A 144,179-nucleotide genomic window follows, 5' to 3' on the forward strand; every position below is an offset into this window, starting at 1 on the left:
TGTCTGATCTCGTCCGTCAACCTGTCCATCACCATTGCAAACAGGAAAGGGCTCAGAGTCGATCCTTGGTGCAATCCTACCTCTACCTTAAACCGGTCTGTCATTCCTACCGCACACCTCACCGCTGTCACACTGTCCTCATACATATCCTGCACCACGCTCACATACTTCTCTACCACTCCTGACTTCCTCATACAATACCACAACTCCTCTCTTGGCACCCTGTCAAAAGCTTTCTCTAAATCCACAAACACACAATGCAACTCCTTCTGGCCTTCCCTGCACTTCTCCATCAACACTCTCAAAGCAAACATCGCATCTGTCATGCTCTTTCCTGGCATAAAACCATATTGCTGCTCACAAATCATCACCTCTCCTCTCAACCTAGCTTCCACTACTCTTTCCCATAACTTCATGGTGTGGCTCAACAACTTTATACCTCTGTAATTACCACAGCTCTGCACATCACCCTTATTCTTAAAAATCGGTACCAGTCATAGACTCCTCTGGAGAAGGACTGGAACCTCCCATGCTCGGGGCTTGTAACTTGAGTCTGAAGGATTAACTTGCATCCGGGGCTAAAATTACTTCTAGAAGGGCTAGAGACACGATCTCGGGATCCATAAAGGGGTTTTTGAGGACGGCGAGTTCAACAGTGTCATTTTTAACACCACCTGAGGTCATCTTCAAGGTCAAAAGGTCATATTTCAAGGTCAAATTACTAAATTTTGGTATTTTTTGCCCGTTTTTTGTGTCTAACTCAAATGGTGAGAGATGGCTGATTGTAATAAGTTGCAAGTGTGTAGAGCTGTCAAACTTTGATATTTATTGTCATATATCGTATTACATTAACATATGCATGTCACAACACTATGCCTATTACAACTATGTCTATGTCTATCACAAGTTGGAGAGCTTTTCTTGCCTCCTGAGGCATCCCAAAGCTTTTTCTTTGTCACTTACATTGAGGACATGAGCTTTCAATAGAATGTTAGCTGAAGTAGTACATGCAGCATTACTACTAGCGAAAGGTGCATCTGCAGAGGATAACAGCTCAGCAAAATGAAATCAGCAATGCATTTTAGTCTTGTCATACAAATTATAGGCATTATGTACAAAAACGACGGTTGACATAGTCGGCACACTCAATCCACCTCGATTCAAATTATCTAGAAACTCAGATGACACCTAGTTACCATCTTCATCATTAATGATCTCCTCCATACTAATGCTCTCTCCATATTTATGAACAAGGTGTCCGGCCAAATAAACTACTTTATGTTTCAGGGCATCGTCAGACCCCAAGAGATCCTGAGTGTCTTGAGGAGTAATCTCGTCAATGAGTTCACTTCGCTCATCTGCATTTATGGAAGTTGTACAGTTCTTGTCGCAATCAATCACACGAGAACTAGATTCGGGCATAATGTCATGCTTAATGAGTGTTTGCAAATTTACAATTTTAGCTGCAGCCATAATGTCAACGACGTCAATGTAGAAGTTTCCACCGCTTCTTTTCCTGGCTTGGCCGAAAAACTTTTCCAAGGCTTCATCTGCAAATATTGCAGGAAGAACGTAGTCAAAGTCTGTCTGCCAGAAGCAATTTGGCAGCATCCACATTATTATGTGTGGACACAGTGAAGGCTTCAGCAGTTTGTTGAGTTTGCTTCAGCTTACGACCACCACCTCCTTGCCATGCGCAGGTAGATATAATTTGGCAGGCCTGCTCCAGCCTAGTGAAACTTCTACAGTCTGCTGTCCAAGGCTGTATGGATTCGTCACGCAGATGGATAGCTGAGAAATGGTCTTTCACGTTCATCATCTTGAACCACTCACTCATTATCTGGGTGAGGATGATTGTGCCTTCGCTGATGCCCAGTGAATCCTTGAAGGTCTTTAAAGCAGCGACAGTCTTGTCATTGAACACTTGGCATACCAATGGTACGCTCTGGCATTGAAGGGGCTTGGGGAAAACAGTGGTGTGCGTTAGCTTGGTTAAGCGAATAGGAGTAGCCCGGTCGATCTCATAAACCTTCTGAATATCACTCCAGTAAGCTTTGTACTCATTACCATCTACGACAAATGAAAGTGTCTTGCCATCAACAGTAATCCAGTTGTTGCGAACATTTTTGAAGATGTGCACGTAGTCGTATACTAAGAACGTAGATTGCTCTTGAATTGACAGCACTTGGCAACTTCCTGGTCCTCCAAGTTTTGAATAAACACTGCGGTTGGTATTGCAATTGTCACATATCAAAGAAATCACAGTACTGCCAGCACCAACTACAGCTGATGCAGCTTCGATAAGGAGTTCCTTCAGCTGATCGGCAGTTAGTTTTTTGCAGGGCAAAATGCGTAGAATATAGCGTGGACCACCGAAATGGCAGGCAACTTCAACAACCATAGCATGTGAAGCAAGCATTTCGTGTTCACCACCCGCTGTTGCATTTTGAGCATATCCTACAACATGCCCTCCAGAAAAATTGCAATGTCTCGACCATCTTTACCTCGTCAAACATTAAATTGACCAAACGCTGCTGTGGTTTAAGCTGGTCGAACAAGGTTTTGAGGTTGGAGTCTTGCTGACTACTAGCAAGCATCTGTTTTACCTTTTTGTTGATGGTAGAATGATTAAGCCGGATGGACGAATCATTTTGTATGCACCGGGTGATATGTTGTGAAGCTGCATTGCGAAAATCATAGTATCAGTATCAAATCGGCGACAATCAAGAGATTTTAACATAAGATGCAGCTGCGACAGAAGGAAGGTGAAATGAGGAGGCTCGTGTGCCTCAGTCATCCAACAGGGCTGGCTTATTACAAGCTGAAGAATTCCCTTGCTTGTACATTAATAGATGTTTACCTGGTCAGTTATGGATCTAATCTGGGACCATTTTGAGAGCAGGCTGTTCTTCTGCAAAGGAAAAAGTCGTTTGGGCACCTCAATGCCATCTTTCTCAACTCTATTCAAGAATAGAAATCCAAAAGGTGAGTGAACTTGTTGGAAATGAAAGAACTGCTTGACAGTTTGTCCAGTAGCATCAGTTCTTGATAGGTAAAGGTTTTCCTGGTCTTTTATGACGTTAAAGCCAGGAAAATAGGATCTGATTTTAGCAGAGAAGTGGTCGGAATCTTGGATATTGTCTGCAGCCTCATCAGCTGCCTGCATCTTCTTCGCTCTTGATTCTGACGTAGAAGATGATGTTGGGCGTGGGGCTGAGGTCACCTGCTTCAAAGCTGATTTCACTACTCTAGGAAATATTGATGGGGGTTCTTTGGGTCATTTGCCACCCCTAACTGACACCCAATCACAATTGAAATGTGTCTCACAAATATATTGTTGTGGTTGACGAAATTCACAAACCACCATTCAGGTCCCTTAGGTGAGATATCTCTGTAAGTATATGTGTAGTTAGGCCCAAACCCGTTGTCTAGAGGGAATAAATGTCATTTATGCGGGCTGCGACTCTTCAGGATAGCCGTTTTTCTTTTACTATCTTTATTTTGGACCAACCGCCATAATTACCACCACCAACCACGTCTCAACAGCCATCACACAACAACCACCAACCACAACGCCGCTTCACAACAACAACCACCAACCACAACGCCGCTTCACAACAACAACCAACCACAACGCCGCTTCACAACAACAACCACCAACCACAACGCCGCTTCACAACAACAACCACCAACCACAACGCCGCTTCACCACAACTGCCACGACCTTTACTGTCACAACTCACCACCATCTCATCCACACCATCTCGCGCCACTCGTGGGCGCCGATGCTGGACTCGTGCGGGGCGCGCACCGAGCAGCGTGTTCAAAAACATCACGGACTTTCCGCAGAAAACGGATCAAAAACGACTCACGCCCACTTTTGTTCCGTCCAATCGGTGAGCGAGGGGCGATTTGGTCCCGCCTCCAGGGCGTTGGAGGGCGGTCGCTATATGCATATTCATGGATCAAAAAGCATTCACGCCCACTTTTCCTCGGGCCAATGGGGAGCCAGCAAGAGAGGTGAAGGGTCGGAGGCAGAGGGTCAAGGGTGAAAGAGCGAAGCCACGGGGCTTATAAAAACGGCTGCGTTCGTCAGTCAAGTTGAGTTCAGTTGGAAGTTGAGTTGAGTGTGCGGAGTTCAAGAGAGTCGTCGGTGGAGCTGGAAAGAAGTGGTACTAGTCAGAGTGAAGAGGACGGAGCTGTGGAGAGGTGACGGCGGCGAAGCCGGACGAGGGGGTGCTCGCGTCGGTGCCGGGAGCGGCACAGGGAGAGGCCAGCAACGCGACCAAGGTGGAGGAGGAGACGCTCGCCGCGGGACCCGAGACAGGGTGATATCCTCCTTCCCCCGAGCATCAGCAACCCCCTCCTGTTCCCCCCGCGCTGACATAGTGCGACAAAGGGGGCCCCCTTCCCACCCCCTACCAGACACTGTCCGCGAGGCCCGCGGAGTTGAGGGGCCACCGCCGCTCTGCGTCTCATCATCAGACGGGTAGGCCCGACCCGGTCTCGGCCCCAGGCCCGCCTCATCCTGGAGGGTGGTTCTCTTTTCTTTTGCTTTGGGAATATGTGTTGTCGGCACCGTCTGTGAAGTAAAATTGTATAAGTGTTGCCGTGTGCCCGGTAGTCGGATAGATCTGCATTGTTGCATTTGCTTTTTGTGTAATATTGCATTGTCTTCTTCTTTTACATGTGCTTTTGGTGGAATTGTATATGTGTGCTTTCCGTTCATCGCGAAATAAATGTGCTTCATGTTGAACTGTTTTCCCGCTTCGCTTCGTCTTTTCTTTCATTGAATCTCCATCTTGCTTCACGTAAAGGGTTGGTCGTGGGCTAAAACGCCCGATAATTAATCGAACCGTCGAGGCCGACGAATAACACCACTCGGTTATCCCGATAGTACGGAACGGGTCGCTTAAAGTGGCCCGTGTCCGAGGTCGACCTGCGGCGAGGTGCGATCGCCCGGTCTACCCTCCGTGTGGGTACTTAGGTAGGTCGAATTTGGCGAGCAACTCTATCCCACGCGGGGGCCGATTGGCACGATCGTGGTGAGACCGAAAGGTCCACCTGTGACTGGTTCCCGGCGTTAGTCCGAGAGGGTCACGACTGGATTGTCCGTCCGGTGGGCGTCTCACAATGAAATGTGTCTCACAAATTTATATCTCCTTTAAGCACCTCAAGCTTTCTTTCTCATTTGGCACTGCCAATATCCATCTCTCCCTCTCCTCAGGATCTTTTGGGAAGGATATGACCTTTACATAAGGCGTCCCATCATAGTTTCCTCGACAACCAAAGCAGCTGCAACGACGTGGCATATTGTCACCAAAGCAGGAAACAACACAAAGATCCTGTGAGATCACCAGATGAACAGTTTCTGAAAGAGAAACAAACAAAACATACATTATAGTTAACGATGATAGAAATTAGCAAGTTGGTGCAGTAGGTGCACAATGTCATGTTTTGTCATAGACTTTACAAAAGTTCTCCTCTCTGAGTTACACAAAACGGGCAAAAAATACCAAAATTCAGTAATTTGACCTTGAAATATGACCTTTTGACCTTGAAGATGACCTCAGGTGGTGTTGAAAATGACACTATTGAACTCGCCGTCCTCAAAAACTCCTATATGGATCCCGAGATCGTGAACTTAGCCCTTCTAGAAGTCATTTTAGCCCCGGACTCAAGGTAATCCTTCAGACTCAAGTTACAAACCCCGAGATCGTGATGTTCCAGTCCTTCTCTTTTGGAGTCTATGGTGCAGTACACTTTATCTCCACTCCTCAGGCATCCTCTCACTTTCCAAGATTTTATGAAACAATCTGGTTAAAAACTCCACTGCCATCTCTCCTAAACATTTCCATGCCTCCACTGGTACATCATCTGGGCCAACTGCCTTTCCACTCTTCACCCTCTTCATAGCAGTCCTCACTTCATCCTCACTAATCCACCACACTTCCTGATTCACTGTATATATGTATATATATATATATATATATATATATATATATATATATATATATATATATATATATATATATATATATATATATATATATATATATATATATATATATATCTCTCTCTCTCAGCTCCTCAAAGTACTCCATCCACCTTCTCAACACACTCTCCTCGCTTGTCAGCTCATTTCCATTTGTGTCCTTTATCACCCTGGCCTGCAGCACATCCTTCCCAGCTCGGTCCCTCTGTCTGGCCAATCGGTACACATCCTTTTCCCCTTCCTTTGTATCCAACTTCTCATACAGCTCACCATATGCCTTTTCCTGAGCCTTCGCCACCTCTCTCTTCGCCTTGCGCCGCCACTCCTTGTACTTCTGTCCACTTTCTTCATCTCTCTGGCTATCCCAATTCTTTTTCGCCAACCCCTTCTTCCTTATACTTTCCTGTACTTCCTCGTTCCACCACCAAGTCTCCTTATCTTCCTTCCTCTGTCCAGATTTCACACCAAGTACCTTCTTCGCTATCTCCCTCACCACTTCTGCAGTAGTTGCCCAATCGTCCCACACCTCTTTACCACCATCCAACACCTGTCTCACCTCCTCCCTGAATTTCACGCAACAGTCTTCCTCCTTCAGCTTCCACCATCTGGACCTTGGTTCAGGCCTCACTCTCTTCCTCAACCACACCTCGAAAATCATCCAACAAACCACCATCTGATGCTGTCCAGCTCCACTCTCCCCTGCCACCTTGCAGTCTCTAATCTCTTTCAGGTTGCATCTCTTGCTTAAGACTTAGTCCACCTTTGTGCACTTTTCTCCACTCTTGTACGTCACCCTGTGTTCCTCCTTCTTCTTGAAATACGTATTTACCACCGCCATTTCCATTCTTTTTGCAAAATCTACCACCATCTGCCCGTCCACATTCCTCTCGTTGACACCGTACCTACCCATCACCTCCTCATCCTCTTTATTCCCTTCCCCAACATTCCCATTGAAATCTGCTCCAATCACCACTCTTTCTTCCTTGGATACACTCTCCACCACTTCATCTAACTCACTCCAGAAATCTTCTTTATATTCCATCTCACACCCAATATGTGGTGCATATGCACTGATGACATTCATCATCACCCCTTCAATTTCAAACTTCACAATCATCACTCGGTCAGACACTCTCCTCACCTCCAATACCCTCTTGACATAATCTTCCTTCAGGATTACCCCGACACCATTTCTCCTCCCATCCACACCATGGTAGAACAGTTTGAAACAATCTCCAATGCTCCTAGCCTTACTCCCCATCCACTTGGTCTCTTGTACACACAGTGTGTCCACCTTTCTTCTCTCCATCATATCAGCCAACTCTCGCCCTTTGCCAGTCATAGTCCCAACATTCAAAGTTCCAACTCTCACCTCCACACTTCTACCCTTCCTCCTCTCCCACTGCCTCTGGACACGCCTTCCCCATCTCCTTCTCCTCCTTCGCCCAGGAGTAACACAATTTCCACCGGTACCCTGCTGACCAACAGTGCCGGTGGCGGTAACCCGGGCCTCGACCGATCTGGTTTGGAAATCCGTTTTATGATCCGCATCATGATTTGGCGCAGGTTTTACGCCGAATGCCCTTCCTGATGCAACCCTCCCCATTTATCCAGGCTTGGGACCGGCAATGAGAGTGCACTAACTTGTGCAACCACAGTGGCTGGGTTTCGTGCAATACTCATCTAAAAGGAGAAAATAAATTTTCTTTGCCAATTCCTTTAAATTTCAGAATTTTGCATTTATTCATATTACGCAAAATAAAAGTGGGGAGCTGATTCTCGTGCAATACTCATCTCTATTCGTCACAAATATGCTTCGCGGTTACGAAAGGGGTTGATGATTTTCTGGGTGATTTCTGGCAGATGGACAATAGCCCAATTTTGGTTTGGGTGTTAATGAATGAGTTTTGTGTATAATACGGAAACGACTATTCCTTGTTTTGGACGAATGTCCTTTTCCGAGAAATTGGAGTTTATTGTGTTAACTTGGCTGTGAGAAGGAGTTGATGACTTTGATGGGGATCTCTGATGGAAGGACGAGTCAGAAAGTTAAATGAGGTGTTGTTAATACTGTTGCGGTTCTCGGAACCACATCCCTTCAAAGCAATAGCAACCATCATACAGTGGTCCCTTGACAGTTATCCATTAATATACGTTTAGATAGTCCCTTCCCTTTTGTCTCGCGGGACAACGGGACGTGCGTTGCAGGGATTTCATAGCTCGGTCTGTTTACACTAACTTAATTTCTACTCTTCTTTTCTGCTTATTCCCGAGGTAAATCCGAATTTGGGTCCTCGCGTAAGCCAACACGTTCAGCACGTGCCGCGGCCGGGTGAGGGGAATAGAAATCCGCAACAACACCACACGAGCGTCGACAGCGCAGCTGCGAGAAAATAGTGATACCCTCAAACGAACTTCTGCCGCAAACCCGAGATGATCGTCTCGAGCTTCCAATGATCTGGGATGAGATTGCTGGTTGCATTGAAAAGGCATATGAACGAATATCTCTTAAAGAGGCTGCACGGATGTTGTTTTTCACTACACAGAAGCAAATGACCCAATATTGGCGAAAGCATGGCTGGCAGCTTTAGTGCCAGTAACTATATTGTCAGAGGTCGATAATGTAAAAACAACCACTACGCCATGTTGTACGGAACACAAGTGTGCAAGCCACTAGCGCCTCGTTCTTTTCAACCCATTTCTGGATTTAGTTATATTGGCATTCTATTTTCCCTCCATACCTCCATCTAATTATTATATCCGATTGTTCCCCTCAATTCCTGACACAAATCAGGGTTGACCCACGTTCTGGCCACGTGCTTGATGGCAGATGCGCGCACTGTGCAGAACGTGCTCGAAGGCAGACCCATGCACCACTCGCGACACTTTATTATCGTACAGAGCACTGCATGAATGGCACACATCTTACCGTCTGTGCATGGGTCTGCCATAACACCTTACCGTCGATCCTCGCTGGCGACCGCGGGTGTTTCCCGCGACCGCTTCTCACCTCTCAGGCTGGCGAAGCCGTGATCAGACAGGGACGTGCTGTACAGCTCGGGCTGCGTGTCACATGAAGGAGCAGGCACATTGATCAGCGCCAATCGAGGGTCGCTGGGGCATGGCACGGAGTTCTTTGCAAGGCAATTTATGCCTCGGTGCTCGGAGCGAGAATTCCGCAGCTTGGAACCATCTGGCCGGAAGTGAAGTGGAGCCGCTTCCGGTCATGGCGGCCGGCCCGTGTGCTGGCCAGGGACCAACCAGAGCGCCCGATTCGGGTGACGACTCATCGCTTCGGGTCATCGCCCCCATCCCACACCACTGGATCTATAAAAGGACGGGTCGCGGGGCGGTGGAAGAGTTCTTGTCGTCGTTCCTGCTCGTTGTTCCTGGTGTATCGTTCCTGCTCATCATTCCTGGTGTTTCGTTCCAGAGACGTCATCATTCCTGCTCATTGTTCCTGGATCGTTTGAGTGTCGTTCCTGCCCATCGTCCTTTCTTCATTCCTGTCGGCTCGTTCTGCCCAGCTTGGGATCGATAACGCCACTTCCTTCACCCGTCCTTCTGTCGTCACCTGCAACTCCACCTCCACTTCTCCGCCCACACGTTGCTGACTCCACCCATCCACCTGGTCCCATCTACCACTCCGCCCACTCGCTCTCGACTCCGCCTTCTCCACCCAAGTTCCTTCCTTCACGCCCGACGGTCGCGTCATCCTATGGACCGATGCGAGCTGCACGAAGTACCACGAAGCAAGAAACGATGCACCAGCTGTCAGGGGGGTATCGCCCAGCGGAGCATCCCCCCAAAACGTATTGGTGGCGCGATCGGACAATCGTGCAATGTATTCAGAGACCGTTAGCCTCATCTCCTCACCTTTTTCTTTTCATCAACTCCTCTTCATCGGGGTGTGTGTGTGTGTGTGTGTGTGTGTGTGTGTGTGTGTGTGTGTGTGTGTGTGTGTGTGTGTGTGTGTGTGTGTGTGTGTGTGTGTGTGTGTGTGTGTGTGTGTGTGTGTGTGTGCACGCGTGCGCGTGCGTCCTGGCGCATCCTGGCGCCTGTCCTCGTAAGTTAAGATTGCAGAAGATTATTATTTTGGGTTAAGTCTGCTCTGTGTCTGTGTTTTGTAAGTTGCTTGTACATTGTCGCACCTCACGCTTCTTTCTTTCCCTGCATTACACACACCAATAAAACTATTCACTGTACTACATAACTTTCCTCGCCTGCTTGTATACAAGTTATTATTAGAAATGTTCCCAGCTTGTTTTTGTCTTTTCTTTCATTGATCCAGCATTGTCCAAATCCTAGCTTTGCTGGGAATTTATTCCCAACGATCCGTTCCTTTTAGCCGGTACATCCTTGGCAGTGTCGCTCGGCTGCATCCGATCCGGTTCGGACAAGGCGTACCGAGGGCGTTAATTAAATCACGTGATAAATTAGGGAACCCGGTTAACCCATTGATGGGAGGACCCTAGGTCATGCGGTTGAGTTATTGGCGTTCACGGTCAGTTAGCAACCTGCCGTATCACGGAATTATCCGTATGTGACGGCCTACAATTCCGGGGAGTCTGGTGGGAGCCGAGATAGCTTCTCCTCCCCCCCCCCCCCAGTGGTTCTCTCACCCGACCCCCAGCCCGCAACAATACGTTACGATATGTAGAATACGGCAATTGCTGGTTTGAGACTAATGTCCTTTTGCATGAAATTGGAGTTTTGTTGGAGGAAGGGAGAGGAGCAGCCACGCACTTTTATTTTGCGTAATATGAATGAATGCAAAATTCTGAAATTTAAAGGAATTGGCAAAGAAAATTTCTTTTCTCCTTTTAAGTGCATTTAAAAAAAAAAAAGTGTGTAGCCAAAAAACTTCTTTTTTCGTTTACTTGTTTTCTATGTAGTTTTTTTTTTTTTAAGTCTTGAATATTCTGAATGAAATGTTTTGTTTTTGTATCTGCAAAGTATATCTAAATAGAATATTTGATTTCTCAACAAAGTTTTCAGTTTCATCAAAATCAATATTTTATTGCAATTCAATTGATGTAATTCGGCATTTTAGATAATCTTTCTATTTCCACCAAGGACTTTTGATTGCAAGTATTGCCCAATGTAAACTTCGCACAATCCAACTCTTCCAAACAGTCCATCCAGCGATCTGACTCGACATAAAGCTACATTTATGTAATTAAGCAATTTACGCAATCTTTCCATTTTGACGTAAAGCCACATCAGCCTGTCCTGGTGCAAACAACTTTGAGCCCAAGTTGATGACTGTGCGGTCCACAGTTGAGCCTTGCATTGTGTGCACTGTCGATGACCAGCAGAGAATCGGAAGCATGCACCTTTCGGCAGTACCAAAGGAATATTTTGCAGGAAATTGCGACGCCATTGGTTTAATTTGATGGATGCCAATATCACCAAAGTCAATCATCACCACTGCGATGTCTTCGGCATATATCTGTGCTCATCGGAAGTGTGGCCAAATGATTTCCGTGATTTGACCCATTGCTCCATTCACTTCTCTGCTTGCCACGTCATGCAGCATCGCCTTCGTACCCTTAAACAAAGTAAGCTCTTTGGGCAATCCACCAGTCTTATTCACGTAGGAAGGATCAACTTTTGCAATTCTGCATTTCCAAATTGCGTGTCAAGTCGACATTCTTGTCCTGCGCACGAATGGTAGTCATGATGACATTCTGGTTTGCATAGTAATTCAGCACCGCTTTGTTGTGACAGTCCACATGCAGAATTGTCAGATAAATTCGCAACACTTTTTCCTTGCTGAATTCACCTGTATCATTGCCATTCAGCTTCCTAAATAGAAGGTCCAAATGCTCCCATGTGATCGTTCCGACTCAGATCATTCAATCGATCGATGAATGTCGTTTCGCCTTGTTGTCTCATGTTTTGTGTAAGCTCGCAAAATGAGAATACTCGCCATAAATGTGTTCGGAGTTGCATTCACTCAGGTTGCTGAAATACGACGCTTCCTCTCACTGGTGGCAGTTGCATCAAGTCACCGAACAGCAGAACATTCAATCCGCCGAAAAGTTCCTCGACATCCTTCAACTGCTTAAGACGCTGATCAATCATGCAGAGCATCTTGTTGGGAACCATTGATATCTCATCGACAATCAGGAACTCGACATCCTTCCAATGCATTCACATGTGTCTCAAGTAGTCGCCAGTCAGCATCGGCATGCTCAGAATTTTGCCATCCTTCTGAGCAGACAGCTTCAAAATGGAGTGAAGTGGAGAGCCATTGACCAGTCGAGCAGCGACACTCATCAATGTGCAAACTTTCAAAGTTGTATTGTCTCTGCCATAACAGCGCTGGATTTGTTCCTGAAGCAGCATGAGGGTGAATGACTTTCCAGTTCCGGCACCTCCAGTGATGAAAAAATTGACTCGATTCTCTGATCCATTCGTTTGGCATTCATTGCTTTGCGTGATTTAATTGAAGAGATCATGCTGCCCAACATTCTTGGCTACGTCGTCCATTACAGTTTCTTTCAGTTGGTTATCATCGGGGTTGGCTTCCAGTGGTTCGTAATTTTCAAGCTCAACGAAAGTGTGTGCCTGCTCGAAAGCAACTTGAAGCTGTTGATCGCATGTTCCGTATCCGTGTTTCTCCATTAAGTTTGACATCTGCTTAATGGTCTCTTCTTTTGCCAGAAAAGCACCTTTTACCGTGTCAAATCCATCCAGCAGCTTGTGTTCAGACTGGAACGGGCAGTATTGTGCAAGCAAACTATAATAATAGTTCTCAGGATCAACGGTCACTTTGAAGTACGGCACTCTAACAGCAGCTCGAACATTTCTGATTTTCATCTTGCTGTTGTCCTGGAGAATTAGCAAGCGAGATGTGGTGGGAGCCGGCAGCTGCTGGTAAGCATCTTCATCGCCATTGTCATCAACAACTTGATCTTTCTTCTTCTTATAGTGTGGCTGGAAAAACATTGCAAAGTCCATAAGGCACATGTCATCAAAGTTGTAGTCAGGATGCTCAAGTGGTCGCTTCTGATAACGTTCGATGATATTTGAGCAAAAGCCGGCAGCAACATCGTCATTTCCAAAGTTGATGACTTGGTGGTGCTGCTTCAGCTTTCTGGTGTTCAGGAAAATGCATTGACGGGAACTTTCACGTTGCTTGAGATAATACAATTGGAACACGCACTCACAAGCGAGACTTGGTGTTCGTTGAGGATCTTCATGCAAACCTTAAACAGTTTGAGAGGTGTCCCCATCTTCCTGTCGAATCTTAACGGCTTCCGACAATCCCTTGTTAAAGCCGGTTGGCTCACATTTGGAAACATATTTGGCAATGTACAAGGCAATCGTTTCATTGGATCCGCATCGCTGGATATCCATATTTCCTTGCCAAAGCTTCAGAAGGCTGGGATTGTAGTTGTTGATGAATCTCTCATTGTTCTTGCGTTTCAAAATGCAGATTCGACCTCCATTTGCTACAAGCTGATCAGATGTGTGCGAGATTTTTGTTTTCTCACATACTTGTCAAGGGAAATTGAAGGGGCAGTATGAAGAAGCGTTCTTGTTGCATGTTTGTGTATGTCGGTGAATCTGTAGCTTTTCTACAAGTGCTTTCAGTTCAGGATCTTCTGGCATTTCACACATAACCTTGTCAATTCACTCAATTCCTTCTTCGGTGTTTAAATCTGGAGTATTTTCAACCCAAATGACTTTGTGAAGATGGGGAGAACCCCGATCTTGGAATTAGATATACCACCAGTAATCCATGATACAACCACCCAGCAATTCATGGTTGGCTTTCATGTCCGTCATCAATGCATCTCGAATCGAACCATGAAATGTTGGCTGACAACTGTTGGATACTTCTCGATCAAGATTTGCGTCTCATAGACTGTCAAGCTTGCTGGATCTCTTTCAACATCGCCATCAGCAGTAAAGCTTTTCGCACGTCAAGCCAATTGAGATCATTGCAGCTAAATGTGATGAAGAAGTGAGGAGGGCCTAAGTATCGGATTTGTGCAATCAATTCATTTCGTGCCGTTCTCCAGTAAGCCGATGATCCACAAAGCTTTTTCACATACAAATGAACATCATCAACTTTACTGTTGTGATGCTGAATATTGGGGCCGCACAAGGAAATGTTTGACTTGCTGAGATTATACTCGTGCATTGAAAGGGCGTAGAAGAGGTCATCGTTACACTGGAATCTCAAGTCGTCGCCCAGAATTCTGGTTTGAAAGTAGTCCAAAGGTGTGATCCAAACAGGCCTCCCCTCTTGAAAGCCGTTGATGCCTTAAGGGAAGAGGTAGAACCATTCAAATTCTTCAGCCTTTGATTCATGTGCAACATTTATGATGTTGTCTGTTTTGCGTTGAATGGTATTCAAGTTGCGTTCATTATCCAGAACATAGTCCAATATGGCTTCTTCTTGTGACTGAGTGCATTCAATTGGGAGCATCACAGACGTTCTGACTGGTATGAAGGCAAATCCCGTTCGTTGCAAAGGTTCTGCCTGATGCTGACTTGGTGCTGTGCGATGGTGATTCTGGCTACACTCCACAATGTCATTCTTAGAAATTATGTCATTTGATAATGCATGCTCAACCATTCACAGCTGGCGCACCCGAATCGCCACGGGAGTGGGAAGCAGCAAAGGAGAACTTTTCCTCAAAGTTCATAACTGCATCGTATTTGCCAAAAGTGATCAAGATGCCATAGGAATGATGTTCGAAAAGCTGCTGCAAACCTTGCATTGAAGTCTTTGCAAATTCTGCTCCATTGTATGATTGCTGGGAAGTCTTCATAATTCATCGAGAACGAATGGTTGAAGGCGATGAAATCGTTCTTGAAGACATTGAAATTTATAATGTTCAGGAAGCCATCAGGCGAAAGCTCAACTCCAGCAACATCAGACAACACTCGAATGGTCTCGTACAGGCTGTCACCCTCGATTAGCCACTCGTTGCAAATGTTTGCAGTCCAGCGAGATGGTGAAGTTATGTGAGCTCGCACAATTGCCGATAGCGCCATTGCACAACCCTGCACACCTGCGTGCTGCGGGTTAAAAACCATGTCACTAGGTTGCTTCCAGGATGCAGGAATCAACTGGGAAACGTTGAGCAAAGAGAATTGCCTGCCCTTTGAATCCGAATTGTCTGAAGATACCCCTGAACTCGACAATTTTCACGAATGGTGTGATTCTGGAAAATGATCGTTGCTCAACTTGTGAAATCACTGCAATTTCCTGAAGAATATCCCCTGGATCGAGATTATTCCAGTAGGCAATGGCTGGCGATTCATCCTTTTTTCCACTCATATGAGTTTTGCAGCGGTTACAAACCAGAAGAGATGGTTTTTCAGTGAGTTCTGAAGACAGGAACTCGTGAATTTGCTGAGACATCAGGCAAAATGTGTGGAGTTGACTCAGATAGAAGTGCTTGCGGCAGATTTCACAGCATTTGTCAGCAAATTTGTTGATTGCAGGCTGGAACTGATCAAATATCTGCATGTTTGACAAGTCCTCGCTGGCGAGCAATTGCAAGATGTTCTTCATGGGATTGAGGAAACTCGTTGGCAGCGAGATTTGATTGCAGAGTTCGCTAGTATGCCAATCGAGCTTCATTCTGTTCTTTGCTTTCCACCAAATGATTTAACAATTGTCTTTCTCTTTGTGCTGTTAATAGGGACTGGCATTGCCCCTCTGTCTCAATGGAATGATACAATTCTTGACGTTCATATGTTGTGCTTTAAGCGAGATTTCCATTGCTCGTCAGTTTCTTTTGAACGATTTGTTGATTTACGCAGATTTTCTGCTTCCAACCGAGATTCCCGTTGCTTGTCATTGCTTCTCAAGTTTTGACTCGTGCTTAGATGAAGTCTCCTTTCTCTTGCGACTTGTAGTATTCGCGTTGCTTTGCTAGTCGCCTCTGGCACTGAGAAGCAACCTCAATCTTACCCATTCCATAAGGAAAGTGATCAGGGTTGGGGTCAATTATGTAATTAATCACGTAATTGATAATTAATTACAATTACGGGTGTAATTGTAATTGAAAGCTGGTAATTATGCGTGTAATTGTAATTGAAGTAATAAATCAATTACATTTCAATTACGTTTCAATTACACAGTGTTTTCAATTTCAATTTCAAATTTGGCTACAGACTAAGATCACTGACAGACTGAGGGATGTCCAGGATATCTGTCTGACAGTGGACATCTGGTCCAGCCGTGACATGAGGAGTTACCTGGGTGTAACAGGGCACTTTGTAGAGAACTTCTCTCTTCAGTGTCATATTGGCCTGTCAGTGCTTCAAGGGTTCCCACACCGGGGAACACATCAGCACAACAGTTCAACAGATCATCACCAGCTTTGACTTGGACAACAAGGTATTTGATTTATTTATTTTATTTTATTTCCCTTTAATTTTTCAGCATTATACAATGTAAATGTAAAAAGTAGTTATAATACCACTGTAATTTTATTATAGCAGTAATTTTTATCATTGTATCTACTAGTGTAAATTTACTCGTGTAAATTTTATTTATTGTATTTGTTTAGGTCAGCGTCATTGTCACCGACAATGCTGCCAACATGCTGAGGGCATTCGTCACACTGCCAGGAATTGAGGGGGATAATCTCAGCGATAGTGATGAGGAGGACTGTGAGGATGGCACTCAACAACCAGCAGACACCACTGCTGTGCTGGAGTTCCTTCCAGATCACATACCTGCTTCGCTCACACACTTCAGCTGGTAGTGAAGGATGGACTGAAACACACTGGAGGGATGACGACAATCATCAACAAGGCCTCCAAGCTCATCACCCATGTCAGGCACTCGACCTTGGGAACTGAAGTGTTTGAGGGTGACCTGAAGCTGCAGCAGCAGAATGACACCAGATGGAGCAGCGTCAACAGGATGTTAAAGTCTGTTCTTCGCGCTGACCCCGTCAAGATGGAGAAACTGAAGTTTCCAGGTAAGCTCACCAAGAGTGAGCTTAGGATCATCAGCGAGATCACAGAAGCTCTCACCCCTTTCCTGGACGCCACAGACCAGTGCCAGGGACAGAACACAGTAACAGCCAGTCTCGTTCTGCCCTGTGTTCGTGGTCTCCGAGCAGAACTCGCAGACCTCTCTGGGACCTACAAGTCCTAGTTTGTATTTACACTTGCAGCCTCCATCGACACCCGTTTGGGACCTTACGAGCTGCAGGAGTCCTTCCAGCTGGCAGCTGCTCTGGATCCTCGTTGGAAGCTTGGGTGGTGTTCTCCCGAGGATGTTCAGAATATCACAAACCTTCTGCAGGACAAGGTGTCCTCACAGCTTCCTTCACCTACCAGTGAGCCAGCCTCCCCACCCAGGAAGAAGTCTAAACTGTTCAGGTTTATGGCTTCATCCACACCTGCTGTCACCCCCTACAAGCTACTCAAGTAGCCAAGTACTTGGCTGATCCTGCAGCAGCAGAAGACTCCGACCCACTCACCTACTGGAAGCAGAATCAGACCTCATTTCCCCAGCTGGCCATGTTAGCCCACCGCTTTCTGGCCATACCAGCTTCTTCTGCTCCTGTGGAGCGACTTTTCCATTGCGGGAAAAGTCTTCAGGCCAGTCAGATGTCTCCTCTCCGATGCCAGGTTTGAGGAACTAATGTTCCTTCGGTGCAATGCACCCTTCGACAGCTAGATATACATCGATTTCACTCAGTCATATTAAGCCATGTGATATGAATTTATTGTAGATTTTGTAAATATATGTAGATAAAGTTTTATATATAAATGTCTGTGATCATGTAAATAAAGTTCCATATTCAAATTTCTTGTTTTTTTTTTGTTTTGTGGGAGGAAATAAATGTGTGCTAATTGCAATGGTAATTGACAATTGATAATTGTAATTGAAATGTAATTGAAATTTTTTGCGAGCATAATTATATTTGAAAATTTATAATTGTAATTGAAAAATTTGTACTGGGGCGTAATTGTAATTGAAAATTTATAATTGTAATGTAATTGAAAAAATTGTACTGGGGCGTAATTGTAATTTAATTGTAATTGAAAAATTTCAAAAGTTTTGTAATTGTAATTGATACCTCGTAATTGAGGATGCAATTGTAATTGAAAATTGTAATTCACCCCAACCCTGAACATGATCATTTACCACTAATAATGAAAATCGTATGATTTATTACTGACTAGCAGCAACCTCTAACCTTCCCAACTACGAAACAAGGAATGTCTGTCCCCGGCTTTTCCAAGGCCACATCAAAATTGCTGGCCGTTCCAACACCACATCACAATCCCCGCTGCAACATATGTTTTGCCTCAAATATTCATCGCAGAGTCCATAATCCCAGCTAAATGACCTGCAACACCATAGGAATAATTCTGTAACACTTTAAAGGCATTACATATCATTAGGACAGGCCTACGGAATAGCAGCTATTGTCAGCATGCAATAGTGGACCATCGTGTCAGAGGACATAAGGTCGATTAAAACGGCCGTTGCAACAGCACAGTGTTTCCAAGTTTTTGCCACAAAAATCGCCCAATTTTTGTTACTGCCTAAGTATTGCAGAGTTTATCCCATAGACCATTGGTGAACCGGTAACGTAACAGCTACCTCACGATATTGATCTGTCACATGCCTTACAAACCTAACACTGATTCTCTGCCTGTGGCTTACGTGCTTTTCTTTTCAAGTTCCCCTTTTCCCAGCATGCAGTAATAATTCAAAACAGGTCTCTTGACTCTTACTTAAACCACGTAAGATATCCTGACTTGATCTATGGCAACCATGGAGGAGGTTTTAAACCTATTCAAAATATCCCAATTGCCATCAACTCCCAGGTCAGACGAAGGCGGGACTGGGATTGATGCATGGAAGATCCGTCAAATTTTGATCGATGAAAATGTATCAGAAAAGAGGAACCGTGGGCCAAATTTCAGCTCTCGAGGACGTTTGGAACCTAGAAAACGAACAGCTCAAATATGTGAAACGGGACAAACTAACAAAGTTCAGATGAAGTTAAATACAAGTGTGTAATTAAAAGAACAACCGGTTGTGGTCTTGTTTTTGTACAGCCAGTTCTCTCAAACAAGCCTGTGGCACGGAAACAGCCGATTGATCTCCCAGGAATAATCCAGATCCCCCACATCCATGATGCTGTACCCCTGCCTTCACAAAGTCAAGGCCAAGAGAGAAAGACCCGGTCCATGAGGATCAATTAGCACTGATCATGACCATGCAGCCCTGACGAATCTGGGCAGCAGGGAAGAATGTTGAGGATTTGTTCGACTGGCGTTGGTGGTTACAACCAACGCGAAGAGGTGTCCTGGGAGTTTCCGTATTGTCCTAAAAACGCTTTTTAGGCAAATAAGACTTTTTGCATGAATAAAGTTCCCAGTGTAAAGTGTATTGGCTTGCTTAGTGCAAGCTAAAACACATGCTGTTTGAAAAGGTGTTTCTGCATTGGAATCGTGCTTTGGAACAAAATGTGTTCAGAACAAGCTTTTGTGTTTAAAATGCTTGTATTTGCTCAACATTCCTCTTTTTATTCTATTTTTTTTTCCTCTCTGCAACATTAAAGTTCATGGAGGAGTAAGCCAATTGGGGGTATAATCAGCAGGGCAACTAACTCTTTGACACAATATGTTCCCATTGTATACTCCCTTTTTGGCTGCTGGTTGTATGGTTAAGGCCCAGCCACACCTTGACGTTTTTTGAAAAATTTGTCTAAAACGCTGGCACACGTCGAATAAGTTATGGTTAACTTTTGGAAACATTGAGAGCATGCTGAAAAACACTGCCATACGTCGTAGTACGCTGGTTTTCATCGTTGTACTTTGCGGTTGTCCTCAAATTTTAGCATGCTTGAAATTTTACGACTTATGCCAGCGTATGATTCACAAGTTCCGCTACGCTGGGCATAAGTTGTCGGCACATTATGCGATCGTTGACACACGTTACTTGTAAGTTACTCATAAGTCGAAACACGTCGAGGTAATGTTTAGCGTACCCGAAACTTATTTCTAACCTACGAGTAACGTGTTGTCGGAACGTTATGCGATCGTTGACACACGTCCACACACGTTACTTGTAAGTTACTCGTACATCAAAACACGTCAAGGTAATGGTTAGCGTCAGTGTTCCAGACTCCCTGTTTTTTTTTTTTTGTTTTTTTTCTTCGGTATGACGGTGATGTTGACACTTCGATTTCTAGTGCGGTTATGATTTAAATCGTTGACCGGCAGCCTATTAATTATATTATATTATAACCGCACTAGAAATCGAAGTGTCAACATCACCGTCATACAGAAGAAAAAAAAAACCAAGGAGTCTGGAACACTGACGCTAACCCAACCATTACCTCAACGTGTTTCGACTGATTAGTAACTTACAAGTAACTTTTGTCAACGTGTGCCAACGATCGCATATCGTGCGCACAACTTATTCCCATCGCATGCGGAACGTGTGAGGCATACGGCAAGTACGTCATAAAAATTCTAACACGTTTAAAATTTCAAGGCATACTCCACTTACTACGACGTATGATAGCGTACTTTAGCGTTCTATTCACGCATACCAAACTTACCCATACTGTATTCGAAGTGCGCCAGCGTTTTGGACGCATTTTTCAGAGGTCGGCATACGCTGGCAAGATCGCCAAAGTGTGACTGCGATGTTGACACTTCCATTTCTCCGGCGGTTATGATTTGAATCATTGTGCGGCAGCCTTTTAATAGGCTACGCCACGTGATCGTCGTCGATACGTGCAGCGCGCTATGCATAAGTTAGACTATGTTGGGCATAGGTTGTGAACACCGACAACAGGCTAAGCATTCGTTGGTATAAGTTATCTATAATACAACTAAACGATCTGTGTCAGTTACTAATATGTTATGCATATGACCAACTCGTTATGAATATGTCCTAATCTTTAAAAAAAAAACATCAAAAGTTCAGCGTAAGCCAGCGTTTTACATACATTTTGATACGTTGCCATTGCTGCCTAAAACGTCAAGGTGTGACTGGGCCTTTAGGGGCGCAGCTATGTCGCTGATGCAGTGCCCCTATTACCAGTACACTGGTGCTCATTTCGCTGACCTTGGAAGGATGACAGGCTGAGTCAACCCCCTGGTGTTAATTCAGTGGAAAACGGTTTTAGAACTCAGGACCCAAGGATCGCAAGCCACCACCCTAACCACTAAGTCAACAACAGGCTCAATGAAATATGTAAGAACGATCAAAGAGGAAACATAGTGTCCGTCTCTCCGGCAAGTTTAAGAGTTGGGTTGGGAACAGTTAATGAATCACCAGTAAGGATGGGGAATGATGCAAGATATTGGTGCACCAACTACTTGAACCCGTGGACGGAAGCGTTGGATAGTCAAAATAACGACCAATTACTGCACCGTAGTCCCAAGAAGGAAGCCAGACGTAAACACACACACACACACACACACACACACACACACACACACACACACACACACACACACACACACACAATCGCGGAGGATTTAATTGTGATGGAGGAGACGACAACGGGTTGTGGTGGGGAAGAAAAGGAAAATACCGAACGATAACAAATAAATAATTATGTGCAAATGGGTAGAATAAATATAAAGAACGAGGCGCTACACTCTGGACTCAGTCACAGATGTGGAGGGGAAAAAAAACCGGGGGGGACTGAGCTTTTTGGCAGTGGGACGGCCAGATGATGAGGAGGGATAAGGAGGCGAGCAGATGATGAGACGAGCAAACCATGAGGCGTCCAGATGATCGCAGGTTGATGAGATTGGCAGGAGGGTCACACACAGGACCCCGGCGACGACCAGGCTTTTGGGCAACAAACAGAGCAGGCCCACCCCCTCAAAGAAAGCCCTTCTCTCGCTCTTGCACATGTCAACCACTCCCAGTCACGTACCCAGACTTCTCCGCCTTCTCCTCAGACCAATTTTCCCTTCAGCCGTTCCCAACGCTCGCTCTCTCGACCCTTCTCAAATCCTGTCTCTCCAACAGCTTCGAATGTTCTCTCTCCCCTAAAAGCCGATTTTGGCCCTTCCCTCTTCTTTTTTTCTTAGCCACACTCCACCCCTTGGGAGGCGATCCGCCCCTCGAATGGCGATCCACCCCTCCACCCCTCGGAAGGTGATCCACCCCTTCGCCCCTTGGGAGGCGATCCACCACTCCACTCCTCGGAAGGGGATCCACCCTCTGCCCCTTGGGAGGCGATCCACCGCTCCACCTCTCCGGAGGCGATCCACCCCTCCACCCCTCCACCCCTCCACCCCTCCACCCCTCGGAAAGTGATCCACCCCTTCGCCCCTTGGGAGGCGATCCACCACTCCACCCCTCGGAAGGTGATCCACCCCTTCGCCCCTTGGGAGGCGATCCACCGCTCCACCCCTCGGAAGGCGATCCACCCTCCGCCCCTTGGGAGGCGATCCACCGCTCCGCCCCTTGGGAGGCGATCCACCCCTTGGGAAGCGATCTACCGCTCCACCCCTCGGCAGGCGATCCACCGCTCTGGCCCCACCTCTTTCGTGCCAAGCCGCCTGGCACCCGCCCCCCCGAGGTTTAGAGGGGTTTTACACACAATTTCCTCAACCATAATCTCTTAATAATTATTACTATTGTACCACCATCCCTTGTATGGTGTGCAGGCAAACAAGACAATGCTTAATATGAAGTTTCCCTACTTTTCCATCGAGATGGCCATCCACTCACACACGGACCATGCTACACTCTACATTCCTATCTGTTCTATGATAATATCTAACCCCCCCCCCCTTTTCCACAAACGTAACAATACAAACACAGATATATTATGTACCGGTAAGTACTTACAAAAGCTATTTTATTTGAAGTTGTAACCTCAACGTAAAAGCAATTGACTGATTTCCCAACTGCCCGGATCATCAGCTGGGCACTGTTTTTCATCGAGGTTTCGATCCTTTCAGCCCAGAACCTCTCCAAACGGCGGATCCACAACCCCAGTCGCAGGTCCTCATCAGTAGATTACTCAACATCAATGGACCCACAACCTGAAAGTTGTGTCCAGACAGTCAGTCCACACAGCAATGCAATATCCTGATACAAACTTATTTGATTATTATTTTTATTTAAAGTATTACTACATGTGACTAACTTTAATCATACATCACTTCCATGATAAATTAAGTGATAAACACTACCTTCTAGACATGTCCATTACACAGCACCTCGATCTAAGCATAGACTCAAACTGTCATTCAAATATTCAAACTGTCATTAACAACCGATTTTAACATGATGCACTGTGTATCCCAGCAACCACCAAGAAATTATATTCATGTTAATTTATAATGTATTTTTAAACTAATATTTATAAATTTATTCATTTTATTTACTTTTTATCTAAATACCTCCTTGATTTAACACACATCTAACTTCTTCTTCGTCTTCTTCTTCTTTCGGCTGCTCCCGTTAGGGGTCGCCACAGCGGATCATCCATATGATCCACATAGTGATTTGGCACATGTTTTACGCCGGATGCCCTTCCTGACGCAACCCTGGTCGCCTCTTACGACACACAGGGATATGGTACACCTATTTTAACCGGGGTATACACCGGCCCAGTATACTGGTACTCATTTTGCCGACCTCGGAAGGTTGACAGGCTGAGTCAACCCCCTGGTGTATTAATTCAGTGGCCCAACGGGGCTTGAACTCAGGACCTTTTGGATCCCGAGCCGCTGCCCTAACTACTGCGCCAACACCAGGCTTTTAACACATATCTAACTATATGTACATATAATATGATTGACCAATAATATTATTTATCTCACTAAAATAATTAATTTATTATTATTACATCAAATGCAATGCAATAGGAACTTGTTAATATGACAACCAACCAAACTTAAATAAAAGATGACGATAGAGTCCAAAGACATTCTCACAAGACCTGATCAAACAATCAGCCAAATATCCTCTGTTTAACATGATGGAAAAAACCTTCTCAGCACGTTCCACAAAATCATCCTTTTCTGGACAAATTCTTGTAAATCTAAGTTGCTGAGATGAAAAGGCATTGGAACCCATTTTAATTGATGCATTACTACCTGGAAAGGTGTACAAGACTACAGGGAAACTGAAATCATCAACTTTATGATTATACACTTGTACTAAAACCATTCTGTCCAACTCTAACCAAAACATCATCCAGATATGCAGTAACTGTACAATCATTACCTCTCCTGTTGGCAATCAGGTTATCTGGATAAATCTTATAAAGCTGTCTTTCAAAAAATTATAGCTAACCACACAAGTATCGTGTATGAGATAACGACATATAATATGGAATAGGCAAAGCCTAGACGCGAACGTAGAATTCTTCTTACATTCGCTTCTGACTTTACATAAAACTTGTTCACAACTGCACACTTGCCAACTATACCGTGGTACATGTCAGCGCCGCACAGCTGATCATTTTGACACAATTTCCGGTTACTTCGGCCTGGATTCGGGATCAGCGAACAAATAATGTAAATCACGATTAAAAATTTTTTTTGATGATGCGGGAGATATCTTTATTAAAATTAACTTTGGGAAAAAAATAATTGAATAAATAAATAAATAAACGATCACTTCTGGTCAAGACTAAAAGAAATTAAAAGTTCCGGAAAGAGTTTCAAAATCACTCACGGTAATGTTAAATACAAAATAAACACTTCCTGTCATGAAAAAAAAAAATCACTTTCGGAAGTATAAAATTAACTTTGGGAAAAAAAATAATTGAATAAATAAATAAACACTTCCGGTCATGATCTCCCGGCATGCATCATTCCCCATGACAAAAACCGGAAACAAAAAAACCCAGAAACAAAACAAAAACGGAAGCAAAATGGTCATAGCCAACGACGGATTCACAATTGGCAGGGTATTGTGTTGTTTTTGTTGTTTCCTATTCTCTCATGTGCACGTGTTAAGTAATATTCACAAGACAGAAATAAAACCCAATCGTGTTTATACACCGCACAGCGTTTAACAACAACCGGAAGCAAAAGGTCATATCCAATGACACGGATTCCAAATAGCCAGGGGTGTTGTGTTCTTGTTGTTTACTATTCTCTCACGTGCACGCGTTATTAAGTATGAAGCTCACTGTGTTTGCTATAACGACATGCATGAGATGACATTTTTTAGCGAATCCTATTTTTTTTTTTCTCCTTCGTCAGTTTCTGCACAAATTAAAAGTAGCAGAAGATAAAAAAAAATATCCTCTGGTAGGGGGCTGCAGTTCCCACCCATGGGAATAACCTTAACCTGTTGAAACATCATCCCACAAAAAGACACAAAAGTAGAAAATTTAATTAACAGCATCATTAAACTTCTGCTTATCAAAACAATGAAAACTTGAGTATTTCTTTTTAGAAAAGAATGCTCTATCAACCCTGACACATAAAAACTTATTAAAAGAGCTAAAAAACCTTGTCAATTACTTTGAAGAGCAGAACCCTCACAAGTACTAAATTTAAATTTCCATATAAAAATGAAAATTTCAAAAACTTCAACTGATTTGATATTCAGGTCAGGTAGGTATGGGAGCATGCGCCAGAGCAGGGCGTCGCTGCATCCACTTTCCTCCAGTACTCCAGGGGCCTCCGTCTGGCCATCCCCCAGGCAGATGCCTAACCCATCCCATTCTCCTTGAGATGCTGATCCAATCTGCTGTAACCACGACGCACGTGGTCGGCCCATTGGCCTCCTCCACTCATGAGACTCTCTCGCTGAGAGAATCTGGTGAGCAGGATCAGCGTCAGGAAAACGAGCCACATGTCCATACAGCCACAGTGACACTCACGGACCATGCAGGTAACAAATCTCATTTGAGTCTCTCTCAGCAACTGCTTGGTGGACACAAAGTCCAACCAGTGATCGCCAAGGATTCTGCGAAGAGAACTGGTGCCAAAGGAATCAAGTCTCCATCTCAGATCGCTGGTCAGAGTTCAAATCTCACATTCATAGACCAAGACCAGAAGCACCAAGGACCTGAAGACTCGGACTTTCGTCCTCCCGCACAGGTACCAGCAGTGCCACACCCCATGATCCAGTGAATCCATCAGTTCCCAGGCCTGACCAAAACATCTGTTGACCTCTGGCTCACAGCCAGCAGAGACATGAATATCACTGCCAAAGAAAGCGAATCTCAACGTGACCTCAACATCCTCACCACAAACAGGTTCAAGCAAGATTGCAGCTTCCAATATGTCATTGAAAGCCTGGGTCTCAGTTTTGACCCAGGAAATCCGTAATCCCAGCGGCTCCGACTCCTCATTCAGCACCTCGCGGGCCCCCAAAAGGATATCTAAAGTCTCCACAAAGATGACTGCATCATCTGCGAAATCAAAGTCAGACATCTTGACATTCCCGAACAATGCACCGCAGCTTGATCTCTCTGACATCCTCCCAAGAATCCAGTCCATACAAGTGCTGAAAAGTGTGGGGGCAGTACACACCCCTGACGAACTATAGTAGCAACTGGAAATAAGTCAGAGATGGTACCACCACATCTCACAGCACTCTCAGTACCAGAGTATAGTTCACACATCAGATTGATAAGTTTTGGTGGCACCCCACGAAGATCAAGAGTCCTCCAGAGGGCATCTCGATTCACTGAATGAAACGCTTTGCAAGCAGCCACTGCGGAAACTCTCGCCTGCGTTTGGTGAGGACCCGAAGAGCAAGGATGCAGTCAATCGTTGACCTCTTTGGTGTAAAGCCTGACTGCTCTGGATGCTGGTGCTCAGGCAGATGGTGGCAAACCCTATCAAGAATTATCCGAGAAAAGACCTTGCCCGGCACTGAGAGCAGCGTCACCCCTCGGTAGTTGTTGCAGTCCTGGTGATCACCATTACCTTTCCAGAGAGGGACAACAAGGACCCTCTTCCAGTCAGTTGGGATGATGCCTGTGTTCCAGGCAAAGCACATAACTGCATCCAATGACATGAGTACAGCATTCCCACCAGCCTTGAGAAGTTCAGCATGGATGCCACAGATCCCAGGAGCTTTACCCATTTCAACCGGTTCACCTCAGGCTGTGTTTGCACAAGCGAAGGTGGACCACAGTTGATTGGAGGGTCAGCAATAGGGATTGTAACACCCCTGACATCCAACTCGACAGCTGGTGGATCAGCCTGGGTCAACCGGTCAAAGTAACCGGCCAAGCGGGCCTTCACTGAGGACTCTTCTGTCAAGAGCCCACCACCATCTACTCGAACTGCAGTACTGTACACCGAGAGACGGCATTGGAGGAACGCAATGCATGAATTCCCCTGTAAGCAGGACGAGAATCACTTGACCACAGGTGATGCTCTATCCACTTACCAATGCCTCGTACATAGGCTTCCTTGTCCACCCTTAAGCCGCTGTCACACCTTGACGTTTTAGCCAGCATATGGCAACACATGAAAATGTATGTAAAACGCTGGCGTACACTGAACTATTGATGTTTTTTTCCAGTTTTGGGCATATTCATAACGAGTTGGACGTATGCATAACATATTAGTAAAGTACACAGAACGTTTCGATAACATATAGATAACTTATACCAACGAATGCTTAACGTGTTGTCAGCGTTCACAACCTATGCCCAACGATAGTCTAACTTATGCATAGCGCGGCAGCGTATCGCCGACAATCACGTGGTGTAGCCTATTGAAAGGCTGCGGCTCGACGATTCAAATCATAACCGCACTCGACATCGAAGTGTCAAGCCGCTGTCACACCTTGACGTTTTAGCCAGCATATGCCGACGTATGAAAAATTTGCCGAATACGCTGGCACATGTCGAATACGTTATGGGTAAGTTTTGTATACGTTAAGAGCACGCTGAAGCACGCTGGCATACGTCGTAGTACGCCGACAAATTTTTTAGCATGCTCAAAATTTTTCGACGTATGCCAGCGTATGGTGCACACGTTCCGCATACGCTGGCCATAAGTTGAAGGCACGTTATGCGACACACGTTACTTGTAAGTTACGCATAAGTTGGAACACGTCGAGGTAATGTTTCGAGTACCCGAAACTTATTTCTAACCTATGAGTAACGTGCTTTGAACCTATTAGTAACGCGCTTTGAACCTATGTGCAACGTATCTCCAACGCATATTGAGGTATGTAGATTTATTTGACGTCTTTCGGACAACCACAGAACTTACTGAACGTGTTACTAACTTACAGCTACCGTATTGGCAGCGTTTAGGGGAATTGGTATATAAAAATGGGGTTCACACAGGAGGAACCCGTCAGTGTTCCAGACTCCATGTTTTTTTTTTTTTTGTTTTGTTTTTATTCTTCGGCACGAATGTGATGTTGACACTTCGATTTCTAGTGCGGTTATGATTTAAATCGTTGAACGGCAGCCTATTAATTATATTGTATTATAACCGCACTAGAAATCGAAGTGTCAACATCACCGTCATGCCGAAGAAAAAAAACAACAAAACCATGGAGTCTGGAACACTGACGTGAAACATTACCTCAACGTGTTTCGACTTACAAGTAACTTACAAGTAACGTGTGTCAACGATCGCGTAACGTGCCTACAACTTATGGCCAGCGCATGCGGAATTTGTGAGTCATACGCTGGTATACGTCGAAAAATTTTGAGAATGTTAAAATTTGTCGAAGAGCTCGGCGTACTACGACGTATGCCAGCGCACTACGATGTATGCCAGCGTGCTGTTAACGTATACAAAACTTACGCATAACGTATTCGACGTGTGGCAGCATTTCGACTTACGAGTAACTTACAAGTAATGTGTCAATGATCGCGTAACGTGCCTACAACTTATGGCCAGCGTATGCGGAACGTGTGAGTCATACGCTGGCATACGTCAAAAAATTTTGAGCATGTTAAAATTTTAAGAAGAGCTCGGGGTACTACGACGTATGCCAGCGTATTACAACGTATGCCAGCGTACTGCGATGTATGACAGCGTGCTCTAAACGTATATAAAACTTACCCATAACGTATTTGACGTGTGCCAGCATTTTAGACAAATTTTTCATACGTCGGCAGACGCTGGCTAAATTGTCGAGGTGTGACAGCGGCTTTAGCGCACATGCAGTTTTTCGTCTCAGCTCCCTGAACAGCTCCGCTCTGCCACTCAGCCTAGCCCTGTGACTCTGGTCAATGGTATCCAGTGTCGCTTGAGAGACTAAATTCTTCTTCGCCCTCCAGTGAGTTCCAAGACATCCACCGGCAACATCAAGGACGGTGGTCTTGATGGCACTCCACAACTCTTCAGGATCCCCCAAAGTACCCAGACCCCCAAATCTCCACTCAGCCTGTTCGCAAAGTCCTCAGCTTCACCCTCATCCTTGAGCTTGCCAACATCGAGCCGAGGCTGGGATGGTAACATTCTCCTGGAATTAAGCTCCAACTTCAGAGTTGCAACAACAAGCCGGTGGTCAATAGTGAAGAACTGAGCACTCCGGTAGACCCTGCAGTTCCGGATCATCCTCCAGCGTCCATCAACGAGTCCATGGTCAATCTCCTTTGCCACACCGCCAACGTTGGGATACCAAGTCCGGCGATGAGCTTGTGGGCACTGAAACCATGAACCAGCCACCCGAAGTCCATGACTTCTTGCAAAGTCAATGAACTTGGTGCTATTTTGGTTCACAGTTCCAGACCCATGGGGACCAACACACACCTCATAACCATCCCTATCAGTTCCAGTTGATGCATTGAAATCCCCTTAGACTCAAAGATTATCTCGCCTGGGGCACTGATCAACCACAGACTCGAGGGTGGCACAGAATGCGTCCTTCACGGTGAGATGATTGGCTTCAATCGGAGCATATACAGAGGCCAGGGAAATGACACCCAAGGAGTGACGAATCCTTAGTCTCATAATACGCTCATTAACCAATGTTACCTCAATTTATCATTGGAGTCAGCATATTGGACACAGCTATAGAAACTCCTTGGGCAATGGTAACCCTCACAGCAAACAGATCAATAGAAGGTGTAACCACTCGCCATGATTTCGCCGCAATCCGGTCTCCGAACCTCAGAGAGTGCTGCAATACCAATGTCCCAACGCTTAAGCTCAGATGATAAAAGAGACAGGTGATCATCCTCTCTTCGAGATAACACATTCCAGACACCCACCCGAATGGACCGCCTCAGGTTAACCCAAGGAGACCGCCGTCTGGTGGACGACACCTCAGCACCACTCCGACACACTCTCCCGCAATCTGACCCGGGAATGTTATCCTGTGGTTTCCCTCCTATCATCAAAGATTGGGGGTCCTGAAGGCTTTGCCCCAATCCCGTCATCTGGCGAGTTGCCCTATACAGGAGGTACTCCCACAGAGTGGATTTCTTGTTTTTTTTGTGCTTTTCATATGTTTTGCGGAATGAAGGGTTTTATAGTGGCCGGAGTGCAAATCCTGCCACCTTCCTCCTAATATAAAGTAACCCAACTGCAGGTGGACGACTGCAGACACAGTTGGGCACCAGATATGGATGGCCGTTGGTTCACAAGGAGCTCCTCTGCCATTTAACAGGTTTTGTTTTTAATCATGCTGGGTGTCCATATCATGCACCCTCCTCACTAAGAAACTTATTGGATGATACGGTTTCGTCACCGACAACCCGACCATGAAACAGGTTAGTACATGTTTACGTGCAACCTGTAGCAAGTCACAGATCTAATCTGACCTGACCTGACAACAAACTTGATATTGAGGCATCTAATTCCATCTAAGAACGCAAAGGAAAAATTGATGCTCCAGAAAGTGTTAAAACCAGAATTCTTCGCAATTGCTAAACAATATTTCCTGAACTGTTCCCTAACAACATGCAAGTCTGATTTAACTACAACCGACAACTGTTTGGTGGAGCACTGCCTGGCACCCACTATAAACCTATACTTGTTCAGATTCTTATGAAGCCTTGGGATCCAGAAAAGCTGAAGTATATGAAGATTTCCCTCTTTACATTTAATGCTGCAATTATTAACTCAAACTTCCTGATGCTCAGAGATAATATCTTGGAGTGACTTGTGAAGGAACATATGTGCTACTTCCTAGATTAGTGAAAGTAACCGTATCAATGCCTAACTATCTTAATAAAACCTCAACATAAAACTTTTTACAAACCACAACAAAATGAGTAGCAGCCTTATCCACTGTAGCTATCATGGAGATCCCGAATGTCTTTACGAACACTCGGCTTTTTTCTCCACCACCGAAGGTGAAGGCGGTTATGTTTTCACCCCTTTTTGTCTGTTTGTTTGTTTGTTACTTGCAAAATCGAATTTTTTTCAAATATATCGGTTAGTCGATTTTCTTATTCTTTCTGTCTCTTTGTCGCCTACAGGTCGCAATTTTAAGCCGATCTTCACGAAACTTCACCACATGGTAGAGTTTGGCATAAAAAGCCTATTGTTTTTGAGGTCAAAAGGTCAACATAAGCCAAAAGTCAACAACTTAGGTGAGATTTCTAAAATCCTCAATTTTCATCTCATTGACTTGAAATTTGAAGAGGATTTATATATCAGGTCACTGAATTCAACTAACCAATTATTTTTGATGTCAACATTGACCAAAAGGTCAACAACTAAGGAGATATTTCTAAAATCCTCAATTTTCCTCTCATTGACTTGAAATTTGAAGAGGATATATGTTTCAGGTCACTGAATTCAACCACCAATTATCTTCGAAGTCAACATTGGCCAAAAGGGCATCGGTCAACCATTGGTCAACATTGAATTTCTAAAATTGTCAATTTTCATCCAATTGACTTGAAATTTGAAGAGGATTTGCATATTTGGTCATTCAATTCAACCACCAATTATTTTTGAGGTCAAAATTGTTTTATGGATTTTGCAAGTATCGTGCGTGCTCTGCACGATGTCTTCTTGTTATTCTGTCCGTCTGTCTGTCTGTTTGTCACCTACAGGTCACAATTCTAAACCGATTGTCAGGAAACTTTACCAAGTTGTAGAGGTCATCTCAACTGAGAAGCCTTTTGATTTTGTGGTCAAAGATCAAAGGTCATCTTGAGGTCAAATTTCAGAAATCGTCATTTTTCATCCGATTGACTTGAAATTTGATTTGAACAAGATTTGCAAATTGTGGCACTGAATTAGGAAACAAACTATTTTTGAGGTCAAAAGGTCAAAGGTCAAATCAAGGTCAAATTTCTAAAATCATCAATTTTTTATCTGAAACCGTCAATTTTCATCCAATTGACTTGAAAATTAAACAGCAATTCCAGAGTACATTAATGAATTGGGAAACCAACTATTTTTGAGGTCGAAAGATCAAAGGTCAACTCAAGGGCAAACTTCTAAAATCATCAATTTCAATCTGAAAAAGAATTCATTTTCATCTGATTGACCTGAACTTTGATTAAGATTGTGAATTTTAATCTTAATAAAATGGACAATTTCATGTATCCATGGTGACCTTTGGAGAGGGGGGGGGGAGGGTGGATTTTGCAAGTATCGTGCTCTGCACAATGTCATTAGGTCATCTCTTCGAGCATGACCTAATAATATGGGTGTCGATGTCCTTCGATCCTCCGTCCGTCCGTTCACAATGAAGTTGAAGCAGGAGATCTGGTCATTAGTGATCCTGATAGAGGTCGATGAGACGTACACGATGGTATGACTTTCAAGGTCACCGAAGGTCAAGGTCAAGGTCACGAGGCCTTTGAAGTTGCGAAAATGACAATTTTCAAATTCTATCTCCTCTGCCATTTCTCAAGCGATCTTGAATTTGATTGCAGCATATGAATCTATGGGACAATATCTAAATTTGGTCGGGCCGGATTTTCGATATTTGCTTTCGTTTTCGTGTCACGTGACTTCAAAGTTGGCAAAAAATGCGAAAATGACGATTTTCAAAATCTATCTCCTCCTACATTTCTCAAGCGATCTTGAATTTGATTGTGGCATATGAATGTATGGGACAATATCTAAATTTGGTCGGGACGGATTTTCGAACTTCGCGTCACGTGACTTCAAAGTCTGCAAAAACTGCCCTACCTTCAGGAGGCTATATATTCTCTGCTGGGCATGGTAAAAGTTAGTGAATGGTGTCATTGCATAGCAGCTGACCTTGTATTTCATGTCCATTCGAAAGAATACCGATATCTTCGAATACGTACACGTCACGTGACTGAATTTTGTGAAAACTGCTTCATGTAGTTGCAAAATGACGATTTTCAAAATCTATCTCCTATATTTCTTAAGTTATCTTGAATTTGATTGTGGCATATGAATCTCTGGGGCAATATCTAGATTTGGTCAGGCCGGATTTTCGATATTCGCTTTCGTTTTCCCGTCACGTGACTTCAAAGTTGGACAAAAATCCCTCCTGATGCGAGAACACTACACCCTAGTAACAGGAACTCATGCTTGTTTCTCGCAGAGATGACCGTCACTCCCACATGGGTGTATTTTTTTCTTGTTTGTTTGTGTACAGTGTACCTCAAAAAGTTGTGGACGGATCCAGATGAAATTTTGTGGACATGTTCTGTGTGTGACAAGTTGAACTGATTAGATTTTGCTGAAGATCGGGATCTGACTGCTGGAATTTTAAAGTGATTTTTCACCATTGAGAGATACAGCCAAAAAAGATATATAGCACGATATCTAAGCCTGGTGTTGGCTGAGTGGTTAGGGTGGTGGCTTGGGATCCTTGGGTCCTGAGTTCAAGCCCTGTCGGCCGCTGAATTAATACACCAGGGCGTTGACTCAGCCCGTCATCCTTCCGAGGTCGTCGAAATGAGTACCAGTTCCAGTGCGTGTACTGTAGAGGGGCACTGCATCAGCGACACAGTCGCGCTAAAAGAAATGATAGCTACCCCGGCAGCTAAGCTGCCATACGACCACCACCGCACGATATCTCAAAACGTTGTGGACGGATTTGGATGAAACTTGGACACGTTGGGTGTGTGACAAGGAAGAATTGATTCCATTTTGGTGAAGATCCGAATCCTGATCTGATAATTTTTTCAGTGATTCTTCACCATTGAGAGATCGGGCTAAACTAATATATATAGCATGATATCTCAAAAAGGTGTGGACAGATTCGGACGAAACTTGGTGGACAGGTTGGGTATGTGGCAAGGAATAATTGATTTGATGTTGGTGAAGATCAGGATCCAGATCAGACTACTACAATTTTTGAAGCGATTCGGCACCATTGAGAGATCGGGCAAAAAATGATGTATAGCACGACATCTCAAAAGATTATGGACGGATTTGGACAAAACGTGGTGGACAGGTTGTGTGTATGGGAAGGAAGAATTGATTCGATTTTGGTGAAGATCCGAATCCGGATCTGGATAGGAGAATTATTGAATTTTTAAAGTGATTCTTCACCATTGAGAGATAGTGCTCAAAAACGATATATAGCATGATATATCAAAAATGTATTTGGCCCGATATGTTCTCGTGGATCAGGCATTACATGGCAGCGGTATGCGCTCTACTGAGTGTCCTTCCAGTTAACCTCCGCCATCGAAGATGGATGGAGGTTACTGTTTTCATCACCCCTTTCTGTTTGTTTGTTTGTTTGTTTGTTTGTGAACAGTATTACGGAAAAACTCCGACGGATTTCGACGAAACTTGGTGGGGGGGTTAAGGTCTGGTCCAAGGATCATGCTATTAGATTTTAGACTTGGTCCAAAATCCAATATGGCTGAGGTGGCCAATTTGAAAAAAATATTTTAATTTTTATTTTTTTTGGCATTTCTACATGTTTTAAGTGATTTCCAACCCCCCCCCCCCCCCAAAAAAAAAATTTGCAAATTTTTTTTCAACAAAATTTGGATTTTTTTTTTTTTGCATTTCTACATGTTATAAGTGATTTCCAACAAAAAAAACATGCCAAAATTATAATTGCGGCTGATTTTGGAACTTCACGTGGCTATACCCACGTAAAATCAATTTCTGTCTCAAGGAATCTCGTTATGACGAATGAATTGAGTATGTAAAAGTTAAAAGTAAAAGGGAAAGTTGCAAACTACAACTCTGTGAGCACTGTTGACATCAAATTGAATGAATAGGATATCAGGTTCACTTGAGTGACCTAGCAGTATTGGCGGCGGAGGTTTTGCACTCTACCGAGTGCTCCCCCTCTAGTTTAACACTGGTTTCGACCGACCCAGTGAAAGCAAGCCCTGACTACAAAAAAAATGAACTGAAGTGGAGGTATCCAAGGAACCTGGATTTTAAAAATTTCACCAAGAGGGGGTTACTGCATGAAGAACTACATCTTTGAGTTTCTGGGGAGGGTTGGAGGTCTGAGAGAGTAGATAGAGCAAGACAGGAAGAGAGACAGGAACAAAGGAGAGACTGACTTACCTTTGATGTGGGAGCAACAGGCTTTGTGCTTTGGCCTCATCACGGGAGATTCGAATAACTTTGAGAGCTTCAGATTCTACAGAAATCAGGAAAGACAGATGTAATGCTGGGGTGCCAGCTCATAGGGCAAAGGAGCACTCCATTGACCTATGCACTAAGGTCTTCTGGTCTCAGTAGTGCTGATTTAATTGCAAATGTTGATACTTTACTGAAAATTTCCCTGTAAGGATGTGTGAATACTCTGCCTGTGATATTTGCCTTAATAATAATTCTAAAAGGACATTATTTCCAGAGGCATATTTAGGTTGTGGTTGAGAAAATTATTCAAAACCAAGGGATCATCAAGTCACACAGCTGTCCAGCAAGGCTCAGATCTGACATTTCTACTACCGAGTGGTCTTCTTCTGGGACTATGCAGCCATTATGTGGCAGGTGTTAAGTATCCTCCAAAGGGGAAAGGTGAGGAGGGAATAAGGGGGGGGGGAGGGTAGTGGGGGCATCACATGACTGCAATATGCAATTAAGAATAAGCTTCCTAACTGCAATAGCAATTCAATTTGAATCAATCCATCCCCATACACAAGGTGATTATGAAAACGACATTGGGTCTCATCATGTGCCTATATTACATTCACGTGACAAGTGGTTCGCTCCTCTCCCCTGGAGGATGGTTAATAGGTGGTGTACGACCTCTTCCCAGTCCCGGATGAAGACAGCTCAGTGGTAGAAACAGACACAAGCCTTGACTTACTGGGTTTTTTTTGGAAACTGTGTCTTTAAGTTTTTTTTTTTTTTTTTGAATGGTGGGAGATGAGGGTTGAGCATCGTTGTCTTTCTTGGTGGCATTTTGGTGTCCATCGCAAGCTTACATAGTGCCACAATATGTAGACCCTTTCAGTTGCGGTAGACTTTAATGTTTTTTTTTCTTTTTGTTATTACGACCCCCCAAAGTACCCTAATTATTGCACCGTTTTTCTTACTCAAAGGGATTAACTGATATGTCTGTGATGCTGGTTGGGTTCACAGTGGTCGTTTGTGCGATTAGAGGAGTTTAAGCACCACCCAAGGGGAGTGACCATTGGTGGGCACGAAATGGTGCTGAAAATCAATGCCCACAAGCAACATGGACTACCTCAATGGTCACCAAACAAAGACGTTTCCAATATAAACCTGCCTTGTATGTTTAACGTGTAACCGTAACCTCGATGGACAGGGTGTCCACAGCGTCTGGTCAACTCAGTAAAATAATAACCTATTTTCTTTTCTTTTTTTTGTCAACCCATTGAAAATATGTGATAGCAGCTACTCTACGATATAATAAATAACGCATATTGACTTGTTTGCTGTCAGGAATGCATTTCATCTAGGAGCCCAAAAGTGCTCTGACGAAATTTCACAGAACCTGGCATAGAATGATTCTCCGTCTTGAGAACGATGGGACACAAACAGATCCATTGGATGCTTAAGCTAAGTAACATTGCTAAAGTTACATGTAATCTTATTCTTCTTGCATATGGCAACTTGGCTCATTTTGTTGGGGCACAGCTGTGCCCCAAAACCAGTACACTGGTTCTCATTTCACCAACCTCCGAAGGATTACAGGCTGTCAACCCCACCTGGTGTAAATTCAGCAGCCAACAGGGCTCAAACTCAGGACCCTAAGACCCCAAGCCACCCACCCTAACCACAAAGTCAACACCAGGTTTACAGATATGTGTAATGTAATTATGTAATATACTGTTACGGTGCCGGGGGTCGGCCGCCAACCGACCGCTCTGAACGGAGCCACAAGTCGAGTCGGCCCGACCGATCGCCCAGAATATAGATCGCTGCCCGGATAAGTCTGAGTCGACGGGTCCTTGTACAAAAACCGAAATACGCCAATGGGCAGATCACATGGGGTAGGGTCGATTGCCAATCTTCAATGTACCTAAATACCCACGTGATCCAACTACCGGGGTATTCCACCCTCGACGGAACTCATACGGAACAAACCGCCGAGGCGAGCCTGTCCCGTGCGCGATTCCGAGCGGCTTAATCGCCAAGAACCGTCGGTCCAAATGTCCCCTTTTACGGCAAACCAACGGCTTTCTAACTCCCAACACACGAAATGCTCAGTCAATGAGAAAAATCGACGCAACGAGCTGAAAACATTTAACAATTGGGGTATTTATTAATAATAATGGGGAACTAGGGAAGCACATAAGAGCAGAACTAATCCAACTATACGAAATGCAACGCAAAAATTTACAGCACACAAAGCACTTAATTTCCTACTTATTAGACGGGCCCACGGACACATGTACATACGCACACACACCCAATAAATGGTGGCTGAGGCCTTTACTAACAAGCTCCAGCTTGGAGGACAGGTGAGCTGAAACCCAGAGCCGATCTCGAACCTCTCCACCTCGTGTGGTCTTCAAGTTGTTCGGACCCGGGCTCCAGCGAGAGCGAGCTGGATCCAATCGCCATGAGCCGCGATCCTTCCCGAGCTCCCGCGAATCCTCCCGCACTTCTCAACACGTGCTGGTGAGACGAGGCACCGATCCTTCCCGTCAATGCGCCACTTCCCCGAGGGAGGAAGAAGAAGAAGAAGAAGAAGAAGAAGAAGAAGAAGAAGAAGAAGAAGAAGAAGAAGAAGAAGAAGAAGAAGAAGAAGAAGAAGAAGAAGAAGAAGAAGAAGAAGAAGAAGAAGAAGAAGAAGAAGAAGAAGAAGAAGAAGAAGAAGAAGAAGAAGAAGAAGAAGAAGAAGAAGAAGAAGAAGAAGAAGAAGAAGAAGAAGAAGAAGAAGAAGAAGAAGAAGAAGAAGAAGAAGAAGAAGAAGAAGAAGAAGAAGAAGAAGAAGAAGAAGAAGAAGAAGAAGAAGAAGAAGAAGAAGAAGAAGAAGAAGAAGAAGAAGAAGAAGAAGAAGAAGAAGAAGAAGAAGAAGAAGAAGAAGAAGAAGAAGAAGAAGAAGAAGAAGAAGAAGAAGAAGAAGAAGAAGAAGAAGAAGAAGAAGAAGAAGAAGAAGAAGAAGAAGAAGAAGAAGAAGAAGAAGAAGAAGAAGAAGAAGAAGAAGAAGAAGAAGAAGAAGAAGAAGAAGAAGAAGAAGAAGAAGAAGAAGAAGAAGAAGAAGAAGAAGAAGAAGAAGAAGAAGAAGAAGAAGAAGAAGAAGAAGAAGAAGAAGAAGAAGAAGAAGAAGAAGAAGAAGAAGAAGAAGAAGAAGAAGAAGAAGAAGAAGAAGAAGAAGAAGAAGAAGAAGAAGAAGAAGAAGAAGAAGAAGAAGAAGAAGAAGAAGAAGAAGAAGAAGAAGAAGAAGAAGAAGAAGAAGAAGAAGAAGAAGAAGAAGAAGAAGAAGAAGAAGAAGAAGAAGAAGAAGAAGAAGAAGAAGAAGAAGAAGAAGAAGAAGAAGAAGAAGAAGAAGAAGAAGAAGAAGAAGAAGAAGAAGAAGAAGAAGAAGAAGAAGAAGAAGAAGAAGAAGAAGAAGAAGAAGAAGAAGAAGAAGAAGAAGAAGAAGAAGAAGAAGAAGAAGAAGAAGAAGAAGAAGAAGAAGAAGAAGAAGAAGAAGAAGAAGAAGAAGAAGAAGAAGAAGAAGAAGAAGAAGAAGAAGAAGAAGAAGAAGAAGAAGAAGAAGAAGAAGAAGAAGAAGAAGAAGAAGAAGAAGAAGAAGAAGAAGAAGAAGAAGAAGAAGAAGAAGAAGAAGAAGAAGAAGAAGAAGAAGAAGAAGAAGAAGAAGAAGAAGAAGAAGAAGAAGAAGAAGAAGAAGAAGAAGAAGAAGAAGAAGAAGAAGAAGAAGAAGAAGAAGAAGAAGAAGAAGAAGAAGAAGAAGAAGAAGAAGAAGAAGAAGAAGAAGAAGAAGAAGAAGAAGAAGAAGAAGAAGAAGAAGAAGAAGAAGAAGAAGAAGAAGAAGAAGAAGAAGAAGAAGAAGAAGAAGAAGAAGAAGAAGAAGAAGAAGAAGAAGAAGAAGAAGAAGAAGAAGAAGAAGAAGAAGAAGAAGAAGAAGAAGAAGAAGAAGAAGAAGAAGAAGAAGAAGAAGAAGAAGAAGAAGAAGAAGAAGAAGAAGAAGAAGAAGAAGAAGAAGAAGAAGAAGAAGAAGAAGAAGAAGAAGAAGAAGAAGAAGAAGAAGAAGAAGAAGAAGAAGAAGAAGAAGAAGAAGAAGAAGAAGAAGAAGAAGAAGAAGAAGAAGAAGAAGAAGAAGAAGAAGAAGAAGAAGAAGAAGAAGAAGAAGAAGAAGAAGAAGAAGAAGAAGAAGAAGAAGAAGAAGAAGAAGAAGAAGAAGAAGAAGAAGAAGAAGAAGAAGAAGAAGAAGAAGAAGAAGAAGAAGAAGAAGAAGAAGAAGAAGAAGAAGAAGAAGAAGAAGAAGAAGAAGAAGAAGAAGAAGAAGAAGAAGAAGAAGAAGAAGAAGAAGAAGAAGAAGAAGAAGAAGAAGAAGAAGAAGAAGAAGAAGAAGAAGAAGAAGAAGAAGAAGAAGAAGAAGAAGAAGAAGAAGAAGAAGAAGAAGAAGAAGAAGAAGAAGAAGAAGAAGAAGAAGAAGAAGAAGAAGAAGAAGAAGAAGAAGAAGAAGAAGAAGAAGAAGAAGAAGAAGAAGAAGAAGAAGAAGAAGAAGAAGAAGAAGAAGAAGAAGAAGAAGAAGAAGAAGAAGAAGAAGAAGAAGAAGAAGAAGAAGAAGAAGAAGAAGAAGAAGAAGAAGAAGAAGAAGAAGAAGAAGAAGAAGAAGAAGAAGAAGAAGAAGAAGAAGAAGAAGAAGAAGAAGAAGAAGAAGAAGAAGAAGAAGAAGAAGAAGAAGAAGAAGAAGAAGAAGAAGAAGAAGAAGAAGAAGAAGAAGAAGAAGAAGAAGAAGAAGAAGAAGAAGAAGAAGAAGAAGAAGAAGAAGAAGAAGAAGAAGAAGAAGAAGAAGAAGAAGAAGAAGAAGAAGAAGAAGAAGAAGAAGAAGAAGAAGAAGAAGAAGAAGAAGAAGAAGAAGAAGAAGAAGAAGAAGAAGAAGAAGAAGAAGAAGAAGAAGAAGAAGAAGAAGAAGAAGAAGAAGAAGAAGAAGAAGAAGAAGAAGAAGAAGAAGAAGAAGAAGAAGAAGAAGAAGAAGAAGAAGAAGAAGAAGAAGAAGAAGAAGAAGAAGAAGAAGAAGAAGAAGAAGAAGAAGAAGAAGAAGAAGAAGAAGAAGAAGAAGAAGAAGAAGAAGAAGAAGAAGAAGAAGAAGAAGAAGAAGAAGAAGAAGAAGAAGAAGAAGAAGAAGAAGAAGAAGAAGAAGAAGAAGAAGAAGAAGAAGAAGAAGAAGAAGAAGAAGAAGAAGAAGAAGAAGAAGAAGAAGAAGAAGAAGAAGAAGAAGAAGAAGAAGAAGAAGAAGAAGAAGAAGAAGAAGAAGAAGAAGAAGAAGAAGAAGAAGAAGAAGAAGAAGAAGAAGAAGAAGAAGAAGAAGAAGAAGAAGAAGAAGAAGAAGAAGAAGAAGAAGAAGAAGAAGAAGAAGAAGAAGAAGAAGAAGAAGAAGAAGAAGAAGAAGAAGAAGAAGAAGAAGAAGAAGAAGAAGAAGAAGAAGAAGAAGAAGAAGAAGAAGAAGAAGAAGAAGAAGAAGAAGAAGAAGAAGAAGAAGAAGAAGAAGAAGAAGAAGAAGAAGAAGAAGAAGAAGAAGAAGAAGAAGAAGAAGAAGAAGAAGAAGAAGAAGAAGAAGAAGAAGAAGAAGAAGAAGAAGAAGAAGAAGAAGAAGAAGAAGAAGAAGAAGAAGAAGAAGAAGAAGAAGAAGAAGAAGAAGAAGAAGAAGAAGAAGAAGAAGAAGAAGAAGAAGAAGAAGAAGAAGAAGAAGAAGAAGAAGAAGAAGAAGAAGCTCGAGCCGAGCGACGAGCTCAACTCTTCCAAACAAAGCAGCTCTCCAAAAAGCCGACCGAACCAAGCAGAACCCGAAGCTCTGCTGAACAACTCCTCTGCAGAAGCAAAAAGCTTCCGAAGGCCTCCATCCGAACCCAAGCCAAGCAGGACCCGACGGCCTGCTGAACAACGCAGCCCCCCCCCACTCCGAACAAATAAAGGATCTCCTCTTATCCTTCTACGCCCCTCCCCCGCGCCCGGCGAGACTCATGCTCTCGTGATCCATCCCCCACTCAATCACGGGTGGGAGGGAGTTGTTGACGTCATGAATCACAGGACGGAAGGGCTCTTCTTCCTCTTCGCAGAAGAGGGAGAGGGACGTCTCCATTGTTCGCTTCCTAACTATTAAATCGATCCGCAGCGCATCTAATCGATTTCTGAACATTTAAACAATGAAAGGTGAGCTATCTCGGGAACAAGCACTTATCGACATAGCTGACTAAAGGAACCTGTATGTTGTGTGCAATCGAATTCCAAATTCGTAACAATACGTATTGACAAAAAAAAAGCGTAACTACGAAAGATAAATCCTAAGTTACACAGGGGTTGCAGGACTTTGTGGACACCCTGCACATGTTAAAGTGAAGTTTTAGTTAATACAAGCAAATACAACCCGTCACATCGCTGACGAGAATATTGGAGGGGGGGGTACTAACGAGGGAAAAGGAGAGAATGGAGAGAGGAGGGAGGGTGAAGGGTGGGGAGAGGAGGGAGAGAGATCGAGGTGGGGTGGGGCAGCGAGGAAGGAGGGGGGAGCAAGGTGGGGGGGTGAGGAAGAAGATGGGAGTGAGGAAGGAGGGGGAGTGAGGAGAAGAGGGCAAGGGCAGGCAGCATGAAGGCGGGCAAGGGAAAGCAGTGTGAGGGGAGGGCAAGGGAAGACAGTGTGAGGGGAGTGCCCATCCGGACATAACCACCGTCTGGACACTTCCGAAGATAACCACTTCTGGACATGTCCGGAAATAACCATCTGGACACGTCCGGAAATAACTACCATCTGGACACGTCCGAAGACAACCACTGTCCGGACATAACCACCGTCTGGACACGTCCGAAGATTACCACCGTCTAGACATGTCCAGAAATAACTGTCTGGACACGTCCGGAGACAACCATTGTCCGGACATAACCACCGTCCAGATACGTCAAGGGAAGGCAGTGTGAGTGGAGGGCAAGTTTAGGCAGTGTGGGTGAAGGGTCTGTCCGAACATAAGCACTGTCCGGACACAGAGTCCAGACACTTCTGGAGATAACCACCGTTTGGACGATGGGTATACTAAGGGGGAGGGGGAGAAAAAGAGGCGGGAGAAAGAGGGGTGAAGGAGCGAGGAGGTAGGGAAACTGACGAGGATATTCAAGTTTTGTATTTTTAATTAATTTTCTGAAATTTGTCGAATTTTTTTTTCACTTGGAAGTTGTGGGTTATGACATGTAAACAAAGGTGCAAAAAGTCCGATTTAATCATAGACTCCTTCAGAGAAGGACTGGAACGTCACGATCTCGGGGTTTGTAACTTGAGTCTGAAGGATTAACTTGAGTCTGGGGCTAAAATGACTTCTAGAAGGGCTAGATACACGATCTCGGGATCCATATAGGGGTTTTTGAAGACAGCGAGTTCAATAGTGTCATTTTCAACACCACCTGAGGTCATCTTCAAGGTCAAAAGATCATATTTCAAGGTCAAATTACTAAATTTTGGTATTTTTTTGCCCGTTTTTGTGTCTTTGCCCGTGTTTGCACGACCTTTTGTCAGGTCAGGTTCGATCTGTGACCTGCTACAGGTACCATGTAAACCTGTACTAACCTGTTCCATGGTCGGGTTGTCGGCGACTAAACCGTCTCCCCCACCAGGTTTTCTGGTGAGGAGGGTGTTTGGATATGGACACCTAGCAGGATTAAAAACAAAACCTGTCAAAGGGCGGAGGAGCTCCTTGTGAGCCAACGGCCATCCATATCTAGTGCCCAACTGTGTCTGCGGACGTCCTCCTGCAGTTGGGTTACTTCTTATTAGGAGGTTGGTGGCAGGATTTGCACTCCAGCCACCGTAAAACGCTTCATTCCGCAAAACGCAAAAAAAAAAAAAATCTGAAAACCCACTCCGTGGGAGTACCTCCTGTGCAGCTTCCCTTCGCAGGGCAGCTCACCGGATGATGGGATTGGGGCAAAGCCTTCGGGACCCCCAATCTTTGATAGGAGGGAAACCACGGGGTAACATCCCTGGGTCAGATTGCGGGAGAGTGTGTCGGAGTGGTGCTGAGGTGTCGTCCACCAGACGGCGGTCTCCTTGGGTTAACCTGAGGCGGTCCCTTCGGGTGGGTGCCTGGAATGTCCTATCCCTAAGAGAGGATGATCACCTGTCTCTGTTATCATCTGAGCTCAAGCGTTTGGACATCGGGATTGCAGCTCTCTCTGAGGTTCGGAGACCGGATTGCGGCGAGATAATGGTGGGTGGTTACACCTACTATTGGTCTGGTCGCTCTGATGGTTACCATACCCAAGGAGTTGCTGTAGCTGTGTCCAATAAGCTGACCCCAATGATAATTGAGGTAACACCGGTCAACGAGCGTATTATGAGATTAAGGATTCGTCACTCCTTAGGTGTCATTTCCCTGGTCTCTATTTATGCTCCGACTGAGGCGAGTGATCTTACCGTGAAGGACACATTCTACGCCACACTCGAGTCTGTGGTTGATCAGTGCCCCAGACGAGATACACTTCTAGTCTTGGGGGATTTCAATGCATCGACTGGAACTGATAGGGATGGTTATGAGGTGTGTGTTGGTCCCCATGGGTCAGGAACTATGAACCAGAATAGCACTAAGTTCCTTGACTTTGCAAGAAGTCATGGACTTAGGGTGGCTGGTTCATGGTTTCAGCGCCCGCAAGCTCATCGCTGGACTTGGTATTCCAACGCTGGCGGTGTGGCAAAGGAGATTGACCATGTCCTCATTGACGGTCGTTGGAGGATGATCCAGAACTGCAGGGTCTACCGGAGTGCTCAGTTCCTCAATACTGACCACAGGCTTGTTGTAGCAACTCTAAAGCTGCACCTTAAATCCTGGAGAATGGTACCATCCCAGCCTAGGCTGGATGTTGCCAAGCTCAGGGATGAGAGAGTAGCTGAGGAGTTTGCGAACAGGCTGAGTGGACACTTGGGGGTCTGGGTGCTTTGGGGGTTCCTGAAGAGTTGTGGAGCACCTTCAAGACCACCGTCCTTGATGTTGCCGGTGGATGCCTTGGAGTTCACCGCAGGGCAAAGAAGAATTTTGTCTCTCAAGGGACACTGGATACCATTGACCAGAGTCGCAGGGCCAGGCTGAATGGCAGAGCTGAGCTGTTCAGGGAGCTGAGGCGTAAAACTGTACGTGCACTGAGGGTGGACAAGGAGGCCTATGTGCGAGGAATCTGTGAGGGGTAGAGCATCACCTGTGGACAGGTGATTCTCGTCCCGCTTACAGGGGAATTCGCGCATTACGTTCATCCAAGCCCATCCCTCGGAGCACTGCAGTTCGAGCAGAGAGTGGTAGGCTCTTGACAGAGGAGTCTGAAGTGAAGGCCCGCTGGGCCGGTTACTTTGAGCGGTTGTACCAGGCTGATCCCCCAGCTGTCGAGTTGGACGTCAAGGGTGTTACAATCCCTGTTGCTGACCCTCGAATCAACTGTGGTCCACCATCGCTTGTGGAAACACGGGCTGCGGTGAACCAGTTGAAACGGGGCAAAGCTCCAGGGATCTGTGGCATCCATGCCGAACTTCTCAAGGCTGGTGGAAATGCTGCACTCGCGTCGTTGCATGCAGTTTTGTGCTCTGCCTGGAACACAGGCATCATCCCAACTGACTGGAAGAGGGGCCTTGTTGTCCCTCTCTGGAAAGGGAAGGGTGATCGCCAAGACTGCAACAACTACCGAGGGGTGACGCTGCTCTCAGTGCCGGGCAAGGTCTTTGCTCGGATAATTCTTGATAGGGTTCGCCACCATCTGCTTGAGCACCAGCGTCCAGAGCAGTCAGGCTTTACACCAAAGAGGTCAACGATTGACCGTATCCTTGCACTTCGTGTCCTCACCGAACGCAGACGAGAGTTTCGGCAGGGGCTGCTTGCAGCCTATGTTGATCTCTGTAAAGCGTTCGATTCAGTGAATCGGGATGTCCTCTGGAGGATTCTTGGTCTTCGTGGGGTGCCACCAAAACTGATCGATCTGATGTCTGAACTCTACTCTGGTACTGAGAGTGCTGTGAAGTGTGGTGGTACCATCTCTGACTTATTTCCAGTTGTTACTGGAGTTCGTCAGGGGTGTGTACTTGCCCCCACACTTTTCAGCACTTGTATGGACTGGATTTTTGGGAGGATGTCGGAGAGATCAAGTTGCGGTGCATCGTTTGGCAATGTCAAGATCTCGGACCTTGATTTTGCAGATGATGCAGTCATCTTTGCGGAGACTTTAGACATCCTCTTGGGGGCCCTCGAGGTGCTGAATGAGGAGTCGGAGCCGTTGGGATTACGGATTTCTTGGGTCAAAACAAAGATCCAGGCTTTCGGTGACATCTTGGATGCTGCTGTCCTGTCTGTGTCTGTTTGTGGTGAGGATGTTGAGGTCGTGGATAGATTCACTTACCTTGGCAGTGATATTCATGTCTCCGCAGGTTGTGAGCCGGAGGTCAATAGACGTCTGGGTCGGGCCTGGGGAGTCATGGATTCACTGGATCATGGGGTGTGGCGCTGCCGGTACCTGTGCGGGAGGACGAAAGTCCGAGTCTTCAGGTCCTTGGTACTTCCAGTCTTGCTCTATGGGTGCGAGACTTGGACTTTGACCAAGGATCTGAGACGGAGACTTAATTCCTTTGGTACCAGGTCTCTTCGGAGAATCCTTGGCTATCGCTGGTCGGATTTTGTGTCCAACGAGCGGTTGCTGAGAGAGACTCGGATGAGATTTGTTACCTGCATAGTCCGTGAGCGTCAGCTGCGGCTGTATGGACATGTGGCTCGTTTTCCTGACGCTGATCCTGCTCACCAGATTCTCTCAGCGAGGGAGTCTCATGAGTGGAGGAGGCCAGTGGGCCGACCACGTGCCTCATGGTTGCAGCAGGTTGACCATCATCTCAAGGAGATGGGGATGGGCCTGGCATCTGCCTGGGGGATGGCCAGACGGAGGCCCCTGGAGTACCGGCGGAAAGTGGACGCAGCGACGCGCTGTTCTGGCACATGCTCCCATACCTGACCTGACCTTTTGTGTCTAACTCAGAGAGGAAAACTTTTGTAAAGTCTATGACAAAACATGACATTGTGCACCTACTGCACCGACTTGCTGATTTCTATCATCGTTAACTATAATGTATATTTTGTTTGTTTCTCTTTCAGAAACTGTTCAGCTGGTGATCTCACAGGATCTTTGTGTTGTTTCCTGCTTTGGTGACAAGATGCCACGTCGTTGCAGCTGCTTTGGTTGTAGAGTAAACTATGATGGGACGCCTTATGTAAAGGTCATATCCTTCCCAAAAGATCCTGAGGAGAGGGAGAGATGGATATTGGCAATGCCAAATGAGAAAGAAAGCTTGAGGTGCTTAAAGGAGATATAAATTTGTGAGACACATTTCAATTGTGATTGGGTGTCAGTTAGGGGTGGCAAACGACCCAAAGAACCCCCATCAATAGTTCCTGGAGTACTGAAATCAGCTTTGAAGCAGGTGACCTCAGCCCCACGCCCAACATCATCTTCTACGTCAGAATCAAGAGCTAAGAAGATGCAGGCAGCTGATGAGGCTGCAGACAATATCCAACATTTCGACCACTTCTGTGCTAAAATCAGCTCCTATTTTCCTGGCTTTAACGTCATAAAAGACCAGGAAAACCTTTACCTATCAAGAACTGATGCTACTGGACAAACTGTCAAGCAGTTCTTTCATTTCCAACAAGTTCACTCACCTTTTGGATTTCTTTTCTTGAATAGAGTTGAGAAAGATGGCATTGAGGTGGCCACACGACTTTTTCCTTTGCAGAAGAACAGCCTGCTCTCAAAATGGTCCCAGATTAGATCCATAACTGACCAGGTAAACATCTATTAATGTACAAGCAAGGGAATTCTTCAGCTTGTAATAAGCCAGCCCTGTTGGATGACTGAGGCACACGAGCCTCCTCATTTCACCTTCCTTCTGTCGCAGCTGCATCTTATGTTCAAACCTCTTGATAGTCGCCGATTTGATACTGATACTATGATTTTCGCAATGCAGCTTCACAACATATCACCCGGTGCATACAAAATGATTCGTCGATCCGGCTTAATCATTCTACCATCAACAAAAAAGGCAAAACAGATGCTTGCTAGTAGTCAGCAGGACTCCAACCTCAAAACCTTGTTTGACCAGCTTAGACCACAGCAGCGTTTGGTCAATTTAATGTTTGACGAGGTAAAGCTGGTCGAGACATTGCGATTTTCTGGAGGGCATGTTGTAGGATATGTTCAAAATGCAGCAGCGGGTGGTGAACACGAAATGCTTGCTTCACATGCTATGGTTGTTGAAGTTGCCTGCCATTTCGGTGGTCCACGCTATATTCTACGCATTTTGCCCTGCAAAAAAAACTAACTGCCGATCAGCTGAAGGAACTCCTTTTCAAAGCTGCATCATCTGTAGTTGGTGCTGGCGGTACTGTGATTTCTTTGATATGTGACAATTGCAATACCAACCGCAGTGTTTATTCAAAACTTGGAGGACCAGGAAGTTGCCAAGTGCTGTCAATTCAAGAGCAATCTACGTTCTTAGTGTACGACTATGTGCACATCTTCAAAAATGTTCGCAACAACTGGATTACTGTTTATGGCAAGACACTTTCATTTGTCGTAGATGGTAATGAGTACAAAGCTTACTGGAGTGATATTCAGAAGGTTTATGAGATCGACCGGGCTACTCCTATTCGCTTAACCAAGCTGACGAACACCGCTGTTTTCCCCAAGCCCCTTCAACGCCAGAGCATACCATTGGTATGCCAAGTGTTCAATGACAAGACTGTCGCTGCTTTAAAGACCTTCAAGGATTCACTGGGCATCAGCGAAGGCACAATCATCCTCACCCAGATAATGAGCGAGTGGTTCAAGATGATGAACGTGAAAGACCATTTCTTAGCTATCCATCTGCGTGACGAATCCAGACAGCCTTGGACAGCAGACTGTAGAAGTTTCACTAGGCTGGAGCAGGCCTGCCAAATTATATCTACCTGCGCATGGCAAGGAGGTGGTGGTCGTAAGCTGAAGCTAACTCAACAAACTGCTGAAGCCTTCAATGTGTCCACACGTAATAATGTGGATGCTGCCAAATTGCTTCTGGCAGAGAAAGACTTTGACTACATTCTTCCTGCTATATTTGCAGATGAAGCCTTGGAAAAGTTTTTCGGCCAAGCCAGGCAAAGAAGTAGTGGAAACTTCTACATTGACGTAGTTGACATTATGGCTGCAGCTAAAATTGTAAATTTTCAAACACTCATTAAACATGACATTATGCCCGAATCTAGTTCTCGTGTGATTGATTGCGACAAGAACTGGACAACTTCCATAAATCCAGATGAGCGAAGTGAACTCATTGACGAGATTACTCCTCAAGACACTCAGGATCTCTTGGGGTCTGACGATGCCCTTAAGCATAAAGTAGTTTATTTGGCTGGACACCTTGTTCATAAATATGGCGATAGCACTAGTATGGAGGAGATCATTAATGATGAAGATGGAAACAAGGTGTCATCTGAGTTTCTAGATAATTTGAAGAGAGGTGGATTGAGTGTGCCAACTATGTCAACAGTCTTTTTTGGACATAATGCCAATAATTTGTATGACAAGACTAAAATGCGTTGCCGATTTCATTATGCTGAGCTGTTTTCCTCTGTAGATGCACCTTTAGCTGGTAGTAATGCTGCATGTACTACTTTAGCTAATATTCTATTGAAAGCTCATGTCCTCAATGTAAGTGACAAAGAAAAAGGTTTGGGATGCCTCAGGAGGCAAGAAAAGCTCTCCAACTAGTGATAGACATAGACATAGTTGCAATAGGCATCGTGTTGTGACATGCATATAATGTTTATGTAATACGATATATGACAATAAATATCAAAGTTTGACAGCTCTACACACTTGCATTTTATTACAATCAGCCATCTCTCACCGTTTATGAGTTAGACACAAAAACGGGCAAAAAATACCAAAATTTAGTAATTTGACCTTGAAATATGACCTTTTGACCTTGAAGATGACCTCAGGTGGTGTTGAAAATGACACTATTGAACTCGCCGTCCTCAAAAACTCCTATATGGATCCCAAGATCGTGTCTCTAGCCCTTCTCGAAGTCATTTTAGCCCCGGACTCAAGTTAATCCTTCAGACTCAAGTTACAAACCCCGAGCACGGGAGGTTCCAGTCCTTCTCTATAGGAGTCCATGGATTTAATGCAATTTCATTCCACGTGATAAGAAAACAAAAGGTGAAAATTTTGAAAGGGGGTGTTGACTTTCTAGAGGCACTGTATGTACCACTTGTGAATATCTGCAGCTGTGGAGAAACCTGGGTATGGTTTGAAACAGCAAATGCTTATCTTGTGTAGCTTTTTGGTTGCTTTATGCAGCTTTCTTTGGTTGAGAGAGCATGGAAGTTAATTTATACAGTGGGGAGAACAAGAATTTGATACACTGCCGATTTTGCAGGTTTTCCCACTTACAAAGCACGTAGAGGTCTGTAATTTTTATCATAGGTACACTTAAACTGTGAAAGACGGAATCTAAAACAAAAATCCTGAAAATCACATTGTATGATTTTTAAATAATTCATTTGCATTTTATTGCATGAATTAAGTATTTGATACATCAGAAAAACAGAACTTAATATTTGGTACAGAAACCTTGGTTTGCAATTACAGAGATCAGACGTTTCCTGCAGTTCTTAACCAGGTTTGCACAGACTGCAGCAGGGATTTTGGCCCACTCCTCCATACAGATCTTCTCCAGATACTTCAGGTTTCGGGGCTGTCACTGGGCAACACAGACTTTCAGCTCCCTCCAAAGATTTTCTATTGGGTTCAGGTCTGGACACTGGCTAGGCCACTCCAGGACCTTGAGATGCTTCTCACGGAGCCACTCCTTAGTTGCCCTGGATGTGTGTTTCGGGTCGTTGTCATACTGGAAGACTCAGCCATGCCCCATCTTCAATGCTCTTGTTGAGGGAAGGAGGTTGTTGGCCAAGATCTCGCGATACATGGCCCCATCCATCTTCCCCTCAATACGGTGCAGTCGTCCTGTCCCCTTTGCAGAAAAGCATCCCCAAAGGATGGTGTTCTTGGGGTTGTACTCATCCTTCTTCTTCCTCCAAACACGGCGAGTGGAGTTTAAACCAAAAAGCTCTATTTTGGTCTCATCAGACCACATGACCTTCTCCCATTCCTCCTCTGGATCATCCAGATGGTCATTGGCAAACTTCAGACAGGCCTGGACATGTGCTTGGCTTGAGCAGAGGGACCTTGCGTGCGCTGCAGGATTTTAATCCATGACGGCGTAGTGTGTTACTTATGGTTTTCTTTGATACTGTGGTCCCAGCTCTCTTCAGGTCATTGACCAGGTCCTGCCGTGTAGTTCTGGGCTGATCCCTCACCTTTCTCATGATCATTGAGGCTCCACGAGGTGAGATCTTGCATGGAGCCCCAGACCGAGGGAGATTGACTGTTATCTTGAACTTGTTCCATTTTCTAATAATTGTGCCAACCGTTGTTGCCTTCTCACCAAGCTGCTTGCTTATTGTCCTGTAGCCCATCCCAGCCTTGTGCAAGTCTACAATTTTGTCCCTGATGTCCTTAGACAACTCTCTGGTCTTGCCCATTGTGGAGAGGTTGGAGTCTGATTGATTGAGTGTGGACAGCTGTCTTTTATGCAGATAACGAGTTCAAACAGGTGCAGTTAATACCGGTAATGAGTGGAGAATGGGAGGGATTCTTAAAGACAAAACTAACAGGTCTGTGAGAGCTGGAATTCTTACTGGCAGGTAGGTGATGAAATAAGATGCAAATTAATTACCTAAAAATCATACAATGTGATTTTCAGGATTTTTGTGTTAGATTCTGTCTTTCACAGTTGAAGTGTACCTATGATAAAAATTTCAGACCTCTGCATGCTTTGTAAGTGGGAAAACCTGCAAAATCGGCAGTGTATCAAATTCTTATTCTCCCCACTGTATATAAATGAATGAATGAATGAATGGTTTCATTATACAAACATCACAGCCATAAAGCTGAATTGTGAATGATTTAAAAGATGAAGACAACTTTCATCATCATACCATAAGCAACATGTGAACATAATAATAAAAATGTAATAATATAATCATGACAAAGCAACATATGCATCAAACTAAAATGGTATTCATGTCATCATTTTGCTGTCTGATAATATTATAAATAGGGCATTGCAATTTTTTGGAAATGTTCAGTTCCACATTTCATTTCACAGAATCTTTCACTATGATGAAGTTGTCTGTGTAATGATAGTCTTTCAGGTAACCAGTCTGGAAATCTGATATGCAAAAAAGATGCAAAGTTTTCACAAAGTTTAACACACTGTATCTGTTGAGTGTGGAGAGTTCAGCTGGCAGGTACTTTGGGCATGATGGTAGAATTCATAGCTAGTCCCCAAGATAATCCTCAATACTCTATAATCCACAAAATCCACAATGAGCCTGGTGTTGGCGCAGTGGTAAGGGCAGCGGCTTGGGATCCAAAAGGTCCTGAGTTCAAGCCCCGTTGGGCCACTGAATTAATACACCAGGGGGTTGACTCAGCCTGTCATCCTTCCGAGGTCGGCGAAATGAGTACCAGTATACTGGGCTGGTGTATACCCCAGTTAAAATAGGTTTACCATATCCCTGTGTCGTAAGAGGTGACCAGGGTTGCGTCAGGAAGGGCATCCGGCGTAAAACATGTGCCTAATCACTATGCGGATCATACGGATGATCCGCTGTGGCGACCCCTAACGGGAGCAGCCGAAAGAAGAAGAAGAAGACTCTATAATCCACAATAAGATAATCAATAAGTAGCAACACTTCAATCATAGCTTCAGTGGCCTGCAAAAGTATTCTTGGAATTTTTTTTGTCAAGTGTGCTGATCACCTCCATTTGTTTGGTTGTTACTTGGCCAATAATTTTTATTTTTGAAAAGTATGTTGTTCGCCTCCATTTGTTACTTGGCCATTTTTTTTCTTGACATTTATTACTTGCAAAATCGAAGATTTTTCAAGTATATTGGTCAGTCAATTTTGTTACTTGGCTTGTTTGTTTGTTTGTTTGCTACTTGGGAAAAAAAAATAAACAGTAATTGCACAGTGCATTATTGAGTTGGGAAGCAAACTATTTTTGAGATCAAAAGGTCAAAGGTCAACTCAAGGTCAAACTTCTAAAATCATCAATTTTCAACTGAAAATCATCAATTTACATCCTATTAACTTAAATGTTAAACAAGATTTGCATCGTCTATTGCTGAATCGGGAAAGCAACTAATTTTGAGGTCAAAAGGTCAAAGGCCAACTCGAGGTCAAACTTCTAAAATCATCAAATTTAATCTGTAAAATCATCAATTTTCATCTGATTGACTTGATGATTAAACAGCAATTGCATAGTATGAGCTAAGCTATGATTACGATTGTCAATTTTAATCTTAATGGAATGTACAATTTGATGTATCCATGGCAACCTTTGGAGGGATGGAAGGTGGATTTTGCAAGTGTCGATGCTTCACACGACGTCTTTTTCTTGTTTGTTTGTCAATCACCTGCAGATCACAATTTTAAACCTATCTTCACATAACTTCACCAAATGGTAGAATTTGTTATAGGCAAGAAGCCTATTGTTTTTGAGATCAAAAGGTCAATAGGCCAAAGGTCAACAAATTTGTCAAATTTCTAAAATCCTCAATTTTCATCCGATTGACAAGAAATTTGAACAGGATTTTCATTTCAGCTTATTGAATTCAACTACCAATTGTTTTTGAGGTCAACATTGGCCAAAAGGTCAACATAGGCCGAATTTCTCATATTGTCCATTTTCATCCGATCGACTTGGGATTTGAAGGAGTAGCATATTTGGTCATTGAATTCAACTACCAATTCGTTTTGAGGTCAAATTTGTTTTTGGATTTCACAAGTATTGTGCCATGCATATTTTCCTTGTTTGTTTGTTTGTTTGTGAACAAAATATCTCAAAAAGCTGTGGACAGATTTGCATGAAATGTGGTGGCGAGCTTGGATATGTGACATCGCCAAAATGATTACATTTTGGTGAAGATCCGAATCCGGATCTGGATTGGAGAATTTTTTTAAAGTGATTTCTCACCATTGAGAGATAGGGCCAAAAACTACACATAGCAGGATATCTCAAAATGTTGTGGACGGATTCGGATGAAACTTGGTTAGGTGCCAAGAACAAGCCAATTAAATTATAGTTCAGGTCCAAATTCAGATCTGGCCTCTCAGTAGGATACAAAAAGTAAACAAATCAGACTGGCAGAGGTATGTGATTTACCGAGTGCCCTTCCAGTTTATTTGCTGTGACGCTGCCATTGTTAAATCATTCACATATTTCCATTACCTGATGCCACATGATTGAAGGTAATCATTGATGATAGCCAAAAAAAATGAGCGGCTCAAGATGTTTTCATCGTGGGACACCACCTGTTACTGTTGAAGATATAGAAAGTTGTCCCCTATATAGAAGATATAGAAAGGATCAAGAAAGGTCTTGCTGCTATAGTGTGTAACTTATTAATAGCTACTGTATGATCCACCGAGTCAAAGGCTTTGGCATAATCGGTCAAAAGAATGGTATAAATTGAACCAGGTTTGTCTTTACGAGCATACAGGAAATCTAACAATTGTACAAGATAATGGATTGAAGACATACCTGCACATTGCACACTTCCCAAATTGTTGAATGCCAATGCAAGGACCAATGTCGGTCATAAGCCAATGCTACACCAATAACTCTGCACCCTTCGCAAAATGATCAGTTTACGCGATTGGTATAAATTTGTCAAGCGTTGGTGTCATTTCCTTCAGTGAAGGCACGACTGTTGATTGCTTCCATTGACTGGGGTTCAAATGAAGCATTCATGATATCACACAGAGGAATGCTCAGTTCTAAAGCAAACTCACATATTAGTCTAGAAGAGGCAGAATCTGGGCCGCAACTATTACCCACTTTAGTCTTTGACAACTCTTTATTAACAGTCATATGCAGGACTTTAGGTATAGTACGAGGTGAAAAGAGACAGAAGGCTGGAATATTGTCCTTATCTAGTGGCAATGTACTGCTCTCAATTGAAACAAAATAAGAGTTAACAATATTTGAGATAGCAACAGGGTCATTGCTGTTGATGCCCAGCATATTCATTGTCAACTCATGTTGTGCGTTGGAAGTCATGAGCTTAATGTAACGGTACCATGAGTTTGGGTTATCACACTTCAAACGTTGGACGCAGTGACTATAAAACTCTTGCTTAGCGTGCTGGATATTTTGTAGAACCTTGTCCGAAGGGATTACCAGCTGGAAGGTAATCTATGAAATGCTGCTAGTTATTAGCATATAAGCTCTTTTACTTCAGTTACTATCTAAGGTTTATCCGTCACGTGGAGTCGGAGTGTCTTGGGTGGGAAATAAGTATTAATTGCAGAGAGAAACACGATGTAAAACTGCAAATTTGTCTTCGATGTCACAATTGGTGATAACATCTGTCCAATATTGATGTGTCATCCACCCACCAAAGGCACAGATATCTGATTCGTGCATTCGGTGTAAAACTTTGCGCTTTATTTCATTTTTACAAGTTGGAGATGTTTTGAATGCCAGAGAACCCTGTTATGATCACTTTGCCCAATTGGTGAAATGACCTGAATTGGAAAGTACAAGGTTTTCATATTTGTCACAATTTCGTCCAATACCAGGTTATTTCTTGTAGACTGATCAAAAACTTGGTTAAGGTTGTAGCCAGCAAGGATTGGAGTCATATTGAGGTGACTCATCTCCCATAATGATGATAAGAGCACCTGGATGGCCCAAGAGAATGTCATCAACGGCATACACGAGGAATTGTCCAAACAAATGAGCATCGACGTCGTCTGGTGGTGAGTAGATGGAAGCAACAAAAATTGAACATTTCGCCCTGGGTTATCTGTTCGGACACCATTGAGGCCATACGATCTCATGCTCTTCAGGCAGTGGGAAGTTAACAGGAGAAGCATCCATGCCAAATTTAGCAGAGAGGGCAACACTACCTCCATGATTGTTGTTTCTGCTCTTCGTTTGTAAGAATAGTGCGGTTTGATGTGACCATTTTCCACGAATTCCTCCTGGAACCAAGTCTCAATGAGGCTTCTACAGTACGTCTGAATCGTAGTCATGAACAACACAACAAAATTCATCAAATTTGTTGGTCAATGACCTAGCATTCATTCATCATGTACACCGACGGGAGCATGACTGGAGTTCGATGAGATATCACCTTTACATTATGATAACACCTGTGTCTGCATGTGGTCACTGTCTTATATGTAACGATTGATGTTGAAACTATCCCTTGTATTGGGTGTGAGTCGAGTGCTTTCCCAGCCCGTTTTAGCCATTGTTTTCGTTTCCCGTTTTTCCAGAAACGTGATATAGTACGATATGGCTGCCTCTTATGAACAAAGCATGGATTACGTAGCAAGTGTAAAGAATCAAGCTGGAAATATATTTCTCTATCTAATTGGCATTCATTATTATCTAGACGTAAGAGGTGAAGATACACCGTTGAGTACGAATAGGTGTCAATCCGAAAATCATGATGTCAGCTAAATTGAAATTATAGATGATTTACAATGGAGTTATTGAAGAACAGAACTAACTATAATAACAAAAGGGGTTAAGGTACGTCACAATCGAGATGGAGTCATGCGAGAGAGCATGTGAGAGTAGCCACCAGGTGCTGCACAGCGCTTCTCTTCGCCAAGATCCCTGAGATGTCAAACCATAAACTGTATATTCAATGAAAGGAGCACACCAACGTCACATATGACGTGACACTGAGGTCGTGCACATCAATTATTCCAACACATCACCTACAAGCTAGAATGGCATCCGTGTGGCACTCAGTTCTTTGAAGACTGAGGTTTATGCCATTATGATCACAAGTAAATGAAAGCAGAGCCGCCAATCTAGATTGCGCCATTAGTATGGGCTCGTCAGGACCACATACTCCCAAGCCGTTGATTCGTCACCATACCGAGCTGGTCCGCTTGACTCACTTGACCTGTAATGACTGGGATGGTGGAACGGCACAAGTTACGACAATGGCAACGCTGGAATGTCGAATTTTTGGCTGAAACACTGGTGAGGTGAAGTGGTTTGAGAATGGGATTTGGAAATGAAGCATGAGAATGGTGATTCAGTACGGGTGTCGGAAAATGAGGGTTTGAGGATGAGGTTTGAACATGGAGTTGGAGAATGAAGGTTTGGGAATGAGGAAGACAACAACGGGGAATGTTCTAACTACAATCACAATGCATATCCCTGTCTCCTGATACGATGGGATAGGTAACTGAACTAAACAGAATCACTGTGGAAATATCTAAACCCCAGGGTCCTTTTATGTGGTCTTCCCAAATCCATGGGTATATATATATATATATATATATATATATATATATATATATATATATATATATATATATATATATATATATATATATATATATATATATATGTATATATATATATATAATCTTTGGATAGATTCCTGGAATCCCTGGGTGGTGGTGGGTAGAGTGAGATGTGGTTAAGGTTCAACTGTATGCAACAGGAGGTCCTCCAGACAGGGAGTGTAGCATGAGTTAAAGCACTTTAATTGAAATGATGGTAATTGTAACAATCCTCTGCTAGTTTCACGATACTGTTCGCATTGCTTGTCGACATTTACACTGGTTTCTCAGCCCTATGCAGGCCCGAATGGGTGCACCACATCCTGTGATCCCAAATGCAGAAGGGCTAAAGTCACATGAAGACCACAAGAAAAGCTTCCCAAGTGGGTTCTTTCCCACAGACATTGCGATAGACGATCGGAAAGTTTTCAATGACCACGGTGGGTCCCGGGGTCATTATGGGGGCACAGAATAATGTGTCCGCACTCGAGGGGCCTCTCAGACCCAGGATGCCTCAAAGCTGCACCAGGCAGCAGGCGAGACGTTGGGATTTAATTAGAAAGCCGAGTAATCAGCAGCTCGACCGGGTTTGTTGGAGGCGCGGGACAACCCACCCACCCCACAGATCTCCAACTACAAACGGGTTGCGCGTTTCATTTGCTGCAGACGCGCTTCATGAATTAATTAGAGCCATTTAATAACGAAAACGTGCCTCCACCACCGCTCGGAATCGCTAATTGTTCGAGGCCTGGGTGGGAGAGCGGGAGAGGAAGGGAAAACCCACATAGGAGTCAGGATCCCCAACCCAGTGGACCTGAAATCAGAAATGGAGATCGAGATCATCCTACTCCTCCATCCCCACCTCTCCCCTCGATTAATCGAGAACACTAGATCGACACCTCTCACCTACCCCTCCCCCCTCCCTTACGTAGATCAGGACAGAACATCCTGTAAACCTCCTCCGACGCCCCCAAGATCACACAAAGTGAAGACTCTCACCTTCTCTTTCCTCCATCATTTGGGAAAACCCAACTAGTTCATCTTCACGGCCACCGCACGATTGTTTGATCTTCACATCACTTGGGACCAGAAAGCAAGGCCCTTATCGGTATTGCCGACTCCGAGGCTTAATTGGCCCCATCAGGAACCTCGGACAGGAGCAATGACGTCAAATTCAGTGGGATAGTGACGTCATACCGATGCATTCTTGTGTTCTCGTGCTTAGTGCGTTGTTTATCTTGGAATCGGCCTGATGTTTATTTTGACACCATCACCCCCTTTCGTATTGTGAAATGGAACCTTTTTAACCCGTGTCTGTGCTGTTTGACCCACACAATCAGACTCTCCCAAATATTCCATCACCGCATCTGGGATCCAGAATTTGAGGCAACGTGACCCCCTACCCCTCTCCTCTCCCCCCCCCACACACGCACTCCCACGACCACAAACCACATTCCTCCCTCCCCCCAACACATCACCTTCATCCTGCCCCCGCCTCCTCGCCCCCACACATCACTTCCCCCCCACACTCACTCTCCACGACCACAAACCACATTCCTCCCTCCCCCAACACATCACCTTCATCCTGCCCCCGCCTCCTCGCCCCCACACATCACTTCCCCCCCACACATCACCTCCCCCCACACGCACTCTCCACGACCACAAACCACATTCCTCCCTCCCCAAACGAACTACCTTCCTCCCTCCCCCAAACACACTACCTTCCTCCCTCCCCCAACACACTACCTTCCTCCCTCCCCCAACACACTACCTTCCTCCCTCCCCCCAACACATCACCTTCCTCCCTCCCCCCAACACATCACCTTCCTCCCTCCCCCCAAATACACTACCTTCCTCCTGCCCCCACCTCCCCTCCACACCACCTTCCTCCCCCTCCCAACACATCACCTTCCTCCCTCCCCTCCCCCAACACACTACTTTCCTCCTGCACCCACCTCCCCCCACACATCACCTTCCTCCCCCTCCCACACACATCACCTCCCCCCACACACACATCACCTCCCCCCACACACACACATCACCTCCCCCCCACACACACACACATCAGCTCCCACCTCCCCCTCACATATCACCTCCCCACATCACCTTCCTCCTGCCCCCCACCTCCCACCACACCACCTACCTCCCCCCCACACACATCACCTCCCCCCCACACACACACACATCAGCTCCCACCTCCCCCACACACATCACCTCCCCCTCACATATCACCTCCCCGCCTCCCCTCCACACATCACCTTCCTCCTGCCCCCGCCTCCCACCACACACCACCTTCCTCCCTCCCCTCCCCCAACACACTACTTTCCTCCTGCACCCACCTCCCACCCCACACATCACCTTCCTCCCCCCACACACATCACCTCCACCCCCACACACACCACCTCCCCCCCACACACACCACCTCCCCCCCCACACACACACACACACATCAGCTCCCACCTCCCCCCACACACATCACCTCCCCTCACATATCACCTCCCCACATCACCTTCCTCCTGCCCCCCGCCTCCCACCACACACCACCTTCCTCCCCCCACACACATCACCTCCCCCACACACATCACCTCCCCCCCCCCACACACACACACACACACACACACACACACACACACACACACATCAGCTCCCACCTCCCCCCACACACATCACCTCCCCTCACATATCACCTCCCCGCATCACCTTCCTCCTGCCCCCCACCACACACCACCTTCCTCCCCCCCTCCACACCACTTACCTCCCCCCTCCACACCACCTTCCTCCCCCCCCCCCCCAACACATCACCTTCATCCCGCCCACATATCAGGGCAAATTACCGTTAACGTGGTTACGGCTTGGCGGTAATGAGTGCGTCTTGGATCGAGTTTGTTTCAACCTTGATAACCCCCATCCTCCCCCACCTCACCCCTCCCCACCTCCTTATTAAATTGTAAAACCTGATAATGGTAATGATAATGGTTTTGCCGAGTGACCCGAGGGACGAGGACCTCGGGGGGTTTCAACCGGTCTATAGGTGATTGTGTGTTCCCTCGTGACATACTGTATGTATTTATTACACGGTACCAAGGGGAGGGGAGTAAAGTGGGGTAGAGGGGGGTAAAGAAGTCGGGTGGGGGTGGGGGGGGATGATGTTGAGTGGGAGGGACAGGCCATGAAAAGTCAAGGAGGGATGGGAATAATATGATGATTATTGGTTTAAAAGTCCATTAACGCGCGGGGGGTGGAACCCCGGGACTTGAGCGCTGTGCCCTTTATAAGGCCGGACGAGGGAACTGGAAGCTTTTTGCAGCAGCTGCTGTGTCTGCGAGCCGTGTGCAGGGCTTGGCGGTGAGTAAGGAGATCTCGGTGAGCAGTGAGTGCGGCGATCTGCGGGTTTATCTCTTGCCATGTATTGTACCAAAGCACGTGCTTGCAAGCCGCGCCGAGCGCTCACGCATCGGGTCCGGAGAGTGGCTGAGCGTACTGAGAGCGAGGCCGAAACGAGGCACGGCGCAGCACGCTCACGCTAACAGCCGTGGTCACGGCTCGACTCGTAGTGGAAAGGCATCGTGAGAAAGCATTGCATCTGCCAGCTTGTTATATTTGTACTTTATAGAGTCACCTCGGCCGGTGCCCCTTGGGTTACGGCGCTCCCGGTCGTCTTCGAACTTCAGTGCCGGCATATCCCGGATTCGGACGATTGGGCCACGTGGTTCGCTCAGGTCGGCGTTTCGAGCACACTCGGGCAGTTTGTGAGTGGCGGAGGAAACGCGCCAGCCGGGTTCGCTGGCCTAGTCAGAGGGGGACGAACAAACACATCGCGGTTTCCTCGGGACGGTCTTGCGTTCGTCCACCCGCGGACATCCTGATGAGAGAGATCTGGGGTCTGTCAATGTACCCGGACTTGGATGAGCTGGGACGTATTGTCAATGCGGATCTGAACGCAGGGGGGTGGACACTATCGATCATTACCCCCCCCCCTCCCCCCCCCACAACCCCTTTACAGTGATCACGAACCCCATTTCCTGGATAGATGTGTAACCATCCAAACATCCATCACGAACAGTAGAGACCCGACCATTGGTCACGAATTCCCCCCTCCCCCTCCTAATCGATCATGAACCCGCATCCCACCCACTGCATCAACCACGAATCCCCTCCACCCATCTCCCCCACATCCATAACGGACAATAGAGCCCCGACCATCGAAAAGGACTCCACCAATTGATCATGAACCCTTCCCCCCACATCGATTTTCAACCTCAAACTTCCCCTCTTACATTGATCATGAACACCCCCCTCCCTCATCAATCTTCACCCCTTCCCCATGAATCTTGAACACCCCTCCCTCATCAATTTTGACCCCTTCCACCACGATTCTTGAACCCACCCTCCCACACAACATCGATCACAAACCACCTCTACGCAGGATAGATCACAACATCCCCCCCACCCTCCGGATCGGTCACCAACCCCCCACCCCCACATTTTCATCTCTGGGATCAATCCCGAACCCTTCATCCCCACATCGATCCCAGCAAGAACGTAGATTTTTGCATTCATTTATTTGTGTTTTTCAGCCGATTGAACCCCACGACCCCCACGCTGACCCACACTGACCCACCCGTCCGCTTCTCGGACTCTGAATTGAGAACTTGATATGTAGACGGAATCCTGACGTTTTCCCGCAGGCACCGAACAACCTCCAGACATGTTCTACTACCCGTGTACGACCCAACTGGAAAATGAGTGTCAATGTCCAAGCTCGAGTGAGTACCTCCGCTCGGCTCTTTAAAATCCTCCGGTATGTCCACAAATTACCGTACCAAATTGAAACCCATTCAATAAGATCATTAAATCGAAGCAGTGATGCGGGTTGCTGCACGTGAAATAGCATTTCTCCAAATTTTATTCCAAGTATTTGTTAAGATCCGAATCCGAAAGAACTTGTGAGGACAACTCTGGAACGACCCACCAACAAGTTCAACATCCTCAGCACTTTCTGCTGTCTGGTCTAGCTGCCCCCCTTCCTCTGCAGGATGCTTGGAGTCTCCACAAACTTTTTGCGCCACTCACGATTCGTTTTACTTGATGGTGCTTTCCATCGGTCGTCCTGAAGCTTCGCTGAACCTCTGTAGCTGATTTGGTCTCCATAGACCAGGAAACACACTGTGCTCTTTATTGTGGGGATGCCATTTGCAGTTAATGTGACGTCGTCACTTGTCATCGGAGACACCTGGGACCGAAAATGAAAAGTCAATAAAACCGTGAGAAATGTTCTTTCACGTGCAGCAAAGCACTCATCGTCTCACATGTTATTTATTTATTTAATACATTTTGAATTTGGAATGGTAATTTGTGTCTCCCTGTATCTCTCTTGACATTGTGAACTCTTCAACAGAGGTTGTAATTTCATAACGAAGTTGATCACTGGTTTTACAATGAATAACAATGATTATATTTAAATAATACTGACTGTCATGACATAATGCGGACTCAGGGTCAATAACTGTGACAATCATTACGTTACACTAGGCTTGATTCGCACTAAAGTCGACCAGGAAGCTTTAGCATCTTAAGTTATCCAAGAGTTCAAAGGTTAAGCCAATGGTCCAATTTGCTTGTAGTGCATATCTCAGCCTGGGATTCGAACCTTGTTTCCCCAACTTGGCATCAAATTGGTACTGCATGTGTGATTATGTGGTTTCACATTCGAAACTTGCTCTCAGAAGCCGTTCGAATAGTCCAATTACCTCGTACAGGTGTGATAGTCCTCCAGAGGTTATGTTTGCACCTCGATTATCGGCTTTTGATGGCATCATCGATTATTAACTGCCGATTGGAAAGGCGCAAATGGAAACAATCTGAGGAACAGCCGTTTATAACAGACGAGCTTAATCATGCATTCCGTGCAAACTTTCATTCCCCCCCCACCTCACCCAAAAAATTAAAACCCAATCTCTTTAAGATGACTTGACGGTTTGTGTCGAGGTGACGTTCACGGCTCGTGTCGAGGTACAGGTGTAAAAGTTGTAAAACTCCGAACGTGTACGGTTCGTCCATCTCCGTGGAGAAATTGGTTGTTCTTCTACTGTGACGTCATAGATGAGCCCTCAGGCTACCAACGCACGGCCATCGATCTGTATTGTTCGGGGACTCGGACCGACACGCCGCGACTTGTCAAAATATTTGGGGCTTTTGATTTCGACTTGCGGTGACCACGGGTAGCCCCCACCCCCACCACCCTCATTGCCTCTCCAACCCATCCGCCGTGCATTATTGATACGCTAATGCCGTGTCTGTCAATAGCCATCGATTTTCCATTTGCTTTTGCGCCATTATTGGGCAGTGCGGAGAGCGCAGCCGCTGAACTTTGCACTCAGCAACACAAGCTGTGTGGTACGGGAGGAAGGGCTCTCAATGTGCAGCTTGACGTCTCATATGGATGTCTTTCTGAACCAAACGTACATGCGCATATGCATGTCCGGCGTCATGATAACAGTTTTGAGCCGACAGGAGAGGAACCACTATTTTATGTTCCTGGGTGCCATCACTTTGAATAAGCTACGTGACGGGGATTTTTATTGTTGAAGAAGGTCTTCCTGCAGGAGTTCCACCTCGTAATATTTCTTACTCAGGGATTTACCAAAACAAGTTTTATCACACTTTGTGGACATTGAAAACATTTATTTAACAACTTTCTTTTGCTTAGTTATGCCCCAAGTTTTCCTTTTGGAGGGAGGGAAGTCGACATGATTCACTGGTAGTCCAGGATGTTTTGTGTCCAAACTTTGACTCAGTTCTCAAGTCTTCAAACTAGCATCGTCAGGACGTCATCGTAGAAGGTACATTGAGGACGGAATGTATCATTGGGAAATGATTTTCTTTCTGCAAATCACCCATGTGAACCTTGGTTACTGGAGATATATCTAAAAAAAAAATACATCCGCTTTTGCTGTAATAACGTCATGATTATACTGTAAAATGATTTAGGAAAAATCTGACCTTCGCTTAACGAGAACTCGAGTTTGGAGGTGGTCACCTCATATGTGCCCCAAAATGAAAACTTGCCGACACTACTACGACCCAAAGTCAATTATCAAGTGGTTGAGCAGTACATGTTCTGACATGTTCGCTCAAATGTTATCCATAAGTGCAGTATTGTACAAGGTTCTACGTGTCCATGGCAATGCTTCCATATAAAGTCAATGGTCCTGAAATTGTCCTTTCATGAGATGTGTTGTGCATACAAGAGCTGATGAAACTGCTTTGGGAGCAATAAAATTGGATTGGAAATCAAATCAGTGCTCGTTACAGGGACTGTACTTTCAATTAAAAGCAAAGCCACTGCCGCAAGTACATTGGCGAACAGAAAAGCACACATTAACAGTGGCGTTTCACCATTTCTTTACTAGCCAGAGATAAGTTACACTTCCGAGTGAGCTATGCTTTTACTTTTCAGATAGGCATACCTTAACGTGCCAGCTGTGCATTTAAAAATAGGTATCTACACCTTTATAAGATGCAGCTACACATTTAATAGCGCCAGCTATGCCTTTCCAATTGTCAGATATACCTTTCCAATGGGCATCGACACATTTACATCAGGAATATACACCTTTCCAATCGGCATCTACGCATTCACAATAGGTATTTATGCCTTTACAATAAGCATCTACACCTTTTGCAATAGGAATCTATGCCGATACAATGGGCAGCTGCGTCTTTCCAATAGGTAGGTACACCTTTGCAATAGCCAGCTTCTTCTTTGCAATAGAAACAACTCCTTTGCAATACCAGGTGCATTGATTCAGCCTGTCATCCTTCCGAGGTCGGCAAAATGAGTACCAGCTTCCTGGTAACAGGGGCATTGCATCAGTGGCATAGCTGCGCTTCAAGAAAATGATGCAGCCAAGCAGCCACTGGCTGCATATGAATAATTAATTAAATAAACCTATGCAATAGCCAGCGCAAGGCTGTGGGGTAGCATCATTGGCTGAGAGTGTGGCTGTGCCGCTGATGCAGTGCCCTCTGTAGGGATTCACAATTTGTTCATGGTGCCAGCGATAGCTTGCCGACTCTTTGCGAAGGACACCATCGGATCTTTAATGTCCACCAACTAATCTGCCAAACGGGACACTCAGTTTATCCTTGGATGGGCAAACACAATGATGAATCACCCTGCCTGTGAAACACCAGGATCACCGTTTATAGCTGGTTCGATATTCAAACCCAGGTTAGACAGTAAAGGGCCAGTGTGCATACCTCTGGGCCATCCTGCCATCCTTATAGCAACGACAACATTTTTATATAGTTGGCTGCTCCTATACTTCGGCAGCTACAGCTACCCATTCACTGTCGGCTACCCATTTTCTGGTGAGCAATAAAGGTACGAGTAAGCTCAACTTTGTCCGTACCTCGTTCAACCCTCTTGCTTGATTACAGTGACAGTCAATAAGTGAAGGGAAGTAATTCCGAGAAACAGTTCATCTGGACACTTAATGTTTAAACGTTATGCTGCTGTCACGGATGGCATCCTAGGCCATCATTGCCGAGTCCGCTTGGTTGCGAACTGTCCTTTACACAGGTCATCATTGCACAAAAGGACCGGCACACACAATGGGATACTATTACTCACGCCGTTTACAAATGTCCCCCCAAAATCCAAGTACCTCAACATGCAGTCCTCCTTAAGACACGTTTGATGCGTGTCAAAGGTTTGAAGTAACGTTTTTAGAGTGTTGACAATTGACTTGCATCTGATTACAATCACAACCTTCAATTAATTATCGACACTTTCAGATCTTGCACCTTGTTCTTCCCCCACCCCACTTTTGATGGTTTACTGCAATATCATTACAATTATCTCAAATTAGTGGACTGCTCTGTTCTTTTCTTGTGTATGGGAGCTTGGCTGCCAGGTAGCTATCATTTCTTGGAGTGTGGCAGTGCCGGTGATGCTGTGCCCCTCTGCCAGTACACTGGTACTCATTTCGCCGACTTGGGAAGGGTGACTGGCTGAGTCGACCCCACCTGGTATTAATTCAGCAGCCAACGAGGTTCGAACTCAGGACCCTAGGTTCCTAAGCCAACCACCCTAGCCGCTAAACCAACACCAGGCATTATTGGACTTACTACTGCACACAATGGCGATTGAGTGGTGCTAAAATAAATAAAACCAGAGTGGTGTCAAAGCCACCCAATGCTCGCCTGCTTATACATTTATCGTTTTTAGCTCGTTAAAAGACTAGTCTAATAATATTTTTTATAAAGTATTGCAGTGAAGTCTGATCCAAATAATTTTAAAGCAATATATGTATTGGTATATTGTAATCAGTAAAAAATAGTGTGGTAGATAAAAACATGAGAAAGGAAATAACTTGCACCAAAAACTTTAACATTTTCATGCTCACGCTGACGCTGACGCTCACGCCGGGGGTATCGCTATAGCTCTCTGTTCTTCGAACAGGCGAGCTAATAAAAAAACATTACCAGATTTGAAACTTTTATCAATCCGAGACTTTCAAAATTGCGTAATTCTGCCCCAGAATGCTCGATGTGCATGCACAGAAACCCCCAGGAAACGGTGTTGTTCAGGGCAACATAAAGTCCATCGTGCATGCGTGCGTAGATTAGGATTGTTACCTAAAATGGCTCAAAAAGCTTCTAAAAATAAGCCAAAAATACTTGTAAACGTACCTGCCAGAAAAGGGAGTGCCTATGAACAACGAAAGAATTATATTATAGAACTTTCTGAACTCATCCAAAAAGCTGATAGCTTGCAGCCCACCGTATTGCAAAACTCCCAAAAACGTCAACCGGTGCAAGACTTGAAGGTTTGAAGACAGGCGCGTTCTACCCAAACTTTCTCCCATCACTTCCAGTGAGTGGACTTTGAACCTTACGGGATTACCTTGTGTGAACATGACATAGCAGTAGTAGTTATTATTGTAGTAATAGTAGTAGTAGTTATTCCAGAAATCAGTTTTTGTAATTTATTTCCAATTTATGATAAATATTTACCAAAAGTTTGCCTGTTTGTGTTCCTATCTGAACCAATGATTCATGATTTAGGGAACCCAGGTTGAAATCCCATATACCATGTGTATGCTCATTAAGTCTACCAATGTCCTTGTAATTCACTTTAAGGTATCATGATGTCCCTTAACATCTTTGTCCTGTGTTTGATGTACGTACAAACTCTTTCACAAGCCTTATGTCACTATCAAGAATAAAAAAGGATTTTTTCTTTTGGCTATTTATCAATTTTTTGGTAACATAGAAACTAGAAGGGCACTTGGTGGAGTGCATTCCTTTGTCAGGCTGATTAGTTTACGTTTTATATCCCACTGATAGGCCAGATCTGGATTCAGATCTAAACCAAAATTCAATCTGCTTGTTCTCATCACCAAACAAACTCATCCACCAAGTTTTGTCAGAATCCGTCCAAAACTTTATGAGATATCGTGCTAGATACCATTTTAGCCCAAATCACTCAATGGTGAAGAATCACTTTAAAGTTCTCAGATCCAGATCCGGATCCGGATCTTGACCAAAAAAAATAATAATTCCATCCATATCACATACCCAACCTGTCCACCAAATTTCGTCGGAATCCGTCCGCAACATTTTGAGATATCCTGTTCACAAACAGAAAAACAAACAGACAAACAGGGGTGAAAAGAAAACCTCCATCCACCTTCGGTGGCAGAGGTAACAAGTGCCAAGCACTAGAAGGAGGGGGTCCACATGCTGCGTCTGCATCATTTTCAAAATAACACGCACAACTAACCCCTACCCCTTTTGCAAAACCTCCAATGGGGCCTACACTATCCTTGGAAAGTTTAGTTACGATCAATTAAAACAATTAGATTACTCTTCTCCTCCTTTAACCTCCCTTTTTAAATCTAGAAAATGCATTAAAGCTAATAAGTTCATATTTTTCTTCATTAACCCCCCATGGGGCAACACTATCACTACCAAGTTTGGTGTCGATAACTCAAGCCGTGAGAGAGATCCCACCTCCCCCTATTCTAAATCCCTCCTGAATTGAAAAATCTATAAAAGCAAATATTTTAATTTTTTCATTATAAATCCTCTATGGGACCCCCATTATGCAAACCACGTTTGGTCGCACTACAGCTAATAGAGCTGACGTAAATAGCCAAACCCCGATAGAGAGAATCCCCCCTTCATAATCCCCTCCCCCCCCGATAATTACTGCCCCCCCCTCCTAATCTTTCTCCTCATTATGTGTGCTAAATTTGGTTGCTGTCATTTAACCCATTGCAAAGATCCTTCCCAATTCCCCCCAAAATAACCACCCATCCCCAATAACACTCTTAATGGGGCCCACATTATGTCTGTCAAGATTGGTTTCTTTCTCAAGATATACAAGATACAAGGGAATGGACAGACAGACAAAACAGATAATTGGAGTGTGACAATGAGGGAAGCTTTGCCTGATAAAAGACTGGTTATCAATCACCCCGCACATGGACAAATTTGTCGTCATTTTTGACCTTTGGGCTGAAGTAGCGTTGCATTGCATGTATCACCAACTCCAATGTGTCACATGTGCGAATGTTTTCCAGTTCCAAGAAATAATTGAATAAACAAGTGCACACCTGCAAAAGAGAAGGTAGACATAGTACCACCATAAGAATGTTGCATGAAGCATGTGAGAGGGTAGCGGAAAGGATTTGAAGATGGAGAGATGATGGTTGGAGGAAACCATTAATAGCGCTTCAATTTTGTTCTAAAGGAGTTTAGTGTCCCAAGGGGTAGTGTGGATAAGAGAAGAGATGTCTGGGTAATGGTGCATTTGGTGGGGTGAGGGGTGAGGGGGTGACAAGGTGTTTAGTGCAAAAACTGCAATGCAACAGCCTTGTGTTTCAATTGCCTGTACGAGTGCCTATAGGTTTGAATCCTTTAAGAAATCGATGCTTTTCATTCACAGTCCTTTGAAAAATTTTAAAACCGTTAACGAAACAATCGCCCTTATTTGATACATGTTTACATTGATCGATGATCTTATCAATGAACTCTCAAAAGAGGCCATCAGCGTGTACACAAATATGGTGTAACTTAGGACATCCATCCCCCACCGCCCTCCTTTGCGTTGCTACCATCTATTTATTATGAGCCTGGGGATATGTCATTGTAGTTTGCTTCCTGTTAAGTTTGCAACTACGTATGATAAAAAAAATTCTACCTTCGAAATTACTTCCTTGTGTGGGAACTTAGCAGGGTGAAACATTAAGATTCCAGGGAAGGATGAAACTTGTAATTGTTGCTGCAGTTTTGAATTAATTACTTAGTGTGGGAACTAAAGTTGTTAAACTTTGCATATTGTGCCACTGTCCTCTATGCAAACAACTGTGTTCATTTTGGTGAAAGACTTTCCCATTTGGCCATCGTGGAGGAACATCCATTGAGGAGGAACATCCATCGTTTAGGACCACAGTCATGGGCAAGACTCCACGGAATTGCAACATGCTTCATGTACAGTCCATTATTACGAACCAGTGAAAACTGAACAAAATTGGAGGAAATTTAGCAGCGTAGCTGATCTCCCCTTGTCATCCATGGAATACAGGCAGCTATGAAACGATGGTAATATCCTGGCAAAGAGTTGTAGTGGGGCAGATAACAGCAATTTTTGAGAGGAATCGTGCAAATGATGATACAATCATCTGCCTGATTGGCCATTTGAAAATCCAAATTTTGAAAAATTTGAAAAAAAAAAAAAAAAAAAAACTTCAAAAAAGTCAAGATCACGAATCAATGTTGGATGCCTGGCTGAGATTGGTGAATGTTTCAGAAACATCATCAAAGACGTTCCAAGTCTGCCATGCAGTTTTCTTCCCTTTACCGCGGAAGGCAGACACGACGTCACATCCAGTGAACGCATGGAAGTATGGGATCCCTCTTGCTTTTTCAGGCCCTATTGCAGAAACTATCTCATGGACTGGAATCCATCGCACATTGGCCAAAGGTAATCCACATGTTCTCAAGACCTAGTTCCTGTAAGGATGGCAGTACAGATATTGCTATGACTAGTACATCCGTGTCATTAGCCTTAATGATAATGGACTTGCAACCATTCGTTGTTACATCCCTGGTGTGTACAAATATTCGAGTGTCAGCTTCTTCATGACAACATGGAGACACAGCATCCAGTGACTTCCTTGTGTTGCCAATGGCATCTTCTCCTTTTGTGACAATGACTGTGCTTGTCGTCTGTGCTTCACACATCTCTTCCGCAAGGAAGTGAAACAGCTCAGTCTTGTTGCTGTCATCTCGAAGAAAGCTTCTCCAGTTACTTGGGGTCTTACTGGTTCCTGTCACTCTTCTTCTCATTCCTTGCCCCCTCTTCGACCTTGCCTCGGACTTCAGACTTGACTTCTTGTACACATCAAACACTACGTCCACCCTCTCGTACCTGGCACCATAGGATTCCACCTTTGGGATGATGTCTTCTTTTGCATAGTCATCAAATATCTTTGAAGAGTGTGGAGGTAGAGCATTGATAAGTGCTGAGCCATCAATGATGACCATCTCCCCTTGGTTCTCTGTCTGGGATGTTCACTTGCACTTAAAGAATTTCAGGCAGCTGTGACTTCAATTTTTTTTGAAGTTTTTTTTTTTTTTTTTTTTTTCTAAATTTGGATTTTCAAATGGCCAATCAGGCAGATTTGATCAGAAAGCCTTACAGAACAGAAATACCAAATTTGATGCTTGTATCATAGTTTGCACGATTTTTCTACTATCTACTACACTATTGGTAAAAGCTGAAAACTAAGACAAAGAACCACACCCTGCCAGACTCGACCCAGATTCCCAAGTGGTGGAAAAGCTGTCTTGAGAGAGCAAATATGTGAAGTGCGATCATGCAAAACAAAACAAGCGGAGAAGCAAACTGATACAGAAAAAGGAGAGAGCGAATAGACCAGACTAAGAGCAAGCCCAAACCAAGAACATCCCTGCAGCCAGCGGAAGTCAGATGTCAGTGAACAAGTCTGGGATGAAATCTAGGCCAGATTGAACACCTCATGTAGCCTTTTTGAAATGTGGTGGCAGAGATAACAGACAGTAGATCAGTGCTCCCACATGCCTGTTGTTGTTGCCTGTCACCAAAACTCAATAGAGTCATGCGTCGCTTAACGACGTTCCGGGCAACGACGGATCGCATATACGACGGGTCTGCCAGCTCTGAAAAAAATAAATAAATAAATAAATGCAAAAAATATGTAGCTGAAAAATTCCTATCGCTGAGTGATGTAGCCTCGTATAAAAATAGCACATACAATTATGTACACTCTACAGAACATAATACCTCATAATGATAATAAACAACGACACTGTGGCCCTGTTATAATGTGATCGTTGAGGTCCATAAAATGTCATCGCTAAAAAAACAGGGTCGTGCTAAATCGGGATTCAAGGAAATCGGCTTTCAAACTGAACCAATGTTTCCACGTTTACCTTCGAGCAAGTAAATTACCTTTGAATTGAAGAATTCCACGAATAAATTGTTGTTGTTCGTCAATTAAACCACAAATTTATTTTAGTAAAGCTTTTTATGTTGTTAAAACAATCGCACTGTTCCGAAAATATATCACAATTGACAGGAGCTCGTTTATTCATTTGTAAATTATAACATCGATGCAATGATTACGGATTTATAAAATCCAAACGCTATTATTCACCTTTCGATAATCGATGCGAGAGGAGGTTGTAAGCTGCTGCTAACAACACCGATGGCCGTCATGAACTGCACAAAGGTAAATCTAACGCGTCTTCTGTCTCTTGGATGCATGTTACAATTGCCGACAGTATTCAGTACAGTAACATGCTGTACAGGTTTGTATCCGAGGAGCAATAGGCTACACCATATAGCTTAGGTGTCTAGGTTTGTGTAAGTACGATGTTCGAAAACGATGTTCGAAAACGAAAATGAAAATAAAAATGATGTTCGCACAACGACGCATTTCTCAGAACGTAACCCTGTCGTTAAGTGGCGCATGACTATATATTGTGCTGGAGAAACAGAGCTAAACCTCACCTATTACCTCCCACTCGGCCTGCCTGCCTGTCTGACATTCAGTCTCCATCTGTAACCTGGATATTGTGGTGAAGAGCTTGGGGAAATATCAGAACACCAAAATTGTATCTACTTTTGTGTTGTCCACATCCTCTACGTTATCTGCATTTCGAAACCTCTGAGAAGAGTCATTTATTTGATCTATGATTCTAAGCATGGAAAAGTTATAACTTGTGCAGTGCTTGGGAAGCAAACAACTTGTGATTCTGAAGTTGTTGTGATGCAAATACGAGCTTAATTACTGGTGTATTACTCACTGGATAACATTTGTTACGGGGAATATAGCATGTGCATCATTTAATAAGGTACAGTAATTTTTTTTATTTTGTAACTGGATGGGTTCCTTGTTTATCTGATGACCTCCGTGGTACAAGGTTGACCCTCATGTTGAGCAAATTGAATTGTTGCAATTGCAACAGCTAATCTGCTTGGCAATTCTTGCGATTGGATCGTGACGAGTGTGCCATTTGGGACCGTAGGGGACAGCGTAAAGCCTTCCCCAGAATTATCATTTTGACCTCCAGGATGGTGTTGCACCCGCAGCTCATTCATTGCACATGCCCTTCTCTTCCTTCATCACTCTTCCAACACTCTTTTAACCATCATTCTGCAATTGTCTTCTTTTACTCATTTTTTTGTTCTCTCATTGTAGCCACCTCCACCTGCTCCCTCTGAGCATTTGCACTGCCCTCTTTGGTGAGGGTTCAACCCCTCCCATGGCTGTTCAGCATAAACTTCCATACCTCACGACATATGGTCGACCTGTCCAAGATGAATTCTAGCCTTAAAGCATTCACGACTTGTCGCGATAACCCGGACACCCTGTAAAGAATGTGAGCTTGACCGCCACTACCCTCTCCTCACTGGACGTAATAAATAAATAAATAAATAAGCAAATAAATAAATTAAAAAAACCCATATCCACCACATCACACTGTCTGTTGAATGTTTGACTGACTTAGTTTTTATTAGCTTTTTAAAATGAAAATGGAGGAACAGTTCTGATAATGTGATTGAAAACTGGCTCGAACATTGTTCATTATATTTCTCAGTAATCAAAAAGAAATGAAAAATTTGCTTCATATATATATATATATATATATATATATATATATATATATATATATATATATATATATATATATATATATATATATATATATATATATATATATATATATATATATATATATATATTTTAAACAGCGGATTCAATGAAGGAAAATTTTCATTTTAACACCAAAGGCACAAATCCAAAATCCAGTCGCGTAAGACTAGTCTCATAATAAATCGGCATCGGGATTGATACTTAGACTGGAGACAGTCATCTTGCCAGGACTTGTTGACATTATTGTACTAATTACCATGCAGTACTTTCCCTTTCTTTTTTTTTTCCTCCAATATATAATATGATTACATTATTTGGACTTGAAGTGCTGCATCTTAATGGTCTTCCATGTGTCCTACCTGTGACTGAAATACGGTATTTAGTGTATCATTTAACTACACAACACTCGACAGGACATTGCCAATGACCATCACCAACAAGGGGTATTATGCAATGTTTACATGGATTTTCACAAGTTAACATGAACACCAGTCCTGAAGTGTGTGTGAGACAGAGTGTGTGAGACAGAGTGTGTGAGACAGAGTGTGTGAGACAGAGTGTGTGAGACAGAGTGTGTGAGACAGAGTGTGTGAGACAGAGTGTGTGAGACAGAGTGTGTGAGACAGAGTGTGTGAGACAGAGTGTGTGAGACAGAGTGTGTGAGACAGAGTGTGTGAGACAGAGTGTGTGAGACAGAGTGTGTGAGACAGAGTGTGTGAGACAGAGTGTGTGAGACAGAGTGTGTGAGACAGAGTGTGTGAGACAGAGTGTGTGAGACAGAGTGTGTGAGACAGAGTGTGTGAGACAGAGTGTGTGAGACAGAGTGTGTGAGACAGAGAGAGAGAGAATTGTTGTAAAGGTAAATTCAAAAGCTGATAAATGCACACATCCCTTTTAACCTTTCTTGCACAGTTTCATCTGGAGAACTCACATCGACTGCAGAATTTGAGGATGGGTTCTATCGGAGGAAGCAACGGCGGAATCGCACAACGTTCACTCTGCAGCAGGTTCGTCACTCGTATGCACATCCTGCGATTGACATTTTGGGTAAAGTTCATGCACGGAAGGGATAATTTGGCAGATATAGTGTGGGTGGGTTGCAGGTCCCTCAAGGCAGAAGGTACATAATAGACCTCTTTGGTGAAATAGGTCAAAGGTATAGTTTATGATTTTGCCCGTACCCTGAACAAATCCAAATTTCTGACCGAATCGCCTTCAGCTGAACATCAGGACTGGTCAGCTGCTTCATGAGAGACATGGGCCAAAAACATTCCCCGGCTGGTCCCACAAAGTGGGATTAATTGGGGGCCGTTCATGTAGTGCATATACAGTGCCTTCAGAAAGTATTCACACCCATTGACTTTTTCACATTTTGTGTTACAGCCTGAATTCCAAATGGATTAAATTTAATTTTTTTGTCACTGATCTTCACAAAATACCCCATAATGACAAAGTGAAAACATGTTTTTTGAATTTTTTACAAATTAATTAAGAATGAAAATACATCATGAAGTTTTATAAACATTGATGTTGTTTTTGCTTTTGATAAATCCACAATTCCCCTGGGTTTCTTGATGAGTTGACATTTTCTGATGAGGCAGCTTCTCCATCAGTGATAATGTGAACCACAACAATTACTGCATTTGGTTCCCGTACTAGGACGATTAAATCTTTCACATATCACCTTGTACCAGCAAGACTCGGCTCCCTGCCAATATGCTTCGAATGTGCGATGATTCTTGAATAATATCTTCCCAAACAAATGGATCAGGAGAAGTGGACCAATTGCCTGACCTGTCCATTAGTCTACATTTTATGGGGCTATGTCAAACTGTTCTTTACTCATAAAAACCACATTCTTTGAATGAACTTAGGGCTACGATCACAAATGCAATTCATGAAATTACTCAGCAGCAACTCGAGAATGTTTTCAACAGCTTGGAAAATCAGATTGAATGATATACTGTATTAAGAAAGATGGCAGTTATGTTGACACCAAAATTTGCACTGCATTGAGTAAAAAAAAAAAACCTATGCATTATGACATCTACCACTTTGAGTTTGTGTCTATCATGTTTACATAAATCGTTATAAATGTTCCAATTTGCACAAGAACTTCATTGACACTATATATATATATATATATATATATATATATATATATATATATATATATATATATATATATATATATATATATATATATATATATATATATATATATATATATAGCCCTTCTAACCACTGAATGACTCACTCACTCATTCACTGATATAAATGTTTAGTACCTTCTAGGTGGTGTAGAAAGCTTAAATTTTGCGTACTGCATCAACTCAAAGCCAGTATCCCAGGAAAAATCACAAAACAGTCAGAAATAGTCTGTAAATGAAAACATCCATGAATAAGAGTGAGCTAGTGCAGTCTCTATCTGCACACTGCTGGTAGACAATTGAGTTGACACTGGAATATGTTGTTCGGCAACGGTAAAAACTTCTGTCTCTTATCTTTATAACTTTTGCCGTGGTTACATTAAAAATTACTCTTGCTGTAAACTTTTCAATAATGAGCTCATTCTAACCACTAATTATTGGTTTACTTGAGTTATTTCACCATTTGCAGAATGTAAATACAATTGGCTTTTTAAACAGTCAGAGACCAGAGTGATTCCTATGTCTCTCTGATCTTCCTATTGCTGTGCTTAAGTATTGATTTGTTTTAAATATTGTTAATTACTAAGTAGTCATCGTAGTTAGCAATTTGTTAATTACCAAGTTATTGTAGTAATAGCACGCTTGAAATATTTCACATTTAATTATACTGCATTTTTGATCACAAACATGACTTGCTAATTTTTTGGTCATTGATTTCGTAAATTATGAATGTGCAACATTTAGTTTGTCTTTCGGCTTGCATATCATTGTAACCTCATGCTTGAATATGTCTCTCTCAATATCTAAATCATCAAATATATAAAGCTTATATTTATTATGTCTGCACAATAGATGCACCTGGGTGGTTGTATGCAGTATGCAAGCATGCCACAACAGTGTATACATATTATAATTATGCAAACCAGTTCAGTTCATGTCTGTGGGTCACAAGTGCCACCCATTCTCCAAGCCACACCTTCCCCTATCTCACCCAGCATCACACGCACTGCCCATTAGCCAAGCCATGCCTTTCCCTCCAGCCACCCAGAAATCAACGCTATCTTTTTTGCTTCACATAACTCTGAGGGTTCACAGCTGCCTCTGATGTACATTTGAAGACTGAACGATGCTTCGTCTTTAATCAAATAAAAGTACTGTTTTGAGGAAACAAAGATGCATTTTGATAACAACTCAAATGAGGTAATGCACGATTTGTTTGCAGCGATCGTGGCGGTGGTCTAATATACATAGACACCTTAAATTTATTCATTTCATCTGTTTAAAGCAAGTTTTACTCGGTGATTTGTCCTAATATTCAACTATTTATTTGCAGAAACGAGTCGTCGTGTGTCTTGTATGACAATTAACTATGCCTTGAACCCAGGGAGCACACGACCTTTGTGATTTTCAGAGGACAAATTGTTGGCCAATTGAATGTGGAGTCGGATAGCTCAGAACGTTGGCATTCCACTTTCTATGGTCAATCGGGTGATTGTGCAATTCACCAGCGAAGGCAAGGAATCCACAGTTTCTCGTTCTGGTCTACCTGGGCCCTCAGAAAAGTGTCTTTGAGCTGACAAGTGATCTATTGAGAACTCCCCATTGCAAGATAGCAGATGTTGCAGAGAAGGTCCAAGTTAACTCAAGAACTGCCGTGCAGTACCTCCTTCAACTGGGCTACTATGGGAGAGCAGCGAGGTGAAAACCTCTTCTTGGACCAGCCAACATTCAAAGGAGAAAGAAGTGGGCTGATGAGATAGCCAACAGACCCTTGGAGTTTTGGCAAACTGTAATTTTTTCAGGTAAGTCCCAATTTACTCAATTTTCTGACGCGTATGGGTCTGGAGACTTCCCAATCAAAAGTTCTCTTTGAACTGATTGCAGCCAACAGTCAACACGGTGGTTTTTCAGTGATGGTGTAGGGAGCAATCTGGAGCACTAGTCGGTCAGAGCTTGTGGAGTGTGTTGGCAACATCAACTCTATGATATACATTTCTGTCCTTGAGGATGGACTTCTCCCCGTCTACTCCACTGGTCAGATGGTCAGATGGTCAAAAACAACACTGTTCATGGAAGATGGAGCTCCATGCCACACTGCAAAAAAGACCAAAGAATGACAGGACAGAAATGGGATCAAGCGACTTCCATAGTGAAGTCAGTCTCCTCAAATGAATCCCATTGAACACCTCTTGGCCATATTGGATCAAGCTGTGTGGGAAAAAGTCCAGGAAATCAACATCACGGACAGAATTGCTGAACCATTTGCGTGAAGCCTGAGCAGAAATCCCACAAGAGAAAATTTCGGAACTCGTTGGTTCTTTGGCTGAAAGAGTAAAAGCATTGAAATCTGCAAATGGCAAGTCTACCAAATACTAGTGTGTGTATTAAAATGGATCAAATATACTACAAATGTTAAATCAATAAATTATTTTAAAATCATGGTGTCTATTTACTTCTGTCTTGTCTCTGTACATCACCCAATGAAGTGAAGGTACATTAATTCTCATAATGTAGAGGAAAGAAAAATTTTGTTTTTTGGTTTTCTTTTGGTGTTTACCTGACTTTTCAAGGCTTATAAACAAATGGATGAACATGTAATTCACATATTATGTAAAGTAAATAAACATTAAAATTGGCTTGGTCGTAAAATGCCTGCATCCCTAATTAATTTGTCACGAGGCTGGGGAAGTTCCCGTGGGATATGGTAATGCACATATACACTTTAAACAAGTTACATACACTTTAAAGTTATGTATAAAATTTACACGTCCACTTTTAAATTGTATTCAATGAATACGTCCACTTTTGTACACTGAAAATGACCTCTGAGTTTATGTACATTTTAAAAATGAACAACACGTTGAAACCAGAACAAGGTATGTTTTCATTACAACTAAAATAGACATGAAAATAGTCTCCTCACACAATCCTTCCATCTCAACCGTGGTCTACCTCTTTTCCTCCTACCTTGCTTCTTCAACCGCTCCACTCTCTTTGCTATTCTCTCTTCCCCCATTCACACCAAGTGTCCCACCTGTTTCAGCCGGCATTTCACCAATCTCCCCATTAAACTCATCTGCACACCAATCTCCTCCCTCAATTCATCGTCCTTCTATCCACCCTCCTCACCCCCGCAATCCTCCTGACCCAGTTGTTCGCGCAAATCTGAAGGCTCTGTTGTCTCTCTGTCAGTGCCACCATCTCCAGACTGTAAAGGTAGGCTGGCATAACACATGACATCAGAACCTTCCCTTTCAATTTTCTTGATATTTTTCTGTCTGCCATTACTCCCTCCACCCCCCTCCATGCATTCACACCCACCTGAATCCTCCTCTGCACCTCTGTCTCGGACTTCCAATCCCCGGTAAATGTTCCTTCCAGATATTCAAACTTATTTCTCTGCCTGATCTCCTTCCCCTCTAACCTCAAATTCATTTCCTTTCTTTGCTGCTTGACCCACATCACCTCAGTCTTCTCCATACTCATCTTCAGCCCAAGTTTCCCAAGTGCCTCCTTCCACTCCCCCAGTACTTCCTGCATCTCCCACCCACTCTCCACCACAACAGCAAGATTGTCTGCATACAGCATCCTCCACATATGACACAAGCTCATCTTCCTGCTTACCAGTTCCATCACCATGATAAACATGAGTGTGCTCAGAGTACTTCCCTGCCTTAAACCAATGTTCATGCTGAGCTCCTCAGACATCCCAGGACCAATCAAGATCCTTCCCTCAATTCCCTTGTGCATCCCTTCCACCAACCTAACTTCTGCTTCTTCACATCACTATCTCTTCTTCACATCACCATCATCACCCATCTTCAGTGTTGTAGGCTTCTCCAGGTCCACAAACCCAATGCCATCTCACCTTGCACCTCCAACCTCTTCTCCACCAGCTGTCTCAGAACGAACATCCCATCCGTCATCCCCTTACCCTTTCCAAACCCTTTCTGCTCTTCTCCGATCTCCATCTCCACCCTCTTCCTTATCCCCCCCCCATCCAGAATCCTCTCCAGCACCTTCATAACATGACTGAGGAGTGTAATGCCCCTGTACTTCCTTGGATTTTGAAAATCGCCCTTCCCCTTCCATATCGACACAATTAACCCTGTCTTCCACTCCTCTGGAACTGAACCCTCTCTCATGCAAATGTTCAACAGCCTCTTCGTCCAACTGGCTCTGACTTCTTCCACTGCAATTATCATTTCTTTACACACCTCATCAATGGCTGGCAATCTTCCCTTCTTTATCCTCTTCAATGCCATCTGTACTTCCTCCTCTGTGATCTCCACCAACTCCACTTTACCCTCTACATAACACGGTAGCTCCAGACTCGCTGTTGCTTTCTTCCCGATTCAACAGCTCTTTGAAATACCCTTCCCACACCTTAAATACTGCCCCCCCCCTCTGTCACTAGCCTCTTGCCACCATCCTTTATCACCACGACCCCCTCCCCAATGTCCTTCCTATCCTCATCCCTGTCATGAGTTAATTTATATATCATCTTCAACCCACCATCCTCTTCCAACTTCTTAAGCACCTCCTCTTCTATATTATTCCTCGCATTATCCACAGCCCTCGCCGTTTTCTTCTTCTGCCCATATAGGTGCAGTAACCCCGCATCTGGCTGCCTCGCCCTATCCTTGATCTTCTCTATCCTCTTCCAAACCTCCCTATTTTCACCAACTACCTTCGCTACCTCGATCCAACATACCTGGTTTCTATCCCTCAAAGATGCACACTTTCCTGACTTCCTTCCACACAAATCTTCTGCAATTCCCCTAAACACCTCTCCCTAGTTCTTCCACTCCTCTTCCAAACCTTCTGCTTCTTTGCTAAGTTGCTCACTCCGAGCCCTCAACCTCTCCTTGCACTCTATGAAAACGTTTCCCCACCTAATAATCTTCCGACACCTGCTTTTAACCTCCTTGCTTTTCTCCATCTGCACTACAAGCACCACAGGCTTGTGCTAGGTGGTAACTTGCTCTCCTGCCATGGCTTTACAATCGTCAACCCTCCACAACTGTTGCTTCTTTACCACCACTAAATCCAATTCTGTTCTATGATGTCCTCTCCTATACGTAGGTAATCTTGTAGCTTTCCTGCTTTTGAAAGAATGAACCAGCTATGGCCATCCCATTTCTCACCACCAGCTCCACCAGCTCTTGACCCTCTCTATTCCTTGTTTTCCAACCAAATTTACCAAAACATTCCTCTTCCCCCTGCTCCGCTGCTCTCACATGTGCGTTAAAGTCCCCTGCAATGCACAGCGGCACATCCAGCTCAACCAATCCCATCATTCCCTCCAGTGTGTCCCTGAATTCCTGCTTTTCTACGGCAGTCCTTCCCGTTTTCGGCCCATACAACAGCATACCACAAACCATTTTCCTCTATCACCACCCATGCCATAACTATCCGTCCCTCTCATCTTTCCACTCTGGCCACCTGCTTGCTGATTCTTGTAATACTATTATTCCCATGCCATTACTCCTTCCTTCCCCAACCACATGCAACATCTTGTATCCTCATAACAACATCCTCAACCTGTCTTCTTTCCATTTGGTCTCCTGCACACACAACAATTCCAACCTTCTCTGCATCATCTACAGCACCTTGCCTCCTCTTCCCCCCCCCCCATTTATCCCATATTAAAACTACCAAGCTGAACATCGCTTCTGAACGACTACCTGCCTGGCAGAGCTGGTACTATTTTGATCAGTTTGGGATGCTTTGGTCATCAATCGGCAGCGCTGCCCGTGCTGACCTGCTGAATCCACTACCCTAGCATGTTATCATAATCTTGTGTGCGCACACACACACATCTATCTCTATCTCTATCTCTATCTCTATCTCTCTCTCTCCACTTGCTCCCTACCTCCCCCACTGCCCACCCCTTGGCTCTCCCTCCACACTTGACTCCTCACCCCTACGCTTGCTCAGAACCACTTGCTCAGGATATGACACAATACAAACCACTCACTCAGGATGTGACGCAGCATGAGCCACTCGCTCAAGATATGACGCAGCATGAACCACTCACTTGCTCAGGATATGACACAGCACAAACCACTCACTTGCTCAGGATATGACACAGCACAAACCACTCGCTCTCGATATGACGCAGTACAAACCACTCACTCAGGATATGATGCAGCATGAACCACTTGCTTGCTCAGGATATGACGCAGCACAAACCACTCACTCACTCAGGATATGACGCAGCACGAACCACTCGCTTGCTCAGGATATGACGCAGCACGAACCACTCGCTTGCTGAGGATATGACGCAGCACGAACCACTCGCTTGCTCAGGATATGACGCAGCACGAACCACTCGCTTGCTCAGGATATGACGCAGCACGAACCACTCGCTTGCTCAGGATATGACGCAGCACGAACCACTCGCTCGCTCAGGATATGACGCACCACGAACCACTCGCTCGCTCAGGATATGACGCAGCACAAACCACTCACTCAGGATATGACACAGCATGAACCACTCGCTCAGGATACGACACAGCACGAACCACTCTCAGGATGAGATGGCACGGCAAAAGCGTCCGCAGTGAGTGAACGATTCACTCAGAATGATGTAGCGTGGTACCTTTACTGACTTTAAGGCGCTCATCAAGTAGCTTAAGCACTCAAGCAAGCAGTCAAATTAAGTGGTTGATAAATGGCTGGCCAGGCTGCGGCTGCATGCCGTATAGGATCCATTTAACTTTGAAGCCGGTCTTCACCGCGCACGCAGCAGTTAATGAAATAAAATGAATTTTCGTTTGAATAATGACTATCCACAACAGTTGCTGTTTAATGTAGAACAACCCAGGAAACATCACAAAGTTTAAACACCCATGAAATAAACATTGCAGATAATCCGCCATGTTGCCTGCTCGTCTTGCACGCGTCACGTGGTACATCGTTGGCAGTCCGCCCAAACGTTTTAACTTTATTTTTAAATGTCCGTTTTTAGGTTTCTTTTAAACAGATTTGCTTTCATTCCCTGTGGAGCACCTCTCGAAATATCCGAAAATAGACACACAGATCTAGCAGACCCGATGGATAAGCAGTCCCTCTGGGGAACAGGTCCAGCAGTGAATGCATTAAATCATACATCTCAATGAAGCTGGTTAATTTTGCTACGTAACTAAAAAATTTTGATCACTCAACATAATTCTCCAAACAGTAGAAAATATAAGTTGAATGCTTTGGAAATTTCAAATTATCTTGTGTATGTACGGAGGAGGGAACATAGCCTTGCTTACTTAAAGTAAATAGGTATATCGGTTTAGTTATACTGTTTATAAGATTCATTATTTCTTTAAATTATCAGATTTCACAACAGATTTCAACACTTATTTAGTCCAGACGATATCCGATCCTCAAAATCGAAATAATATCAGTCCGTGAGAGTAAATAGTGTTAAATCCTGTCATAAAATGCATGAAATTGCTCCAAGCTCCTAATACTTACAATAATAATACTTACAAAAGCGATGTATACAACGATTCGTAGCTATGATGAACAGGCATTCGATAATATGAGTGAGGAAAGTGGAAAAAAAAAACTTTATCGTAAAGAAATCATTGCGACCTGTTCCAGCGTTGGTTGAGCAGGACAGAAAACATGGCGGCTTCAGGCCCCAGCAAAGTCATCAAGGATATGACGTCAGTCCCCAAAGAGCGAGGTGGCCAAGGATGCGCCTGATAAAAGATCGAATTATATAAGGTGGTTAATTATGTTTAAAAAGGGGTGTTTTAATGAACACAAACACCCAATTTTCACTCATGCATTTCCTTGGAGTTTTCTACATACACATGAAAAGTTTCAGGCTGCGAGGTTTCATGATTTTGGAGGACACACACACACACACACACACACACACACACACACACACACACACACACACACACACACACACACACACACACACACACACACCGCCATTTATTAGTGTGTGTGTGTGTGTGTGTATATATATATATAAACACATACATAAACACATACATACACACACGAATAAATGGCGGTGTGTGTGTGTTTGTGTATGTATGTATGTATGTATGTATGTATATATGTATATATGTATATATTTGTGCACGGCAAAGCTGGGTGCTGGCGATGGACGTGACATGCACACACGCATTTTCAGGACGTTTTCGTTTCACTGACGACTTTCTGGTGAGAGAGACGATTCTCCTCCTCCTCTCCCCTGAATGATCTACTGAATACCCTTGTCTGTGTTTACCTGTAAGTAAGTCAACCCCGATAAGCATCTGCTCTGATATAAGCATCTGTCAACCCAGATAAGCATCTGCTCTGATATAAGCATCTGTCAACCCAGATAAGCGTGTGTGTGTGTGTGTGTGTGTGTGTGTGTGTGTGTGTGTGTGTGTGTGTGTGTGTGTGTGTGTGTGTGTGTGTGTGTGTGTGTGTGTGTGTGTGTGTAGACACGATAACTCGAGAACGGAAGAAGCTACCAATGTCAAATTACACCATGTGATTCAGGATGGTGATGGATAGCGCTGATTAGATTTTGGTCAAAATCGGTCAAAGGTCAAGGTCACAGTGAGGTCAAACGTTCGATTTTTGATGGTTTTGTACAGAATCATCGTAGAAAGTTCTGGTTTGCATCGCTACCTTCTCTCGAGACAGCTTTTATTAGACAAGGTCAGAGATCAATTTGACAATTTCGTAAGTACCAATCTATGACTGCTTGTTTGTTACTTGGCGAAATCTTTGATTTTGTCAAGTATGTTGGTCTGTTCTGTTTCTTGGTTTGTTACTTACGAAATCTAAAGATTTCGTAAGTATATTGATGACTTCCGTCCTCTGTTTGTGTGTTTGTTTGTTTGTGTGTGTGTGTGTGTGTTTGTTTGTAGGCACAATAACTCGAGAACGGAAGAAGCTACCAATGTCAATTTACACCCCATGATTCAGGAGGGTGATTGCTAGCACTGATTAGATTTTGGTCAAAATCAGTCAAAGGTCAAGGTCACAGTGAGGTGAAACATAATTCCGTAAATTCACGTGGAGAAATGGAGTATTTTTGGTTCGGTCGACGTTATGAGTTCGTTTTAACGTCGATTTTAATTTTGTCTTCGGTTTTTGCAATCGCTTAGGACGCTTAACACTCGGTTGTCGAAATTCTGGTAAAAATCAGATGATTGAGACATTTTAAGATTGTATAAAAAATATTTCACTCGCCGCGTCACGGCTCATCACATGGTGCAGCGCGCTCCAGCAGACGCGTCGTTGAGTCACCTAAAGGTTTTGCGTGTGCGCACTGACGGTGTTTTCGATAAAGATGGTGTTTAAAAGTCATTTTTTATCCCAATAAAGGATATCGTCGCATGCCTGACTCGCTAAGCCATCGGATTATGTAAAGATTGTTGGTGGATGGCCGAATATTACGGTTTTGTGACTTTGATAAAATAATATTAAATAATTGCGTCGAGAAATGGAGATTTTTGCTTCGGTCGACGTTACGATTTTTGATGGTTTGGTACAGAATCATCGTATAAACTTCTGGTTTGCGTCGCTACCTTCTCGAGAGACAGCTTTTATTAGACAAGGTCAGAGGTCAAGTTGACGATTTCGTAAGTACCAGTCTATGACTGCTTGTTTGTTTGTCCGGTCGTCTACAATCTAAATGGCTGGACCAGTCGTTCTTAAATTTTTACCCCTGATAGACAATCCACCTGAGACGGTCTGCATCCAAACCGCATCTTAATCAGACTAAATGTCACGACGTGACGTCGCACAATGTGAAAACACATTTTTGGACATAACTCAGTGACCGGAAGTCATAGCGACTTCGTGTTGATGCCAAAACAAACTTCAATGGAATATCTAAATGTTTTAAAATGCATTTTTGTACAAATTATGCACAGTTTTAACAAGCTTATGACGTCAAAGTTTTTAGCTATTGGCATGATTTAAAAAAAATTATATTTGTTCTGCAGGTCACAATTCTTAACCGATTTGGATGAAATTTTAATAGCTGATAGAAATCCACAGTGCAAAAAGATATGTGACTTTTGGTGATGTTCAATATCAGGATCTGGATGCTGCATAACTTTATATTATCGCCCATTATCGCCCATTATAAACCAATGGGTAATTTTGTGAATTACACATGGCTATTTCTCAAACAGTTTTGCACTTATTATATTGAAAGTTATACTGTCTATTTATGCATGTAATATTAACATGTGTACAAAGTTTGATCGAAATTGACCGAAGGTCAAGGTCAGGGTCACCCAAAACATGAAAACACACACATATAAAATACATATTTTTGTTTTACAACATATTTCAAACCTGATAACGGGATCATAAAGCTGGTTGAAAAGCAATGTTCCTAGGTATTTTCAAATATTTTCTACGATCAGAATGAAGGCAACAAGCACCGATGATAAGTTGTTGAATGTCACATGGTGGCTTTAAATGAGTTGTGAAAATTTTCAATCTGCTGCCGTTACCATGACAACGCGCGCCTGATAATTGTTATTTGTGACGTCGCGTCATTTTATTAATGTACGAACAAATAAACACCACGCATTACATGACATTACAGCTTGGACCACCACACGGAAGGGTCAACTAATTTGCCAAGTGTCGTGCTAAGCACGATTTTTCACTTGTTTGTCTGTTTGTGCGCAGCATATCTTAAACTTGTGGACGGATCCGGTTGAAATTTTGTGGACACGTTAGGTGTGTGAAAAGGAAGAATTGATTCAATTTTGGTGAAGATCCAAATCTGGATGAGATCTGATAAAAAAAATTTTTAGTGATTTTTCACCATTAAGAGATAGGGATAAACTAATATACAGCACAATATCTCAAAAAGTTGCAGACAGATTCGGATGAAACTTGGTGTACACGTTGGGTGTGTGGCAAGGCCAAATTGTTTCAATTTTGGTGAAGATCCGAATCCGGATCTGGATACGAGAGTTATCTAATTTTTGAAGTGATTCATCACCATTGAGAAATCAGGCCAAAAATGATATAGTCCTGCATTGCATGATATTTCAAAAATGTAATGGGCCTGATATGTTCTCGTGGATCAGGCATTACGTGGTGGAGGTATGCGCTCCACCGAGTGCCCTTCTAGTTTCATCATGGATTGTCTGTCGGTTTCAACTACTGTGACCCATGGATTTTGTATGGATATAGACTAAGATCCTTCTTTGCAATAGTATGCATAATTTCCCTGTTAACGCCTAGCTCTTGAGACTTCCTTTTTGACAACTTATTTGGGCTCTGTAGGACTGCTTCTCTCACTCTTTCGATTGCTTCTTCAGTTCTTACTGAATTCCTTTGCCTTGACATTTTTTGCATCTGCTTCACTGCCAGTTGTCCCGTGTGCTTTAGCACAGCGCAATATTGAATTCCGTGTGGGACATGTTTACAAACCAAACTTTGCCTGAAACTGTGTTTGAGCAATTGTAATGGAGTTGTGATTGGAAAAATAAAGCTCCGCATTGGTGGCTCTGTGTTCCATGCTCCGTTTGTCCATTTTTGGTTTTGATAATTGGGTTCAAATATCCAAAGCTAAGTCCTTCAACATCACCTGAATAAAAACAAAACCAGATATTTATTAAAAAGGGTTGTTCATGAATTAATTGTCACCCTGTATCTATACATATGTGTGAGTGTATATATATATATATATATATATATATATATATATATATATATATATATATATATATATATATATATATATATATATATATATATACACATGTCAAAACATGTGTGACAAGCACTCCCCCAATCCACATTGAACAGTCCTACACCAAAGCATCATCTCCCACACAGAGGCCTCAGCCTGGTGACTGTCAAACAGACAAAGATTATTAGTTAAAAGGTCAACATTAGTAAAACATAAAATGGAGCCACCTCTCTGGATTTCGTGCTTATTTGCCCTCATCAAGATGGCATACCGACAAATATCTAACCAATGATGACCACATTCGTTGTTTATACATGAGACACACCTCCTGACTGTTGTGGTGAGCATCGCCGCGGATTATGTCACACATGACATGATCTCACACATCTTTTACATGGCATGACATAGGCATGCTGGGTAGATGTAAAATAAATGAAAAGATGTAAGAACACCTCTCTCCTATTATATGTGAAGATTACTTTCAATAATCGAAGCGGCAAAGCCACTGGCCCTACATCCCAGCGATTGTGGGTTCCAAAGTAGCATAAAGCAGTTGCAGTATTGTCGTAGTAAGGTGATGAAATTCAAACATTCTGGAAACCAAGTTCGTTTCAGGAAAATTCCCATGTCACTATTGGATTGTCGGTGAAACCCCACCGGCTCATTAACGATCTTCAAGGAGGGGGCAATCTGCCTACCCCACTTGCAGGTGTCATTTTCTTCGACTCTGTGGTTGACTCGCTTATTGCCCTCAGGTTACTTTGGATGGGCACGAAAAGGTTTTACAACATTTAAGAAAAGGTAGCAGTGGCCAAAAGCCTCCATGCATTCATTCATTTGTATGCAGCACTTAGTTGTCAGATGCATAAATTCTGGGAGTGCACCCATGCTGCTGATGCAGTGCCCCTGCCCGTGAAGGAAGGAAAGTGAAATTTGTTATGGGTGCCATCAACAATCGATACTCTTTGAGAAAGACACTGTGGGGTGTTCAATATCCAACAGCTAATGCAACATCTCAAACGGGACACCTGGCATGCAGGATGACGCAAACAGACATGCAAGGTGACAGCTTATAGATGGGCCACGAATCAAATTCAGACCAGACACCTCAAAAGTGAGTGCGATACCTCGAAGAGATGTTAGATTTTCCTTACATGTTCAGTATAATTACAGAGTAGGGAAGCATTCGTCGTTGGAATGAGAACGTGGTCATGGTGTGGCTTTCATATTGTCTTTTTGTGCCCGGTCAGCTGGAGGAACTCGAAGCTGTTTTTGCGCAGACCCACTACCCAGACGTGTTCACTCGAGAAGAACTCGCCATGAAAATCAACCTGACGGAAGCTCGCGTACAGGTGGGTTTTACGTCCGCGTGATATCACAACACCGGCAAAAAAAATGCACCCGTCCATTATAACACTTGTATATGGTTTGTCCACCGTTCAATTTGCTATAGACCTTTATTTTAATATATCATCCTCTTGCCAAGTTCTCTATGCCAACAATTCTTTCCAACAGAGGTGATCGGTTCTTCGTTCTGCTTCGGTTCAAATATTTGCATTCAACATGCACGGTATGATATACAAAGTGAGTTAAGCATGCTACACGTTTTATTTGAATAGTTTATCCATTACAAACAATTTTCGCCAAAGCCGAACCATCCATCCACTGGGACCATACTCTCTGCAGAGCGTTGGTGCTGCCTAAGCAGTCTCCTTGGCTATTGGGTACAATTCTGGACGGGTCGCCACTCCGACACAGGATACCAGCATGTTGGCACTCATTTTGCCGACCTCGGAAGGATGACAGGCAGAGTCAACCCCACCTGGTATTAATTCAACAGCCGAGTGGGATTTGAACTCAGGATCCTCAGATCCTAAGCCCACCACCCCTAACCATTAAGCCAACACCAGGCATAAAGCCGAACAACCAACCAGTATGACATCATCACGATGTTCTATTGTTCCTTGCAGTCTGAACTCCAACTAATATGGGTTTCTTCCCCAAACAAGGGAAACTCCTGCTTTTCCTCAAAACCTGTTGGCATCAGGGCTTGGATACTCAAGTGTTGGTCAGTCAAAATTGGCTTCACCTTTCTCTGTGCTCTTGAACAAGTCTTTCACCTCGAGGAGCTTCCAGGTTCCACCCACAGAAGACCCACTTCATTAAAAATAATAATAATAATAATAATTGCACCCAGTGGAGGACAATTCCACAACTATTGCATTCAATGGCTATTGATGCAGCTGTATGTCTGTCTGCTTGTTGAGTTTCAGGAAATCAAATTGTATTCCACAAACTTGAGCATCACCTTAAAAAAAAAAACCTGCATAAGTCTTACGTTCTTGCTCTGTGTCTCTGGAAGTTGTCATCGAGCTAATCTCCATATTCTTCGATGACCAATTGTTTTCCATAGTTCAGTCTCTGATAGCTTCTTGTCTTCCTCACAAAACCATAATCCACCTTGGTCAGAGAGCTCAGATAATCGATTTGCTTGGAGCAAATAATCATGTCCATTTCATCTTAAAGATGCCTGTTTTGAAAGCCCTCTCTTTTGGCATTGAAGAACAAGAAGCAGGAATGGAAGCTTAATAATGTAGCAGTTGCCATGGTAACAATTATTATTATTCTAGACAACAGGAACCCTTTAGAAATACATGGAAGGAGCACAAAAAAAATTATATAGTGTATTGCGTAATATTTCACGAAGCAATAGAAAATTAAATAAAAGTACATGAAAGGAACACACAAAATAGCAACTACTACGTGTTGTAGAACAAATAAATCATTTCCCCCCCCAATATTTCACATACTCATTGAGACTCTGCTAGAAATGCATTGTGTTTGTGAAGTACATCCTGTTGAAAGTGACAGGTAGATATGCCTAGTTTGTATGAAAATCTGTAGAGTATGACTTCGACCTCTGGCCACGGGGCCTGCATTTCCAGTCGTTCATCTCCTTTTGTTCCAGCAATGTAATTGCTCAAAGTATTTATCATTCCCGTTTGTTTCCATCCTACCCCCATAGTAAAGTAGTGCATGCTCATTGGTGTACCAGTGTCTGTCTGTCTCTCTTGTGCACCATACTCTTCACAGAGCATCGGTGCCACCATCGGTCCTGAGGAAGGGTTATTCTTCGTGGTTTTTCCATTACCTTCCCAGCAGTAGTGAGGACAGGAATTTGTAATTTGTTCATGGTGCCGCGGCTAGTTCACCTATGCTTTGCGAAGGACACCATGGGATCTTTAACATCCACTGACTAACGCCGGCAGACGAGACACCGGTTTAACGTCCGTCCGAGGGACAGCACACAAATCGACAAATCACCCCCGCCTGTAAAACACCGGGATGACGGTTTATACCTGGGTCAGGATTTGAACCCAGGCCAGTCAGTTTCGAAGCGAGTGTGTGTATCTCCAGCCCATCCTGCCAGCCCAGTGTACCATTCTCGGGTGCAGATGAAACAATGCAGTTCAATGGAGACGTAAAGTTTCACTTTGTGCATTGACACCGTATAAAGTAACAGAAAAATACGTCCCTGCTCTGGATTTTCACTGGGCCGCTCCATTGTTTTTATCACAGAAGCACTTTTGGCGCTTTAATCTGCCTCTAGCAGCAGCAGGTATAATGATTTACAGCACGATGTGCAGCGCGAAAGGTGTGCGTGCACACTCTAAATAGCCACGGAGTGGCCTGTGCATTTTATGGTGGCATCACAGAGAAGGCAAAACAAGGCGCAAGTGGATTTAACCCTTTTTTGCTCATAAAAAGTCAGATAAACCTCACTCGGAAGATGCAGTGGCCTGCACCCTGGGAACTCGGGTTTCTTTAATCCGATCAGACCAGGCCTGAGATGAACAACCGTTCCATGTTACGGATAATGCAATTCGGGTGAAGTGTCCATGTCACGGCGATTATTAAAACGTTCGCAAGATGGCTTATCGTTGATCCTTGGAGGACCATTTCCGCGACATTGAACATACATTCATACCTTTGATATGCAGGTTAGTCCAAAAGATTGCATTTGATTGAAAAACCTGAACTGTTTACAGTCTGTACACAACATTTGCTGCTTGATATAGCATGAGGTTTTTACGACTTCTGAGTGCAGGTAGGAAGGCATGGTTTAAAAGGCCATCAGGACCGTCTGTATATATCACATGCGTGAAGTGTCAAAGCTTTTTTTATATACACATCCCCCCCTACCCCCTCCCCTTCTCTCCTTTTCCCCATGTTTATCCCATTTATCTGTTTTTGTCTATTCCTAGTATTTTAACATCCCAATCTATCCGTTCTCTCCTTCACATTCCCAAATACTGTTCTCTCCTTTCCATCCCTGTCCTCTTCCATTCCATTTTTCCTCCCTGCTATGTACCATTCCTTTTCTTCTCCTATATCTTCCCACAGTCACTTCTCTTACTTATCTTCGGACGTTCCCTTCTCTTACCTATATTCTTTCGATACATTCACTATGCACTATCTTCTTACATTCTCTTTTGCTAACTTATCTACTTACATTCCCTTCCCTATCCTCATCCCTCTCTTCCTTTTCTCAAATAGATTTTTCTCAATATTTAACTCCACCAACCCCTCCAACACTTGGTCCCTCTTTCTGTAATTAACTCCGCCATCTTAGGTGGATGGAGGATATGTTTTCACCCGTCTGTCTGTCTGTGAACAGGATATCTCAAAAAGTTATGAATGGATTTGGACGTAACTTGGTGGACAAGTTGGGTGTGTAACAAGAACGAATTGATTCGATTTTTGGTGAACATCCAGATCCTGATCTGGCCTATCAGTCGGATACAAAACCGAAACTGTTCACCCTGGCGGAGGTATGCACTCGACCGAATGGCGTTCTAATTTATAGGGTGATGGCCCCTAAAAACCCCCCTAAAAATGTTTTTTTTTTAATGTTTTTACGCTTTTTTACATATTGGAATCAAGGTCTTGGTCCGAGTTCTGAAAAACTGTGAATCATTTTCGATTTCTTTCTTGTACTTTTGCGACGTCATGATCTTTCGATCTTCATCCTTTCCGGCTTAACGTCCACCTTGTATCCATGAATCGAGCTCCATCACGGAAACCTTCATTCACTTCGGCACCTCGTCCCGTGTAACCAAGGCGATGCAAACTGCCGCAAACTGCCGTCTTGGACTATTCAGCGGGTCATCTTGGACTGTGCAGACTGCAGGCCGGGCAATCCCATCAGTCACTCTCTCTCCGTCACGTCACTCCCTGGCGGGGTGCTGGGGAGAGGGGACATCAGCATAGTGTGAATCCCCTTGCACGGGACTGGAGGGATTTGAAGAATCTGCTCATTCACGCGTTCGGACCGACAGACAAACGTGATAACGGGAGCCATTGACAAGGCAAATCGCGTTACACCCCAAAATTGCTTCGCAGGAGCGCGCTGGAGCTGGGGGTGGATGAACTGATCTACAGCGGAGACCGTAACGCGATTGCGCCTCGCCTTAAGCCCTTCACCGGTGCTTTAACGACGTTACGATGCGGCGTGGGTGTGAGCGACCCGGACGGGCTCGGGACTAATGTAATCGGTGCGGGATCCGTGCTCCGGCAGAGAGTGTGCGTAACGCGGTTACTGCGCACGGTCTCGCGCCACCCGCTCCCCGGGATTCAAACGTATGTGCTGGTAATTGAGAGTAGGGACCCTCCGGACAGGGTTTTCTTCGAGGCCTGAAGGCTCCCGAGAGCGTCCCTTGCACATTGCTCCCACGGTTAAGATGTTGTTGGTGAAACGAAATGCCTAATGTTCCTCCCAGTCTCAAGCTGTGGACTACAGATGTCACACGGAGCACGATACCCTGGATGGGAGTGGACAATGTTGTTGGGAGACATGTTTCGTGATTCGTGATTTGTGATCGACTGCGTTTGCCATGTGCGAAGCCTTACAAGAGGTCGAATCTCTTGGTTTCTAATCGTCGTCGACACTGCCATGGATTAGGAGGGCCATTGGGCTATTAAAATCTCCAGCGCTTCACGTGGCCTTTCATTTCAAGGGCCATCCATTCAACTCACAAGTCTCACATAGCATCCAACTCTAGGTTTCAGCTTTCATTTTTTCCAATTTCTCAAACAAGGAGACCTTTACAAGTATGGGTGTCCTCTTGACATTTGATGCTGTTCCACGTTGTTCTTAAACACAATGAAATCCATTGCTTAATCGTGTCCAATTCCTGAGTTTATCGTCGTTTCCCCCTTCTCTACCTCTTTAACAGCCCCAAAGATTCACACCTCGTGCGGTGGTCCAGGGAACGTTTCTGACCCAAGTGTTTTATGAAACGGTTGGCCAGGCTTGACGTTCGACTGAAGGTGATTTGGGCAGGAATTTGTGATTTGTTCAAGTCTCAGCGATATTTCGCCAACTGTTCGCGAACGACACCAACCGAGCAATCTCTAACATTTACTGAATAATGCTCGCAGAGGGGACACCCAGCCTAACGTCCATCCGAGGGACACACATTGATGCCTCACCCTGCCTCTGAGACATTGGGATGGCAGTTTTTACCTGGTTCGGGATTCAAACCCAGGCTAGACAACTTAAAGCGAGTGTGCGTACCTCAAGACCATCCTGCCAGCCCTTCTGTTTATATTCACTTGTTGATTGATAATGACCAACCAGGTTTGGTAATTTGTGAGCTATTATTTACTAGTGAATGAGTTCCTGACAAATTGCTCGGGTTGTTCAAGACTCAAGGTGAGCTATGGAACTGAAATTTCCATGTAAGCAGTGTACTTTTATATTACAGTGATGAAACGTTAAAAAAGATGTTGTACACAATGCGAGCACAGTTTTCATTATTCATTATTTTTGCAACACTAGTTGTACAAGTCGGGAAGCAATTCAAAAAGGCCATTGTTTTTTCATTCGGATGAAATTACCTGTTGTCTTGGAAGTGGTCAGGTTATGTCGATGGGCTTAATTCCACGTGTAATTTTGATCCGAACAAGTTCAGAGTAGATATCGATAATTAAATTTCGTTTATTATCTGTATGATAAAGTTATGCCTGGCATGATATCTTAGAAGTATGTGCACTCGCCTCTGAGCCGTCTAGCCTGGGTTTGAAACCCGATCCAGCTACAAACTGCCATCCTGGTGTTTAGCATGCCAGCCGAGGCATCAAGGCGCGTGCCCGCTCTTGGCTGGACATTGAGCCGGAAGATCCGTCCTGGTCGTTGGTGGACCTTAAATATTGTTTGGTGTCTTGTATGAAGAGTGGACGATTTATCGCCAGGAAACTGAACAAATCACAAATTGCTGCCACCTTCAGTCGAACGTCTGATTTTGTCAGCCAGTTTGTGAAAGACTTGGGTCAAAGACTTTCACTGGCCTGACCCAACAAGAAAGTGGGAATAATTGGGGCATTAAAGTAATGGTAATTAGTTATAATATTTGTAGTTCGTGTGCCACACCACAAAAATTGCTTGTAGTTTATTATCCCCGCGTGGCGGAAGGGGGATATTGTTGTCACCCAGGTCATCCGGCTGTCCGTCCGGCCGTCCATCCGGGCGTCAACATTTATAGCTGTGAGTGCGATAACTCATAAACTGTTCGCCATATCGATTTGAAATTTGGGTCACACATGTACCACCTGAAAAGGAAGAACCCTATTGATTTTGGACGTGGCCGGATCCAATATGGCCGACTGTGGCGGCATTTGAAATAAATGTTTCAATGGCGGGGGATTCCCCATCTCTGATGGTATATTTGTTATCCATAAGAATAGGCAAACAAGGCAATAAAGAAAAAAAACAAAACAATGGCAGCAGGACATATTAGTGGTCTAATAGGTTTCTATAGAAATGGTAACATCCCATAATATAAAGGGATGTTACCATTTCTTTTTATATAAAGGGAAATTGTAATAGTGACGCAAAATATAAGCTAATTGATAACAAGCATACATGTAATAATGAGCAACAGGAGAAACAGAACGGGGCAGAATAAAACGAGAGAAGAGTAAAAGTATCTACAGGACTGAAGGTCAGCGCGCACAATGGAGAAGTCCGTAAATCCAGGTACGAGGACAAAAAAGACTGATCGGTAAGATGGTAAAGGCAGTTCCTCATTGACTATAGCTACCTCATTGCCAGGAGGATGGACAGACAGAGAGACTGCACTGGAAGTCCGAAGACACAGATGGACACGCTGTAAGTCGGTGCTCCAGTGCTGTCATGCTAGGATCTACTGCGGAGCAGTAATGTCCTCGAACTTGCAGAAATTTCCACCGAATGGGCCCGAGCTCACCGCAGCAGGTGCAGAGGCTAGTAAGCATGGGGATTCATCGAAGGACAAAAAAAAGGTCACTGGTAAGGTGTCAGCTTAAATAATTACATCAGAGAGGTTTTCTGAGCGCGGAGGAAAGACTCTAAAATGAAATTCCAAGTTGGATTAATATGGCTTTGTGCCCCCCTCCCAATCCACCTCCCTCCATTAGAATCAAATTCCACATTTAAAACTGTTATCCACCCCTACAGTTCCTTTGGAGCACACGAAGGAGTTGTCATGGGGGAGAGGACCACACTAACTTGAAAACTGCATGCAATCATGAGGAGCTTCATCCTAAAAGTGGTGATTAGCTGGGCAGTTGAACAAACATGGCTGGTGACAGATGACGGGGTGGGCCAGGCAGTAACGAAAACGTTAATTGCCAGAAGCTAATGGTGGAAAATAAATATCTTGGTGGCTGGTGAGAAAGCAATGACTGATAATGACTTAAGGGCTCGATGCTTGGTGTTAGCTCAAGCCAAAGACTCCCCAAAAATTGCCTTCCTGAGCAAAGATAACATGGACACTGATATGGACATTGTTTACATTTAATCTGAGGAATAACCCACTGTTTCTTTCTGGAGTGATGTCATAATTTGAAAGTTATGCCAGGATGAGTAATGGTGAACGTGTGTCTAAGGGCCCCGACTCTGCTGGAATCCATGCTATTGAGTTACAGGTATATGTACATATATGTATATGTCAATATCTTAGAGGCACAAGCACTCGCCTCCGCGCTGCCTAACCCAGGCTTGAATCCTGACCCAGTCGTGGGGCAACTTAGCATCACAATTGTGCATTTTGTGAGGAAAGCACCAAATTTGGCACACTAGTAGCCTATGATATTATGAACAGATTTGGATATTGGGCCATCTCAAAATTTTTGATGGCAGTGGAAAATGGCTGCCACAGCCATCAGCGGCTGAATTTGAGATGGCCCAATATCCAAATCTGTTCATGATATGATTGGCTACTAGTGTGCCAAATTTGGTGCTTTCCTCACAAAATGCACAATTGTTATGCGATATTTAGCTAAGTTTCCCCACTACAGCTATAAATTGTCGTCCTGGTGTTTTGCACGCCAGGCGAGGCATCAAGGTGTGCACCATCCCTTGAATGGACGTGAAGCTGGAGGACCCATCTGCTTGCACTGGTCATTGGTACGGATTAAAGATCCCAGGGTGCCTTCCGTGAAGTGTCGGCGAGTTGTCGCCGATACACTGAACAAACTACAAATTCCTGTCACCTTCAGTTGAACATCAGGCCTGGCTAGCTGGTTCGTGAAGGACTCGGGTTAAAAAGGTTCCCCCCCCCCACACACACACACACAACTCCACAAGAAGGTGGGAACAATTGGGATCCATGAAAGATGTAGAGGAGGAGTAGTAGTAGTGAGTAAATATGTTTTTGTACAATTAACCTTTCCCACTTTGTCACATTTTAAACGATTTGTATTATGGATAAGAGTACAAGTCTTCTGATACCCTTTTGCTCGATGTGCATCGTTTTTCCGTCCAATTTCCAAATCAAAGCTTGAGATAATGTTTACAGAGGAGTAAGCAAATTCCTTCCATTAATAGGCAGCATGGAAACACTGTAAGTGATTTCTTTTTCTTTTATTTTTTTTTGAGTAGGCAAGAGGTGACGAGAAGGAGAGGTGGGTGAGTTGAGGGGTTAATTTGATTTCGAAATGCTCACAGAATTCTCCGCGACATGAGCAGTGAAGGCGTCTGGCAGAAATCCAATCCAGAAATTATAGTCCAACACAGCACTAACCTAATAACAGCCTCCTTTGCAGCCCTCTATTTTTCTACAAAATTAGTTTAAATCGCTGCATCTCTAAATGAGTTTTAAATGAAAAATGCATTTAAAGCAGAAAAGCACGCGCATGGCCGCAACCCGAAGATTCCGTGCGAATTTCTGCACGGACACGGAGCGAAAACTCTGTAAGGAGGCTTTTCGACGTGTACACTGTGCTCCCCCACTACTATTCAGCGGACACATCCGAGATGGAGTTCACAATGTCGTGCCATGAGTCTCTTGTCCATCGTCGGTGTCTGCATGTCCGCTATGTCATGCTGGATATCCCTTGCTACGCGGTCGATGTAGTTCAGTGGCCTTCTTCCTCTGGTTTGGCAAGGCAATCTCAAGCAGATCACGTCAGATATAATTTGGTCCTTGGCGCGGAAACAGTGACCAGCGAAACGTGTTCCGCGACGACCTGCAATGGTAGAAATGGGTGCTATGTCTCCGTAGATCTCTGCTTTTGTTCTGTGGTACCCGCCAGCTGATGTTCTGAACTCTCATAAGAAACCGAGTATATGTGCCAGGTCCTGCAGGGCCTCCTTCATGGTCCATGTCTCTGATCCATATAAGAGTATATTCTCTGCAGAAGCTTTAAAGAATGCAAGTTGGGTAGATCTCCCCGGTGCGAGCGCCTTGTCGCCAATGAGCTTGCTACGTACTACGGTGGACCTTTGCAGATCCGGACTGAAGTTGTGCTGTCAATAACTCGCCTACTCTTCGCGGAGAACACATTGGGATCCTTAACATCCACTGCATGTTTAATGCTCGCAGACGGAACTCCCGACTTAACATCCATCCGAAGGACGGCACACACATTGATGAATTACCCTGTCTGAGAAACTCCAGGGTGATAGTTTTTCACTGGGTCGGGATTCAAATCCAGGCTTGACAGCTCAGATGCCAGTGTGCATGTAGCACGAGGCTATCCTGCAGGTCCGGTTTTCTACGGTATTGCATGTTCCATAGGAACCAGCATTCATGTCCGCTTTGAGGCTGCAGGGTTCTGCAAAACTGCTTGCGTGATGTTTTGTAATAAAATTAGATGAACGACGTTGTGCAGACGCGTTCACTTTAGTTCCTACATATTACGCTGTGCACACCTTTACACGGTATGGTATTGCATTCTGGTTAATGAAAGTTTGTCGAGAAAACTCAATAACCCTTGTCGTTATACATGCAGCCAAGCAATATCCATACTCCATTTTTTTCTTTTCTTTTTTTCTCATTTTCATACCTGGCAGGTATGGTTTCAGAACCGAAGAGCAAAGTGGCGCAAGATGGAGCGGGGTAACGCAGACTCTGATGAAGGCAAAGAAAGTCCAGCCGCCGAAAACAATGCGACTGCATCGAAACCGCGATCTCCAACACCCGAGCCTCCTCGTCCCCGAAAGGAAGCGCTGACTCCTCTTTCTAGGTGATGACCTGGCCTTCAATTGTGCTGTGTGTGATCATTGTTCATTTACCTTGTACAAATGTACTCCTAATCCTTACAGCGAAGATTACCTTGTAAGAAAATTTGATCGTCTCGGGGCTTGAAGACCACAAACGCATTGAGCATTCCACACCCTGACTCGACTTGGGTATCTCAAGAACCTGAATCCTCTAAATGCCATAATTTTGTGATGGAATCCTCACCTTCGATAAATTAGACACGAGTAGAAAGTTCATGCGACGGAAGACTGTCCTACCAACCGCCGGGGCATCTTGTGCTGAAGATTCTTTCGCGCTTTCCCTCGATGGAAGTTGAATAATCGACAGCATATAGTTTTCCTTTAGTGCCCCCTTTCACTTTTAGGAATGGTAAAAAGTTACACAAGCCAAGAAAGATCCGCCAGTTGACAAACGGAATTTCCTGATTCATCAGAAAGTTGGCCGCTGAATTAATATACCAGGTGGTTGACTCAGCCTGTCATCCTTCTGAGGTTGGCGAAATGAGTACCAGTGTACTGGTGGAGGGGCACAGCATCAGCGGCATAGTCACGCTCCAACAAAACGATGGCTACCCGGCAGCCAAGCTGCCACACGCAAATAGATGCATGCAGGTGTACAGACACACTAGCCCACCTGTTCTTTCCAGTAGGCTTGTGTTTTCTGAATGAACGAGCGATAATATCGTCGCATCACGTAGCACCATCAACTCTAGTGGCCTGTTTAAACAGGTTAGGTGTCAAAGCGACGGGATCTAAATGAATTAGCCAGCATTGCAACCCATCCCTCGGTCGAGAGTGGCAAAAAAAACCGAGTGTGCTCTTTTTCCTCCGTTGGAAAAAATTTGGTCCTTATCCCAGGCGTTCCGACGGACTTCATAACTCCATTTTCTTCATATTACAGCCCTAATAAATTGCTCGACATGCAAGGAAATCTCAAGGCACTCAACATTTATCTCGGATTCATCTTGGATTATTCGATTATTCGGAAAAGTTTTCTTACCTGTGACCGTATTACCTTTAAGTTGAGCAGGATTTCTCGAACCCAGTCGAAGAAGCCAACCTGCCTCCTTGCGAGTTGTCTAATTCCGGAGAGCGTGGGTGAGAGAAGGAGGGACACTTTAATATGGAAACTTTTGAGTTTATAAAACTTTTTGAAGATTAGGTTTATGAGGAAGAACGAGGACTACAGGAGAACACAGGGGGGGCGCATATGATGGGTACAGAAGCAAAGTCTCAGAAAGCAAGACAGGAAAGTTGGAAAGAGGTGGGCTTGGTTAATGGGGGTAGAAAAGATCATGGTTTTGTATGGGGGATCATTTGAGATGGTGGTGAACAGTTGACTTGAAAACCTTGAGGGACGAATGAGTTTGAAGAGAATGTGGAAGTTGGTTCCACAGGCGGGAGAAAAGACGAAAAAAAATGAGTGCGATTCTGCATTTTTTTGGAGTTTCACCAAGAGAGAGTTGTTCGCAGACCTTGAGCGCCCAGCTGAAACATGAGGGAGAGCAGAGGGTGCAAGATCTTGAAGGCCTTGGTTTCCGCAGCATCAAGCTGAGCAAGGTGCGAGGCAGCGGGTGTGAGCCGAAAGGGGAGAGCAATACTCCATCAGTACTCCAAATTGAGAAAAGGAAAACATGGAGGATAATGGGAGAGAGAAATGAGGGTAGGAAAAATGTGAGAAGAGCAGGAAGAGAATGGAAACAGATTTGGTAGGAGATTGGAGTGAAGAGGGGGGGGAGGGATATGTAGGGAGTGTGATGGTGGGAAGGAAGTGTGAAAGTGGGGAACATGGGGGGGGTGTGGAGGGGTTGAATCAAAAAAACAATTCCACCGTATTTGCATACGTAATAAATAGATGGTCTCATGTGGATAATGTTAATGGCATTGTACATTTGTAAAGCATGCATTGATATGTGATGCCTTCCTCCTGGGCCCGAAGCGAACAGCTGCACAGCTTGCTCTAGTACAGGCTGGCAAAACGATAATGACGTTTACAATATTCCAAGCAGCACAATAATTGAGATATTAATAACCTTAAAATTCATCACGGGTTATAGTCGTGCAGCATTCATAATTAATTTATGTTGATGCTTGCAAATTGGTTCTCATTACCAACATGACAGTGACATAAGAATTCAAGATCCTAATGACAACTTCAAGCAGGCACCTTGTCCAGATGGTGGCGGCGAGTTGAGAGGTGGCCAATTCGCCATGAACTTGGGGTCTTAGGGCAAGGCAAAGACCATTCTTTATCATGGAGAGCAAGCATGTTTGGGAAGTCATACTTTTAGAGGTCGTTCGAGCGCTGCCCGACTCTCCTTCCCCCATGCACCCTTCCTTCATATCCTTCTAAACCACTACCTCCACCAGGCCGCACAGGCCTGAGCCTAAGCATTCACCACATCCTAATGACAACTTCAAGCAGGCACGTTGTCAAGATGGTGGCGAGTTGAGAGGTGACCAATCCGCCATGCACTTAGGGCAAGGCAAAGACCGGTCTTTATCATAGAGAGCAAGCATGTTTGGGAAGTCATACTTTTAGAGGTCGTTCGCGCGCTGCCCAACTCTCCTTCCCCATGCACCCTTCCTTCATATCCTTCTAAACCACTACCTCCACCAGGCCGCACAGGCCTGAGCCTAAGCATTCACCACATCCTAATGCATCCCCAAAGGCCTGGCAGATGCATCGGCGTTCCCAAAGGCTCCGGGTTTGCGGCCACAAAGCCATCCCATCAGCCCTTCGGCCTTCACCAGTGCCTCCGGTAATGAATGGATGAATTGCCCATTCATGTGAAGTGTAGGTTCGTTGGCTTTGCGAGCCGTGCCCGCACTCTATCGCGGCCGCTGGCCGAAGCGAGGAATCATGAATATTTCAAGGAGTCCGAGCGCCGTGTCGTGAAATACAGCTTGTCCCACCTTGTACGGAGAGGGAAGTGTGACAGAACCAAAGCGTTTGCATCATGGCCGCCCAACGAAGCCGCAGATGTATCCCAGATGATCAGAATTCTGAGGCCTTGTCAACGTCCCAGGGTTTCTCAGATAAAAAGAGCACGACACAAATGACTCCTTTTTTTTTTTTTACAACTGTCGGTTTGTTCTTTTAGTGCTCTATCAGTTCTTTGTAATCCCACAATGAAGTCATCACAACAAGTTGTTCCTCCACATCTCACCAATAATGCTACCCTCTAAGATCCATTAGGAGATCCCATTACACGTTTCTAATTCCTTGCCTTTGGAACACATTGGGGAACGTCATAAAATCTGAGGATTATGCTCGATTGTGATTTTGTTAAAGGAGATCGAGAAGCTATTGTTTGCAGTGGATTTGCAGTTTTAAATTACATTATAGGATTTGATATTTCTGAATCAAATGTAATCTAATCAAACGAAGTGTAATCTTGCGCACAGACCAGAGATGCTGTGAGCTCTTTCTATACATCGTGTGGTGCATTCTTGTCCATTGTTCCAAACCGACGTGTAATCAACATCCAGTAACATCATCTGGACCTGTAACATCCAGGGTCATGGCATATGGTGACCTTTGGCATGTGATTCTGATATGAGACTGCAATGCCAACAGACGAGGAAGAAGAATGATGCAGGATTTGCCCCAAAAGGCAAAGTTCGTGTGGTTCTTCCGTGGTTTTTCCAGTGGGTTCAACTCTATTCCTCTTCTTGTTGTTGCGTATGGCAGCTTGGCTGCCGGGTAGCTATCATTTTGTTGGGGCGCGACGATGCCGCTGATGCCGTGCCCCTATACCGAAATGCTGATACTCATTTTGCTGACCTCGGAATGATGACAGGCTGTCAACTCCACCTGATGTTAATTCAGTGGCCAATGGAGCTCGAAACCCAGGTCCCGAAGATCCCAAGCCAGTCACCTTAACCACTAAGCCAACACCATGCTTACTCTATTCCTCTTGAATTGTGTTACACATTGAGACACTGTCATGTGGAATGTGAACAAAGTTCACAAATGTTACTTATTATGGAAAACTAAGCAGTCAAACAGGAGTAAATTATCCTTCTCCTTCTCTCTTCTTTCTCCATCCTCGTATTTTGAAGAAGTGAACTCCATATTCAACGATTAGAAATCTCCACGTAAAAATTTACATAGTTTCAAGATTTTTGTGAACGATGTATAACAAATGGTCTTTATAAAATAAGAAATATTGCTGAGAAAAGAAGTTGTACCTGCATACCGTTTAGAGCGGTACTGGCTCTTCGTGACTTAAACATCAGCACTTCTCCCTTGAGGTCCTCAAGTTCTATCACTGCATCCGTAATGTGGATTTTAGAAGTAAAGCCTCCATGTGACTCTGGCTCTGCAAAGTTGCAGACAACGTGTTAGGACAGGAATTTGGAATTTAGCCTGCAATAAGCCGGCACACAATGGCCTACTCTTGCCAATTACATAATTCCAATATGAACTCTCAAATAATCGGCAATGTCTTCCATCTCTCAAAATTATCTCCCACCAACATTGCAATCTTTCTTTCCACTTTATCTCATACATTTTCCTTTCTCTATACACCTCTGAAGCCGGTGACACAAAATGGCCGAGCTATTTTTCCCTGGAAATGCCAATGACCTGGCTGTTTTTCATGTGAATGTGTCATATGGGATTTATACGCAAGTGTGTCATCTCTGTCCTTTCTTTTTGTCCCACATTCAGCCCCCGCCTGGCATTTGGACCAACTGCACTGTCGTCGCCTGCGTGCTTCCCAGCGATGCTTGCGCTCACGTCTGCATCATATGCTCATGCACTCTCCCACTCGACCAAAGGTACTTTATTCCACAGTCAAGTCATAGATGGTTTTGGGACACGTTTATTTTACAATGGATGAAGTCGCAGATCGTTTTAGGTTCCAAACCGTAGAGTATTACACTCAACATATATCTTTGCTCGAGGACAATCTTGAACTCGTCATGAACATAGAGACATCTCTGAGTACAAGAGCAGATTCTACATGTTGTGAGAACAATGACGTCAAAAAAACAAAACAATATACAGATGAATAAGCAAATAGATGCACAATGGTAGGTTATGGGCTGTGTACTTATAACATGTGTGCAGTGTTGGTGGAGGTTGTTGTTAGAACAGATGCATACACTGTCCATTTGGGAGCAGGTGGATGAGGCAACATTTCTGCCATACTTCCGTACTTGATAAATTAATGCAGTTCAAGGTTGTAACATCCACTGGATACAATCACATGAGGCATGTTTTTTGGATACATGATTTTGGATACTGGATACAATTCTATGTTTTTGAGGTACACGAGATGTGGGACTAAAAAGAATTTGTTAATTACCCCACGCACGCGAAGCAAAAAGCGGGGTTAAGGAACGAGTTCACGTTCGTCCGTCTAATGTTTAGTTTATGATTGTGAGACTATGATTGAGGAACAACTCATTGAAATCGAATGTTATATTTGGAACATAAATCAGAACATGAATAGGAAGACGAGTCTTTCGTTTTAACCTTACTTTGGCTTTGAAGTCGTCCCAACTGCACGTGCGCGGAGAGGAGCGAGATCATATTTTAACTGTCTGTCTGCCTGCCTGATGGCCAAACAAAATGGAAAATCATTCCAAACAGGAAGGCGAGCTGTTTTTATAAGGATATCATAGAGGACACAAACAACAAGCACGAAAAACGAATGTAATGTTTAATGTGTGATATCGGGTGATGCAACAAACACTGCGGAAAATGACAGTGAAACTTGGAATTCATTTATTTTGCAATTTTGCAATTGAAACAAGTTTTGCAATCTTTGTTTTATTTAAATTTAATTATATACTCAAACAAGGTAGAACACAAATTGCCTGTCATAATACTTCCAAGAACCTCCAGTTTTGCAGTACTATACAGTCCCTCAATTTAAACAAAAGTTCAATGGGGTTAGTGTATAACGGTGGTGTTCGAGACTGCTTCGGGACTTCTTGAATAGCACTAAACTTCCAGATTTATTTTTTAACAGGTGTTTAAATCATTATTTTGTTAAACTTGAAGTGCTGTATAAACTTGAACACTGGATGGGTTATCAGATTTTTCTCCTTGCATCATGAATGAACTCTCTAGTTTCCTCCCCCACCGAAGGTGAAGGAGGTTATGTTTTCACCCCTTTCTGTTTGTTTATTACCTGCAAAATCGAAGATTTTACAAGTATATTGGTCAGTCAATTTTGTCTGTCTGTTTAATTACCTGCAGGTCACAGTTTTAAACCGATCTTTACGAAACTTCACTGCATGGTAGAGTTTGTCATAGGGAAGAAGCTTGTTGTTTTTGAGGTCAAAAGGTTAACGTAGGCCAAAGATCAACAACTAAGGTGGTATTTCTAAAATCCTCAATTTTCATCTGATTGACTTGAAATTTGAAGACCATTTACATATCAGGTCACTGAATTCAAGCACCTATTAGTTTTGAGATCAACATTGGCCAAAAGGCCAATTTGGGCCAAATTTTATAAAATCCTCAATTTTCACCCTATTGACTTGATATTTGAAGACCATTTACATATCAGGTCACTGAATTCAACCACCTATTAGTTTTGAGGTCACCATAAGCCAAAAGGTTAACACGGACTAGATTTCTAAAATCCTTAATTTTCTTCCGATTAACTTGAAATTTGAAGAGCATTCGCATATCGTCACTGAATTCACCACGTATTAATTTTGAGGTAAACATAGGCCAAAATAGGCCAATTTGGGCCAAATTTTCTAAAATCCTCAATTTTTATCCGATTGACTTGAAATTTGAAGAGGATTTATATTTCAGGTCACTGAATTAAATTAACCAATTGTTTTTGAGGTGAAATATGTTTTATGCACTTTGCAAGTATCGTGCTCTGCATGTCTTCTTGTTACTTACGAAATCTAAAGATTTTGTAAGTATATTGATGACTTCCGTCCTCTGTTGGTGTGTTTGTGTGTTTGTTTGTAGGCACGATAACTCGAGAACGGAAGAAGCTTCCAATGTCAAATTACACCACGTGATTCAGGAGGGTGATGGCTAGCGCCGATTAAATTTTGGTCAAAATCGGTCAAAGGTCAAGGTCACAGTGAGGTCAAACATAATTCCGTACATTCATGTGGAGAAATGGAGTATTTTTGCTTCGGTCGATGTTACGAGTTCGTTGTAACTTCGATTTTAATTTTGTCTTCGGTTGTTGCGATCGCTTAGGATGCTTAACACTCGGTTGTCGAAATTGTGGTAAAAATCAGAAGTTTTGGAGACGTTTTAAGATTGTATAAAAAATATTTCACTCGCCGCGTCACGGCTCGTCATGTGGTGCAGCGCGCTCGAGCAGACGCGTCGCTGAGTCACGTAAAGGTTTTCCGTGTGCGCGCTGATGGTGTTTTCGATAAAGATGGTGCTTAAAACTCATTTTTTTATCCCAATAAAGGATATCGTCGCATGCCTGACTTGCTAAGCCGTCGGATTATGTAAAGATTGTTGGTGGATGGCCGAATATTACGGTTTTGTGACTTTGATAAAATAATCTTAAATAATTGCGTGGAGAAATGGAGATTTTTGCTTCGGTCGACGTTACGATTTTTGATGGTTTGGTGCAGATTCATCGTAGAAAATTCTTGTTTGCGTCGCTACCTTCTCTTGAGACAGCTTTTATTAGACAAGGTCAGAGGTCAAGTTGACGATTTCGTAAGTACCAGTCTATGACTGCTTGTTTGTTTGTCTGTTTGTTCATCTGTCTGTGTGCAAGATATCTCAAATAGTTTTGGACGGATTTGGATGAAATTTTGTGGACAGGTTGGGTGTGTGACAAGGACGAACTGATTAGATTTTGGTGAAGATCTGGATCCAGATACTATCATTTTTTAAGTGATTCTTCACCATTGAGAGATAGGGCCAAAAACGATATGTTGGATGATATTTCAAAAATGTATTGGTTCCGATATATTCTCGTGGATTAGGCATTGCATGGTGGAGGTATGCGCTCTACCAAGTGCCCTTCTAGTGTTTTTTTGTTTCTCCTTGCATCATGTAGAATGTGATGTGCAACTGTATAACATGAAGTCCTCCAAAGACACATGCTGACAAACACCTTCTCACCTCCAACACCACTAGGAAACCTATTATGTCCTTGCTGCGTGCCAGATCCTCTGGGTTTGGCTCTGTTTCCGCCAACCTATGGACCGCCTCCACCACCTCCACTCGGTCCTCAAAGAGGCGCGAGCCTCGCCGCATTGCGGGTGCGTGCCCGAGAACATGCCGCGGCCCTACTACATACGGCGCGGTTACTGCCACCGGCCACCCTGGCACCACCACCGCCAATATCACACATCCGTACTGCTACTGGTCTACATCCAGTTCGACTGACAACAAACCCAGGTGTCTTGACATCTGCTGGAACCCAGACCCAACCTTGTGGTACCACTGTAGAGCCGGACGCAACCGTTGCATCTAATGGAACTGAGGACTTGAGGCAAGAGGAGATGTAATGTAATTTTTGGCAAGACACAATGTCATGATTGCCTGACATGCCATCATAGTAGGATGAAAAGAAATGGTCCATGGCTACTTTACCTGCCATATTTCCATTTACCTGTCCAGCACATTTGAAAGATCAAGTTGGGATTCGGTCCAGGAATTTCCTTTCAGTTGCCTGTGCAGTGAAGGGTGAGGAGGAAAGATATCAGTTGCTGCAGCATGTTTAGGCCAACATTACCCAAGTGGAATTTACAAGGAACAAACTGTCCTTTTGTCAGATCTTTTTGATCACCAGTTGCAAGGTCATCTATTGCTGCAAGACTTGAAACTAAGACTGCATTTCTGAGTAATATTGGAGGGCCACTATAATCGTATCCTCTGAGGATATACCTGTAATTTATGATAGCCATATTGTGAGAGAAAGAAAAGGAAAAAAGGAAAACTGCATTGAAGGCATTGTATGAATACTGAGAGTTGAATGAAGCACAAGATGTTGATTAGTGGATCTTTGGATGATACCATGGAAACCTGCTCAACAATGGGCAAGATTTCATATGTTGCGAAGCACAGCCCAAGACGTGACTGTCCTATCTCATATTTGATTTATTATTATTATTATTATTATTAATATTAATATAATGATTATCATCCCTAAACTATGGCAGGTACTTGTTTGGACAAATTTTGGTTCATTCCATGACTCGTATACCTGTGAACTCCCATGAACCTGTCAAAAAATCCTCTAATGTTCATGGAATAAACTTTCCTTGACTCAGAATGAAACATTCTTTTGTACCTCGTGTCGTACAGACTGCGTGGCTCATTGCAATGGCTGTTGGTGACCTCAACTGCCTTCTGTTAGGATATCCTCATCATCAATGTACTATCGTCTTATGGGTTCTGCTGGGTGGTTTGACGTCCGCTGCCTTCACAGCAGGCCATCAAGGCAGAAATTTGTAATTTATTCCAGGTGCCGGTGATAACTCACCTATTCTTTGCAAAGGACACAGTAGGATAGATAGAATCTACCAGCTAATGCTGGCAGATGGGATACCCAGTCTGCCAGCCATCTGAGGGATGGTGTGCACATTGATGCCATCCATGCTCTGCCTGTAAAACACCAGGATGATAGTTTATAACTGGGGTTTGAGATTCAAACCCAGGCTAGACAGCCCAGAGGCAAGTGTGCATACCCTGAGGCTAGTGTGCGTGTGTGTGTGTGTGTGTGTGTGTGTGTGTGTGTGTGTGTGTGTGTGTGTGTATGTGGTGGACCCCCAAAAGTTTATCTAGTAAGACAACAAACCCATCCCATCACAGCCATTGCTTCACGATTTGTGAGGAAGTGTCAAACGACACACAGACACATTGCCATTTTAAATCATAGGATACCTAAGTCAGGGAGATGTGGTTTTACATTTGGGAATAAAAGATGATAAAAATCAGTTCTCCAACCTCAGCATATCATGACGTCACCATCAATGTCTGACCCTTCGAGGACATCTCAGCATGATTTAAGCCTAAATGGTGAAGTTCATTACACCACAAAAAGAGAAAGAGCAGACCTGCAGACAAATTTCACCCTTGTTAGAGATCATCAGCACAGCATAATGCTTAAAATCGACTGCTTGGGCTTAACTTCCTTTTCGACTTTTGGTGGTAAACTCCTTAATTGTGATTGAAAGTGATTGGTCACACCTGAGCTAATTTACACTTGCTATCATAAGGGGGGGGGGGAGTGGATACTTATCCAACCAACATATTCTAGTTTTGTATTTTCAATTAGTTTTATGAAGTTTGTGGAATTTTGTTTTTCACTTGGAAGTTGTGGGTTATGATGTGTAAATAAAGGTGGAAAAAGTCTGATTTAATGCAATTTAATTCCAGGCTACAAGGCAACAAAAGGTTAAAATTTTGAAATGGGGTGTAGACTTTCTACAGGCACTGTATATCATTTGTGATGGACATCACAAACTCACACAGTAAAACCGCATAATCTGCAAAGAACAACCATCTGTCTGCGATCCAGACAATTGTTCCCACTCATATAAACCATTCAACCAGAAGGCACATGATGTGATCAGTGTGTGATCATATGTGTGATGTGATCATAAATCATATATACGTATGTGTGTATATATATATATATATATATATATATATATATATATATATATATATATATATATATATATATATATATATATATATATGTATGTAGCAAGCTGATATAGCTCAGGTAATACGGTGTGTGTGTGTGTGTGTGTGTGTGTGTGTGTGTGTGTGTGTGTGTGTGTGTGTGTGTGTGTGTGTGTGTGTGTGTGTGTGTGTGTGTGTGTGTGTGTGTGTGTGTGTGTGTGTGTGTGTGACAGAGAGATCCACTGCTGGCACTCACTTGATAGGAACTCAACACCTGTCATCCACAGATATTTTTTATGTTACCTACATTTTACTGAGTCTGATTTGCATCCAGGAACACAGCAATTATGGTGAACAATTTTGAAATTGCCACTCTTTCGTCTAAATATTAGAAATGGTGTTTAAAAGGTGACTTGACATCCTGTACATTTCACACGAGCAAAGGCAGGTTAAAAGCTCCGACGCGAGCAGATGTGTCACTGAAAACACATGCCGCACATGCATTAAAGGCCTTATTGGTAATCATACATCATTTCGAAAATCGCGTATTATTCCCACCTTCTTGTGGGGTCAGCTGAGAAAGATTTTGGCCCAAGTCTTTCATGAACCCACTGGCCAGGCCTCACGTTCGACTGAAAGTGATTAGGACAGGATTTGGGGGTTTTGTGTCAACACATTGCTTCCTTCTGATTGAAATAATAATAATAATAATAATAATAATAATAATAATAATAATAATAATAACATTCAAACTATAAATAAAGGTAACCACACACTGGTGTGCCAACGAAATAAAAAAAAAATCACTGCACAAGTGAAATGGTAACAACATCCACAGCTTGTTAACAAATAAAGCAGGCCAAGCCAACCATCACAAAGAGCCCAGGCAGATATAAAGAGCATGTCACTTGGAATAAAAATGCTTGAGAGAAGTTAAACGGTGAATGGCACATTATGCTCGTTCAGAAAAATCTATAGCATCTCAACTGATGGTCAGAAGGGAATGCCATGATAAGATGGAGGGACATTTCCTGTTACAGAAGAAATAACATCGCTTTCATAAAGCTCTTGAATGTGTCGATATATATATATATATATATATATATATATATATATATATATATATATATATTATATATATATATATATATATATATATATATATATATATATATATATATATATATATATATATATATATATATTGATACATATGCATATGTGTGTGTCGATATATATATATATATATATATATATATATATATATATATATATATATATATATATATATATATATATATATATATATATATATATATATATATATATATATATATATATATATATATATATATATATATATATATATATATATATATATATATATATATATATATATATATATATATATATATATATATATATATATATATATATATATATTTAGATAGGTATATATATATATATATATATATATATATATATATATATATATATATATATATATTTAGATAGGTATATATATATATATATATATTTAGATAGGTATATATATATATATATATATATATATATATATATATATATATATATATATATATATATATATATATATAGATATGCATATGTGTGTGAGTCGACATATTATATATATATATATATATATATATATATATATATATATATATATATATATATATATATATATATATTTAGATAGGGGTCAGATAGCTATATTTAGAACATAGATATCTATATTTAGATATATATGTATAATCTATAAAGCTCTTTCTAACCATTGACTCACTGACTCACTGATTGATATGAAAGATTGGGACCTTCCGGGTGATGTCAAAAGCTGAAATTTTGTGTGCCAATGGACATCAAAGCCGGTACACCAGGAAAAATCACAGAATTGTCGGATAACATCCACAAATGAAAATATAAATAAATGAAAAAAAATGCAGGTGAGTGACCCAAGATAATGGGGAAGCATGGTAATTTTGTGTGCCGATGTACGCACATCGAAGCTGATACACCAGAAAAATGACAAAACCGTCAGAAAGCATCTGTAAATGAAAATATAAATACATGAAAAAAATGAAAATAAATACATGAAAAATCAAATGCAGTTGAGTGACCCAAGACAACAGGGAAGCACGGTTTGTATGCTTACACAATGTGTAAGCACACCCCTCTATTAAATTATAAACACATGAGCTGCCACCTGTCACCATCTCTGCGAAGGTAGATTCATTTTTTTCAATGCTTCATAATGAGCCATTCATAATGAGCCCATGGCGCCTGGTCTATTCTTCTTTCAGCATTGTTTTCCTGTTATGTTTTTCTTGAATGAGCAGTGCCACTGCAAAACACAGTATTGATTTCTTTCAAGCGGATGATTTTGGTATAATTTTACCAATTGATTGGTTGGTTATCCGAATTGGCATATTCGTCCGTTTCTGTTTTTTCTATTCTCTCAAGGTGTGGCTTTTCTCTGAGTGGTGTCACTCTTAGCTCTTATTCCTTGTTGGCCAGCTCGTTTTCGAATCTACGTTGGTCTTCCTCCTCTCTTCCATTCTGTTGTTTTCCTTCCTCTTCCTGTTGATCAGCATTTGCTGTTCCCATTCTCATCCTCTCCGCCTGTATAGGTGTTTTCAGCGGGTGGGTGGGTTGTGCCACACTCCTCCCTCCCCCGGTGTGTGCGTGTGTGTCATATGGTCAACATCGATGTCTGTTGTGAAAAGTAGTGAAGACTGATTCGAGTCCTTCTACACGTGATGCTTGGGACTGCCTTGGTACCTATTCATATTCTGTATCTGGAATTTGATTGTTACCTTTTTCAGGCATTCGTGCCATTAACCTGTGGTCATTTGGAGACATCTGCCAGCTGAGCCAAATTATCACATTGCAAGCAGGAGTGCTAGTCTTCAAATTCAGATTGTGAATCCATAGCACACCCAACTCGTCTTTTGGGACGTGTGTACATTGTCATCCTCTTTAATCCACAAATTTAGAATGACAACTTGTCTCGACTTTTGAGATTCAATCTATTTTGTTGTAAATTATTTAAAGATACCAGAGGATCGCTTTTGCACGATACTTTTTTTTTTTATTGACTGATGTGCAATGCCACGAAATGTGCACATTTGATACATCTGGAGACATTGCAAGTGACTTGTACTCATCTGCGATTGTTTTGTCTCATTGGATCAGCTTATGTGCAAATTCAGTGTCACATGCAATCCTGATAAAACTTTTTGAATGGCCCTAGGAGCCATCCTGTCCATGGATGATGTCCGGCTTTATAGATCGCAGATGGAGAACATTTCGGAAGAAACGAGTTTCACATGAAATGACATCATCTACGGACCGGGCTGCATCCGAGACGTTCAAAATATTCTACGAACGAAACGCAACATTTTTTTTTTTTTATGTTACTCGGAAAATAAAAATCGATTATATTTATATTTACTCGATAAACACAATCCCAATGAGAGTGGCCATGCAGGATCATGTTATTCTCATTATTAGTATTATTGCCAATTATTATTATGCTACCAGCAATCAGTGTCCAAAACCATCCTTGAGCATGTTGTGGAACATCGGCTGAGGTCCTCACTTTTTTTTTTTCTTCCATCACATTTTCACCTTTATTCGCTTTTAAATTTGTTTTCTCTGCAACCGCTTGATCGATTGACACGAAACCTTCGGCATAGGAGCGCATACCCATTGAGAATTTTTTTTAACAAAGCTACATGATGATTGGATGAAAAATTCAGCCAGAATTCCAAAAAAAAATCCGTTTTCTGCAGGCATGGGTTAGAGTTATCTCTTGCTTAACTCAGTCATGGCCAAAATTATCATTGTTGTCTTTGTTATAATAAGCAGTCGATGAAAAAAATGCAACAATGAAGTGGAAAGACGCTCAAGCTGCTATGTATAACGGAGAGTTTCTATGTCAGGAGTGATTAAAGGCGTTTAGAAGAGATTCAAGTTGGAGCAGAGGAAGTGAAGAAGCAGCTAGAAAAATTAACAGTTCGTTGGAGTCGGGACAGGTACTAAAGGATTGGAGAGTAGCAAATGTAACACCATTATTTAAGAAAGGTCCAGAGAATAATTGAGGACTTATGTATAATCTGATTTGCTTCACTTAATTTGTGAGAAAGGTGTTGGAGACATTAAATAAGGAAAGGATAGGGAAACATTTTAACAAATACAAACTAATGAAAGGTAGTCAATAAGGATTTACTAAAGGGAGATCATGTTTAACAAATTTATTGGAGTTCGATTAAGTATTTTCTGATTTCATCCCTTCTCAGGGAAGTGCAGTGGATTATAGTGCATCTCGACTTTCTGAAGGAAATTCATAAGGTCCCACATATAAGATTGTTCGCTAAGTTTCGGGCTTGTGATGTGGCTGGGAGAGTCACTAACTAGATTGGAAACTGGCTTCGTAATAGGAAGCAAAGAGTGGGAGGATGTAAGTAGTGGGGTACCTGATGGATCGGTACTGGGACCATTATTATTCATAACTTACATCAATGATTTGGAGAGTGGAGTTAAGAGTCTGCTTTCGAAATTTGCAGATGACACAAAGCTTTGAGGTCAAGCAGATTACAGAGAGGGTGGTGATCACATTCAGGAAAGTCTGGATACTTCAACATTGGGAAAGATTTTGACAAATGCAGTTGAACATAAGGAAATGAAAGTTGCTGGAGATGGATAATAACAATAAAAGTCGGGATTATATAATGCAAGGGGCAGTTTTAGAGCATGTGACACAGGAGAAGAATCTGGGGCTGGTAATAGACTCAGGTGTTATGCAGACAGCACAATATCAAACAGCTACAGGAAAAGCTAACAGAATTTTAGGACGTATTCGTAGGGGCATAAATTATAAATCAAAAAGGAAGTTTTTTTCATTTTTTTTATATACAAATTCAAGGCTCATGGAAGAGCAAGAACAATGAATGGATCAGGAGGCAAAAGAATAAAAGAAATAGAAGAAGAGAGAGAGGGGGAACACCAACAGAAATGTTGAAGTAGAAAATAAATGGAGACTTGGACAAATGAAACCCTTCGATGAAACTGTCCGACAGCTGAGGGGTGTGTAGCATTGGGATTGTTGTGTGTGTGCTATGTGTGAACGTCTTTATAGCTGTTGAGGAACTCTGGGAAGGGTTCGAAAAAGCACTTAGCACTTACCCTGTGTAAGTCTTCTTGGGTTGCTTTATGCAGCTACTTTGGCTAGAGGAGCATGGGAGGGTCAATTATATATATGCAAGGTAAGCGCTTTGCTTTTTCAAACTCTTTCTCTTTTTCAAATAAAAAGGTTAAACAAAGCGATGTCGCCAAAAATGAAATTTCACATTTTCAGCGGACGAGGAACCACCGAGGAACCGCGGGTGGAATGGGGAGGGAGCGAGAAGGATGGAGGAAATAGGGTGTATTGGGGAGGGGAAGGGGGTATTCTGGACATGCGTTTGATAGGGGGACTTGAGGAAAAACGTGAGCCGGGGCAGGGAAAGGGGACGGTCCCCTTATGCTGGCATTAGTACAGGATAATAAATTACCCTGGGGCTGCGCGTGGGTCCGCCATCATTGAGCATGCAATCATTTATCAAAAGCGGTGGTGTGCGTGGTGCCAGCCCTGATCTGTGTCAGGAATTGAGGGAAAAGATTGCATATAATTATTAGATGTAGGTCTGGGTTGAAAAAGAGTATACATATAAGTATTAAATGTAGACTTGGATGGAAAAAGAAGATAGATATAATTATTAGATGGAGATTCGGATGGAAAAAGAAGATATATATAATTATTAGATGGAGATTCGGATTGAAAAAGAATATATATTATTGCGGTTGTGGAAATTCACAAACCACCATTCAGGTCCCGTAGGTGAGATATCTCTGTAAGTACATGTGTAGTTAGCCCCAAACCCGTTGTTTAGAGGGAATAAATGTGATTCATTCGGGCTGCGACGCTTTGAGATAGCCGTTTTTCTGTTCTATCTTTATTTTGAACCAACCACGCTCCAACCATCACACAACAACAACAACGCCAACAGCCACGATCTTTACCTTCACAACTCGCTCCCGCAAACATCGCATCACCGCCATTCCAAACGGCACCATGGCCATAAACCACCACCATAAATCCTCCACCATCTCTCTCCTCTCTCCTTTTGCGGCCATTCCCGCACCACCTGTGAGCACCGAGCGTCGGGCTGTCTTGGGCTCGTACAAGATACGCGCCGAGCCGCGAGTGCAAAATGCGGCCTTTCCAAGGAGAATTCGGATCAGGAATGCTACACGCCCACTTCTGATCCGTCCAATCAGCAAGCGCGGGGCGGTTTGGCCCCGCCTCCAGGCGCGTCTGTGTGGAATCGAGATATGCAAATTCTAGGATCAGGGGAGATTCACGCCCTTTTTCTCCGTCCAATGGGCGAGCGTGACTCCGCCCCTGAGCTCATCCGGATCCGGAAATTTGCATATGGGTTCTCCTGCCGGCCTATAAAGCGCCGAGCGCAAGGCGAATCAGGCAGAGTCAGTTTGGAAGAGCCGAGCCGAGCCGAGTCGGGAGGCGAGGGCGTCCCTGTGGTTTTCGGCAGTCGGCTGAGGAGAATTGGGGGAAATAGTCCGAGGAGCTCGGGTCCGAGGCAAGGAAGACGGCAGTCGGCGACGAGGTCGTGGTGGAATCGCTCGTCACGAGACCCAAGCAAGCCAGCTATACTCTTTCCCCAGAGCATCAACAATTCCCCTCCCCCTTTTTCCCCCGGGCTGAGATAGTGCGAAAAGGGGGCCCCGTTCCCACCCCACTCCAAGCGGTGCCAACGAAACCCGCGAAGGAGCACGAAGTCGGGGCACCGCCGCGCTGCCACATTTGCGGCTCATCACGAAGACGCGGGTAGGACCCACCCGGTCTCGCGGACCTGACCGCTCCTTCAGGTCCCGCGCAAATATTAGCCCATAGGCCCCGTCTGCCCCCTTGTCTTTGAGGGTGGCCTTTTCTTTTGTTTTTGTGTAAACGTGTGTGTGGCGCCAGTCTGGTGAAGTAAAACTGTTAAGTGTTTCCGTGTGTCGGTCTTAGTCGGTAGTATCTCTGCGTCATTGTTTCTTTTGTAGCATTTGATATATGTGCATTCTGTTTGGCTGTATATGTGTGCTCTCCGTGTGCCGCGGAATAAATGTGCATTATGTTGAACTATTTTCCCGTTTCGCTTCGTCTTTTCTTTAATTGAATCTCCATCTTGCTTCACTTAACGGGTTCGTCGTGGGCTTAATACGCCCGATAATTAATCGGAACCGTCGAGGCCGACGATAACACCGCTCGGTTAACCCGATAGCACGGAACGGATCGCTTAAGCGGCCCGTGTCCGGAGTCGACCTGCGGTGAGGTGCGATCGCCCGGTCTACCAGCCGCGTGGGTACTTAGGTAGGTCGAGTTTGACGAACAACCCTATCCCACGCGGGTGGCCGATTGGCACGATCATGTTGAGGCCAAAAGGCCCACCCGTGACTAGCTCCCGGCGTTAGTCCGAGAGGGTCACGACAGAATTGTCCGTCTGGTGGGCGACGTGCCGCGATTCGAGTCACGTGGCTATTTGCACGCCGGCAGGCGCGAATTCGCAACAATATATATATATTGTTGCGGTATTCGCGCCCGCCGGCGTGCGACGGCCACGTAACTCGAATCGCGGCACGTCGCCCACCGGACGGACAATCCAGTCGTGACCCTCTCGGACTAACGCCGGGAACCAGTCACGGGTGGACCTTTCGGTCTCACCGCGATCGAGCCAATCAGCCCCCGCGTGGGATAGGGTTGCTCGCCAAATTCGACCTACCTAAGTACCCACGCGGAGGGTAGACCGGGCGATCGCACCTCGCCACAGGTCGACTTCGGACACGGGCCACTTAAGCGACCCGTTCCTTACTATCAGAATAACCGAGCGGTGTTATCGTCGACCTCGACGGTTCGATTAATTATCGGGCGTACTCAGCCCACTACCAACCCTTTACGTGAAGCAAGATGAGGGTTCAATGGGGGAAAAGACGAAGCGAAGCGGGAGAACAGTTCAACAATAAAGCACATTTATTCGCGGCACACGGGAAGCACACAAATACAATTCCACCAAATGCACACAAAAAAAAGAAAACACAATTCCATTTACACAAAAAGCAAATATAAAAGCGAAAACAATGCAGAGCTAATACCGACTACCGAGCACACGGCAACACTTATACAATTCTACTTCACAGACGGCGCCGACAACACATACCCAAAACCAAGGAAAAGAAATCCCTCAAGGATGAGGCGGGCCTGAGGCCGAGACCGGGTCGCGCCTACCCGTCTGGTGATGAGACGCGGAGCGGCGATGGCCCCTCACTCCGCGGGCCTCGCGGACAGTGCCTGGCAGGGGGTGGGAAAAGGGGCCCCCTTGGTCGCACTATCTCAGCGTGGGGGGAAACAGGAGGGGGTTGCTGATGCTCGGGGTATAGAGGATCTTTATTATCCCTGGTGTGCGTCTCCACCTCGGCCAGGTCGCGCTGCCGGCCTTCCTCGGGCGTGCAGCTCCCGGCACCGTCGCGAGCACCCCCTCGTCTGCCTTCGCCGCTGCCGCCTCTCCGCCTCTGGACTCTCCACCCTGGACTCCTCTTTGGGCTCTCCTCGTTGGACTCTCCGATCGACTCTCCCCTTCGCGACTCTCTTCAGCTTCTCCAGCTACTGCAGGCTTCGGGCTCCAGACTTCCACACCGCTCTGACTGACGAACACCGTCCTTTTATCCCCCCGTAGCTTCGCCTTTGACCCCCTCCCTTCGACCTTTCACCTCGCTCCCCATTGGCCCGAGAAAAAGTGGGCGTGAAGGCTTTTTGATCCACAAATTTGCATATATCGATCGTTCTGGAGGCGGGGCCAAATCGCCCCTCGCTCACCGATTGGACGGCAAAAAGTGGGCGTGTGTCGTTTTTGATCCGTTTTTGAAGCACAAAATCCGTGATTTTGTACACGCTGTTCGACGCGCGCCCTGCACGAGTCCAACACCGGTACCCACAGCGGGGCAAGAACGGTGGCGATGCTACGGTTGCGAGGTGTGACGTGAAGGTCGTGGCGGTTGTGGTGAAGCGGCGTTGTGGTTGGTGGTTGATGTTGTGGTTGTGGTGGTAATCATGGCGGTTGGTCCAAAATAAAGATAGTAAAAGAAAAACGGCTATCCTGAAGAGTCGCAGCTCGCATAAATGACATGTATTCCCACTAGACAACGGGTTCGGGCCTAACTACACATGTACTTACCGAGATACCTCACCTAAGGGACCTGAATGGTGGTTTGCGAATCTGGTAACCACAACACTACCCCCTTCCCTTTTTACAGACTCGTCCCGAGTCGTCAAATTTTCGTGTGCCATCATGTGTAGTTTTCCCCTAGTACATTTTACCTACGGATCCCTGAGTGCGACATTCATGGTATTCGTGTCCCCAAAATAAATAACCTGAGGGCTGCGTAACTATCTAAACAAACTCACTCACACGGACGACTTAAATAAAATTGCCGGCGCTAGGACAGACATGCCGGGGGCGCACTCATATGTACAGTACATCTTAACCTTAACTTACAAATTTTACACTAAACCATGGCCCAGGATCAATGAACTCTGCAAAAAGAAAGCAGTTAGCAGGGAGCTAGGCTGCCCACATGCAGTCTCTGGCTCAAAACAATGCAGGTGACAGGGAACGTGGCTGGCTGCTCACACGCAGTCCAAGGCCTTCCCTTTTGAACTGAACGCAGTGAACCACAACGGTGCATGGGCTGCACAAACGTAGTCTCCGTGCCAGCTCAAGTGGCACACGCAATGAACACAACGAATGGATGCATGGACACAAAAACGGTGCACGGGCCGCCACTGCAGGCCCGTGTTGTAGCTGCCAACAGGGCAGTTCTCGCAGCTTGCAAACTGTTGCCTTGATCCTGGCGCACATGGAAATGAACAGGGGGGGGGGGGGCAAAGCAAAATTGAACGGGGCTGGTGAACATGGGCAGTGGGCATGGCATGGCAAAGGCAGCAGGCAAACACAGCCCGCAGAAGAAGGCCGCTGCAGGCAAACACAGCCCGCAGATGAACTGGCCGGCACAGGCCTTGAAGCAAACAGCCAGCAGATGAACTGGCCGGTACAGGCCTTGCAGCACAACAACAGCTGCCGATGAAGTTGGCCGGCCTCCGCCTTGAAGCAAAACACGGCCAGCCGATGAAGTTGGCCAGCTCTTGCCGTTCAGTGGAGGTTGGTGGAGGGAGTGCGGTGGTGCTGGCCACTTGGAAGGCGGGCTCGGACCTACCTACCTGTCTCCCTCCCACCTATCGCCTTTGCCTGTCACTGTACATACCCACTCCCTTAATTTGTCAAACTCCAATTTAGCCCCAACTTATTTTTTTATTGTTTTTATTTTTACTTCCCCACTATAAATCGTCCCCTAACCCCCTTTATCGTCCTTGTTCGGCTAACCTATTCTGTCACCTAGCCTACTCCCAACCCCTACGTTCCCTTCCCAGAGGGGAACAAGGGAGAGCTAACGTCCTGTGTCGAGGCCCAACGAAGCCTCAGAATGGCCTCCCCAGAGTTCGGCGATCTTAACACCAAGTGGGTCCAGCGGCCCACAACGACAGCGAGGGGATGGATGGTGCGGAGGGGTACATCTCCTAATCTACCCTAACAATTTAACTGTTAAACTACCCCGGGGCTTTCAACAAGCGCCTCTCGCTTAAACTATTGGTTCTAACAACCCAGATTCCCGTCGCCTGTGTTGGTGTCCTTACAATTTCGGGCCTCGCCCCCCAATTTTCTCTCCGTGCCCTCACACGGTCTCCTGGCTAGGACACGTGGCTCCCTTTGGCAGGCACGACCCTCTGCCGAATCTCCCGCTATGGCACCCCCGGGCACTACACTGCCTCCGAGCCTACCAGCTCCCTAACACCGGGGAGTGCCCCCCATGGCACCTCCCCTGAAACGCACACGTGGCAGGCCGGCCTCCCAGGCCCCTTTCCGAGGGTCACCCGTGCCCACAACACTGCCCACGCGGCTAATGGCGCCCCGGGCCCCCGCACCAAGCAGGCGCACCCGTGCCCACTACTCTATCCCGGCCCCCCATGGGCCCATGGCCTACCGCGGCCGACTAGCCTGGTGCCCGGGGTACCCACTCAGCGATACTCACCTTTCGCAGCCACGCTCCCAAGCCCGTCAACAGGGCTCCTGCACCCCTCCAAATGGGTCTCGAGCCTACTTTCCCACCAACAACAAAACGACCTCCATATTTCAATTTGACTAACCCAGCTAACTCACTCTACACTGACCCCGGGGTCCCTTGGGCGGGAGTCACTCCTCCCCCCAATCACTCATCGCACCATGCATTCCCCATTCGCTCCACTCACACAGACCCGCTGGCCTCACTCACTCACCAAGCACATGCTTCCAATCCACTCACCAACAACTCTTCAACACACACACCGCTGAACTCTGCCATCCTTCTAACTACATCCCCTAACTAACTCGTGCTCCCACGTCGTCCCTTAAACTAAAGCATGTTCCATTTAACACTACGTAGCTAAGCTACGTCCCCACTACACATTCACTGTCTGTCTCTTTCTCCAAATAATTCATTTTATTTCCCAACCTAAATCTGGCTACAATCCCTCTAACTAATCCATTCCACGGACTCCATGAGGACTTACCCCTGCCCCATGAAGTCGGTCTAACTAAGCTAACCCTTCCCCCTAACTAGTTTCCATCCTGTGCCCAGGGTAAGGGGGTCTTTCACCCCTTGCCCAGGAATCCTGTGCACCCGAAAGTGAGGCTTGCTTTTTCTTTTTCTTTTTTCCATGCGCAGCACCTGCGCGGCAACTCGCACTCTTTGCACTTTGCAACTGCCCGTGACGTCATGCAGCTGCACGTGTTCCTCGTCCCTCCTTGGACGGTACCATCCGGCAGAGATACCCCTCCTGCCGGATTCCAACCCCACGTGCAGCCATGACGTCACCGTGCGCATAAAAAAAAAAAACAAGCCCCACGTCTCGAGGGGTTCCCCACGCGAACACATGTGCTTTGCCCGTTGGAGCTTAACACACACGATCGCGTGGAGAACCCGTCCGGTCCAAATCCGTTTACCTGCCTAAACTTTGTCCGTCCGCGGGATCGGCAAATCCACCGCGTGCGTTTCCGGACCGGGACTTCACTCTCGCAAGCGAGCACGTGGCGGTCTCGTGCGTTGCACAGCACGAACCTCGTGCTCACTGCTGGGTGAACCCGGCACGGTCCACGAAACAACTACAGCCGCTACTCGGCTTTCTTTCCTCTGTCGCCGTCTCCGTCTCCATTCCACACACGCATACCTGCGTGTTACGACGCACACAGTCCACTCCATCACATTCACACCGGGAGACGCGGCTGCGTGCTCCCGCATGCCAACCGACATCTCCCTCTCATACCGCTCTCTCACACACACGGTCTCCCTTACATAACCCATACCACTCACACGTGGTGCTCCATTCACTCGTGCCTCACTCACACACGCGGGGGCACTCACCCACGGTGCCTCATCCATACTCCGTGCCTCACTCACACACGCGGGGGCACTCACCCGCGGTGCCTCATCCATACACACGGCGACACTCACACACGCGGTCTCTTCCACACACGGTGCCTCACCCACACACGCGGGGGCACTAACCCGCGGTGCCTCACTCACACTCCGTGCCTCATCCACACACGGCGTGCTGGGAAGCACGTACTCCGGCACCATCGCCACCACACCACTCACACGTGGTGCCTCACTCATACTGGCCGTTTCACTCACACACACGGCCTCACTCACACACGGTGCCCCATCCACACCCGGCGTGCTGGGAAGCACGCACTCTGGCACCATCGCCACCACACCACTCACACACGGGGTCGCTTCCACACACGGGGACGCACTCACACCTTGCACCACACACACAGGGACAACCACACTGGGGATTCGTGTCCCCACAAGGGTCTCCGGGGCCTCTATACCCCCAAGCTCTCCGTGCACCCGTCCACAGCACCCGTCCCCTCAACCTCGCAAAGCACGACCGAACTCACCTGGTCGTGACTCGCCTCAAGGGGGCATACTCCCTCCCCTCGTTCCTGGAGGAGGCCATCCAGGTGCTCGCACTGGGTCTCTACCCAGTCCGCCAGCTCACCCCCATTGTCCTCCACTACCTCTGTGTGTGTGTGTGCGTCACTTACCCCGTCTTCCTCGTGTAGTCTTTCCTCTATTTTTTCTATCTCCCGTGTCTCTGCCAACTCTTCACCCTTTACCTCCCTTGTCTCCACTATTATTTCCTTTGTCACGGCCTTCATGCCCGCCTGCAGGCATCGGCCCATGTTCTGCGTCTCACCCCGGAACTTTTTCATTTCTTCCTTCATGTTTGCTTCCATTCCGTTTATTTTTGTATCCATCTTTTCGTTTATTTGTTGTGTATTGCCTTTCATTTCGTTTTTCATTTCATTTGTCATTGCCGCATTCATTTGTGCCAGCATGGTGAATAGCTGGGCCATGTCGGATGCACTCAAGTGAGCCGTTTCGGCAGGGGTTGGGGAAGGGTCTTGGTGGAGAGGGGGGGAGGTGTCATACACCGCGGCCGCTGCCGCACCCACCTCGGGCCCTGGGTTCAGTTGGGCGAGTCCGTGTTCCTGCACAATCAACATTTCCTGCTCGGGGATTCCATCCTGGACCATGGATTCTACATTACTACACATATACATTTCTAATACCCCCGGCTCCCGCTCGCCTTGAGACGCCATCTTGCTTCTCGTGAAGGGTTAATTTGCTCGCTCGTAATTTGGAGGGAATCGGGGGTCGCTTCTCTCACCCCTGGACCGATTCCCGTGAATTTCGCTGGAGACAGGAGAGCCCGTTGTCCCGTTCTCCAATACCAGTGCCGCGAGGAGGGCGATGAATTTGTATCGCACGACCTGACACCAGTGTTGCGGTTTTCGCGCCCGCCGGCGTGCTGACGGCCACGTAACTCGAATCGCGGCACGTCGCCCACCGGACGGACAATCCAGTCGTGACCCTCTCGGACTAACGCCGGGAACCAGTCACGGGTGGACCTTTCGGTCTCACCGCGATCGAGCCAATCAGCCCCCGCGTGGGATAGGGTTGCTCGCCAAATTCGACCTACCTAAGTACCCACACGGAGGGTAGACCGGGCGATCGCACCTCGCCGCAGGTCGACTTCGGACACGGGCCACTTAAGCGACCCGTTCCGTACTATCAGAATAACCGAGCGGTGTTATCGTCGACCTCGACGGTTCGATTAATTATCGGGCGTATTCAGCCCACTACCAACCCTTTACGTGAAGCAAGATGAGGGTTCAATGGGGGAAAAGACGAAGCGAAGCGGGAGAACAGTTCAACAATAAAGCACATTTATTCGCGGCACACGGGAAGCACACAAATACAATTCCACCAAATGCACACAAAAAAAAAGAAAACACAATTCCATTTACACAAAAAGCAAATATAAAAGCGAAAACAATGCAGAGCTAATACCGACTACCGAGCACACGGCAACACTTATACAATTCTACTTCACAGACGGCGCCGACAACACATACCCAAAACCAAGGAAAAGAAATCCCTCAAGGATGAGGCGGGCCTGAGGCCGAGACCGGGTCGCGCCTACCCGTCTGGTGATGAGACGCGGAGCGGCGATGGCGCCTCACTCCGCGGGCCTCGCGGACAGTGTCTGGCATGGGGTGGGAAAAGGGGCCCCCTTGGTCGCACTATCTCAGCGCGGGGGGAAACAGGAGGGGGTTGCTGATGCTCGGGGTATAGAGGATCTTTATTATCCCTGGTGTGCGTCTCCACCTCGGCCAGGTCGCGCTGCCGGCCTTCCTCGGGCGTGCAGCTCCCGGCACCGTCGCGAGCACCCCCTCGTCTGCCTTCGCCGCTGCCGCCTCTCCGCCTCTGGACTCTCCACCCTGGACTCCTCTTTGGGCTCTCCTCGTTGGACTCTCCGATCGACTCTCCCCTTCGCGACTCTCTTCAGCTTCTCCAGCTACTGCAGGCTTCGGGCTCCAGACTTCCACACCGCTCTGACTGACGAACACCGTCCTTTTATCCCCCCGTAGCTTCGCCTTTGACCCCCTCCCTTCGACCTTTCACCTCGCTCCCCATTGGCCCGAGAAAAAGTGGGCGTGAAGGCTTTTTGATCCACAAATTTGCATATATCGATCGTTCTGGAGGCGGGGCCAAATCGCCCCTCGCTCACCGATTGGACGGCAAAAAGTGGGCGTGTGTCGTTTTGATCCGTTTTTGAAGCACAAAATCCGTGATTTTGTACACGCTGTTCAACGTGCGCCCTGCACGAGTCCAACACCGGTACCCACAGCGGGGCAAGAACGGTGGCGATGCTACGGTTGCGAGGTGTGACGTGAAGGTCGTGGCGGTTGTGGTGAAGCGGCGTTGTGGTTGGTGGTTGATGTTGTGGTTGTGGTGGTAATCATGGCGGGTGGTCCAAAATAAAGATAGTAAAAGAAAAACGGCTATCCTGAAGAGTCGCAGCTCGCATAAATGACATGTATTCCCACTAGACAACGGGTTCGGGCCTAACTACACATGTACTTACCGAGATACCTCACCTAAGGGACCTGAATGGTGGTTTGCGAATCTGGTAACCACAACAATATATATATATATATATATATATATATATATATATATATATATATATATATATATATATATATATATATATATATATGTCATATTAAATGAAGATTCGGATTGAAAAAGAAGATAGATATAATTATTAGATTCAGAAATGCGTTGAAAAGAGTGTGCCGCGTACGTGCGTACTATACGGCGTTGTCATTTGGTGTGTTGTTTTTCCATGGGTGGCCTTCGCAAGGACCCATTCACAGCGAAGGGCGTGGCCGCAATTTTCTACAGGTAGCTGTCCGAGGTCAGTGCCTGCTGGCCTTCATGAAGACCCCTTCTCACAGTGAAGGGTGTGGTCATGGCTTTTACCAGTGGGTGTTCGAGTGTAGTGCCTGCTGAATTTATCTCAGGAATAAGGGAAAAAGAATAGGAATGAAGTCAGAGATATAATCAGATCAAACTATGAGATCCGCACAACGCACTTGTCCCGTTTGTCCCATTAGACAAGAAGGAAGGGTCTATCTGAACGTATATTAATTAAATAACTCTCTGGGGACCACTGTATGATGGAGCCTTACGCCTCCACAGCAGTGGTTGGCAGCGCACTCATCTCTTCGGTCTGGCCTATCCATGAAGACGTAAGGTCGCCCTGTTAATTGCATTAAATGTTTCCATTGACTTTTGGGCTATCGCGCCTGGGAAACGCTGTGTTTTACACACCCGCCATTCAATGCTGCAGGATCCCCACTGATGTCACGCGCATAGGGACCGCCACGCGAGCTTCGCTATGCCCACTCCTACCATGCACACAAGCCATCCGGCGGTCACGTAGGCTTTTCAAGAATAGGTCACGTAAAAAGAATAGGAATGAAGTTGGAGATATCATCAGACCTAACTATGAGATTCACACAACGCACTTGTCCCGTTTGTCCTATTAGACAAGAAGGAAGGGTCTATCTGTACGTATATTCATTAAATAACTGTTTGAGGACCACTGTATGATGGATGCCATGGCGTTGGAGGGATGCGGTTCCCAGAACCACAACAATATTTGGATTGCATACAGGACTTTAATTAGTCCGTGAGAGGAGAACCGTGTTTCCAAATAAAGGCATGTTTGAATAGGCTGAACAAAATGGCAAATTAAGACCCCAGAAAGCTGAGAGAGGGCTGACTAAGGATGATGCCTCGATAAAGGATAATTAAATAAGGCCATCAATTATCTTCAAAAGGGGTGTTTAGATTAACCCAAGCACCCAATTTTCACTCATGCACTCTCTTGGAGTTTCCTTAGTATGTATAAAGTTTCAGGCCGCTCAGTTTCTCCAAGTTTTAAACCCATTGGAGAAGCTTGAAGAAAATCCCATTCCATAATTGGACAGCCAAATCACCACCAATCGTTCCTTTCGGTTCAGCTCTCCGTGAAAACCATCCCCAAATATTGCCCACAAAATGGTGAGTTACTTTTGAGCCTCCTCACTTTTATCCAACCCATAAGATTACATCATACCTCTAAGATATTTGGTAGACATGATCTTCAGCAGCTTGTTCAGTCGCACTCTTCTCTCCGGGGCATGAAGTTGGTAGTTTACTTATACATCTTCTCATCTTTCTTCCCTACCAGTGACCTTTTATATCCTCATTAACCTTCCCCATTTTCTTGCAGAGGTTGCAATGTTCCTTCCCTCTTATCTTTCTCTTCCTCCTCATGTTCCTTCATCTCATTGTTGCATTAACATATTGTCCCACTTCCTCTTTCAATTTGCTAAAACTTAAACTTCTACCCTCTGTCACCTCACTCTTCCATGAGGCTCAGTTTCATAGAAAAATAATCCACGGAAAAATTACGAAACTGCCTGAAACTTTCCAGGAATTCCTGCAGAATCTATGAGACGATCAGATGGTATTCAAAGCAACCTAGAAACAACAAATTATTTTCCAAATGTCAAACCTACAAATCTACAAAAAAACCCAAAAACAATTAAACTTAATTGTTAATATATGATCCTCCATTTATTCATCCAATGAAATCAGGTCCCTTAGTTCCATTAGTTCTCGCAAACAGACAGAACCAGCAGTATTATATTGTTGTTGATTTCCGCCACTCCGGTGTGCTCACAACCGCCTTTAGCCCAATTGCGGCCCCGTGCGCCCACCGACCGTGGCAATCTAGTCGCAGCTTCTGGATCAATGCCGAAACCCAGCTACGGGTGTTTTTAACACACCATAAACCAGCCAACTCTTCTGTCCACGTGCTACAGGGTCGATCGCCGAATTGTCGATGTACCTAATTATTCGCGCAGACAGAAATGCCGGGAGTTTATACCTCAACGGGACCTGCACAAAAACGAGCCGCTTAAGCAGCTCGTTCCGTATGCGATTGCCGAGCGTTTTATATCGCCAAGTCCCGTCGGACCAGATGTATGTTTTATCGGCTTATAATCAGCCAGCTAATATCCCGAACGCAATTATGGCAGTCGATGTAGGAAAGTGACACAACGAGCAGGTTAACATTCAAAAATGGGGACATTTATTTTCAATGCACATTCACAATGAATGGGGGGGATGGGGACAAGACACGAGCAAAAACCTACAGCCAATGTCTATTTATTATGTACATGCACTTAATCAGTTTGTTACTTATGGACAAGGCGCCACAGACTTTCATGCAAAACCCAAGAAAGAAAGAACCGGGCTCGTGAGCCTTTATAACTGCTCGGAGCCGGGATGACCGAAGGGACTCCGAGAGACCGGGCAGGCTACCTGGCCACCCTCTTGGTGACTCGCTGGGTCCTGGTTCGGTGACCCTCGACATCTTTGCCAGGACCCCCGAGCTCTGACTGGCTCACTTGGTCGTCCGGCCCCCACTGCGGCCTGGTCTAGCCAACGACGGGCTGGAGGAGTGAATGGGTCTCGCCTCAGGCCTCCTGGTTGCACCGGCGAACCAACTGCCCGAACTCCGAACTCTCCTGCTCCCAACGGGGCGTCTCTTCACTCCCACTGCCAACCGCAAGCCACAAACTCCAGACTCCAGACTCTTCCAACGGCCCAGCCCAACTCCAACTTCTAACTCCAACTGTTGGGACTCCAACACTCAACTGAACTCTCGGCATTCCAGCACGGCTTTTATTGGGTTCGGGGGTGCTCGCTCTTTCACCTTCGACCCTTCACCCCCGGCTGGCTCCGCCCCTCTCGCCGTTTTGATCCGTTTTGCAAGTCATGCTTGCACGCGGACGTGGTTGAAATCACCGGCTTCACGCGGACGTGGTTGAAAGCTCCTGCTTCACGCGGACGTGGTTGAAGATCACTGTAAAACGTGGCCGTGGGTTGTCGTTGTTGTTGTTATTGTCGTTGTTTTGTTGTTATTGTCGTTGTTGTTGTTAAAATAAAAGATAGACAGAATAACGGCTAACTGAAGATGCACAGCCCGGCACACGAATAATTCACCTTATACATTGGTGGGGAATTCTAACCTGGAACACACACACTTACCGAAATAACTGACCTCTGGGGAACCTGAATGGTGTTCTGTGAATTTCCACAACCGTAACAATATGATCCCATAGATGTCCAAAAATCCCACGCAAAGTTCAAAGGACACCCGTCCAGGTGAGTCCAGGCTAACAGGTGGCGCTATCTTCCAGCAAGCCACAGGCCCTATAATGACCATTTTCAAAATAAAAAAAAACCACACACAGCTGGTGATGTGAAACTAATTAGCAAGCTGTTGTGAATTTAATTTCATATGAACAATTGGTGATCCATCATTGAGCCACAGCGCCAAGGCAGAGGTCTCGCTCGGGGCGTCGGTACAGTGTTCGGAGACCCCTCGACTATGCTCACCTGCATCCACGCACCTAGCTGGATACAGGGTGTCTTTAGAAAAGTTCTTCCCTCCACTCCCCCCCCCCCCTATATGTATTAATATACGTGCCTCCTTCATTCCGGTGCATTAGGCACCGTGTTTAGGAAGGGAGGGTGGGCCATTAGAGGCAGGAACACTCGGCAGAGCGAGCGTCAATGTAATAATCGCCGGCCGCAAATTAACGATATTAAAATGGCGGGAAAAAAAAAACACGAAGTTATTAGGCTGATTAAATTTTCTATCCTGCAGGGACCGGGCGCAAATTGCCTGTGATCGTCAATAACACAATTAGGGAGCAGGGCTGCTAGCTTCGGCGCCCATTACCGTGAATTATTGATGCGGAGTTTGTCAGGCGCTGGAGTGCGTCCTTAATTATTCATGTTGCACTCTTGCCTACACACGCTCCGCCGTCTGGATGGATCCAAATCGCTTACATATGTTCCCTTTTGCAAACGGCGGTCGAGGTTCATCGAGGATCTCCATCCCCACCTATTGTGCTGTTTCCCGCGCTTTCTTATTCCCGCTAATTTCGCTCTCGGCGGTTGATGATTTGAGGTTTTTGCAATGGCAATCGTTGCACATCGACGCTGTGTGTGTGTGTGTGTGTGTGTGTGTGTGTGTGTGTGTGTGTGTGTGTGTGTGTGTGTGTGTGTGTGTGTGTGTGTGTGTGTGTGTGTGTGTGTGTGTGTGTGTGTGTTTGCTATTTTGTTCGGTATCTAAATTAATATTTGCGTAGCATTAATTAATTTAATTATCCTGTTAAGACTTCACTCCCGTTTTGATTCAACTGTCCGGGCGAATGGATTATAATAATCCATTTGTAAGGGACTAATGGCATGCGAGTCCTGCCCGATTCATTCTCCCTTAGCAACCTATTGTGAAGTATATAATACTATTATTTGAGATAATAAAATTTTTAAAAAAATTAAAAATTGAATTGAACATTTAAAAAAATGAATATAAACACTGGCAAATGAATCCCGCAAAAATGGATTCCTTTTTTTGTGCTCTCACAACAACATGAATCGATCAATTCTGATATTTCAAATGGTGCCAGTGAAGAAAGTAAAGAGTACAGCAAATAAACTGCAAGAACAAACGATGAGGAGAACGAACAGGTGGCACAAAAGATTCGATCAAGAAGAATGTGCATCAGGAACAAGAGTGAGTGAGCCACGACGTTGGGAATCTTTTAAATCCAGGTTCAAACAGGTGGGTTTGTTCGCTTTGAAACCCACAAACACTTCTGGTAGGTGTCTCAGCCTCCCATTGGAGGTGTGTATGAGGTGTGTTTGTGGGTGCGCATTGGGGACAGGACAGTGGCAAATCCAGGGGGTTTCCCTGGTTGCCCGGGACCCCCCCCCCCCAACAAAAAAATATTTACCATTACAGTGGCAGACCCAGGGGGGTTTCCTGGTTGCCCGGAACTCCTTCCTTCTCTCACGAAAGTGTGCCACAAAAAAGGCCAGAAGCCTCAGAAAAACTGCATTAATACAGTACCTAACAAGTGGTGCCAGGCACAACAAATCCCGCCCATTTAAGGCATAAAGTTATTTTGGGTATCAAATTTAAATTTGATACATCCTTAACCTGAATGTTGATTATAACGAATAGAATAAGGAATATTTTAGTCTTAGTTTGAAGTCAATTAAACCATTTTTGACGAAGTTATGAGCAAAAAATGATTTTGACCTTTCAAGGCCACGTAAGGTCAAAGGTCATGGTGTCAAATGAAAGCCAATAAAGGACTTGATAAATGTCTTCCATAGTAAACACACATATTCCTAACCTTTTTTGATTTATAATTGAAAATTTGTAATTTTGACCGATGACCATGACCCCCAAAACTTCGGACCCTACCGATCTTCACAAATATGCATTTTTCACGATAGGAATGGGTAGGATTATAAGTGACAAATAGAATAAGGTTCACTATAAGCTTAGTTTGAAGTAAATCAGATCATTTTTGACGAAGTTATGAGTGAAAAATCATTTTGATCTTTTCGTGACCTTGACCTTGACCTTTGATCCACTTGGACCAAAAAGTTAATGGGGTCGTCCAAGGTTCATTGCCCACCTGTGGATTAAATTTGACAATGTTTGCTAAAGCCGTTTTGCCATAAAGTTGCTAACAGACAGACAGACAAACAAACCGGACGATTACAATATCCCGCTTCCTCCCTCCGGGGGGGATAATAAACAATAAACCACTAACAGCTCACAGTAATTTATTTGGAAATTATTTGGAAATTTTATAATTTGCTGTTATTTGGAACCCCCCCCTTCCCAATTCCTGGATTTGCTCCTGCAGGAACAGACGTTGGAGGAAGGCGGGTGGGATTCGATTCCTTTTTCCGGCTCTTTGTATAAAGTTTATTCATGCTCGTGGAAGAGCTTGTACATGTGCTTCATACCCCACCCCGATCCTCCCTCCAAAGATTTCACAGTTTGATGCCACCTGAACATATTTCATGATGATTTCAAAACAAACTTAATAATATAGGCTTCACAAACCACTCGAAAGTTATAGTGCAAAACAAAACAAAAAAAAACTGCAGATAAAAAGTGAACAAAAAAACATGGCGAGAAAAACCCAGACAGATAGATTTCAGGAGTTACTCCCCAGGCTCAAACGCAGCAACATGTGCAGGCTACCACTACCAGAGGTCCGTCACTTTACCACGAACCCTTACCTCCTGCTTTTAATAAAACGTGGTCCACCATCATCAACCCCCTTCCATCAAAACTACCTAAATGCTCACCTCCTGCTCACCTCCACTCATTTGTTCCTCTTTTTCTCACCTGTGGAACCAACTTCCATGCTCTCTTCACTCTCATTCATCCAACCAGGTCTTCAAGACAGCTGTTCAGCACTATCTCAGATCATCTCCCATGCAAAAACATGATCTTTTCTGCACCTGTTAAATCACCCCAACCTCCCCCCCCTTTCCCCCACTCCCGAATTTTGCTTCATCCATCTTATCCACCCCCTTGTGTTCTCCCATACTCCTCAATCTTTACCCACATCCCCCCTTGCCCTCCCATATATCCCATATATACTTATCTCAATTCCTTTCCTTTCCCCTACAGCTGACCACACCTATCTCCTCCCAAACTTCCCTCCCTTCGCTATTGAATCTCCCACACTCCTCTACCCTCCTGTTCCTCTCATGGAGTTAAATTTTACAAACCCAGGTACGCTGTGTCTCCGTACACTAAGGGGCTGCACACACTACACCTGACTCTTTGGCACTTTTCTGAGGTACCTAGTCATAATAGAACCTGACGAAATGGAACCTTTGCCATTTTTGGATACATTCAACTGAAAGCAATGTCATTCTAATTTGACACGTCCTGTCATGGTGAAGTGAAATCCAAGATGGCTGCACCCATGAAGATGAACATGTTGTCACATGACTGTAGCTCTGACACTCTCCCACCCTCCTCCACCTTGACACTGTGTGACACTCTGGGAAACACCCCCAGTGTCACGTATTTTGTGTACCATATGGCCACGGTGTGGATGTTCCTTACTCTGTCGATGGAATCGCCATGCAATCAGAACAATGAACGCAAACATATGTCGTGAACCTAATTCATGAGTGTTTATAGGTTATAAGCCTGTCGTCCACGCATGGGGGAGACAGGGTTTTGCAATGGCTTGGGTGTGTTGTGTGTGTGTGTGTGTCTGTCTGTGTGTGTCTGTCTGTGTGTCTCCAGGCTTTCAACTTTTTTTTTGGAACCATTTGGGCTTTTGTAATCAAATGTTCAACAAACCTTTATTATGACACCTTGGAAAAAATAATTAATAATTGGGTCAAAATGTGAAAAGGCAAAGTCATTGTGACTATAAGTAGCTTTTTGGAGTCCCACCACAGCCCATCAAGTGCGAGATGAACCGTTTTTAGCTCACCTGGACTTTAAACAGGTGGGCTTATGCGATCAAGCAATGTCCGCAGGTGAGCGAGTCAGTCATTCTTCCGAGATCGGCGAATGAGGACCAGTGTTCTGATTTTTGGGCACAGCATCAGAGAAGAAGGAGTAGAAGAAGGAGGAGAAGGTTGAGGAGGAGAAGGAGTAAAAGGAGGAGGAGGAGAAGGAGGAGAAGAAGGAAAAGAAAAAGAAGGAGGAGAAAAAAAAGAGGAGGAGGAGAAAAAAAAGAGGAGGAGGAGAAGGAGGAGTAAAAGGAGGAGGAGCAGAAGATGGAGAAGAAGAAGGAGGAGGAGGAGAAGAAGGAGGAGAAGAAGGAAAAGAAAAATAAGTAGGAGAAGAAAAAGAAGAAGTAGGAGAAGAAGGAGAAGAAGAATTAGGAGGAAAAGGAGGAGGAGAAGAAGGAAGAGAAGAAGAAGAAGAAGAAGAAGAAGAAGAAGAAGAAGAAGAAGAAGAAGAAGAAGAAGAAGAAGAAGAAGAAGAAGAAGAAGAAGAAGAAGAGGAAGAAGAATGTCAGTGTGAAAACACCAGTCATTATTGCTTGAACCAAACACACAATTTTGATGAAACTTGGCCATGAGCTTCTTAACTGATGCCTAACAAAGATATTGTTACGGCTGTGGAAATTCGCAGAACACCATATAGGTCCTTAGTTCAGTGATGCCGATAAGTCCGTGTTCAGTTAGATTTTCCCCACCATTGTTTAATGGGGTTATTCGTGTCACCCGGGCTGTGATCTTTGAGTTAGCCTTTATTCTTTGCTATCGTTATTTTTGACCAACCGCTTCACACAACCACCTTAACCACAACCCTGATAACCACACCACCGCGTTTCCACCTCGGCACACGGTTGCCAGAGGCCTGGCCTTCGTCGAGGGAAAGCAGATGGCCCCCCTTCCCCCCCTCCCCCAGATGAATGGCGTCTCCATGGTGAATTCCACCCGGCGTGTGGAAGAAGACAAATACAGCGGCGAGGGAGCGTCCCCGATTTGGCGGGAAAACGCTTCCTTCGAGAAGGTTCCCGCATGTTCTGGAAGTTTCCCACAGGTTCTGGAAGGAGTGCGGGGCGAGAGCGGAGGGGCGGAGCATGGGTAATAAAAAGCGCACACGGAGTGTTCGTTTCTCTCTCTCTCTCTCTCTCTCTCTCTCTCTCTCTCTCTCTCTCTCTCTCTCTCTCTCTCTCTCTCTCTCTCTCTCTCTCTCTCTCTCTCTCTCTCTCTCTGGTGTTGTGCTGAGGAGAATCTCTCTCTGGGGTTGTTGCCACTCTCTCGCCGTCGTTGCTGAAACTCTCTCGGTCGTCGCTGAATCTCTCTCTGGAGTTGCTGCTGGGGTTGCGGTCGTTGTTGGTGTGGTTGCTGCTTGTGTGGAGGAGAATCGCGCCAAGGAGCTGCGTAAAGATCTGGGCTCGTGTCTGAGTCAGGACCTTGGAGCGGTCAGTCGGTGGAGATCCGGGCGTCGCGAGGGAGACGCGGGCTGGAGGCGCAGCGCTGCTGTGTCGCGCGAACCTGCATGTGCATGTGGGGAGAGCCGGAGAGAGCTCGCCTGGGCGCAACCGCGGCTGCACTAGCTGCCGTGGGGACGGGACGTCGCGACTCATCCCATCAAGGCACCACGAGGGTGCAGGTAACCTGCAACGGTCTCGTGGGGCCCTTTCGGTCACCAAAGCCCCACGTTATAAATCCTCACGGGCCCAGTCTGACTCCCTTGTCTGTGAGGGGGTCTTTTCCTTGTTTTTCTTTGAATGAATGTTGTGGCGTCGAGTCCATAAGTAAAACCTGGTAAGTAAATGTACATAATAACCATAGTTGGTTGTAGTGTTTTCGCCTTGCCCATGTCTTTGTCCCCGTCCCGGTCTACAACAAACAACTGCATACGTGTTTTCCCATCATTGCTGACCTGCATGACTGCATGATTGTTTGTATATGTGCTGTAAAATAAATGTGCTTATTTAAATGTATCCCGTTCATCGTGTCGTTTTCCCCCATTGAAGCGCCATATTGTTTTTCGGAATACTAGTTGGTTTTTGAATACCGATCATAGAATCGGGTCTGGCGCGGTCTGGCGATAATACCCGCTCGGTTATCCCAGAACGGAACAAACCGCTTAAGCGGTTCGTGTCCAAACAGGCCTTCGCCGAGGTACGGTCCCTCGGTAGGTTACCCGCGCGAATACCTAGGTATATCGATATTCGGCGATTGACCCTGTCGCGCGTGGGTAGAATACGGACTGGGCCATGGTGTGCGTTGAAGGCACACCCGTAACTGGTTCTCGGCGTTGTTCCGGGAAGTCGCGACTGAATTGTCCGTTCGATGGGCGAGATGGCCGCCATTGGCTAAAGCAACTGTTCGCACGCCGGCGGGCGCAAATTCGAAACAATATATTGAATGCATCAAAATCTGTGTTCATTCAAAGGGTCTACGGGGGTGGGGGGGGAAGTTGACCCCCCACCCCCCCAAAATAGGTATTTGTTGTCTCCTCCAAAACTACACACACAATTTTGATGAAACTCAACCACAACCATCAGCACTCATGATGTACCAAAGTGTATTAGGTCAGGTCAGGTATGGGAGCATGTGCCGGAGCAGTGCGTCGCTGCATCCACTTTCAGCCGGTACTCCAGGGCCTCCATCTGGTCATCCCCAAGGCAGATGCCTGACCCATCCCCTTGATGCTGATCAACCTGCTGCAACCACGAGACACGTGGTCGGCCCATGGGCCTCCTCTACTCATGAGGCTCCCTCACTGAGAGAATCTGGTGAGCAGGATCAATGTGAAGAAAATGAGCCACATGTCCATACAGCTGCAACTGATGCTCATGGATTATGCAGGTAACAAATCTCATTTTCGTCTCACTCAGCAACTGCTCGTTGGACAAAATGTCGGACCAGCGATAGATAGCCAAGGATTCTCCGAAGAGACCTGGTAACAAAAGAATTAAGTCTCCGTCTCAAATCCATGGGCAGGGTCGAAGTCTCACATCTGTAGAGCAAGATTGGAAGCACCAAGGAACTGAATAATCGGACCTTCGTCCTCCTGCACAGGTACTGAGAGCACCACACCCCATGATCCAGTGAATCCATGACTCCCCAGACCCGACCCAGATGTCCATTGACCTCTGGGTCACAATCCGTAGAGACATGAATATCACTGCCAAGATAAGCGAATCTCTCCGTGACCTCAATATCCTCACTACAAGGAGGTACAGACAGGATAGCAGCATCCAAGATGTCATTGAAAGCCTGGAACTTAGTTTTGACCCAGGAAACCCGTAATCCCAGCTGCTCTGACTTCTCATTCAGCAGGTCGAGGGCCCCCAAGGGGCTATCCAGAGTCTCCACAAAGATTACTGCATCATCTGCGAAATCAAGGTCAGAAATCTTGACATTCCCAAACGATGTAATGCAGGTTAATCTCTCCAGCATCCTCCCCAGAATCCTGTCCATACAAGTGCTGAAAAGTGTGGGGGCCAGTACACACCCCTGACAAACTTCAGTAACAACTGCAAATAAGTCAGATATGGTATCACCACAAATCACAGCACTCTCAGTACCAGAGTGCAGTTCAGACAGCAGTTTGATCAGTTTTGGTGGCACCCCATGAAGACAAAGAATCCCCCAGAGGGCATCCTGATTCAATGAATCAAACGCTTTGCAGAGATCACCATCGGCTGCAAGCAGCCCCTGTTGAAATGCTCATCTACGTTCTGTGAGTAACCGAACAGCAAGGATACAGTCAATTGTTCACCTCTTTTGTGTAGGCCTGACTGCTCTGTGTGCTGGTGCTCAAGCAGATGTTGGTGAATCCGATCAATAATGATCCTAGCAAAGACCTTGCCTGGCACTGAGAGCAGCGTCACCCCTTGGTAGTTGGTGCAGTCTTGGTGTTCACCCTTCCCTTTCCAGTGAGGGACAACAAGGCCCATCTTCCAGTTAGTTGGGATGACGCTTTTGTTCCAGGCAGAGCACAGAAATGCATGTAACGACATGAGTACAGCATTTCCACCAGCCTTGAGAAGATCAGCATGGATGCCAAAGATCTCAGGAGCTTCACCCCATTTCATCCGGTTCACTGCAGCCTGTGTTTCCACAAAGGAAGTTGGATCACAGTTGAGTGGAGGGTCAGCAATGGGGAGAGTTAAATCCATGACATCCAACTCAACAGCTGGTGGATCAGCCTGGTGTACAGCTGCTCAAAATAACCGGCCCAGCAGGCCTTCACTTTGCAGTCCTCTGTCAAGAGCCCACCACCCTCCGCTCGAACGGCACTGCACTGAGGGACGGGCTTGGAGGAACGCAATGCGCAAGTTCCCCTGAAAGCAGGACGAGAATCACTTGACCACAGGCGATGCTCTACCACCTCACAGATGCCTCACACATAGGCTTCCTTATCCACCCTCAGCGAACATAGTTTTACGCCTAAACTCCCTGAACAGCTCAGCTCTGCCATTAAGCCTGACCCTATGACTCTAGTCGATGATATCCAGTGTCCCTGGAGAGACACAATACTTCATCGCCATCTGGTGAGTTCCAAGACTTTCACCGGCAACATCAAGGACGGTGGTGTTGAAGGCACTTCATAATTATTCAGGTTTCCCCAAAGTACCAAGACCCCCCAAATCGACAATCAGCGTGTGGCAAAATCTTCATCTACCCTCTCATCCTTGAGCTTGCCAACATCCAGCTGAGGCTGGGATGGTCCCATTCTCCCGGATTTAAGCTGTAACTTCAGAGTTGCTATCACAAGCCTGTGGTCAGTATTGAGGAGCTGAGAACTCCAGTAGTCCCTGCAGTTCTGGATCATCCTCCAGTGACCATCAACGAGCACATGATCAATCCCCTTTGCCACACCGCCAGCGTTGGAATACCAAGTCCAGCGATGAGCCTGTGGGCACTGAATTCATGAACCAGCCACCCGAAGTCCACGACTTCTTGCAAAGTCAAGGAACTTAGTGCCATTCTGGTTCACAGTTCCAGACCCATGGGGACCAACACACATCTCATAACCATCCTTATCAGTTCCAGTTGATGCGTTGAAATCCCCAAGATGAGAAGAGTATCTCATCTGGGGCATTGATCAACCACAGACTCGAGCATGGCATGGAATTGTGCCTTTAACGGTGAGATTACTCTCCTCAGTCGGAGCATACACAGATACCAGGGAAATTACACCAAAGGAGTGACGAATCCTTAGTCTCATAATAGGCTCCTTGATCGGTGTTACCTCAATTATCATTGGAGTCATCTTATTGGACACAGCTACAGAAACTCCTTGGGTATGGTAACCATCAGAGCAACCAGGCCAATAGTAGGTGTAACCACCCACCATGATCTCGCCATCATCCGGTCTCTGAACCTCAGAGAGCTGCAATACCGATGCTCAAATGATAACAGAGACAGGTGATCATCCTCTCTTAGGGTTAGGACATCCCAGGCACCTACCGGAAGGTACCGCCTCAGGTTGATCCAAGGAGACCGCCTTCTGGTGTACGGCAACTTAGCACCACCCCGACACACACTACCACAATCTGACCCGAGAAGGTTACCCCATGGTTTTCCTCCTATTATGGGTCCTGAGTGGGGGTCCCAAAGGCTCTGCCCAAATCCCATCATCCGGTGAGCTGCTCTGTGAATGGCAGCTGCACACGAGGTACTCCCACGGAGTGGGTTTTTAATTTTCTTTGCGTTTTTCTTGTGTTTTGTGGAGTTAAGGGTTTTACGGTGGCTGGAGTACAAATCCAGCCACCAACTTCCTAAAAAATAAAATAAGTAACCCAACTGCAGTAGGACGTCCGCAGACACAGTTGGGCACTAGATATGGATGGTTGTTGGCTCACAAGGAGCTCCTCTGTCCTTTGACAGGTTTTGTTTTTAATCCTGTTGGGCATCCATATCATACACCCTCCTTACCAGGAAACCTGATGGTGGAGACGGTTTTAGTCGCCGACAACCCGACCATGAAACAGGTTAGTACAGGTTTACAAGGTACCTATAGCAAGTCGTTGATCTAATCTGACCTGACCTGATATTTTCAACTGCATCAAAATTTCAATGAAACTTGACCACTACCTTCATCACCCGAGTTGTACCAAAGTTTGTTCATGCCATTAAAAAAAAAATTCAGCATCTGAAGGGGTCTACAGGGGATTTGAGTGACTGTTGCTCCTGATCCAGGTGAGATTCAGGACAGGCGGTCCTATTTAAAAAAAAAAATGTTTTCATATTCATTTATTTATTTATCATGATGCTTCAATGTGTCCAACCATAAACATTTTTTACCATTTGAGCTTTTGTCACCAAATCTTCAAGAAACCCTCATTATGAGAATATGGAGAACATGAATGAATAAAATGTACAATTTTTTTTTGAAAAAAAAAAACTCGTTTTCGTCAAGCTTCATTTGAGTACAAAGCGGACGTGCACGGGTTCTGCATTTGAGATGCTTTCTGGTTCTATTAAAAAGCAGGGATTGTAAGTGCAATCAACGCAGCATCAAAGGTAAAATGGAGCACCCCAAAGCGATTCGTTTTTCCTTCAATACCAATATTCGGCCTTGTGGGGTCAAGGAACCAATCATTGCTGCCCGAGTGGTGATAAAAGCAAAGCAAATTTTGAATTTATGATACATTCAAATTTTAATAATGTGATACATTTCAATCAATGATTCGAATGTATCACATTATTACTTTGTGGCAAAAAAAACCCAACAAATACCCACCACACGATCCACACACCACCCATTGGTCATTGCACTGTGCCCTACATCCTCCCATCTTCTACCCACTGCCCTCTGTCCTGTGCCCACACCTCTCTCCACCAAACACAATCTACACACTGCCCTCCACTGCCCTCTATCCTCCATCCAACATATTCCACTGCCAGTCTGCCCTCCATTCTTCACCCACTGACCACCAATCCACCAACCACCCACCCTCCGCACTTCAGCCACCACCTTCTGTCCTCCACCTGCACCCTCTATTCACTATCATCCACCTACCAACCTCCAACTCCACCCAACACCCTCCATCCATCCATCTTCCACACTCCATCCCCCACGCACCCCTCACTACCAACCACCCTCCAGCCACCACCCTCCATCCTCCACCCACTTCTTACCTCTCACCACCCTGCTTCACCACTGACCAATAGTACAGGCCGTTCACAGGGGTCATAGAGCATGAAGAGAACCACAAAACACAGATGTGCACCATCTTGCATATTCAATCTCTGAGATGAACCATCAATAGCTTCATTCAGTTCAAAGTGTTCACGAGGATAAGACCGTCCGTTTCACGTGGCTCCAAAATTCCCAACCGACATCGAAATGAACACATTTAACATTGCTCTGAAAATCATCTGTGTGCTTTCCGTGTTTGTAGTACGTTTGTATGACAAAGTACAGGTGTCTTTTCCAAACTCGGTGGGATACTTACCGAAATGTCCTGCAAGAATCATGTGAGATGTCAAATAGGATAGAAGGATCGATCTTTCGAATTTTCTGATAAGATCCTGCAGGAATGGTTTCCAAACAATACCCCAAGCAATAGTGAACAATAAGTCAAGAACTTTAAGGATTCTTGGTATCGAAGAGTAAAACTATAGTTATCCTTATAAATCCGTGGAATACTTTAAAAACTATTTTAGTTCAACAATTTATTTATAACAACAACGTATGACAGTTTGGGATGGTCTCTTACAATATTGCTGCAGGACTTTTTGTTTGAGGAATGGTGTTCACCCAATACAGCTGGGTGTCTGGCCCCACCTAGTGGACAGATATTAATGTTAGCAATTAAACCTACCGTTGGAGAGCAAACAAGTTCAACCAACGAGCCAAGTTACACAGACAGAAGGGATGAGAGCAATAACGGTAGATGATAATGAGGAGGAAGACAAGGGAGAACAACTATCAGAGAAGAGGAAGAAGACATGGAGGATGATGAGCAACGTCGACTGGAAGAAGAGGTGGCCAACAAAATGGAGATGAGATGAGATGGTTACCACTCAGGGAAGGACCACAACTTTATATAAGAGAAAACAACAACCGGACAAAAATACTAGGAAAGGAGAACCAACTGAGCACTCAGAGTAATGATACCAAAATCATCTCCCTTGAAGGAAATCAATACTATGTGCATGCAGAAGCTCTGCTCATCCAATAAAAATAACTGGAAAACAATGCTGGAAGAAGAACAAACCAGGCCCTACAGACAACTACCACGCAGTACCATGGAAACCGACACTAAGTGCTTATCGCTGCCAGGCTGATTACTTTACGTTTCGTATCCCACTGATAGACTGGATCTGGATTCAGACCTGAAATCAATTGAATCGGCTTGTTGTTGTCATCTCACCAAGTCATCCACCAAGTTTCATCCGAATCCGTCAATAACTTTTTCAGATATCGTGCTTTATGTCGTTTTTAGCCCCATCAGTCGGTGGTGAAGAATGACAAAAAAAAATTCTCGGATACAGATCCGGATCCAGATCTTCACCAACATCGAATAATGTTGCCAGTGTCATGTACTCAAGCTCTCCACCAAATTTCGACCTCACCTGTGCATAACTTTTTGAGATATCCTGTTCACAAACAAGCAGACAGATATGGGTGAAAACATAACCGCCATCCACCTTTGGTGGCAGAGGTAATTTTCTTCTTCTTGTGTATGGCAGCTATCATTTTTACAGCTATCATTTTATCATTTAGCTATCATTTTTTGATAGCTACTAAGGCCGAGGTCACATTTGCTCTACGGCGAGGATACGGCGGCCGTACGCCCTCTGAATTGACAGAAACGTGTGGCGGCCGCAGAGAAACTGAGGTGGCCTCAGGGTGGCCCTACGCCGTTTGGCTATATTTTACAGGCCGTAGGGGCGCCGTGGAATTATAGCGCGGAGTTATAACTTTTTTCATTTCTACGTTCGCGTAGCAAATCGACAAGCCAGGCTATGACGTAGATGTGTTCCACGTCGACCGTACGTAGGGTGTACGGTGGCTTGCGTTATTCGTGCGGCTGCCATAAGCTCTTCTCAAATAAAAATGAATTTTCCCAACCCCAAAAATATTACAGTGGCCGCACTATTTCCACGGTCGCCGTACGGTGGCCTTGCAGTCTGTGTGACTACCTGCGGGCAACGCAGGGTCGACGCACGGTTCCCCTCCGCTCGCCGTGCACCTACGTACAGCCTCCGTGGCAGTCTGCGTCGACCGTGCGTCCACCATATGCTAACGCTAGAGATCGGAGTATAGGTGTTTGCCTATACACAGTGGTGCCCCCAGAATCCCAATTTAATTCGTTCCAGGAGGCTGTTCGGATTGCAAAAAGTTTGGATTCCAAAAATATTTTCCCAATAAGAAATAATGGAAAGTGAATTAATCCGTTTGTGGACCCAAAGAAAACCCACTTTTAAGACACTTTAAACTGAAATTCCCCATGTTTAAGGTAAAATAAGATGAGTAAATGACCTTCGGTGACGGTGTATTGTATGTAAACTGGTACAATCACCAATCCAAAGGTCCACACAGGCTCGAGCTCCGGCCTGGGTTCCGATCGCTCGCGCACTCTGCGAGCGCTGCTCCCAGGGCAGCTCATCAAACATGATGCCCCCAGAACCACAATCACTTTCATCAAACGCATCGGGCTGAGGTAATCATGGATATTCCATATTACAACTGGTTTTGCTGTGAAATTCAATCCTTGCCCGACAGTCCGACACACCACGTGATCGGATTGCTTTTTTTGTTATTAATTAAAACACAAGATGATTAAAAAAACAAACATCACAAATGAAGGTGAAAACACGAGGGAAGGCCTGTCACATTTGGCCCAGCGACTGGAGGGTCTACAAAATGTACGGGCACTAGCAATTATAAAGCGGCCGCAGTATTTCCACGGTCACACAATGTAGCAGTCACATATGTTTTTATTTTTCGGGTAGACACACGGGGTATTTATAAATACATGTGGAGACCGAAAACGTGGGGGTGCCGTACGGTCTTTGATTTGTTGTCGCACGGTGACCTAAGGGCATTCCTGCAGCGGTCATAGAATTTTCAAGGCAGACGCAAGGCGACCGCAGGGGGGACCCAAGCCGAACGTGCGGCCAGACGGACGGTAACGAATGGGTTAATTTTTTTTTTTGTGTTTTTGTTTTTTTTTTAAACCAGTTTTTTTTTTCGCTTGTATAATTTCTACGGTGAACGTAGAAATGAAAAAAGTTATAACTCCGCGTTAGAATTCCACGGCGAACTTACGACCTGTAAAATATAGCCATACGGCGTAGGGCCACCCTGAGGCCACCTCAGTTTCTCTGCGGCTGCCACACGTTTGTCAATTCAGAGGGTGTACGGCCGCCGTATCCTCGCCGTAGAGCAAATGTGACTGAGGCCTAAAGTATCGATCGACACACGAGAGATGCTTTCACGAGGACTTCCACCGCCGAACTGAATGAACAAAGCGTGAAGATGCGGCTCGAGCAGGTGGGGGAGACACGTGAACAAACAGGAACGCCACATTGTGTTCGGTTTTTTAAAATGTATTAGGTTTTTAGGGCAAAATTTTCTCGAAAAAATTGTTCGGATTCCAATTTGTTCAAATAATGGGGCGTTCGGATTCTGGGGGCACCACGGTATATTATAGTTATAGTATAGTCAGTTATATATACTGGTATATTTTTATTTCAGTAAAAAAAAGAACTGGTATATATACCCACTCGTTACCGTCTGTCTGGCAGCACGTTCGGCTTAGGGCCCCCCTGCGGCCGCCTTGCGGGCACCTTGCGTCTTCCTTGAAAATTATATGGCCGCCGCAGCGACGCCCTAAGGTCACCGTGCGACATCAAATCAAAGACTGTACGGCACCCCTACGTTTTCGGTCTCCACGATTTCTAAATACGCCGTACGGCTTCCCGAAAAATAAAAACATATGTGACTGCTACATTGTGTGACCGTGGAAATACTGCGGCCGCCGTATAATTAATTGCTCGTGGCCGCAGATTTTGGAGACCCCACGGCCGCCGTGGCAAATGTGACCTCGGCCTAAGTAGCTATCATGTTTTTGTTGTTGTTGCACAGCAGTGCTGCTGATGCTGTGCCCCTGTACCAGTACACTGGTACTCATTTCACAAACCTTGGAAGGTGACAGGCTGAGTCAACCCCACCTGGTTAATTCTGCAGCTAATGGGATTTGAACTTAGGACCCGAACATCCCAAGCCAGCCAACCCAACTACTAAGCCAACACCAGGGTTGCAGAGGTAATAACACAGCGAGAACAATGGAGAAAGGAAATGGGACAAATACTCCAATTCAGAAGAGGAAAACAAAGCGCAGAGCTGATGATGAGAATGCATATATATATATATACATATATACATATATATATACATATATATATATATATATATATACATATATATATATACACATATATATATATATATACATATATACACATATATACATATATAAATATATATATATATGTATATACATATATGTATATACATATATATATATATATATGTATATATATGTACATATATGTGTATATATATATATATATATGTATATATGTGTATATATGTATATATATATATATATATGTGTATATATATATATGTATATATATATATATATATATATGTATATATATATGTATATATGTATATATGTGTATATATGTATATATA

At 44.6% G+C, this 144,179-nt stretch overlaps 1 protein-coding gene and 1 long non-coding RNA gene across 4 annotated transcripts; one reads left to right on the plus strand and one right to left on the minus strand.

Annotated features, from left to right (window-relative positions):
• Positions 1-4,239: 4,239 nt before the first annotated feature.
• Positions 4,240-82,874, minus strand: LOC147026855 (uncharacterized). 2 transcript variants are annotated; one of them, XR_015058536.1, is made up of 4 exons: positions 82,817-82,874; positions 75,362-75,452; positions 74,005-74,102; positions 4,240-5,371 (listed from the first exon to the last, which is right to left on the minus strand). It is a non-coding gene; the product is annotated as an uncharacterized LOC147026855 (long non-coding RNA). The 2 variants fall into 2 exon arrangements; XR_015058537.1 differs by lacking the exon at positions 4,240-5,371 and adding an exon at positions 73,146-73,438.
• Positions 60,074-108,587, plus strand: LOC147026856 (dorsal root ganglia homeobox protein-like). 2 transcript variants are annotated; one of them, XM_085882706.1, is made up of 7 exons: positions 60,074-60,207; positions 61,551-61,628; positions 73,986-74,080; positions 88,154-88,255; positions 98,239-98,411; positions 103,103-103,212; positions 106,520-108,587. In XM_085882706.1, the coding sequence occupies exons 2-7, from the start codon at positions 61,571-61,573 to the stop codon at positions 106,891-106,893; spliced, it is 912 nt and encodes a 303-aa protein (XP_085738832.1). In that variant the 5' UTR covers positions 60,074-60,207; positions 61,551-61,570; the 3' UTR covers positions 106,894-108,587. The 2 variants fall into 2 exon arrangements, with proteins under 2 accessions (XP_085738832.1, XP_085738833.1); XM_085882707.1 differs by lacking the exon at positions 88,154-88,255.
• The last annotated feature ends 35,592 nt before the right edge of the window (positions 108,588-144,179 follow it).

Source organism: Eptatretus burgeri, chromosome 5 (genome assembly GCF_056783735.1).
Source record: "Eptatretus burgeri isolate ZD-2024b chromosome 5, Ebu_testis_v1, whole genome shotgun sequence".
Classification (NCBI taxonomy): Eukaryota; Metazoa; Chordata; class Myxini; order Myxiniformes; family Myxinidae; genus Eptatretus; species Eptatretus burgeri.

What these genes read in the sequence shown, in the direction of transcription:
- LOC147026856 (XM_085882706.1), top strand. Translation starts at nt 61,571, where the DNA reads ATGTTCTACTACCCGTGTACGACCCAACTGGAAAATGAGTGTCAATGT. An exon ending in GTGTCAATGTCCAAGCTCGA is followed by an intron (nt 61,629 to 73,985) that starts GTGAGTACCTCC and finishes TTTCTTGCACAG; the next exon opens with TTTCATCTGGAGAACTCACA. An exon ending in GCGCTGACTCCTCTTTCTAG is followed by an intron (nt 98,412 to 103,102) that starts GTGATGACCTGG and finishes TCCCACATTCAG; the next exon opens with CCCCCGCCTGGCATTTGGAC.